At 51.0% G+C, this 124,838-nt stretch overlaps 3 protein-coding genes, 1 long non-coding RNA gene and 1 other non-coding gene across 32 annotated transcripts in view; 3 read left to right on the forward strand and 2 right to left on the reverse strand.

The window, feature by feature from the left end:
• Positions 1-24,011, forward strand: part of A4GALT (alpha 1,4-galactosyltransferase (P blood group)) — a 25,165-nt gene extending 1,154 nt beyond the window's left edge. Inside the window, exons 1-6 of one of the 19 annotated variants that reach the window (XM_032645083.1) lie at positions 1,833-3,252; positions 4,143-4,459; positions 11,843-12,003; positions 20,097-20,282; positions 20,670-21,075; positions 22,229-24,011. In XM_032645083.1, the coding sequence (XP_032500974.1) occupies positions 21,038-21,075; positions 22,229-23,336 (1,146 nt within the window). In that variant the 5' untranslated portion in view covers positions 1,833-3,252; positions 4,143-4,459; positions 11,843-12,003; positions 20,097-20,282; positions 20,670-21,037 and the 3' untranslated portion in view covers positions 23,337-24,011. The other 18 variants (XM_032645085.1, XM_032645080.1, XM_032645084.1 and 15 more) reach the window with 18 other exon arrangements.
• An 8,721-nt stretch (positions 24,012-32,732) lies between these two features.
• LOC116760291 lies at positions 32,733-38,453 on the reverse strand. Of its 2 annotated transcripts, none has more exons than XR_004351693.1 (3): positions 38,328-38,453; positions 37,862-38,115; positions 32,733-34,118 (listed from the first exon to the last, which is right to left on the reverse strand). It is a non-coding gene; the product is annotated as an uncharacterized LOC116760291 (long non-coding RNA). The 2 variants fall into 2 exon arrangements; XR_004351692.1 differs by adding an exon at positions 37,340-37,467 and having other exon boundaries at positions 37,862-38,407.
• Positions 38,454-38,541: 88 nt separating this feature from the next.
• Positions 38,542-86,219, forward strand: LOC116760289 (NADH-cytochrome b5 reductase 3). 6 transcript variants are annotated; one of them, XM_032644949.1, is made up of 10 exons: positions 38,542-39,246; positions 57,935-59,099; positions 69,996-70,127; positions 73,497-73,569; positions 73,928-74,034; positions 76,256-76,385; positions 76,883-76,966; positions 77,186-77,271; positions 81,219-81,318; positions 85,088-86,219. In XM_032644949.1, the coding sequence occupies exons 3-10, from the start codon at positions 70,044-70,046 to the stop codon at positions 85,258-85,260; spliced, it is 837 nt and encodes a 278-aa protein (XP_032500840.1). In that variant the 5' UTR covers positions 38,542-39,246; positions 57,935-59,099; positions 69,996-70,043; the 3' UTR covers positions 85,261-86,219. The 6 variants fall into 6 exon arrangements, with proteins under 6 accessions (XP_032500840.1, XP_032500841.1, XP_032500838.1 ...); XM_032644947.1 differs by lacking the exons at positions 38,542-39,246; positions 57,935-59,099 and adding exons at positions 61,311-61,454; positions 84,086-84,169; XM_032644950.1 differs by lacking the exon at positions 57,935-59,099 and having other exon boundaries at positions 38,567-39,246.
• A 4,520-nt stretch (positions 86,220-90,739) lies between these two features.
• On the reverse strand, positions 90,740-90,889 carry LOC116761466. Its single transcript, XR_004352031.1, has one exon. It is a non-coding gene; the product is annotated as a U12 minor spliceosomal RNA (small nuclear RNA).
• Positions 90,890-91,179: 290 nt separating this feature from the next.
• POLDIP3 (DNA polymerase delta interacting protein 3) lies at positions 91,180-114,044 on the forward strand. 4 transcript variants are annotated; one of them, XM_032645361.1, is made up of 9 exons: positions 91,180-91,335; positions 101,569-101,959; positions 102,720-102,806; positions 103,968-104,063; positions 105,822-106,001; positions 106,563-106,640; positions 109,448-109,577; positions 110,629-110,695; positions 111,706-114,044. In XM_032645361.1, exons 1-9 carry the CDS (start codon positions 91,277-91,279, stop codon positions 111,881-111,883), a joined length of 1,266 nt encoding a protein of 421 aa, XP_032501252.1. In that variant the 5' UTR covers positions 91,180-91,276; the 3' UTR covers positions 111,884-114,044. The 4 variants fall into 4 exon arrangements, with proteins under 4 accessions (XP_032501252.1, XP_032501253.1, XP_032501255.1 ...); XM_032645362.1 differs by lacking the exon at positions 102,720-102,806; XM_032645364.1 differs by lacking the exon at positions 110,629-110,695 and having other exon boundaries at positions 111,706-111,819.
• Positions 114,045-124,838: the final 10,794 nt, after the last annotated feature.

The following is a 124,838-nucleotide window of genomic DNA, read 5'->3' on the forward strand; positions in this document are numbered from 1 at the left end:
TCCTTCTACAAACACCCGGGAACACCTGGTATGCTCCGGCTCTGGCGCTTCCCGCCCCCCCCCCGCCCCCCCCCGCCCCCCGCCCCTCGCCCCTGCCTCCACTCCAGCTGTCCAAGGACTTCCCCTTTGTTACCTCCTCCCAATGAAGGAGGAGTCGTCCTGCTCAGGGTGACAAAGCCGGGCCCAGGCTAGAGGGGACTGCCCCCTCAGTGCCCACAGCCAGATCCCCTAGGGGAGTCCCCAGATCAGGCCCAAATAAAAACAGGAAAAAAAGAAAAGGAGGGTTGAGATGGAACCCTCTCAGTTGTTCATTTTCCTCCCAAACATGTTTCTAGTGCCTCTGGTGCCTGTCCCTCCTTGTCTGCTAGGGTCACGCGATAGATATCAGAGGACAAACACCGAAGTGGAAATTCTGTAAAATGTGTTTTGCTTCCCTGTATCCATCGAAGCCCTATAGCTGCCTACGCTAGTGGACTTGCTCCTTCTGTGTGCAAGGGTCCCAGGTCCCCAGTGTGTGCAGGGTTGGCAAAATCTTTCAAGGTGACTTACTTGGAACCTCAGAAAGTTGTGACTCACCACATTACCTAATCAGCCCCAGCCAGCAGCTCCCAAACCCACGCGGCCATGGCGGTCCAGATCTTCAAGGACCCGGGTCAGCAGGGGATGCAGGTCCCCTCGGGCAGAGCAGAGCGAGACAAGGTGGCTGCCAGGGACATTTTTAACAAGACCAGAAGGGGTGGATGAGAAAAGGGAAGCTTGACGTGTGAAAACGGCTCTTCCCCACCACAGCTCCCCCACCCCGCAGCTGCTGCACCTCCAGGTGGGTAGAGGGGATGGCTCCACCTTTGACCTGGCTACCCAAGCTGTGCTCAGGCAGTGCTCTCTGGAATGCACTTCCTTCCAGCCAGGCGCCTCTTAGGTGTGCCCTCACCTCCGGTTGAGCCTTACCCCTTCTCTCCAGATTGGAAGCTCCTGGAGGGAGGAGGCTTGCCTGAAGCCCGGTGCCTGGCCTGACACATAGTAGGCATTCACTACATTTTGCTTGACTGAATTAACTGAAAGAAGTAGGGAAAAAATTCCGCATTCACATCACTTGGATATGACTATTGTTAAAAGTTGCCCTTTCTGCCAGACTTCTTAAAAAACACATTGGTACATATTTGAGTGTCTTGTTTATACAAACATCTCAAATTCCTCACCTTTCTCAAATTATTTTTTTATATTTTTCAGTGCTTATTGCTACATCTTATTTAGTTAATGGACCTCATTTGACATTTAGGTTTTGTTGGTTTTTTAAAAATATTTGGCGGGCTTCCCTGGTGGCGCAGTGGTTGAGAGTCCGCCTGCCGATGCGGGGGACACGGGTTCGTGCCCCGGTCCGGGAAGATCCCACGTGCCGCGGAGTGGCTGGGTCCATGAGCCATGGCCGCTGAGCCTGCGCATCCGGAGCCTGTGGTCTGCAACGAGAGAGGCCAAAACAGTGAGAGGCCCGCGTACCACAAAAAAAAAAAAAAAAATATTTGGCTCTTTTAGATGTTACATTGAGTTCATACATAAATTTATACTTTGCCAGATTTTTTTCTGGAAAGGGAATTACTTGGTAGTCACTGGATATGAACCTCTAGCATGGTTATACCTAGAACCAGCAGGCTCTCCAAAGGGACTGTACCATTGTCCACTTCCTTAGGCTATGAGTGTGCATTTCTTGTTATTTCCTGGAAATGAAATTACTGGGTGAAAGAGTATGAACATCTAGGATCTTTGTGTGTTTCGTAATCATTTGTTTGAGTTCATCAATGAGATGTTTGCCCCTTGTCCGGTCTCTTTGCAGCAAAGATCTCCTCCCAGGTTGTCACTCGGCTTCTGCTTTTGCTGCTGATGGTATGTGTATTTGAGCAGCACGTTTTTACTATTTTACTTTATCTGTGTGTGTGCTTTTCAATAAGGTAGACTTGACTGCACTTATAAGCTGATGGGAAAGAGCCAGAAGAGGGAGTGGCCGCAGCCCCTGGAGAAGGAGGGGCAGGTCTGTAGAATGAGGGAGGTCCCAGAGGACGCAGGAGGTAGGAGGGGTCTGGAACTGGTCCAGAGGGATCTTCTGAGCTGATGTGGACAGGAGGTGGGAGGGAGGGGGCTGGGAGGACATCTTATGAATCGGCTCTGATCTTCCTAGAGAAGGAGGTAGAAAAAGCAACAGTGGAGAGAGGGTTCTGCACCCGAGGTCCCCAGCTCCCTGTTGCTGTTTGCCCCCCCATTCCCTTGAGTCCTCCCTGCTTCCCTGGGAGGTAGCAGGTGTTATCACCCCCACTGACAAACTCCAGAGGGAGGGGAAGTGCCTTGCTTAGGGTCAGTCAGCTGATGAATGGCAGGGCTGGATTCAAAGAAGGCTCTCCCTGCACTAACCACATGCCCTTGAGAATCGCTTTCCTCTCCGAGCCTCCATCTCTAGTAGATATCGGGAAGCGGTACCCATCTTACTCTGTCTGGTGCTTGGTGAGTGAGCATCCCTTCCTCCCTTGTCTACCTCTGTTTGTCTTCTCTCTGGAAAGACCCCAGTGAGTCCAGGAGCTTCCAGCTCCATAGGGCTGGCCACAGGGCTAGGAGGGCCCCTTCCCCTTCCCTTCCTTGTGGGTGCCTGCACAGTCACCCCTGCGCCCACGCTCTCACCCAGCAGGAGCACACAGCCTTCTAGATGTCACACCTGTGCAAAGTCTGAGTTGCTGGGTGAACGTGAGAAAATGGGAAAACAGATCTTTACGTTCTGTGAGCAGGCTCGATTTGAAAGCACAGAAGCCATTGTCCCAGATACAGATACGGAGCCCAGAGAGGCACCCCTCCCCTCCCAGTTGTCTGAAGTCTTCAACTGCTTCTTCCCACAGGCCTCCAAGGCAATCGCCTGAGTTGAGGGCAGGCTTCCATGAACTGAGCCCCCTCTAGGTGCCAGACGCTTTGTTACCTGGTCTTTTTTAAACGCTCTCAGCCATCCTGTGCTGTCAGCCCCATTTTACAGATGAGGGAACTGAGACTCAGACTCAAGCGCCTCTTCTTTACCACAGTGAGATCTAAGCCCCTGGCCGTGGTGCAGTCCCAGGTGAACTTGGCTCCTTTCACCTGGCCGAGGGTGTTTGAATCCCAGCTGTGCTTCATTTCCAACTCAAGCTGTAATTGATTATAAGAGGACCTGCCTGGCAGCTATCGGGAGGATTAAACGAGTTACTGAAGGAAAACCGCTTTGACTTTTGGCTGTGCGAGGTAAGCCCTCAGGAAATATACACTCTTGTTATTATTAAACCACATAACTCCATGCCTGCCCGGGAGCTTTTAAAAAATGTTAACTCAGCCACGCCCATCCCTTCCTGCAGTGAGAGGATAGGAAGGGTGGGCACGCCCTGACACTGGAGAGAACTTGGACTTTTTAAAACCCTTCCGGAGACAAGTGAATGATCTGTATCTAAAACATTAAATTACATTTCCTTTGACCCAAGCAGCTCATTTCTAGGAGCCAGTCCTATAGAGGTAATCAAGGATGTGTTCAAATATGTAAGTGCTAAGAAACTCACCACAGAGTTGTCTATAAAAGCAAAAAGAAAGAAGCCACATTTCCAGTAGTCAAAGTAGTCAAGATGGGATACAGATGATGAGATACAACGTAGCCCTGGAAAGTTAGGGCATGGAGCTGTGTTTACTGACATAATGGGAAGGCATAGCATATATTTCCAAGCAGTTTTACTCAGGTAGAATTTACACACCATTGCATGCGTACAGTTAGATGAGTTTTAAGAAGTGGGTCTGGGCTTCCCTGGTGATGCAGTGGTTGGGAGTCTGCCTGCCAATGCGGGGGGCGCGGGTTCGTGCCCCGGTCCGGGAGGGTCCCGCGTGCCGCGGGGCAGCTGGGCCCGGGAGCCATGGCCGCTGGTCCTGCGCGTCCAAAGCCTGAGCTTCGCGGCGGGAGAGGCCGCAGCGGTGAGAGGCCTGCGTACCGCAAAAAAAAAAAAAGAAGAAGAAGTGGGTCTGGTTATGTAACTACCACCACCACCTAGTTTTAGAAGACAGGGGCCCCACATATTTTTAAGTGAAAAATAAAGCCAGGTGTAAAACAGTGGGTGTAATAGGATCACTTTTTGTGCGTCTCCTGTCCACAGCTCTGTGTAAACACTGCTCCGTGTGAGTGGAGGCGTCAGAAAAGGACTAGAAAGGGTATTACCAGAATGCTGACATGTCATGTGCCCTCACCTCAAGTCTTCAAGATAAAGAGCGAAGCAGGAGGTGTCACTGCAGGGTGGTGACTGGACATCCGCCGCACCTCCACCATGTGCGCGCGGCACACACACACACACACACACACACACACACACACACACACACTCTAGAAAGACTGGAAGCCCCACCCCCTGTGATCCCACCGTTGGCGAAGTGTCTGTGCATGCATGCTGTGGAAATACAGAGGCAGTACCCAAAGGTATGAAGAGAACCGGGACAGCAATTGTGGCGGATTCTTGGCAAATGGCTCTCATCTTACCTATGATGGTTAGGAGGTTGCCGGGTAGGGGAAGGTGGAGGGACATTTTGGGAAGAGGGAGGAGCATGTTTCAGAAACTTGGAATTCCCAGTTTGAGCAGTAGAGAGGAGTTGGTTTTCCTTTCAAGGTTTTACCATCGTTTTCAAAGGCATTAAGGGTAGCAGATGGCTCTCCTGTATCCCTCACCACTCAACCAGTCATCGCGCATTTATGGTGCGTCTGCTATGTGCCAGGCCCTCCCTAATTTAATGTCATTTACAGTCTCCGGCAGGGTGAGCCACATCTGGCTCATTGCCCACATTCCTCTGATCCCAGTTCACTCCAAGGCCAAATTCACCCTGGCCCCTCCCCAGAGAACTTACCCACCTGTGGGCTCTGAAGGTCTGCCGGTGGTCTAGGCTGTGGGCGAAGCACAGGGTTTGGAGTGAGGGCTGCTTACACACATGCTCCTTTGGGAGGTAGCCACGAGCTCCTACTGTGTGCTGGTGCGTGCAGCACCGGGGACCCAGCCCACGGGCCACAGTGAGAGCTGTGCCAAAATCCAGGTAGCTTCCTGGAGGTGGTGGCTCTACTCAACCTAGGTCAGGAGAGACTGAGGAAGGAAGGCCTGAGACTGGGGAGCAGACACTCCTGGGTGGGTGCAAATCCTGCCTCCCACCTTTACTAGCCGGGTAGCCCCTTTCCTCTGTACCTTAGTTTTGTCGTTTGTAGAAGGGGCCACTGTGGTGGACATGAAGACACAGGACGAGCGGTGCTTGGTAGGGTGCCTGACAAGCGGCGTGTTCTTGGCAAGTGGCAAACTTCCTACCTCTTCTGCTCCGGAAGTTCCTGGCACGGGAGTGGGGAGGGACATTTTGGGAAGAGGGAGGGACATTTTGGGAAGAGGGAAGAGCATGTTGCATAAACCTGGAATTCCCAGAGCCTGATGGTTTGAGCAAAATGGCAGATGCCAGCTTGGCTGGTCTGGAGGTCGTGGGCCTGGAGAGGCGCAGCGCTGAGGGGAAGTGCCCGCAAGGTCTCAGCATTGTGGGGTCTGTAGACCTTCTTGGGGCTGAGGCAGGAAGCCAGGGAGGAGGCTGGGGTAGTGGGTCCCCCGACAGAGACAGAGAGATGACGGGGAGAGCTGAGCTGGGCTGTGGCCACAGCACTGACGGGGCAGGGAGAGGCCTGGGGGAATCTGTTCAGAGAAGCTCTCCCCCTCCTTTCCTGTCTACACTCCCTCTCCCCTGGATTATCACAATAGTCCCATAACTGCTTTCTTGTTGCGGCACGTCCCCTGGGGTTTAGTCTTTAAAAGTACCCAGATCTTAAAGATTTCTTTAATACATAAGTCACACTAGGGAATTCCCTGGTGGTCCAGTGGTTAGGACTCCGCGCTCTCACTGCCGAGGGCCTGGGTTCAATCCCTGGTCAGGGAACTAGGATCCCACAAGCCGCAGGGTGCCGCAAAAAAAAAAAAGCCATGAGTCACACTATAACCCTTTCCTCCTCAAAATTTCCCAGTGGCAGCCCCTCCCAATCAGCTATCGAGTCCTCCCTCAAGCCCGCCCCCCCCCTCCCCCTCCGGCCCAGTGTCCCCTTATCCTTCTGGCCTCCTCTCCTGGTGCCCTCATCCTCCCACCTTGCTACTCTGGCAGCACCTCAGGCTCACATGCCTCGGGGCCTTTGCACTCACTGATTTTCCTCCCTGGACATGCTTTCCCCAGATATCCATACAGCGTGTGCCTCGCCTCCTCTGGTCTCTGCACAAATGTCAGCTTTTCAGAGAGGTCATCCCTAACCATTCTGCATAAAGTGGCACCCCAGCCCCCAGTCTTCCCAGTCCAGTTTCCCTGAGAGCAAATGTGTGGTTGTCCAGATACATGGTGTCTTATACCTCCCTGAACTGAGCAGAAAGTGACTCCATCCTGCTCGTGAGAAGCTGGCCGCAGGCAGCCTGACCTTCAGCCCAGGCTTCACTGCAGAGCGGCAGTGACTCCGGGAGGGAGGGATGGCCTCGGGGAAGAGAGGAGGTCCGAGACTTGGAGACAGGCATACCTGAGGCAAACCCTACTCCCCCTCCCCCGTTTACTAGCCATGCTGAGCTGGGAAGGTCACCTTTTCTCTCCTGGGACAGTTGAGTACTCAGGTACTTCAATATTAAGGGACACAGCCTCTGACCTTATTTTGTACCCTCAGATGGAGAGGCAGAACGTACCAATTACACTTTCCAACAGTTGTAATCTGCACCCGCTCATGGTTTACAGTTTGCAGATGCCACTCCCCTGGGTTGGTTACCTCATTTGATCCTGGCTTTCTGGGCAGTTTAGGGATCATTTACTCATTCTTTCAAGAATATGTATTAAGCACCTATTATGTGCTAGGGTCTGCGCTGGCCATGTGGGACCAGACTAATGAGTAGAAGTGGCCTTGGTCCCTGCCCGCTGGGAGCAGACATTGTTTTTCATGGTATCGGTGTCACTGAGTATTTAATCAGTCCCTTCAAGAAAGACCTTGGGTTGTTTCTAAGCATTTGCAGTTGCAAACAAACCTGTGACCAACACAAATATCACTTATCCGTAGGATAAATTCACAGACTGGGATGGCGTGGTGAAAGGGTACGTGTATGTTTAACTTTGTTTTTTTAATTTTATTTACTTTTCTATGTGTTGGGTCTTCGTTGCTGCACGTGGGCTTTCTCTAGTTACGGCGAGTGGGGACTACTCTTCGTTGCGGTGCACGGGCTTCTCATTGCGGTGGCTTCTCTTGTCGTGGAGCACGGGCTCTAGGCGCGCGGGCTTCAGTAGTTGCAGCATGTGGGTTCTAGAGCGCCGGCTCAGTAGTTGCGGCGCATGGGCTTAGTTGCTCCGTGGCATGTGGGATCTTCCCGGACCAGGGATTGAGCCTGTGTCCCTTGCATTGGCAGGCGGATTCTTAACCACTGCGCCACCAGGGAAGTCCCACATGTATGTGTAATTTTGATAGATGTTGTTCACTTGTCCTCCGCCCCTGAAACAGGACCATTTGGCTTGCCTGCCAGCACTGTGCAGGGGATGGGGGGCGGCCTGTTTCCTCACAGCCTTGCCAGAAAAATGTGTTGTCAAAGGTTTGGATTCATGCTCATCTTATTTGCTGAGTGTTCTGACTTGCACTTCTCTTACTTACAAAAAGCTCCCCTGTCTTGCTTACCTGTTTAAGCATCGTTTTGTGTGTGTGTGTGTGTGTGTGTGTGTGTGTGTGTGTGAACTGTCCTTGGCCCATTTTCTTTTGAATTGTTGGGTTTTTTTCTCCTTGATTTGTGGGATCTCTTTATAACAGAAAAATTAGACTTCTGGGATCTGAGGGACACACAAAAGTCATTCCCAAGTTGTCACTTGTATTTTTGACTTTCTTGGTATTTGGCGAAAGGTTTTGGGAAGTTTTTTTTTTTTTTTCAAGGAGTCAAGTTTATCCTTTTTTTTTTTTTATGGCTTTTGGATTTCACACATAATTAAGAAAACCTTTCCAACTCTAAGGTTATAAAGGAATTCACCCATGTTTTGTTCGAAACATTTATTATTTTATATTTGGGGTTTATCCTAGGGCACATTCTGAGGTATGAATTCATCTGGTCTTTTTCCCTAGTGGCTTCTCTGCTTGCCCAACACCTGTATTAAAAGATCCATTTTTGCTTTACTGATTGGAAACACTGCCTTTACTGGATATGCAAGTACCATATTATTGGGATGGCCAAAATTTCATTCGGGGTTTTCTGTAACGTCTTATGGAAAACCTGAACGAACTTTTTGGCCAATCCAGTATTTCTGTGATTTCTTTCATTTCATTTGCCCTGTCTGTTCATATGCTGAGACTAGGTTGTTTTAATTATTGGTACTTTGTGTTTTAATATCTCTCATAAAAGGCCATTCCTTCCTCATGTGTCCCTCCTCAGAGTTTTCCTGTAGGTTCTTGCTTGTTTATTTTTCTAGATGAATTTTAGAGTCAACTTGTTGAATTCCAGAATTGCGTGCAGTTTATAAATTGGCTTAGAGAAAATCGACATTTTTATGAAGCTGAATCTTCTATCCAAAAACAGTGCAACTTTCCACTTGTTCAACTTTATTTTGTGTTGTCAGCAGCTTTAAAATTTTGCTCACGTAAATTTTGAACATCTTTTGTTAAGTTCAACCCTGAGTATTGTGGTGGCTGTAGGTGGGAGTCTTTTCTTTCATTATATCTTCTGCCTCTGTCTGCTTGTGTGTGTGTGTGTGTGTGTGTGTGTGTGTGTGTGTGTGTGTGTCTCCTACCACCTTACAGTACTCTTTTGTTAGTAGTAGTTTTTCAATAGTTTCTCTTGACTTTTCCAGGTATACAGCAGTATCACATGAAAATAATAATTGTTTCAACTTTTTCTTTTCAGGTTTGCTTTTTGTTTTTTTTCCTATTCAGTTTTTATAGCTCCAATTTCTTTCTCTTGTCAGATTGCTTTGATGAAAACCTCCAGTGCCCGTGATGGTGCTGGGCACCTTTGTTTTTCTCCTGTCTTCAACAGGAGTTCCCTCATGTGTGAAGCTGGGTACTCATACCCCCCTATGAAGCTGGCTCTTGGCTTTGATGGTGATATATATAATTTTGTTAAGGAAGTATCCATTGATTCCTAATTTATCCAGAAAGAGTGTTGGAAATTTTATCAAATTTTTTTAGCATTTCTGGGGATGACAGTATGATTTTTCTCCTTAGATCTATGGAATAGGATGAATTATATAAATGATATATCCTAATATGGAACCACCCTTGCATTCCAAGAATAAACCCCACTTGGTTTTGTTTTGTTTTTATAAATTTATTTATTGTATTTATTTTTGGCTGTGTTGGGTCTTTGTTGCTGTGCGCTGGCTTTCTCTAGTTGCGGCGAGCGGGGACTACTCTTCGTTGTGGTGTGTGGGCTTCTCATTGCGGTGGCTTCTCTTGTTTCAGAGCATGGGCTCTAGGCGCGTGGGCTTTGGTAGTTGCAGCACGCGGGCTCAGTAGCAGCGGCTCGCGGGCTCTAGGGCGCAGACTCAGTAATTGTGGCGCACGGGCTTAGTTGCTCCACAGAATGTGGGAATCTTCCCAGACCAGGGCTCGAACCCACGTGCCCTGCACTGGCAGGCAGATTCTTAACCACTGCACCACCAGGGAAGACCCCGCACTTGGTTTTGATGTTTTATTCTTTTGATGTGCTGCTGAATTCTATTTGCTTGTCTTAGGATTTTTACAATAATATTCATAAGCAATATCCGTCAGTAGGGTATCTTGTGCAATCTTTGTGAGGTTTTGGTGTCTCTGTTATACTTCAATTTTTTTTTTAAGTGTTCCCTCATATATTTTGCTATTTAACACTTTTAAAAGCATTGGAATTTTCTGTTATTTAAGTTTGTAAAATTCCTCTCTAAAAATGTCCTGCCCGGTTGCTTTTGTTTCTTAATGATCTTGTATAATTCTATTTCTTATGTGAAAGTTGGCCTGTCTAGACTATCTGTTCCAGGAACAGGCTTGATTTATTACATTTGTCTAGAAATTATTTTTTTCCGGTTTTAAATTTTATTTGCAAAGTACTATCTTATGATTTAAAAAAAAGTTTTCCTCTGCTCCTTTGGTTACTCTCCCATTTGGCATGTCTCAGTTTGCATTGGTTGCTCTCTCATCCCTTTCACTTTCTGTTTTCCTTAATTCGGTTAATGGTGATTTATATATTTTATTGAATTTTTTCCAAAGAGCCAGTTTTTGGCCCTATTTCTTAGTTCTACTGCTTATCTGCTTCCTAACTTTTTCTACTGTAATCTTTCTTTCCTTATTCTTTCTGTTTATTTTGTGGTTCTTTTTCTAACATTTTTAGCCTGGTGCTTTCTTTCTTTCTTTTAAACTGTCCTGTTTTACTTGTCACATGTATTGGAGGCTGTAAATATTCTTTTGAGTATTTCTGCAGCTGTATCGTATAGATTCAGATTCATGATATTTTGATTATGGTTGTTTTCTAGAAATCCTATAAATTCAGTTTGTATTTTCCCTTTTGACTGAAGAATTGTCCAAGAGAGGTTTTTTTTTTTTTAATTTCCTGACTTTTAAATTAATTTCTAGGCATTCTGCCTTGTGATTATAAAATGTCTGCGTTTTTTATGTTTATGGGTGTTGCTAAGGTTTTCAATTTTCATAAATATTCCATCAGCTCTTGAAAAGAAAGTGAATTGAGAGTTTGATACAGAGTAGTACCTTCTGATTATTTTGTAGGTCTTCTGAATTCTTATTTGTGTTTCTTGGGCTGAGAGAGGTGAATTAAAGTCTGTTATTAGTGTGTTTCAGTCTGGTTATTCTGATATCCCTGTAGTTTCTTCTTCCTGAAAATTGCTGCAGTGTTTTTTGGTGCGTTGTGAATTATACCACTTAGCATTATAAATGGCCCTTCTTTGTCTCATTCAGTGATGTATGGCTTTAGCTCCCATTGTCAGATACTAAGATTATGGCCCCAGCTTTGTTTTTGTTTCTATGTGTCTTTAAACCTTTGCTCATTCTTTTACTTGTAACCTTCTAAATCACGTTTTTTGATGTTTGTCTCTCAAGTACAGGATAGAGTATGGTTTTGCTTGAGATCTAAACTAAAAATCTTTTTCTGTGTAAAGATAAGTGAGTTAAATCTATTTATATTTATTGATACGACTGATGTCTGTTATCTTTTTCCCGTGCTGTGAGCAGTATGTGTGTATGTGTCTTTGTGCATGTGGGAGGGCTATATTCTTTATTCTTTGACTGTGTGGTCTGTTTTCTTTGATTTAAAAATAAATAGTCTGATATTTAGGAAAGCTTGTATTTTTGTTCTAGTGGCTGCATTTATATTTATCCTTTATATAATACTCTTAGGGACTTCCCTGGTGGTCCAGTGGTTGAGAATCCACCTTCCAATGCAGGGGACATGGGTTCAATCCATGGTCAGGGATCCCACATGCCGCCGGGCAACTAAGCCCATGCATCGCAGCTACGGAGACTGCACACCACAACTAGAGAGCCCACGTGCCGCAACTACGGAGCTCATATGCTCTGGAGCCCATGTGCCACAGCTAGAGAGAAGACTGCGCGTTGCAAAGAGCCTGCCTGCCGGAACAAAAGATCCCACATGCCACAACTAAGACCCGATGCAGCCAAAAGATTAAAAAAAAAAAAACAAAAAAAACTCTTAGTTCCTTCTTTCTTTAGATAGTATCTATTATTTGTCTTCTATGAACAACATTAAATTTAACTTGTTTCTTCATCCTCTCCTTTCTCTTGTCACTACCGCGTTTCAGCCGATACTGTATTGAGTGAGTGAGGCATATATTGTTTCCATCCCAGTGCCCCTGGAAGCTCTCAGTCAGGTGGTGTTCATGACAGTTACCACTTCCTGCACATGCAGTGACATGACAACCTGAAGAGGTGTCCACAGCTCAGAAGAAAATCCTGGAGACAAGAGTGAAGCACTCTTTTAAGAGGTGCTGTATCACCCACACTTGATGGTAAGTGTGGCCAGAGATTAATATATGGTTGTCCCTTGGTATCCACGCAGGGAATTGGTTCTAGGACCCTCACAGCTACCAAAATCCTCAGATGCTCAAGTCCATTGTGTAGACTGGACTTGATGGTACCATGTGGGAAAACACAGACATCAGCGACACCAAGTTGAAGTCATTCAGAAGATTCAGGTCTTACGTGTGGTGAAGTTTCAGGAACACCCTACTAAATTTATTTCAGTCATTTTCCTTCTTATGTGTGCACAGGTGTGATAGGTGATTTTAAAATATGACTAAGGGACTTCCCTGGTGGTCCAGTGGTTAAGACTCTGCCCTTCCAATGCAAGGATGCAGGGAGTGAGGGTCTGATCCCCGGCCGGGGAACTAGGATCCCACAGGCTGTGCGGTGCAGCCAAAAATGAAAAAAATAAACGTGAAAAAAATCTGACTAAAACATTCTTGCAAAAGAAAAACTCTACATGATGAGAAAGCAAAGTAACATTGCTTAATTGGCAGCATCTTGATTTCTTAGTGTTACGTGACATAATGATGTATCTTATTCGATGCTACAAAATTGGGCAGTGTTATCCTTCTTACTATCACCTGTGTGCTTTAAATATGTTTAAACTTTTACTAGTTTAGCTTTTACACCTGGTAGTTAAAGAGAAGGCAATGACTGAGATTGTTCTACTTTCTACCTTCTTTCTGCCTGCCCTACCAACTTCTTTAGTTGTATCATTTTTACATTGCCTGACTAGGTAACATTGTCATTCCATTATGTCATCCTTATTCCTACCATCTCTTTTTTGGAGGGGTTACTAAAGTTATTCCAATCACCATTTGGTTGGCTGTGCTTATTCCTCAGTTTTCCTCATAATACATTATTGCCTAAGTCCTTATATTTTGAAACTATTGGTGTGTAACCTTTATTTTACTATTTGTTTAACATCTTTATTGGAGTATAATTGCTTTACAATGTTGTGTTAGTTTCTGCTGTATAACAAAGTGAATCAGCTATACGTACACATATATCCCCATATTCCCTCCCTCTTGCATCTCCCTTCCGCCCTTTTTATCCCACCCCTCTAGGTGGTCACAGAGCACCGAGCTGATCTCCCTGTGCTATGCGGCTGCTTCCCACTAGCTAGCTATTTTACATTTGGTAGTGTATATGTGTCCATGCCACTCTCTCACTTTGTCCCAGCTTACCCTTCCCCCTCCCTGTGTCCTCAAGTCCATTCTCTATGTCTGCGTCTTTATTCCCGTCCTGCCCCTAGGTTCATCAGTACCATTTTTTTTCTTTTTTAGATTCCATATATATATATATATATATATATATATATATATATATATATGTTAGCATACGGTATTTGTTTTTCTCTTTCTGACTGACTTCACTCTGTATGACAGACTCTAGGTCCATCCACCTCACTACAAATAACTCAATTTCGTTTCTTTTTATGGCTGAGTAATATTCCATTGTATATACGTGCCACATCTTCTTTATCCACTCATCTGTCGATGGACACTTAGGTTGCTTCCATGTCCTGGCTGTTGTAAATAGAGCTGCAGTGAACACTGTGGTACGTGACTCTTTTTGAATTATGGTTTTCTCAGGGTAAATGCCCAGTAGTGGGATTGCTGAGGCATATGGTAGTTCTATTTTTAGTTTTTTAAGGAACGTCCATACTGTTCTCCATAGTGGCTGTTGGTTGCGCCAGGTCTTAGTTGCAGCAGGTGGGTTCCTTAGTTGCAGCTCGCTGGCTCCTTAGTTGTGGCATGCGAACTCTTAGTTGAGGCATGCATGTGGGATCTAGTTCCCTGACCTGGGATGGAACCCGGACCCCCTGCATTGGGAGCGTGGAGTCTTAACCACTGCGCCACCAGGGAAGTCCCTCTAACCTTTGTATTAAAGAACAGCTTGGCTGTACCCTCAGCCCTCCATATCTGTGGGTTCCACATTCACAGATTCAACCAACTGTGGGTAGAAAATATTAAAAGGAAAAGAAATTCTAGGACATTCCAAAAAGCAAAACTTGAATTTGCTGCACACATGCAACTATTTATGTAGCATGTCTATCAGTTCTCACCTATCATCCTCATATCTCTTTTTTAAATTTTTATTTGCTTATTTATTTTTTTTTCGGCTGCGTTGGGTCTTCGTTGCTGTGCACAGGCTTTCTCTAGCTGTGGCAAGCGGGGGCTACTCTTCGTTGCGGTGCGTGGGCTTCTCGTTGTGGTGGCTTCTCGTTGTGGAGCGCGGGCTCTAGGTGCTTGGGCTTCAGTAGTTGGGGCACGAGGACTCAGTAATTGTGGTGCATGGGCTTAGCTGCTCCGTGGCATGTGGGATCTTCCAGGACCAGGGCTTGAACCCGTGTCCCCTGCATTGGCAGGCGGATTCTCAACCACTGCGCCACCAGGGAAGTCCCCATCCTCATAGCTTGCCATCTCTCTTTCTGTCCATTTCTTCTCCAGTTCTTGTATTTCTGCTTTCTGGTCTTCCCTCAAGCTGGAATTACTCTTTCTCAAGGTTTTTATTTTGACTGTTTTAAATCCTGCTGCAATTATGAATTCGAATTTTTATTTGTTTTGTGGCAATATTTGTATAGTGAATCTTCTTTATACACGAGGGAACATCAGTGTTCCTTTCCCTCTTCACTCACGTAGCTTATTTGTATGGATGTTGTGTTTATGCCTTTAACAATTTTTTTTTCTCTCTATTTGAATGAGTTGAATTTTCCTGGACTAGCAACTAACAGGAGGTTTTGGTGGAAATTGGGAGAGAGGCCAGGATTGTTCTCTAGATTTCTCTGCTGAAAGACTCCCTCCTCTGTTTTTACATGAATGGATTGTTCCTTTAAAATATGGCCTTTGTCTGCATCCACTCTTCTGTTGCCTCTCAGAACCCAACCCGATTCAAGAGGCTACTGCCGGGGACTTCCTTGGAGGTCCAGTGGTTAAGACTCTGTACTTAACACTGCAGGGGGCATGGGTTCGATCCCTGGTCTGGGAACTAAGATGCCACATGCAGCATGGCATGGCCAAAAAAAATAATAAAACAAAAAAATAAAATAAAACTGCCATTATTTAAAGAAAAGAGGCCACTGCCTCCAATCTTGAACCCCCCTGGTTCATTAAGCCCCCAGCTCCTGTCTTATTCATCTTCCTTTTGTTTATTTATCTACTTTTTTGGCTGAGCCGGGTCTTAGTTGCAGCACACGGGATCCATAGCTGCGGCATGTGGGATCTAGTTCCCTGACCAGGGATCGAACCCGGGCCCCCTGCATTGGGAGCTCGGATTCTTAGCCACTGGACCACCAGGGAAGTCTCCCTCTTCCTTTATTTCTGCAATCTTGCGGTACTGGGTGCCCCCTGCACCCCGTTCTTTCCCCCCCGCTCACTGCTGTATCTGCTGGCTTCACGTGCTTTGTGCCACACTTACATGTAACTTGGAGTTTAGGGGTTTTTCCTGCTCCTGATTTCCCTAATGCTGTAGCTTGTGTTTTATTTTTTCTTTGCCCTGTCGCTCTGTCTGACATCAGTTGAAGAGGGAAGATTCAGAACTAAGAATCTGCCTTATTCCTATTGGAAAAAGAGGTCTCCGCCTCTCTAATTTTTCTGTTTGTATATCCCCCAAAGAGCAAGCCATTGTCTGCTTGATTTCTGACTTTGGAATACCTTACAGGCTTTGGAGGGGGAACATTTTATAACCTCTGCTCTGAAAACAGCCACTTTATTTTTTTTAATAAGTTTATTTTATTTTATTTTATTTTTATTTTTGGCTGCGTTGGGTCCTCGTTGCTGCACATGGGCCCTCTCTAGCTGCCACGAGCGGGGCCTACTCTTCGCTGCGGTGCGTGGGCTTCCCATTGCTGTAGCTTCTCTCGTTGCGGAGCACAGGCTCTAGGTGTACAGGCTTCAGTAGTTGCGGCACGCAGGCTCAGTAGTTGTGACTCGCAGGCTCTAGAGCACAGGCTCAGTAGTTGTGGCACACGGGCTTAGCTGCCCTGCGGCATGTGGGATCTTCCCGGACCAGGGCTCGAACCCGTGTCCCCTGCAGCGGCAGGTGGATTCCCAACCACTGCGCCACCAGGGAAGCCCCAAAACGCCACTTTTACAAGGGTCACTGACGTCTAGTAACTGTCACTCTTAATTCTTGAGCAGAAATCATTTATTTATGCCCTGAAAGAGTGGGGGTAGACAGGACAGCAGACCCTTCAAGTAGGGTTTGGAAACTCTAAGTATTGATTTTTCACACCCAGGAGGGTCTGAGTTCTAAGACCAAAGAGCCCACCCCCCTCAGCTTTGTGGATGAAAAGGATATGGGGCAGGCACAGGTCCAAGGTCACATAGCCAATTAGTGGCAGAACAGAAGCTGTCAGGAGGGACCTGGGTTTGAATTCTATGCTCCATTTCCTGGGCCGGTGACCTTCCCCTGGATACCTCAATGTATAGCCTCAGGTATCTTATCAAAATGTTAACTTATCAAGGAAGTTGATCAGCACATGCCCTGTGTCCCCACCATTAGAACGTTTGGTTAGCTTTGTTCTCCCCTCCTCATTGTGCAGAAGGAATCTGAGGGAAAGGGAAAGGGAAGGTGATTTGCCTAAGGTCACACAGCAAATTCAGCAGGGTTGGGTAGACCTGGAAGCAGACTCCAGCCCCAGTGCCACTAGCTATGGTCCCTTGGACAAGTCACCTAAATTTTCTGAAAGTTAAACAGGGAGCGGGGGCTGCGATTAGCTGGAATAATAGCTGCACCCCTCACTGGTGGTCAGGCTGAACTGAGAAACACACTGACCCCAGCTAAAGCTGGGCCAGGGCCTCCTGACCCCATGAGATGCTTCCGTATCGAGCAGAAGGATGCAGCAGGCTCCCTGTCTCCTCTGTCACCCACTGCATCCCCCCTGGGTCCCCAGCCCCAAACCTCCCAGTACATAATTAATCCTGGTTTCTTCTGCTTGGCATGGGGCACAGGTGCCAGCTGGGGCCTTCGTGTCCCTCGCTCGGGGAGCAGCTTATTTGGGGCGAGGGGAGAGGCAGCTGCCCCTCCAGGTCCTTTCCGTCCTGTCAACCTGGTCTCTGGCCCCTGTCTCTCTCTGTGTCTTTCCATTGCAACTCTGCCCCCGATGTGGTGTCGTGGGATCAGGGACCAAACAAAGGCATCCCAGGGTTGGCTGAGAGGGAGAGAGATGGAGGGAGAGACAGACAGACAGACCTGGAGGGGCAGCAGGGAGAGGAAGAGGTGGGAGGGACCGAGAGAGAGACCAGGGACAGAAAGCAGGAAGAGAGGTCGAGACGGGGTGGGGTTAGGGCACTGATTAATTGCTGATTGATTGACTGATTGGAGAAATCTTCAGGTGTGATCATTTGCTTTGAGGCTCTCCTTTCCTCTCAGATTGGGGTCCGCCCTCCATTTCAGAGGACAGGGTCCCATCAGCTGCTGTCTCCTCAGTCCTGTGGGCCTCCAGGAAGAGAAGGACCCTCTGGCAGTGCCTCTTCTGCCCTTCCTATGCGTATCTGCCCACAGGCTTTGGTTTCCAAACCGCCCCCCACCCCCCAACCAACAGCAGAACCAGCAAGGTCCAAGTGCAGGTAGAAGTGCACGCAGTACCTAGGGCAGACACTGTGCTCCCCTTCCACCGGTGAGGAAACTGAGGGCCCTGGCATTACGTGACCTGTCCCAGAAGTAGAGGACAGGCAGTTGCCTGCATCCCCTGAGGCCACATCCAGAGCTGGTTCCCAGCCTCCAGGGCCCATGGGAGGGAAACACTGGAGAATTCACAACCCCGATATCTAGTCACATGTGTGCTGGTGTGAGAGCTGAGTTCTAGTCCCGCCTCGGCTGTGATTCTGTGTCGGTTTGAGCATATCTGAGCCTCAATTTCACCCCCTCTAGCATGAGAGGTTGGGCAGGTTGTCTCTAGTTTGGGATAGCTCATGGCTCCTAAACCCAGTTACTGCCAGAGGGCTTCTGTCTTGTGTTCACTTGGTCCTGTGCATGTCCTCTCCCGGTGAGCAGGTCACCAGCATCCATGGCACCTTCTAATCTCCAAAGGTAGAGGGTGGGGCCAGTCACTGTGGCTGGGAGAACACGACACAGGCAGTAGCCAGACCTGAATCACGGGGCCACCCCAGAGTTGGAAGTGGACTCTGTGGGGCAGGGGTGGTTCCCCAAAGGAAATTGGGGTGCTGTTATCAGAAGTGGGAATGAGGACTTCCCTGGCGGTCCAGTGGTTAAGACTTTGCCTTCCAAGGCAGGGGGTGCGGGTTCGATCTCTGGTCTGGGAGCTAAGATCCCACATGCCCCGTGGCCAAAAAACCGAAACATAAAACAGCAGCAGTGTTGTAACAAACTCAGTAAAGACTTTAAAAATGGTCCACGTCAAAAAAAAAAGAAAAGAAAAGGAAAAACAAAAAAAAGTGGGACTGGATGGTGGGCAAGCAAAACCAGCAGACAGCCTCCGCATCTCCCCTGGGAACCCCAGTTACACTTGACTTACAACCCTTTTCTCCTGCTCTGGGCGGGACACAGGAGCCCACCTAGGGTCAGGGGTGGAGCACCTCTGCTGTGGGGCAGAGGTGGGTGCAGGCCATGAAGGGGTGATGAGCGCTTAGTACGGGAGCCTTTTCTAGGCGCCTGAGCCTGGCCCCTGTGCTCTCAAAGTGGGGTCCACAGAGCTGGTGCCGAGGGCCGGGTCAACAGGGCTCTGGCCAGACCTTTAGCCCTCTGTCTCCACCAGCCATGCCCTTACTTCCAGCCTGAGATGGATCACGGGGGATCTTGATGACAGGGAGTCACAGAAGGAGTTAGAGCAGAGATGTGACCACAGTTCTGTGCTAACTGGGAATGCCTCCCCAGTGCAGGGCTAGAAGTGGTAGGCAGGGAGACAGGACGTGGCAGGAACATGCCAGGCTCAACTGACAAAGGCCAGGACTTGGGCTGCAGCTGGGAGGCCCATTTAGGGGACCAGGAGAATGCTTTGGGCCTGAGGTCACACGGGTATTGGGCTGCGGCCAACTTAGCCCCATACACAGTTTCTATTCCCGGGTCTTGGGCTCCAGCACCAAATACGGTGCTGCTGGCGTCTGTGCCCCTCAACCACGGTCAGCCAGGGCTCCCGCCTCCCTGACAGCCTGCTACTGCCCACACACCGTGGCAGAGCCTGGTCACTCCTGCACTGTGCACCCATCGGTGTGGTTCATAGTGGATTAAAAATACTCAGGACCGAAATAGCCTCTCTCCCTGCAGGGGAAAACCAGGGCCAGGGGAACACAAGGTTCTTGGTTTACATCATGGCTCTGCCACTCACGACCCTGGCTGCGGGATCCCAGGCAGCTCACCCTCCCTGTGACCCGCAGTTTCCTCACTCACGTGCTCACTGGCTCATTTCATGACTCGCTGATTCGCTAACTCATTCATTTTTTCATTCATTAATTCCCTGATCACTCGTAGATCTGCTCACTCCTTCATTCACTCACTTGGTCCACACGCTGAGACACTCACTCACTCAGTATTTATTTACTACATACCAAGACCAAGGCACTTTTCTGGAGGCTAAACAAAACACACCAAACACAAAAAACTACCTGTCCTCATAAGGTTATGTTCCAAATAAATAACCCAAACAAACAAGTACAAAAACGTACAGTATGTTAGCATAAGTACTAGGGAGAATAAACTAAAGGGGGAGGCTATGAAGTGGTGGGGGAGCTGGAGTCTTGGAGAGGCTGGGGAGGGCCCGTGGGAAGATGATTCTTGAGTGAAGACCAAAGGGAGGTGAAGGAATGAGGCATGGGAACACCTGCAGGAAGAGTGTTCCAAGCAGAGGGAACGGCAGGTGCGGAGGCCCTGGGACAGCAGCGTGGGGGGATGGGTTTGAAAGAGCAAGGAGGCCAGGCGGTGATGGGGAGAGAAGTGGGTGTGAGGTCAGGTTATGGGGACACGCAGCACCTCGTGGTCTGGGCCTCCCACGTCACTCAGGGTCTGAGCCGAGGAGCTACCTGGCCGGACTTGTGGGTTTTTTAATTTTTTTTTGTTTTTTGTTTTTTTTTTGTGGTACGCGGGCCTCTCACTGCTGTGGCCTCTCCCATTGCAGAGCACAGGCTCCGGACGCGCAGGCTCAGCGGCCACGGCTCACGGGCCCAGCCGCTCCGCGGCATGTGGGATCTTCCCGGACCGGGGCACGAACCTATGTCCCCTGCGCTGGCAGGCAGACTCTCAACCACTGCGCCACCAGGGAAGCCCCGGACTCGTGTTTTTAAAGCGGCCCTCTGGCTGCTGAGTGAGTGAATCAGACAGTGAGTCCGTTTCCTGTGTGGCTGCTGTGTCCCAGGCACTGAGCCGGGTCCCGGGGTGAGAGGTGTGCAGGCCCCCACGGCGCTCATGGAGGCCCATCTGGCTAATTCCCTTCTCGTCAAGCCACCTTCTCCCGCTCTGCTGGTCCTTTTGCTCCATTCAGCCATCATCTAGTTTATTGTCCTTGTCTCTCTCTAAATGGTCTCCCCTTAGGCTGAGCGCTCCTCCAGGGCAGGGCTGCACCTAACTCTCCTCTTCTCACAAGCATGTTCCCTAAGGGGCCGAGGGGCCCAGAGAGTGGAGGAATCAATGAACAGCGGAGCCGCAGGCCCAGCCTGCCCGGCCTCACTCTGTCTCTCGCCATCTTTTGCAGATGGATTTGCGGGCATGGAGAGCGTGTGGAAGGACCAAGTTCTTGTTGGCAGAGGAGGTTGGCTGCTGAGCCAGGGCATGTCTCCAGGAGGCCTTCCAGGCTGCCTGGATCCCCACCTCGCCACCATGGGCCGGCCAGGCTGGTCAGTTTCCAGCCCATGACGTGGTCACGGTTCCCTGCCGCAGCCTTGGGGAGCAAGTCGCGGGCTCCCGGCACCACCCTCGGGCCGCAAGACGCCTCTGTCCTGGGAGGGGTTGACTCGGGCCCCCCTTGGCCCCCAGGCTGCACCCAGTCCCCCACCGCTTTGCACCCAAGCTTTCTGGCCTCTGAAGGGGAAACTGTGCAGCTGTCCCCTGGGGTTACAGTAAATGGCGGCCAGGACTCTCTTAATGCGAGCACTGTCCAGGTCAGTGTGTACCGAGTCCCCAAGTGCCAGGAGCATTCACACGGTGGCAAGCTCTGTCTGCCGGGCAGGATGGCGCAGTGGAGAGAACACAGACTTTGGAGCCAGGCGGCCTGGGTTCAAACCCCGCCCTGCCACTTGCTGGCCAGAGGAGTCTGCGTGAGTTACCAGACTTCCGTGCCTCAGTTTCCTCACCACAGGGTGGCTGCGAGTGTCTAATGAGTTAATACGTGTGAAATGCTGAGAAGGTTGCCTGACACGTGCATGGTGGATAGTCAGTATTCACTGAACGAATGAATATAACCCTCGTTCCAGTATTACCGTCTTGCTGCTGGTTCAGGCAGACCTGGGGCCCCTCATGTCCCAGGCATTCACACAGTCCCACCGCAAGCCTCTCTTGTTCCTCCCAGCCTCTTGCAAGGCCCCCAAGAATGTTCCTGCTCCTGGCCAGCAGCAGCCTGGGCATCACGAGAGAATGAGAGTCCAAGGGCAGCGGCACTAGTCAAGCCACAAACTATATAGAGCACAACCTCCCTGTCCCTTTCCCTCTAGTCAGGGGCTGGGGAAGCCAGGGGCCCAGGACACCCCGTCATGTCTTGCCCAAGGGCTTCGGGACCCGGCCAGCATGCCCACGTGCCTAGGGTCCACCCGGCCTGCGCCTGAGCGAGCTTGGCTGCTAGCACCCAGGCTCCCCAGAGCCCCAGGCCTCCTGCTCAAAGCCCCTGTGGCTGCTGGCATTTCTTCCTCTTGGACCAGCTCCAGGCCCGGCTGGTGGAACTGAATGGGACCGAGAGGTGCATGCACTGGGCCTCAGGTCATAGGCTACCAGCCTGGTAGTTCAAAGGGGACAGGCCTTGCCAGGCCGAGAGGCCAGACCCTGCCCTGGGCCCACGTTGGCCGCACGTCGTAGGTGGTGCTGGCCCAGCCCTTGGGGAGCTCACAGGTATGTCACAGAGTGAAAGGGACCCTGCTCAGACCTCAGTCCATGGCCCGCTGCCCCCATTTTACAGATGAGGACGGAGATGGGGCTCTGACCACCTGGCAGGCCCGTGGGCTCTGGAAGCCGGCGTTGGCTGTGGCTGGTGTTTGTAGGAAGTGTCTTTCTTGGGTCAGGGATGCCAGTGGCCTGCCCGAATGCGGTGCTCGTCTCTTACAGACCAGCCAGTTCCTGCTGGAGGCTCCTGATATCATCTGGGGAGATGACGTCCAGGCCCCCCGACTGCCTGCTGCGGCTGCTCCGGGGTGCCCAGAGGCAGTGGGTCTGCACCCTGTTCATCATCGGCTTCAAGTTCATGTTTTTGGTCTCCGTCATGGTCTACTGGCACATTGTGGGAGAGCCCGGGGACCAAGGACAGTTCTCTAACCTGCCTGCTGACATACCCTGCCCGCGCTTGGTCCCGCACACACCGCCCTCCGGCACCCCACCTCCCGGCAACATCTTCTTCCTGGAGACTTCTGACCGGACGGACCCCAACTTCCTGTTCATGTGCTCCGTGGAGTCAGCAGCCAGGGCCCAGCCTGAGTCCCGGGTGGTGGTCCTGATGAAGGGGCTGCCGGGCGGGAACGCCTCCCTGCCCCGGCACCTGGGCCTCTCGCTTCTGGGCTGCTTCCCCAACGTCCAGATGCTCCCGCTGGACCTGGAGGAGCTGTTTCGGGACACGCCCCTGGCAGCCTGGTACACGGCCCTGCAGCGGCGGTGGGAGCCCTACATGCTGTCTGTGCTCTCTGATGCCTCCAGGATTGCGCTCATGTGGAAGTTTGGAGGCATCTACCTGGACACGGACTTCATCGTCCTCAAGAACCTGGGGAACCTGACCAACGCGCTGGGCACCCAGTCCCGCTATGTCCTCAACGGCGCCTTCCTGGCCTTCGAGCGCCACCACGAGTTCATGGCACTGTGCATGCGTGACTTCGTGGCCCACTACAACGGCTGGATCTGGGGCCACCAGGGCCCGCAGCTGCTCACGCGGGTCTTCAAGAAGTGGTGCTCCATCCGCAGCCTGGGCGAGAGCCACACCTGCCGCGGCGTCACCACCCTGCCCTACGAGGCGTTCTACCCCATCCCCTGGCAGAACTGGAAGAAGTACTTCGAAGATGTCAGCCCCGAGGAGCTGTCCCGGCTGCTCAATGCCACCTACGCTGTCCACGTGTGGAACAAGAAGAGCCAGGGCACGCGCTTCAAGGCCACGTCCAGGGCACTGCTGGCCCAGCTCCACGCCCGCTACTGCCCCACGACACACAAGGTCATGAAGCTTTACTTGTGAGGGGCCTGCCTGCCTCGCTCCCTCCCTGCGCCCGGCGTTCTGAAGGAAAGGGCTCGGCCACCCTTCCTGGGGAGACCGGAGCTGCTGCAGCGCGGGATCTGGGGCAGGCAGCAGGGAGGGCGGGGAACTGTCGGCCCAAGAGCTGTTACTGGAAGGCGTGCTGCGGGCCCCGGGACCTGCTCCCTTCAAGCTAGCGGGAGGCTGGTGGGGTCTTGCAGACAGCAGGCAAGCCTGGCAAGTATGAAAGCATCTTCCAGGGCAACGCGGGAAGCAGGCAGGCTGGGGCTGAAGTGCCTACGAGGGGAGCACAGAGAAGCCCAAGGAAAGGGGCTGGGAAGAACGGAGAGGAGGCTGCTTGTGGGGTAGCCGGGATGCACACCCAGCTTCGTGAACCCAAGTGGGGGCTGCTTCTGGGGTTTGGGTTTCTTTTCCAGGGGGGCCGAGGCCGGCAGAGCCGGCCTGGGGAGCTCTTTCGGGGAGGGCCTGCCTGCCCACCTCATCCTTCTTTCCAGAAATGTTGCAGGAGTGACATGTGCCAGCTGCCCACTCACAGGCAGGGGCCCTGGAGTTCTTGTGGCTCAGGAAAAGCATTTTAAAGGAAACACCCCCTACCCGGCCTGCAGTAAACACAATACAAGTGAGAATAATAAATACAATAAAGGTGACTCACCAACATCTAGTGCTTTTTGCTCGATGATACACACTCATTCGCACTGTGAGCCCCACCCTGCAGCTGAGGAGGCAGCTGGGGCTGGCAGCGGTGGTGGTGGTTGGCGGGGGGGTGGGGGGGGACATGCCTGAGGTCACGCAGCCTGCCTAGGTCGGGGGGCCCGGGGACCTGGCCACTGGGCAGGCTCACAGCCGCGGTGCGGGAGAGCGACTGCGGTAGGGAATGGGAGAAGCCTGCTTCCCGCCTCACTTTTCAGGGCTCACAGACTGCCTCAGTCAGGCCCCATGCCCACCCCCACCCCATAATGAGCCTGAATCTGTTCTAAACTGAGCCAAATAAGGAGCCCACCACCAGACTGGGGGCACGTACCTCCAAGCTTAGAGGAGGCCCAGGCAGGGCCCCACGACGCACAAGGCCCTGAAGCTTTGCCGGGAGCTGCTGCTGGCAGAATCCAGAGGCCTCTAAACACCTCCCCAGGCGCGGGGGGGCGGGGGTGTGAGGCCTCTGGGATCTCTCCTGCCTCACCCTGGCTGTCTGGCTGAGAACCTAGGAGAGACAGAAGTACCATGCTGGCAGCCCCAGGGATGGGCAGAGGAAAATCTTCTCCTTGCAGGGTGAGGCCCCAGCTGGTCTGTGTTGAGGACGGAAGCTGCCTGTGAGAGCTGGACGTTCCGCCGGGCTGGAGAAACCCTCCCTGTAGGAAGCTAGGATGGGGGATGCTGTCAGGAACTCTGGGGCTCAGCGGGCTGCTCTTTGGTAGCCGAGCGGGAGGTGTTTAGAGGCCTCTGGATTCTGCCAGCAGAAGGTCTCGGGCAGGACTGCCCTGGTGGCACAGTGGTTAAGAATCCGCTTGCCAGGCTTCCCTGGTGGCGCGGTGGTTGAGAGTCCACCTGCCGATGCAGGGGACGCGGGTTTGTGCCCCGGTCCGGGAGGATCCCACATGCCACGGAGCGGCTAGGTCTGTGAGCCATGGCCGCTGAGCCTGCGCGTCCGGAGCCTGTGCTCCACAACGGGAGAGGCCACAACAGTGAGAGGCCCGCGTACTGCAAAAAAAAAAAAGAATCCGCTTGCCAACCCAGGGGACACGGGTTTGAGCCCTGGCTCGGGAAGATCACACATGCCACTGAGCAACTAAGCCCGTGCGCCACAACTACTGAGCCCTGCGCTCTGGAGACCGCGAGATACAACTACTGAGCCCGCGCGCCACGACTACTGAAGCTTGCGCGCCTAGAGCCTATGCTCCGCAACAAGAGAAGCCACGACAATGAGAAGCCCGCACACCACGACAAAGACCCAGCACAGCCAAAAAAATAATAAAATTAATTAATTAATTATTTTAAAAAGGTCTTGGGCAGCCTGGTAGGGAGGTGAGATCCATGGCTTTAGGGGTATTCAAGAACAGGTAATGTTTTTGATGAAAACCATGAATACTGTGTCAGTTATTTCTCCAACCGCAACATCACCTCACCTATCTTTTAAAATTTTTTTAGAATGAGTAGATTTTACTTTAATAATACAAACAATCTCTCTCTCTCTCTCTCTCTCTCTCTCTCTCTCTCTCTCTCTCTCTCTATATATATATATATATATATATATATATATATACACTCGAGCAAGTGGGATGACCTCTTAGTGTGAAACATTGTTTTTGTTTTTTTTTATAAATGTATTTATTTTTGGCTGCATTGGGTCTTCGTTGCTGCACTCGGGCTTTCTCTAATTGCGGCGAGCGGGGGCTACTCTTCTTTGCGGTGCACAGGCTTCTCATTGCGGTAGCTTCTCGTTGCGGAGCACGGGCTCTAGGTGCGCAGGCTTCAGTAGTTGCAGCATGCGGGCTCAGTAGTTGTGGCTCGTGGGCTCTAGAGCGCAGGCTCAGTAGTTGTGGCACACGGGCTCAGTAGTTGTGGCTCGAGGGCTCTAGAGTGCAGGCTCAGTAGTTGTGGCTCACGGGCTTAGTTGCTCCACGGCATGTGAGATCTTCCCGGACCAGGGCTCAAACCCGTGTCCCCTGCATTGGCAGGCGGATTCTTAACCACTGTGCCACCAGGGACGTCCGGAAGCATTGTTTAGTCACTTGGCCATCATATCATGAGTGCCTACTAAGTGGTCACGTACAGAGATGAAACAGACATGTCACTCCCTCACCCTAAACTCTTGCATGGCTCCCTGTTGCCTAGGGAACAAAGCCAAACTCCTGGGCCCAGCATTCAAGGCCCTCTATAATCTGGCCCAGCCTCCCTCTCCAGCCTTGAGCATTGCCTTCCATTGGCATTAAACCACATTCTTGACTCCCGTCCCCACCCTAATGGCCATGTGTTGGTGTTCTCTATGCTGCTTGCCTGCAGTGCCTTCCAAGCACCTTCACCAACAAACTCTTGTTCTTTCCTGTAAGGCTGATGTCCCCTCTAGGAAGCCTTCCCTGACTGCCCCCTCCTCCAGCCCCACAGCTTTCAGGCATCCTCCATGACCATTGGAGTCTTGGCTTGTCCGTCCAAAGATTTGAAGGGCAGAGCCATGTCAAGCCTCTCTCAGGGTCTTTCCTGAGGTTGGGCTCAGGCTCATGACAGGGGGACATCCCTGTGGCTTTGCGGAGGCCTCAAGAAGTTCCCATCAGTCCATGCAGAGCTGAGGGCCCAGCTCTGTACCCCTCTCTCTGGGAGCATCAGTTAGGGATCCCTGGACCCTCGGCCACCCTGGACACCTTCTAACCCAAAGAATCAGGCCGGGCCAGAGCAGCTTCAGCCAGCTCTGCAGGAGTGCAGGTTTACAGGCCTTCTCAGAGGACCCCATCCTGGCATGGTGGTCAGGGCCCTCCAAGGATGGGAGAACTCTCAGATGTTCCTGGCATCCTTGTCTCCGAGAAGGTGGGCAGGGAGGGACAGAGAGGGGACACAGAGGTTTGGGGTTGACTTTTTTCTCTTTCACATTCTGGTAAGGACCCTCCATGCATTGGCCAGGATGGTTGTGGGCTGTACCTCCCTGAGCCCTCCCCTCACTAAGGCTGCCCCACACCCAGCCTCTTAATGCAGCAAGCTCTACACCAGGCAGGATCCACCAGCCAGAAATAACAGGAGCATCCTCGAGGGTGGGTACAGGCGGGGCCGAGGTAACAGGAGAAAGGCTGATTCATCTCCGGGCTGTGAGGCCAGACGGTGCCCGTTGCTGCCCTCACCCCCTAGCCTGGAGGCCCCCAGCCTCGCCTGTCCTAGTGCTGTGTTCTGGTACCTCCTCTGGGCTGGGAGGAACCGTCCTAATGCCCAGGGCAGGGCAGAGGGGCCCAAAGATCACCCTTCCCTGCTTCCTGGCCCTGGCCAGAGCTGTACCTGTGGCCTCTTTTGCAAAGAGGAGACAGACGGTACCCACTCCTAGCCTGCTTGTGACGATCCCATGAGCCAGCACAGCGCCTTGGCATGGAGCACGTTATATACAACACACCTCCGTTTCTACGTGGGGAAACAGGCTCAGCCAGTGCTGTGATTTGAACCCAGACCTTGGCTGTCCTAAGGAAAGAGCTCAGGGCAGGAAGGAGGCTGGCTGGGGGGCTAGAGAGGGCTCTAGTGCCAGCCTGGGGCGGGAGCTTGGAATCCTCACCACCTCCTTTGTGCAACGCCCACGGACCGGAGCCCAGAGCCCTCCCTGGGCCCCTCTGCCTGGACCAGACACCCTGTGCTTCCTTCTGCCCCATCCCAAGTTCACAGTCGGCCTGATGCCTGGCAGCCTCAGGCTGCCCACCCCACGCCCCACCCCCACCTTTGGAGTAGGACCAGAACATTTGTTGGGCATTTGTTCTTAAGTTCTCGGAAAGGGGAAGGAAGGGAGGGGCAGGCTCCGGGGGAAGGCTGCCCTGGGGACGGTAATCAGATCCTGGGAACCATGTGATTTGTTTCTGGCAGATGTGTTTACAGATGTTTTTGTCCGGAGGCTGGGGAAGAAAATGAGGACCCATTCCTTTATTTGGGGGCAGCAAGTGACGCAGCAGGAGCCCAAGGCAGGTTTGCTGTCAGTTATTTAATGAACCTTCCCGGCTGGCCAGGCACAGGCGAGCAAGGCAGTAGTTTTTCCAGCAGCTCTGGGGTAGGGGAATGATTCCCCCTTGCTGCTGTATCAATATTCAACTTCTTGTTTACATGTTCAGTTGGAATGTCCTCTATCTGAGAACGGGGACGAGGCGTAACTTAGGACCATATTCCTGGAAGTCTGGTTTCATGGTTTACTTGTTCCTAAATCTCTGTTTGTCCTAAAGTGGACCAGCCAGTGCAAGGCATGCTGGGAAGTTTGCTGTGAGGTGGAGGAGTCAGGACTGGACACGGCTTCGGGGCCTGACAACTGACTGTGGACTCAAGTGTGATGTAGGCTCTGCGGTGGGGTGTGGGGAGGGCATCCACCTCCCTGGGCCGGAAGCAGCAGCGGGAGGGAACCGAGGTGGTGGGTGAGACTGAACTCAGTGGGGCGGGGGGAGGAGACACCCCCAAACAGGATGACGTTCCTTGTAGCCACATAGTCCACCGTCAGTGAAAATCAGAACACAGCCCCAGCCCCCATCAACTTCCAAGGAGAGAAAGAGCAGAGAGGAGGTCCTGACTGCTAGAAACAACTCAGGTGGCTGAAATCAGGAGGGCCTTTATTATCCCACATGATATATTGGCTAAGGTACTTGGGAAGCTGCTGGTAACGAAACGACCCCAAAGTCAAGTCACTTAAATAAGGTAGAAGACTGTTTCCCTCTCACATCACAGCCCCAAGGTGAGTGCCCCAAGGTGAGTGCCCCAAGGTGAGTGCTCCAATGGGACCACTGTCATCTCCAGGATGCGGCTTCCAAAGGGCTCCAGCTGCTGCTGTTTTTCAGCGAGTGAGGAGAGGGGAAGAGAGTGCCCAAGGCAAACATCTGTAAGAAGATGATCCAGAATTTGCAATGGGATGTTCTGCTCACATCCCATCGGCCCGGACTTAGTCACATGGCCACACTCAGCTGCCAAGGACGCTTGGAAGTGTAGTCTGCAACTGCGGGGGTGGGGGGGCAGCAAATGTCCAGCTAAAACTCAGTAGGTTCTATGACTAAAAGGATGACAGGAAGAATGGACACTAGAGGACCGTTAACAGTGCCTGCCACAAGCAACAAGGAGTCTGGTGATAGGGTACCTCTAGGGTTGATTAATTCAGTAGCTCACCAACATATTCATGTCTTCAGGGATCCAGTGTATTGACTTTTAGTCTCAGGCTGGTCCCCTCGTGGCCTCAAGATGGCTGCCAGTACTACAGCATCACACCCTTAGGCACTAATACAAAAAGGCAGAAAAGAGAATGTTCGTCCCTTGTGTCTATGAAAACTTTCTCAGAAGCCCCCTTCTCCAGCTGACTTCCCCTAACTCTCCTTGGCCAGAATAGCGTCATGTGTCCATTCCTGCTCCGATTACTAGCAAAGGCAGTGGAACCCCCCAAGGCATGTGTTAGTTCTATGTCATTTCATTTATAAGAACTTAGAGGTAGGTCTGCAGCTGAGATGGCCTTGCAGAGCTGTCCTGAGCTGGGGCAAGGAGCTGGATCCTCACAGGTCACATTGATCAGTCTCTGGATACAGGCTGTCTCTGGAAGAAGAAATGACCTTGGATGAGCCAGTTTCTTCAGCCCAGGCAAATGCTGCTCCCCTGGTGTTGCTGCCTGAGGAGCTTGGAGAAAGGATCCCACTGGGGATCCCCCTGGGGAAAGGATCCCCAGGCCTCTGAGGATGGGGTGACAGTCAGCTGGTGCCAGAGTCTCTGAGAGGGTGGGATGCAGAGTGTGGAAAAGAATCTAAAACTGGGACCAAGTGCCAATGCTGCCTGAAGAGCCCAGAAACAAACCCTTACGCTTATGGTCAATTGATTTTTTTCTAAGACAATTCAATGGGGAAAAAATAGTTTTTTCAACATATGGTGCTAGAAAACTGGATATCCACATGCAAAAGAATGAAGTTGGACCCCCCTTCTCACACCATATATGAAAACCAATTCAAAATGTATCAAAGATCTCAACGTAAGAGCTAAAACCGTAAAACTCTTAGAAGAAAACATAGGATTTATTCGTTACAATTTTGGATTAGGCAATGGTTTCCTAAACATGACACCAAAAGCACAAATAACTAAAGAAAAAAATAGTTAAATTGGACTTCATTAAAATTAAAATTTGGGGGGAATTCCCTGGCAGTCCAGTGGTTCGGGCTCTGCACTTTCACTGCCAAGGGCCAGGGTTCAACCTCTGGTCGGGGAACTAAAATCCCGCAAGCCGCACAGCGCAGCCAAAAAAAATAAACAAAAAACTTAAGTGTTTTTTTTAATGTTTCAAAGGACACCATCAAGAAAGTGAAAAGAGAACCCACAGAATGGAATCAATTATTTATCAATCATATATCTGATAAGGGACTTATACCTGGAATATATAAAGAATTCTTACAACAAAAAAATTTAAAAGTGGACAGTGGATTTGAAAGGCATTTCTCCAGGAGAGATATACAATGACCAAAAAGCACATTAAAAGATGTTCAACAGGGCTTTCCTGGTGGTGCAGTGGTTGAGAGTCCGCCTGCCAATGCAGGGGACACGGGTTCGTGCCCCGGTCCGGGAAGATCCCACATGCTGCGGAGCGGCTGGGCCCGTGAGCCATGGCCGCTGAGCCTGCGCGTCCAGAGCCTGTGCTCCACAGCGGGAGAGACCCCAACAGTGAGAGGTCCGTGTACCGCCAAAAAAAAAAAAAAGATGTTTAACATCATTAATCACTAGGGTAATGGAACCAAAGCCACAGTGAGATACCACTTCACACCCACTAAGATGGCTATAATCAAAAAGACAGACAATGACAAGTGTCAGAGAGATGTCATACATTGCTGGGGGAACGTAAAAACGGTGCAGCGGCTTTGGAAAACAGTCTGTCAATTCCTCAAACAGCTAAGCATAGAGTTACCGCATGACCCAGAAATTCCCTTCCCAGTTATACACCCAAGAGAACTGAAAACACATATCCACGTAAAAATATGTACGTGAATGTTCATAGCAGTACTCTTCTTATAGCCAAAGGCATTAACAACCCACATATCCATCAGCTGATGAATGGATATGTCCATACGATGGAATATTACTCAGCAGTAAAAGGGAATGGGGTACTGACACGTGCTACAACATGGATGAACCTTGAAAACATGCTGAGTGAAAAAAGCCAGACAGAAAAAGCCACGTATCGTATGATTCCATTTATATGGAGTGTCCAGAACAGGCAAATCCACAGAGACAGAAAATAGATGAGTGGCTGCCAGGGCCTGAGGGAGGAGGGAATGGGAGTGACTGCTAATAGGAATGGCAGTTCTTTTTGCAATGATGAAAATGTTCTAAAATTAGTGATGAAGGTTGCCTAATTCTGTGAATATACTAAAAACAAAATCACTGGGCAAATGTTATGGTGATAATAATAATATTATTTTAAATATATAATTTAGATTTTATATATTATATATATATTTACTTTAGTTATTTATTTTGGTCCCATGGATAAGGGGCCTAAGTGGTCCCCTGGCAGTCCCAGCTTCCAATTCGGTGGAACCATTGTTCTGTCCACTGTTGGAAGCATTTCCCCTTGCAAGTTTCAGGAACAGGAAACAAAAATTCCATGAGTGATTACTGGGTGTAGTCATGATTCCTCACTGTGTGTTCTGTTGCGGGATATGCTGGCCTCTGATTCAGCACATACGCTTTATCCTCTAAGTGAGGACCCCATTTTTCAGGTGTTGCCTCCCAACTAGGGACATACCTTGAGTCTTCAGTAGGTCACGCCCCATATTCTTGGACCAGCTGTTTCTGGGTGGTGAAGTACCTTAGAGACAATAGCTTAATAAAGGCTCACTCTGCCCTGGAGGATCCCTTGTTGGGTTGTGGCTGAAGTGTGCCCAGCTGTGCTCTCCAATGCTGCTGAGAAGGGCCCGTGGCAGAGGAAGGGCAGGGGGAGCAGCAGCTTTGACCCCAGCTTGGTCTAAAGTCACGAGATGTGACCCCCACCCCACTCCCAGCTGAAATTTTCAGGAAGAGTTCATTTTACTGGAGTCTGGGAGGAAACGACAAGGATTGAATAGTGAAGGCTGAGAGAGAGATCATTTTACCACCAAGATCCTGCAAGATAATATTCAAAGTGAAAATAATGAGGACTTCCCTGGTGGTCCAGTGGCTAAGGCTCCGCGCTCCCAATGCAGGAGGCCCGGCTTCGATCCCTGGTCAGGGAACTAGATCCCACATGCTGCAACTAAACATCCCACATGCTGCAACTAAACAACCCGCATGCCGCAACTAAAGTTCTATAAAAAACGAAATAAATTAATTAAAAAGAAAAAAGAGGGCTTCCCTGGTGGCGCAGCGGTTGAGAATCTGCCTGCCGATGCAGGGGACGCGGGTTCAAGCTCGGGTCCGGGAAGATCCCACATGCCGCGGAGCGGCTGGGCCCGTGAGCCATGGCCGCTGAGCCTGCGCGTCCGGAGAGGCCCGCGTACCGCAAAAAAAAAAAAAAAAAAAAAAAGATAGAAGTCCTGAACCTAAATTTCCTCAAATTTCAGGGAAATCGAAGCACCTCCTTATTTGCCTTTAGCAATCCACTGTTTTAATAGCAGCATGGAACTCTCTTATAACAAAACCTTTCTTGGTTTGAAAGAACACAGCTGACTCCAGTGAATAATTTTCTATTTAAATGGAGGAGGGGTGATGATGATGACGATGATGATGGTGATGATTCATTTTCCAGCCCTTATTCGCAGCCAAGCGCCCTCATGAGCACTTTATACATGTTAACTCATTTAATCCTCACACTCACCCTTTGAGGAAGGGTGTATATTGACCCCACTTTGCAAGATCTGGAAGCACCTTCTAAGTCAGGATAATTCATTTGTAGTCAATGCCATTTTTACATTGGTCTTTAACCAATTTCCACTTCCTCCATATTTGGCCAGTCTGACTCCTGACAAGCCATGCCAGGTGAGCCCACCTGGATAGGAGCACCCCATCAGAAAGAGGCCAGCATGGGGACTGTGCCCCTGGAAACAGCTACCTGGCTTCCCTGCCCTCAGACCTCTGTCCTCAGCCGATGCTGCCCTGTCACCCTCTCCTCCATTTCTGCCACTGCCTGAGCCTCGCCATGGCTAGGGTTCCCGGCTCCATCCCCTGGTAACCCCACCTCCCCTCTCACTTCTGATGTCATCTCCCGTAAGCCCTGAGCCTCCCCATTCTGTTCTCTGTCCCAGGAAATTCTCTACATGCCCCAAAACCTCAGACAAGCCAAATAAACCTGAATATTTCTTCACCAGGAAACTCCACATCCTAACCACGCTGGATAAAAAAGCTTTTTTTTTTTTTTTTAATCAGAGTTCATAAAACCCCCGATGACTCTGCGATGTTTTGGTAGAGAAAAAAACAAACAAAAAGCAGCATTTCACAAAATGGATTTCTGGCCATTGCAAAATGATCATAAACTGTCCCAACTTCCCAGAGAGACTGCAAGGAAAATTCATCTGCAATCAGCTTCTTACTTTCCATTTGGGTTTTAAATGCAGTCCCACCCCCAGTTCCATTACAGAAGTTCAGAACTGAGATTGAGGGAGAATATTCACACGAAGAAGAAAAAGAGATCAGCGTCCAATGCAGAGCCAAGAAACTGCTGGAAGCCCTCAGCCCAGCCCAACCCTTTCCCATCACAAAGCCACAGAATTTCAGGACTGGGAGGAACTGTAGACCTACTGGCCCAGCTGTTACATCCCTGGATAAGCACTTTCCCTTCCATTTGGATTGTCTATAAATTACTGTACAATCTGAGATGCGGAAACAAACACTGAAATTAACAATGACTTAAAGAAGGTAGAATTTTAGTTCTCTCTTAGGTAAGAGGCCAGAGGTGGGGGGGGGGGGGGGGGCGGTCAAGGCTCAAGGGTTTAGCTGCTCCGCAAAGTCATTCAAACACCTCAGGCTTCTGCTGCCCTGTCTGTCCCTCCACACTCAGCTTTCATCTCATGGTCCAAAGCAGTTGCTCCAGCTCTGGCCATTGCACCCATAGTCAGCCAGCAGACCTGACCTAGAGATCACTCCCATCACTTCTGTTCCGAAGGGGAGCTGGGGAAAAAAAAAAAAGCAGTTGTTATTTGGGAAGCCAGGTGCCCAGCTAAAATGTCTACTGCTACATAAGATAGAAAAATGGGTATTGGGGAGGAACTGGCCATGTCTGCCGCAGAGGGCTCCTAGGGGAAAATGCAAGTCATTCTATGGCACAAATTTCCAGCATGAGTTGTGCTGAAACATAATGAATGTCACATTTTGTTTTATTTGGAACTCGCTAGCATCTTGGGCACAGTTCCACTTTGTTGTTAATGTCAAAATTGCATCTCAAGAAAAACTGTAACGACTAGTGGACTTTGCTGCTAGTTCAGAGGGTGGGCTCTGGAGGCCGACTGCTCAGGTTTGATCCTGGGCCCTCTTCCTACAAGCCAGATGGTTTTGGGCAAATTACCTACCTGTTTGTGACTCAGTTTCCACATCTGTAAAATGGGGATAATCATTGTTCCTGCCTTACTTGACTGTTGTGAGATTGCATGTGGGAGTACCCAGCACCATACTGGGCACATAGGAAAAGCTTGATAAATGCTAGTTGTGGTAGCTAGTCTCCAAAGATGACTCCAAACAATCCCTACCCTCTCTGTACACATATGCCCCTCCTCCATCAAGATGTGGAGCTTACATGTAACCCCTTGAGTCTGGGTTGGGACTAGGACCCAGTGGAAGCGATGGCCACTCTGGGCCTGACCTTTAAGGAAACAGGCAGCTTTCACTTCCTCCCTCTTGGAACCCAAATGCCATGCTGTGAGGAAGCCCAAGCAGCTGCATGGATAGGCCCACATGGAAGGCAACTAGGCTCCCAGCTCAGCCACAGTCTCCACTGAGATCCCAGCCTTGTGAGTGAGCCATCTGGGAAGTGGATCTTCCAGGTAGTCAGCTATCCCAGCTGATGCTGCCGAGCCTATGAAATTGCAAACTGTGAGCAAAGAAATGACTGTTGTTTTAAGCTACTAAATTTGGGGTGGTGGTGGTTTTTTATGCGGTGATAGATGACCAGAAGGCAATTTGATATGTAGAAGTAGGATGCTATTGAAATAAAAACTTTAGGGACTTCCCTGGTGGCGAAGTAGTTAAGAATCCGCCTGCCAACGAAGGGGACATAGGTTCAATCCCTGGTACGGGAAGATCCCACATGCCCTGGAGCAACTAAGCCCATGCGCCACAACTATTGAGCCTGCGCTCTAGAGCCCGAGAGCCACAACTACTGAGCCTGAGTGCCACAACTACTGAAGCCTGTGCACCTAGAGCCCATGCTCCACAACAAGAGAAGCCACTGCAATGAGAAGCCCGCGCACCTCAATGAAGAGTAGCCCCTGCTCGCCACAACTAGAGAAAGCCCGTGTGCAGCAATGAAGACCCAATGCAGCCAAAAATAATTAATTAATTAATTAAATTTAATTAAAACTTTAAACGTGTGGCATTAGTTTGGGAACCAGATGGCAGGAAGGGCCTAGAGGAAACTGTGAAAGCTTAAAGAACAGTGAGGAGAATGCTATCGGATGCTGAAGAAAATAGGACCCCAGTTGTGTAGCTGAAGTTGGATAAAAGCAGACGCTTGTTTTAATCCCCTCCTATTCACCTCTTTGGTGAGAGAGGGATCCCCCACCTGAAGGTGGTGGGAATGGCTGAAAACACAACACCCAACACTGGACAGATGAGACAGCAATCTGTTTATGCATCATATATACTCACAGCCCAGGGAAAGAGGACACCGCACACCATGCAGACCCACACCTAACTTGCCCTCAGGAACAGTGTGAACAACCAGGGGCGGGGAAGCCAGGCTCTGTAGTATCAAGAGGGTGAGGTGCCTCTGGTTCCCATGGGCGGATGTGATGGGGTTTGTTTGTATAATTCCTCGGGCTGCCAGGGGGCTGAAACCCGCTTCACAGGGATAAGCAGGAATTGTACCAGGTCCATGGGACAAGGTGGGTTGCTTAGCTAGGGGACCTTATCCACAGGAGCAGAGTTCCCGTGCAGGGGACTTGCTGTCAGGCCATTTGAGGTTCTCCCAAGTTCACCAGAAGTCAAGGCTGTACATAATACTGGGCCTAAATTTTAGTCTTTATACCACGATGCTTAGCAAAACCGGTGGCTGTGGTGATGTGAAAGATAGAAAAAGTGTCCAGTGACCATGTAGGTCTGGTTAAAGTGACTACCAGGCAGAATGTTGAAAATGCCCAGTATCCTCTTCAAACTATTATGTATTTCATTTCTTTAGGAATGAGGTGGTCAGGATGAACATTTTCAAAACAATCTTGGCTGTCTTTGAGCCGAGGACAGAGCCTGGCACGCTGCTTATCTGCATTATTATTTGAACGAATGCATTCTGATGCCTCTGTCCTGCCACAGGTCCTGTGTCAGTTTCAGCAAGTTCTTCGCCTGCAAATAGTCTGCTTCTGTGAACAGTTTATTTAAGCAGAGCAAGTGACCGGAGCAATAAGCAGGGCACCTGGGGAGCCGAGATGACCAAAAGGTACCAGAAGGTAGTTTTTCCCAGGCAAAGTTAATTTTTTCTGCTTCAACTGCCATAATATTGTTTCCCAGAGGAAACGGTCAGTGATGTCAAATAGGGGACGCAGAGGGCTCAGGGGCTGGTCGCTCTGAGGTTCCTCCAGGGAGCCAGTGGGCATGCAGGAAGTGGGCAGGTGAGGCTGCCACAGGTCCAGTTCACTATGCAGGTTTTCTCACCCACGTTTTCTTGTTTAAGTCACACACCCACCTTACTAAGTTGTCATAAACATTCCCATTTTAGAGATGAGGCTCAGAGAGGTCATCAAGATTTGAACTCCTGTCTCTCTGGGAATAAAACTCATGCTCTTTCAATGACACCAGGGAGTCCCAAGCTGTCTCCCAAAGACCCTGCCCTGTGACTACCCAGGGGACCCACCAGAGTCCCCGATCTCAGATAGGAATGAAAACAGACTACGTGGCAGGTCCCATCCTTGGCATGTTATAGTGCACAAACCTGCAAAGCTCATCTGTGTCAATGAGCAGGGGGTGGGGTGTGGACACCCCCAGACCCCACTCGGACTTGGGCCAGACCCTCTCTTCACAGGGCACTTTTGCAGTGTCACTCATTCAACTATATCGTGGACCACCATGCACCGGTCCCTGCCTAGGGCCAGACTGCCTGGGCCTGAATCACATGCAGCTGTGTGATGCTGAGTAGGTGGCCTCAGTTTCCTCATCTGTGGGGTGGTGGTAATACAGACACCTACCTCCCAGAGCGGTCGGAAGGAATGGATGATTTAAGGTGTATTGCATGGTGTCAGGCGTATAGCAAGCACTCTCCTTTCGTTATGGTCATCATCTAATGATGAACAGATGAATGGAATTCATTGTAAAACTGTAAGATAGACAGGAAAGGCTGTAATTAACCCCGTTTTATAGGTGAGAAAATTGAAGCTCAGAGGCATTAAAAAGGTTGCAGAGACAGAATGGGTACAATTATTCTTATTTTACAGATGAGGAAACTGAGGCTCAGGGAGATAAGTAACAAGTTCAAGGTCAAAGTCAGTGTCAAAGGCAGGCCTAAATGCTCTGGCCCAGGCTCTCCCCCTCTGCCCTCAGTAATATCCCTCTTTGGAATTCTGCACTAACACAGCAGGATTTCACAGAGGGCACAGGTAGCCCTCGTCATCGATGGCCAAGAGGACAGGTGGCCTGAGACGGTGTAGGTCCTGCAGTAGCTTGTATCTTCCAGCCAAATCTGCCCGTGGCCTCACCCGTTCAGGTCTCACCTGCTCAGGTGCTGCAGGAAGTCCCCTGGAAAATGTTGGCTCAGGAACGCCCCTCCCCCTCTCCCACTGGGCTCAGCACCTGTGCCTGCCCAGGTGGATGGAGACAGGGGGGCTGGACTTGGAGACGCCCGGGACCTCGCCCTCAGCTGGCTGGATCCGAGGGCCCTGGCGCTCTGCCTGAATTGCACCAGTATTGCTTCCTTTGGGTTTAAGGTGGTTTGTAGCCGGAACTTCCTCACGAAGCAGAAATTACCCTGAGGGGAGACAATTAAGAGTTCTTAATGGGTTGAAGAAAGAAAGGGAGGGGCTGGGTGTGTTTCTCGGGTTTTAGTGAAAGGAAGTAATTTGTTTTGAAGGGAGGGTAGTGGAAAGGGATGGAAGAAAGTTCCAGAGTGTGGAAGTTGGAGGGGGCGTTGACTGGCACTTATGAGAAGTTTGGGGGAGACTGCTGTTAAGAAGCGCTCACGTGGGTTAAGCATGTGCTTTTGCTAGGCTCTGTCCTCAGCCCAGACCTGCGCGACCTCATTGAACCCGCCAGGTGGGGACGCCTAGCGTTGAGCCCTCCACACGGCCCGCCCCGCGGACGCCAACTCGGCCTCCATTCAAGCGCTTCAGCCAACAACCTCTGGAGCCCCTGGGGCGCAGGAGAACTGGAGGGGCAGGGCTAGAAATGCTGAGTGCAGCGGGGGAAGAAACCGGAGAAACGAAGGCGAGGGAAGGAGCTGGAGACACAGAGGATTATCGTGAGCGCTGGAGGCTCGGTGCTGCCGCCTTGAGGCTGCGCGGGGGACCCAGACGGAGGGCCCGGAGGCTCCAGGGGACACCCGCCGCCCCCCGGGGAGTCTGCGGGCGCCCTCGACCACAGCCACGGGGGTGGGGACGCAGGCCTCGGCAGGCGGACCCCCGACCCCTCACCAGAGCCCCGGCCGGCCTCTCCCACCCTGGGTTTTCGGTGCTCCCAGCATCCCCAGCTCTCCCACCTCCGGACGCTTGTTCCAGCTGTGCCCTCTGCCTGAAACACTTCCTCCAAGCATTAAGCTCCTCGTCCTCCCAGGCCTCCCCAGGCAGCCTCCCTGGCCGTGAACCCCGCCCCTGGCCAGAATTTCTGCTCCTGCCTCCAGCTTCCCCGGAGCCCCACAGCCCTCGGGTACAGCGTCCTCTCCTCCCCACGGAGGGGTCCGCAGGGCTCCGATGGACAGACGCCGAATGAACTGGAATATCTGGAGCAGCGGAGACGCGGGGCGTGGTGGATAAGCGCCCGCGGACTCGCACACCCGCCTCCCAGGGCCGGCTACGTGGCTGAAGGGACAGCAGGACCTGGCGCGGGCGCAGGGAGCCTTTTCCTGGCCCGAGGGCGCCCCCTGGGGGCCGGAGCCTCCCAGCAGGTACGTTCCCTGGCTCGGCGCGCCCCCGCGTCTGATCCTCGACCCCCGGCGCCTCTGAGATCCTCCCCCCACCTCTCCCCAGGGTCCTCGTGGTCTGGGAGGACCGACTGTATCGATAGGTCTGTGAGTCAGAGGGTGCGCCTCCTCGATGAATACCCGCGCGACGAGAAGGAGCGGGCGGGAGGGCAGATCCGAATCAGCACCGACCCGGCCTTTCGCCCCGGACTCTCCCTCCTCTGGGTGACACGCGCACACTGCGCACACACGCACGCGCCGGGTGCACACATTTGACGCACGGCCTACCCCACACATGCGCTCACTTGTGCACACACTGACACACACGACACTCGCGCGCACACACGTAGACACACCGCCCTTTCTGTAAGTGTGGTCCACCCTTCTGCTCACCTCACCTCGCGGGGGTCATCACCAGATGGTGCTCCCCAGGCCTTGCCGCCCCCCCCATCCCTCTTGCTGCTCAGGTTAGTTGCAGGGCTGGGGCGGTATCCCCCAGCTTCCCAGAATCCCCGGGTGGTGCCCACCTTCCAGACCAGGCCCTTCAACTCCCCACTCACTCATGACCCACTCATGTGCCGGACCCCCCCACCCCACCCCGGAACAGAGTACGGGATAAGCTAGGCCTCTTGTGAGAGTGGTGTTGACAATGACTAGCGTGACTGCACCTTAACCCAGAGTGAGGAGCTGTGGTGGTGGAATTTTAGGTCATGGGACAGGCGGGCGGAGGGCTCTCAGCAGTCTCCCCCAGCCTCCTTATTGACTATTCATCATTCCCCCTCCTCAATTTGAAGTGCCACCTTTATACTTAGGTCTATTTCTGGACTCCAAAGGGTTCCATTGATGTCTACCCATTGCACAGAACCAATTATTCTCGTATAAGGATAGCAATAGGACTTTCCGTGGGGTGGGGGCCTCCTCTCACCGCCTGCTTCCGCTTCTGTTTCCCTGTGTAGGGCAGGAAAACTTCCTGCTACCCTCTTAGGTTCTGTGGCTGAGAATTAACTGACATAAGACAGATTACCAGGAGAAAAGCACATAAACTTATTCAGTATCTTCAGGTGTACAACATGGGAGTCTCCAGAAGAAAAATGAAGACCCAAAGAAGCCATTGGGCCCCAAAGCTTATATACCTTTTTACATAAAGAAGACACTTTGTGGGGATGTGACAGGATGAAGGGGCTGGGGCTCGGGCAGTAAGTTGTAGGACTGTGACATGGAAATACGTGGGGAAAGCTAATAGAAAATCAGGGGTATTTAATTAATTAATTTATTTATTATCTATTTAGCTGCACCAGGTCTTTGTTACCACCTGTGGGATCTAGTTCCCTGACCAGGGATTGAACCCCGGGCCCCCTGCATTGGGAGCGAGGAGTCTTAACCGCTGGACCACCAGGGAAGTCCCAGTTGGGGTAATTTTAGCAGTTTGTACAGATCCCCTTCAGCATCACCCCCCAGTCTCTGGTGATAAGAATGTTCTCTTCCTGGTGCAGGGAGGGCACCTTTCTCTTGGGAAATGTATGACCTGCTTTTAGGTAGAAAGGGGAGGGCAGAGAGTCCCTCCTGCATCTTCTGTTTCTCAAGTACCTTCAGCTCAAAGTAATCAGTATTCCAAAGCAGCATATTCTGAGGTGGGATGTTCTGAACCCTTTTACCTGGAAGGGATTTTTTCCCAACACTTAGATCTCTGATGGTTATGTCACCATCAGAGCATTAGATTTGTTAAAATTGATGACCTAATGTTGATACACTATTATTTACAAAAGTCCACCATTTACATTAGAGTCCATGCTTGGTGTTGTGCAGTGCTATGAGCTTTGACAAATGTATAATGTCACGGATCCACATTACAGTATCACACAGAATAATTTCACTGCTCTGAAAAGCCACTGTGCTCCACCTATCCGTCCTTCTCCCCACTCCCCCAGAACCCCAGGTGTTGATCTCTTTACTGTCTCTATAGTTTTGCCTTTTCCAGAATGTCATATAGTTGGAATCATATAGTATATAGCCTTTCCAGACTGGCCTCTTTAACTAATCAATAGCGTTTAAAGCTACTCCGTGTCTTTTTATGGCTTGATAGCTCATTTCTTTTTAGCACTGAATAATATTCCGTTGTATGGATGTATACTCCACTATCCATTCACCGGGGAAAGGACATCACCGTCGCTTTCAGGTTTGAGCAATTATGAATAGAACTGCTATAAACACCCACGTGCAGGTTTTTGTGTGGACGTAAGTTTTCAAGTCAGTTGGTAAATACCTAGGAGTGTGATTGCTGGATCATATGATAAGGCCGTGTTTAGCTTTGTGAGAAACCATCAAACTGTCTTCCAAAGCGGCTGTTTTGCATTTCCCCCAGCAGCGAATGTTCCACCTCCACGTCGGTATGTGGCGTTTTGTTTGTTTGTTTTTCAGTGTTTTGGGTTTTAGCCGTTTGGATTTTAGCAGGTCTGTAGCGGTATCTCACTGTTGTTTTAATTTACAATTGCTTAATGTATATGATATTGGCCATCTTTTCCTGTGCTTATGAGCCATCTGTGTATCTTCTTTGGTGAGGTGTCTGTTTGCATCTTTCGCCTGTTTTAAACTGGGTTTTCTTATTGCTGAGTTAGAAGAGTTCTTTGTGTGTTTTGGATACAAGTTCTTTATCAGACATGTGTTTTTCAAGTATTTTCTCACAGTCTGTGACTTGTCTTTTCATTCTCTTGAGTTCTACTTTAAAAAGCCCATTGTTGGGCTTCCTTGGTGGCGCAGTGGTTGGGAGTCTGCCTGCCGATGCAGGGGACACGGGTCCGTGCCCCAGTCGGGAAGATCCCACATGCCGCGGAGCAGCTGGGCCCGTGAGCCATGGCCCTAAAACCCTAATCCCTACTCCTGCAAGTGTTGTAATGAAGATCAAATGGTGTGGTCTTTAATTTTTTTTTTTTTTTTTTTTTGCTGTACGTGGGCCTCTCACTGTTGTGGCCTCTCCCGTTGCGGAGCACAGGCTCCGGACAGGCAGGCTCAGCGGCCATGGCTCACAGGCCCAGCTGCTCCGTGGCATGTGGGATCTTCCCGGACCGGGGCATGAACCCGTGTCCCCTGCATCAGCAGGCGGACTCTCAACCACTGCGCCACTGGGGAAGCCCTGGTGTGGTCTTTATAAAGCCCTTGGAACAGAGCCTGGAATATAATATATGTTCAATTACCTTAGATAATTATAATAACAAGCATTATCTCTTTTAATAGCTAATGGAGTCAGTCCTTCGTCATTACTCTTCCTTTTCAGAATTTTCCTACAGCTATTCTCACACATTTACTCTTCTAGATGAATCATTTGATGAATTTTTAAATATCCTGTTCGAATTTTATTAAATGAATAAGTAATTTAGAAAAAATAGACGTTTTAATGATGTTGGGTTTCTCATACAAGAATAAAGCCTGTCTTTTTTTTTTTTTTAATAAATTTATTTATTAAGGCTGCGGTGGGTCTTCATTGCTGCACGCGGGCTTTCTCTAGTTGCGGCGAGCGAGGGCTACTTTTCATTGTGGTGCGTGGGCTTCTCATTGCAGTGGCTTCTCTTGTTGCAGAGCACAGGCTCTAGGCGTGCGGGCTTCAGTAGTTGTGGCTCACGGGCTCTAGGCACATGGGCTCAGTAGTTGTGGCACATGGGCTTAGTTGCTCTGCAGCATGTGGGGTCTTGCCGGACCAGGGCTCGAACCCGTGTCCCCTTCATTGGCAGGTGAATTCTTAACCACTGCGCCACCAGGGAAGTCCCTAAAGCCTGCCTTTTAATTTAAGTCTTTATACCCCTTTCTTCACATAGAACTTACACGATCCTTGCTAAAGGATTTTTTCTTAAATGCCATGATGAATGAGGTCTTTTCTTCAGAGACATTCTAATCAATTACTATATATTTATAAATAGACAATTGATTTTTTTTCCATTTTTTTAAGTTCTTTTTGACAATTGATTTTTTTAATAGACTATTTTTTGGAGCAGTTTTAGGTTCACAGCAAAACTGAGTGGAAAGGTACAGAGATTTCCCATATACCCCCTGTGCCACACGTGCACAGCCTCTCCCATATCAATGTTCCCCACCAGAGTGGTGCATTTATTACAATTGATGAAGTACACTGACACATCATTGTCACCCGAAGTCCATTAGGGTTCATTCTAGGTGTACATTGCATGGGTTTGGACAAATGTGTAATGACGTGTTTATAATTATTATAATAATTATAATTATAATTATATAATTATATATTATATCATTATAATCTCACACAGAGTAGTTTCACTTGATTTTTAAGTATTAATTTTTTCTAATCTCCTTAAAGTTTCTAATAGTTTTTCTAATTGATTCTCTTAGCTTTTCCAGGTAACAATCTAAACACAGTGAAATTTTGCATCTGCATTTCCAACACTTAATCTGTTTTATTTGTGTGTCCTAATTGCCTGGGTTAGCTCCCCCAGAACAGCATTAAATGGTAGTGGTGACAGGAAGTCCTTGCCTTATTCCAGAAGTTAATGGAAATGCGTCTACTGCTTCACCAGTGAATATAATACTGGTTTTTAGTGTCATATATTTACATATTTTTATCATGTTAAGGCATAAAATCTGTTCCTATATCAATAAAGTCGTTTTCTAAAATTAAGAATGGATGTTGGATTTTATCAAATACCACCTTAGCATCTACTGAGATGCTTATTTGGTGTTTCTCCCATAATCAATATATTTGGTGAAAGATAGGATTCTCTACAATTCAGCAAACGAGGCTCACAGAGGTCAGGTCACCTGCCCAGGGTCACACAAGGGGCAGGTGGCAGAGCTAGGGTCTCTTTCTTTGAGCCCAATGCTGCCTGCTCTGAATGCCTGTGACCTTGCAGCTCCTGGGACACCCGCACCCCTGGTCCCCTGCCAGGCCCTACCCACCCCTTGCTGGCACAGTCCACAGCTTCCGCGGCACCCACGGCCCTGCTCTCCTGCAGGAGAAGCTGGCCCAGCTCAGCAGCCACCCGTGTGTCACCTGTGAACACAGCTTAACACAGGAGACTAGCCTTGGTGAGTGGAGACGTATCGAGCAGGCCCCGGGTCACAAGTAGGAGGGTAAGAGAAAAAGACGTTTCCCTCCTTTCCACCGGGTTTGATAAAGAGGGAGGAGAAGGCTGCTGCCCTCCAGGCAGAGGCAGGATCTAAAGGGGGCAGAGAGAGCAGGTTCCGGTGGGCATGTGGGCTCAGACGAAGAACCTCAGGCTTTATATCAAGTCTACCCTGGTCATCCCAGGCCTCTGCCCCGGCTTTGCTGTGTGATCTGGACAGGGCCCCAGCCTCTGTGTGCTGACTGAGGCACAGAGACCCATGAGGAGGCCCCTTGGGGGTCCGGGCTGGGACGTGAGGTAGGCGGCATGGGAGGAGCTGGCCCACTTTGCTTTCTGCTCTGGGTGCCACCGCCAGGCGCTGCCTGCCCACCTCCACCTGGAACAGCTGAGCCTGGAGGTGTCTCAGAGCCCCAGCAGGACGAGCATTTATTATGGTGACTCTGCCCTAGGAATATATATATTTTTAAAAATATATATATTTTGCATGCATTGTCGCATTTGATTTAAATTAACTTATTGCAATTAAATCCTCAGAATAGTCCCACCTGGAAGATGACGAGGTCTTCTCAGTGTTGAGTGTTTTACGTACCATGTCATTTACCCCATTTTACAGAGGAGGAGATTGAGGCGCAGGGAGGGAAAGCAACTTACCCAGGGTTGTTCGGGGGGTGGGGGTGGCAGGGATGTTAGTATTCCAGCCTTCTGTAGACTTTCTGAGACCTGCAAGGTCACCGCGGGGCTCCGTCATCCTGTCACCACTTGGCCACACCAGTGAAAACAAACGGTGTGAGGGGCAGGAAGGGACTGCCAATTAGCTGAGGGCCTCCTGGGAGTGAACCCCTCTTTACAAATGACAAAACTGAGAATTCCAGTGGCCTACCTGAGGCCCCGGAGCAGGTCAGAGGTGGAGGCCAGATTCAGATGGGGTTGCCTGGCGCTGCTCTGCGTGGGAAGTGGGGGCAATGCCAGTTTCCTGTCTCTTCAGGGTTTTCAGTCATTCTCATATTGCCCACCTGGGGGCGCTGGATAACAAGGCTGCGGCGGGAGCTCTGCAGAGAGGTCTGCGCGCCGACTGGCCTAGGACGCCTCCCCTCTGCGCCGCACTGTTCCCTCCTGCAGCCGCTCACCTGCTCCTCCCCAGCGCCTGCCCAGGGGCCCGGGCAGACCACCAGGCGGCATCTTTTGCTCACCCTGCAGAGCCCTGAGTGTGAGAGGCCGGGCCTGTGCTGACCAAGATCACACAGCCGGCCTAGATCAGGACAAGGGCGGTCTGGCCCTACACCTCTGGCCTCTCAGCTGGCCAGCCAGGCCCTGGGCCCTGCCCCCTCACCTCTTCCATCACCAGAACTCCTCCTTTTCCTTCTCCATCTTCGCCCTAAAGCCGAGGGCCCAGACAGGTGGCTGTGACCTCACGGGGCTGCTCGCAGGCTCACGGGAGAAGTCTGGCCTTCCCTCCCTTGATGCCCACCCCCATCTACCTCTCCGTCACCACCTGTTTCCGGGCCTGAGCCCACATGCCTGCAGCTCCTGAAGGCGGGCCCACAGGGGCCTCCGTGCAGTGTACTGAGTGCACCAACCGCGCAGGATCCCCTTGTGGGTAGAGAGGTGTGTCCAGACAGGAGAGAGGCGCTGCCGTGGGGTCCTCTGCCCCTGGCCTTCCCAGCAGGAATGGACTGTGGGACTTGACTTTCTGTTAACCGGACCCTAAGAAACTGACCAAGAACCCAGAGCGGCCAGGCCCTAGTTTACACAGAAGGGCACACCTGTGGGTGTGCTCCCCTGAGTGTGGGCACGTCCCGCTGGAGCCAGGGGGTCCTTAGGTCATTTAGTGCTACATGGATGTGGCATTAACTAACGTGGACTTCCATGGAGAGAAACCTCCTACCTTTCCAAGTCTCTTTCCAGCCTTCTTTCTGGGTAGAAGAGAAAGCTTGGTTCAGTGTGAGGACACCTGTCCACCTCTGTGACTCGGGCTGAGCACACTTTATATCCAGAGGAGAGCAGGCCCTGCTCAGGCCTCTGGCCAACCACAGCAGGCAGTTAGAATGTAGTCACAGTATTTCCGCTGGGCTTATCTTTATGGTTACTTTCTATTTCTGGCAAGTGATACTTGTTCTCTGCTTGTGATGACATAGTTTCTTTCTTTCTTTTCTTTTCTTTTTTTTTTTGGCTATGTTGGGTCTTCATTGCTGCACACGGGCTTTCTCTAGTTGTGGCGAGCGGGGGCTACTCTTCGTTGCAGTGCGCGGGCTTCTTTCCCATTGCAGTGGCTTCTCTTGTTGCAGAGCATGGGCTCTAGGTGTGCAGGCTCAGAAGTTGTGGCTCGTGGATTCTAGAGCACAGGTTTAGTAGTTGTGGTGCAGGGGCTTAGTTGCTCCAGGGCATGTGGGATCCTCCCGGACCAGGGCTCGAACCTGTGTCCACTGCATTGGCAGGCGGATTCTTAACCATTGCGCCACCAGGGAAGTCCCTGACATAGTCTCTTTTTTAAGGAAAAAAGTGAATCCATTTAAAGACTTAACAAAAGAGGTGGGGCTCAGTGGAACAAACCTCTCGTAGGCCCTGGAATGGCTGGAGTTTGGGAAATGGAGCATGTGCTCTTCTGAGCGTCCCAGACACCTGGTAGGTGGTGTCATCCCTTTGCGCAGATGAGGAAACTGAGGCCCCGAGCAGGGAAGTGACCATGACAGTGAAAGCCTCTTGACTGAGTGAGAATCTGCCTCCCCCCACTCCCATACCCACGCCTGGTGTCTCAGAGCCTGGACCCCTTCTCACAGGGCCAGGAGCCCACACCTTGGCTGGCAGCTGGGTTTGGGGGCTGGGATGGCAAAGCCCTGGAGTGTCAGGGGCCTGAGCAGCAGTTCTGTCTCCAAAGCACTCGCCACTGGCCCTCGTGTTCCTGAGAAGCGCCCCCTTGTGGAGGAGAGAGCACAGACCCACAGAAGGGGTGTATGTCACACAGAGGATGTGTGTGTCATCATCTCCACGCTGCAGATGGGGAAACAGACTCCAGCCTAGCCACGTGCACAAGTCACGCAGCCAGTGGATGGAGGGGCTGGGCCTTGAACCCGGGTCTGTTGGACACCAGACCTGTGTTCTTTCCTGTGCCCAACCAGCTGCACTGAGACTGAATCCTGGAGGCCGACTCCTCCGGGACCCACCCCAGGGCTCTCTCTGGACTCAGCTCTTTTTGCCTGTTTGTTCCCATGATGCTCTTTATTGGGGCCAGAGCCAGAAGCATGAAAGAGCCCTGCACCGCCAGTCCACCAGTCAGCCATGGGCGGCTCCTGCGCTGCTGTGGGCCCCAGTCACGGCCTCTGGGAAATCTCTGCCCGTATCCCACACAGGGCTGCAGTGTGGGACCAGGGAGGTGGCAGGCAAGCTGAAACTGAAACCCGGCCCTCACTGTGCTTCCCTCCTCTCCCTGACACTGGGTCTCTCTCATCCGTCTCCCCACACAGGGTTCTGTCATATAGTCAGGCTGTCTCGTCCTCCCCAGCTGGGACAGGGATGGTCAGTTAGTGAAGAAGCCCATGGACTTAGAGGCACACTTGTGCCTTAATATTTATTTATTTATTTATCTATCTATTTATTTTGGCCGCGCCGGGTCTCAGTTGCAGCACGCAGGATCTTTAGTTGTGGCATGCAGGATCTTTTAGTTGTAGGCATGTGGACTTCTTTGTTGAAGCATGTGGACTGAGTTGTGGCATGCGGACTTCTTAGTTGCGGCATGCAGACTCTTAGTGCAGCACACATGTGGGATCTAGTTCCCCGACCAGGGATCGAACCCAGGCCCCCTGCATTGGGAACGCAGAGTCCTACCCACTGGATCACCAGGGAGGTCCCGGCAGACATGTGCCTTAAACAGTTTGCTTTAACTGGTGTTAAGTGGACATCCCCTTGGAATCTGTCGATGAGGACCCCAGACCTTTCTAGAGGCTGGGGCTGCTGCCTGGAGACAGGATCATGCTTTTGGCCTAACCCACCCCCATCAGGCAGCATCTGGGACTTCTAGGCTTGGCTCCCAGGTAGAGGTCAAACCTTCAGAGGCTTGAGAAGCCATCCAAGTACAGAACCTGTCTAGATTTTGATGATTTCTTCTCAATGTTAAGCAGTCATTTCACTCACCTAATTTGCAGGTTTCTTTTTTTGCTGTTTTTCTGGCTGTGCTACGCAGCACATGGGATTTTAGTTCCCCGACCAGGGATGGAGCCTGTGCACCCTGCAGTGGCAGTGCAGAGCCCTAACCACTGGACCGCCGGGGAAGTTCCCCGTCCCGCAGAATACTGTTGAGCGACTTAACCTATATCAAACTTTTCCGTGGGATTCAAGTTTATTTTCACAGAAACCTCCACAATTTTTCTGTTTGCCCTCAAGTTTCAGCAGCTTACATAACACTGAATTACTTCAGGGGTTACAATAGCAAAGACTCAACAGGCACAAACCAGTTTGGGGACAAACGTCCTGGATCTCATTCAGGTGCGGGTGGCCTGGGGAGGAGCCCAGTAGGGCTCCTATGGGCATGGAGGGATGGGGTGCCAGAGAAGGGAGCAAGTTCTGCCTCTGTTTTGTGTCAGCTGTTCAAGAACAGATGCCCCAGTGGTCCCCAACTCTTACCGTTCTATAGGGACAAAGCATGCCCTCCAGCCCGCTCCCTGCTTCACGGAGTTAGGGCCCCTCATCCTCGTGGCTGCTACATTCTCATCACACACCTGGTCGCCAAAACCTCTGGGAATCGATGAGGTGGCCCCCTACCAAGGCCCACTGTGCCCCATTCATTTCTTTAAAATCAAGGTCGGGACTGGAAGAAGCCAGAGAGGCTATCTCCTCAGGCCCAAATGGAAGGGGCACCAAAAAGCAGTAATCAAGACAACCCAATTAACAGTGGGTATAGGGTCTGGATGGACATTTCTCTGAAGAAGATACACAAATGCCCAAACAAGCGAAAAGATGCTCTTGACACCATTAGCTATTAGGGAAATCCAAGTCAATACCATTTCTCACCCACTAGCATGGCTATAATCAAAAAGACAGACAATGACAAGCACTGGTTTGAATGTGGAGAAGCTGAAAGCTCATGCACTGCTGGTGGTTCTGTAAAATAACGCAGCCACTTTGGAAAACTGGTGGTTCCTCAGCCAGGTAAACATAGAGTCGTATGACCTCCACTTCTAGGTCTATCACCAGGAGAAATGAAGACATATGCCCACACAAAAATTTGTACACAAGTGCTGTTCATAGCAGCATTATTCATAATAGCCAAAAAGTGGAAAGAGCCTAAACATCCATAACTACATGAATGGGTAAGTATAGATCCACACACTGGATCATTATGCAGCCTGACCTTGGTTTCCAATGCCGTTCTCCAATAAAAGGAGCCCAGTCTCCTTGGAGAAATGCCTGGTTCTAGAACTAGGGCAGGGATTATACAAAATGAGCCTGGAGCACCTTGCAGTGCCAGAAACTAAGGAAGGGCTCAAACACACACACATACACACATACACTACCTTAAGGGGACACAGGCCAACTGAAAGAGCTCCCAATAGGCAAAGGTTGAACAATCTGAAAGAAGAGAGGGAGGAAGGAAGGAAGGAAGGAAAGAAGGGAGGGAGGGAGGGAGGGGAGTTTCAGAGGAGGGACTGGGTGGGGCTGGTCCTTGGCCACCGGTCCTCACAGGTTTCTGCTGGTCACCCATCTTCACAAATCAGCATAGGATGGCTGAAACTGAGCAGCTCCCTGCTTCCTCTTCATCCCTGTGGGGTTCAAGAGGCTTCTCTGGGGAGACTGCCTGGGTCCCAGGGGCCCAGATACACCAGGAAGGCCCCTGCTCTCTGGCAGTGTAGCCCACCCAGGAAGCAGGTGCAGTTAGAACCATCTTGTCCTGTTGTGCAAGAACCCAGCAGAGGTGGGAGTGGAAACCCAGCTTGACACACAGTGTGGTCACTAACCAAGCCCTGGATCCCAGCATGGGGCAGAGGTGGGGGCGTCTTCCTCTAAGTCACACAAACCACCCTATCAGCCAGCAGTAGCGCTGGGGGCAGATGCCTTGGCTCCAGGATCTACACTCTCCCTTAGCTGCTCCCCACTTGCTCCAGCCCTGGGTCCACCCCTCCAGTCAGGGCTGGGAGACTTTCCTCCTCCGTGTGTCCTCAAGGAGCTCTGTCCATGCTGGGAGTCCTCCCCCTGCCCCAGGCAGGCTGCTGGCTTTCTGCTCTGCCTCACCCTTCCCCTGGGGCAGTGAGCACAGGGAAAGGGAAGGAGGAAAATACAGGGGAAAACAAGAGAAAGCAGAGCCCAGATCAACACCTCTGATCCGATCTCTCCACACAGGAAAAGCCCCTGGCCGCTGCCACACGCACAGGGCAGCTCGTGTGGGGCTGGCCCCCTTCCTCCTTGGACAAAATCACACAGTGTTTTGAGGTTCTCAGAGCACCTTCCAATCCTCCCCTTGCCCAAGTCAAGTCAGGGATGGAGCCTTTTCTAGCTCTAGGATCCAGTGGTGGCTCCCATTGGGAGCCACCCAGCTCACCGCTCACTTTAACCACCAGCACCACCCCACCGTGGTCACAGGCCTGCTTGCCCTTTATCCTGGGAACCCTCCCTGCACCCACCTTGCACCACCCCTTCCATCCCAAGGGGAGTTACCAACTCCCCACTTGACTCCGCCTCCCTCACCAGAGTGATTGGCTAAGGGGTAGGCACCTGACCCAAACTGGGCCAGTTGGAGAGTGCCAGCCCTTTGGCATCACTCATTGGTCCAAAGATGGGCACGTGGCAAAACAGACCAATCAAGATCCTTCTCTAGGATTTCTCTACTCAGACCCAGCTGTGGGGCAGGAGGTCCACCCCCTGGGAAGACACCTGCTGTTGGCAAAAAGAGGCAAAGAAGTGGAGCAGGGAGACCTGGCCGGGGCCTTCAGTAAACTCCTTCCTGCGCAGGTGGTTTGAATCGGGTTTCCGTCCCAGGCAGTTGCGATCACGTTAAGAACATGGACCCTGGAGCAAGCCAGCCTTGGCTTTGAGTCCATTCCAGCACTCACTAGTGTGTCGCCTTTGGCATGTTACTGAATAGCTCGGTGCTTCGGTTTCCTCAGCATATTGGGGGATTGAATGAGTTACTACAGGAAGCCCTCAATAACACCAGCTCTTCAACCAGGAGCGCTCTGGGTCCTACGCCTTCTCGGGCCCTTGACCCCTCCCATGTGGTACCCATAGTCGTTCCGTCTGTCCATCACAATACCTGGGTATGGTTTGCTTCCTTCTTGCTGAAGCCTGCACACTGACTCTCCTTAATGATCAGGCTGCAGTGGGCAGCCCTTCTTTCACTGGCCTGCTCGGGCTCTTGTTTTCACATGGGTAGTGGCAAGATGGCAGGCAGCCCAGTCCCAGGGATGGCTTAGAGACCAATGCCAGTGATGGACACCATGAGAGAGACTCAGAATTGCCCCTTCCCTTGGTGGTTAACTTTGTTTTGGGGTCCAGCTTACCTCACATGGCACCCGAGGAAGTGCCTGGACAGTGCTGGGAGGTGCTCAGGAAGTGCAGGTACTGTCATACGAGGTGCCCAGCTCCCTGCTCCCAAGGATAGCTGCCCTCCCAGGGGGCTGCTCAGCCCCTCACACAAACAGCTATCAGCCAGGCTTGCCCCATCACCATCAGGAACTTCCATCCAGACCTGCCCAGATCTGCACAGATCTGTCTGAGCCATAGCTTGAGCTCAAGTTGGGGATATCCTTTCCTTTTCTTCTTTCTTTTTTAAAATTTATTTATTTATTTATATTTTTGGCTACACTGGGACTTCATTGCTGCGCAGACTTTCTCTAGTTGCAGCGAGCAGGGGCTACTCTTCGTTGTGGTGCGCGGGCTTCTTGTTGCCGTGGCTTCTCTTGTTGTCGAGCATGGGCTCTAGTGGTGCGGGCTCAGTAGTTGTGACACGCGGGCTCAGTAGTTGTGACTCATGGGCTCTAGAGTGCAGGCTCAGTATTTGTGGCGCACGGCATTAGTTGCTTCGCGACATGTGGGATCTTCCTCGACCAGGGCTCAAACCTGTGTCCCCTGCACTGGCAGGCGGATTCTTAACCACTGTGCCACCAGGGAAGCCCTGGGGATACCCCCAACAACCTTTCAACCAAGGAACAAAGAAAGACCAGGTTTGTAGTGGGTTCCACATGGAACCTCAGACTGTGACCTTATTGGGAAAAAGGTCTTCACAGATGCAATTATATAAAGATTTCAAGAATAAATCATCCTGGATTTAGGGGGCCCTAAATCCAGTGACTGGTGTCCTTAAAAGAAGAGGAGAGGGACTTCCCTTGTGGTCCAGTGGTTAAGAATCCGCCTTCCAATGCAGGGGATATGGGTTCCATCCCTGGTCAGGGAACTAAGATCCCACATGCCACGGGGCAACTAAGCACGCACCCCGCAACTACTGAGTCCACACACTCTGGAGCCCACGTGCCACAACTAGAGAGCCTGTGCGCCACAGCTAGAGAGAGAAGCCCACGCGCTGCAACTAGAGAAGCCCATACACCCCAACGAAGATCCCAAGTGCCACAACTAAGACCTGACACAGCTAAATAAATAAATAAAGAACTAAAAAGAAGAGGAGAGGACACAGACACAGAGAGAAGAAGGCCACATGAAAACAGAGGCAGAGGGCTTCCCTGGTGGCGCAGTGGTTGAGAGTCCGCCTGCCGATGCAGGGGACACGGGTTCATGCCCTGGTCCGGGAAGATGCCACATGCCGCAGAGCGGCTGGGCCCGTGAGCCATGGCCGCTGAGCCCGCGCGTCCGGAGCCTGTGCTCCGCAACGGGAGAGGCCACAACAGTGAGAGGCCCGCGTACCGCAAAAAAAAACAGAGGCAGAGATTGGAGTTATGCTGCCACAAGCCAAGGAGCACCAAGATTGCTGGCAACCACCAGAAGCTAGGAGAGAGGCACAGAAAGGTTTCTCCCTCAGGGCCTCCAGAGAGAACCAACCTTGATTTCAGACTTCTGAGCTCCTGAACTGTGAGAGAATAAATTTCTGTTTATTGAAGCCAGTAAGTTTGTTGTAATCTGTTATGACAGCCTCAGAAAACCCATACCCACTTACATAATGTACCCACTGGCAGTGTGGCTGTATTACTAGGAAGCTTTAAAACTTTGCTCACTCTTTGCCCAAGCAATTCCATGTCGAGCACTTATTTTTATGAAATAATTGGAACAATGCAGGGATATATGTGCAAGGTGTTCCCCACAGTGTTGTTCAATGCAGTGAAAAGTTAGGAAAGAACTAAATACCCATCAATGGAGCTTGGTCAAATAAATGATAGCATCCCATGTAACAGAACATCGGGCAACTGTCAAACACCATTATGTGTTTAACATCAAAAGACGTTACGTAGCCATATGTGAAAAAAAGAAGTTTCAAAATAGTATATCTGCACAAGACATATTAATCATAAAGAAAATATGGGTAAAGTGGACTTCGTTAAGATAAAAAAACCTCTGTTCACCAAAATATAACATGAAGAAGCTGATTTCAAATGCTGGTTCCCCCACTAACTGGCTGTGAGAACTTGGGTAAACGTTTCAACCCTCTCTGCCTCAGTTTCTCGTCTGTAAAATGGGGAGGCTTTCTTCATGAGGTTTGCTCCAGTCAACTATTATCGTGTAACCAACCGCTCCAAAACTTAGTGGTATAAAACAAAACAATAGTCTTTAAATTTGCCTACGGATGTGAAACTTGAGCAGGGCTTGTGGGGGGTGGGTCATCTCTTCACAGGGTGTCAGCTGGGGTGCTTAACTGGGGGCTGGAGGACCTACTTCCAAGAGGGTGTACTCACATGGCCAGCAAATTGGTGTCGGCTGGCTGGGGAGCTCAGCCAAGCTGAGGGTCAGAGACCTCGGCTCCTCTGCACGTGGGCCTCTCTATGGGCTGCTTGGGCTTCCTCATAGCATGGTGGCTGGGTTTCAAGAGCCAGCATCCCAAAAGACAGGAAGTGGAAGCCACCCATTTCTTATGGTCTGGCTCCCACCAAAATGGCAGTGTCACAGAGCTTCTATTAGTCAAGAAGTTACAGAACCCAGATTCAAGGGGAGGGGACACAGACCCCCATCTCCCAATGGATGGGACATCAAAGAATTTACAGATATGTTTTAAAACTGCTTTAGGGTTGCTGTGAGGATTAAGTCAAATCATATAATCACAGTCTCAAAGGACCATCCCATGGATGACTTATTAAATAGAGACCTTTACAGGGAGAAGCCTGGCAGACATGGCTTGGCCAAGTGGTCAAAGCTAGCCTCACGGTAATGGAACACACTGACATCATTGCTACTTCTTAAAGAAGCCAAGTGGGCTTCCCTGGTGGTGCAGTGGTTAAGAATCCGCCTGCCAGTGCGGGGGACACGGGTTTGAGCCCTGGTCCAGGATGATCCCACATGCCACGGAACAACTAAGCCCGAGCACCACAACTCCTGAGCCCGCGCTCTAGAGCCCGCGAGCCACAACTACTGAAGCCCACGTGCCTAGAGCCTGTGCTCCGCAACAAGAGAAGCCACTGCAGTGAGAAGCCCGCGCACCGCGACGAAAAGTAGCCCATGCTCGCCGCAACTAGGGAAAGCCCATGCGCAGCAGTGAAGACTCAATGCAGCCAAAAAAATAATAAATAATTAATTAAAAAAAAAAAGAAGCCAAGCATACTCCAGCTTCAGAGTCTTTGCACTTGCTGCTCTTACTTCCTGGAACCCTCTTTCCCCAGTTATCCACAGGGCCTGCTCACTGACTTTCTTCAGGTCTCTGCTAGCATCACCTCAGGAAGGCCTCCCTGGCCCTTACATAAAACAGCAACTCCCACTACTACCTGTACCCTCTGACCCTGCTCTGTCTTTCCTTTTCTCAGCGAAGTTACATGTCTGTTTTTAAAAAATCGTTTCTTGTTTATTCTCCACACCCCATCCCCACTGAATGTCAGCTTTTCAAAGGCTTTTTTTTTTTTGCTGTACGCGGGCCTCTCACTGTTGTGGCCTCTCCCGTTGCGGAGCACAGGCTCCTGACGTGCAGGCTCAGCGGCCATGGCTCACGGGCCCAGCCGCTCCGCGGCATGTGGGATCCTCCCGGACCGGGGCATGAACCCGTGTCCCCTGCATCGGCAGGCGGACTCTCAACCACTGCGCCACCAGGGAAGCCCTCAAAGGCATTTTTGTCTGTCTTTCTCACTGCTATACCCCCAGCATCTCGAATAGTGCCTGGAACAAAGTAGCGGCTCAGTAAAGATATGAGGAATGAATGAATGAATCGGGTGGTAGCAACTCAAATGTCACCTTGGTGAGGTCTCCATTGACTTCACTCACAAGTGAGTGGCCTGGACCCACTGTCTTCAGCTTGGTGCTTCTGCGTGTCTCTGGGGACTGAGCCGCATTCATTTGTGATTCCCCGGCCTAGCCCTCAGCATACCACAGACACTCAGGTAATGGTGCTGCTAGGTCTAATATCCACCTCTCCACACATCCAGCTTTGTAAAGCAGTTTTACACCTGGCATCTCGATTCATCCTCACTCCAGCCTTCTGAGATGGGTGTGTCGACCCTGTTTATAGATGTGACCTGGAGAGGAATGATGGCTGGCCCAAGGTCAGACAGCTGGTTGGGGGCAGAGCCACACCTAGAACCCATCTCCTGCTTCCCAGGGAGCAAAGGGTGTGAAAATTACACTCTATGGGGGCACCTTGGGAAGGTCGTAGAATCAGCTCCACCAGAGGCTGCAAACCCAGCACCTGCAGGGCCTGCCTTTGGGAGCTGGTACAGCAAGAGTCTCAGATTTGTCACAAGAAGCCAGAAATACTCACTTGGCAACTGATTCAAATGAAGCCAAAACCCAGAACAGACTCTTCCGAGGGCTGGATGCTGACCTTTGGCCAACAGTTTGCAACCTTTGCTCTATTGGATTCCACTAGGTTCTAGATGATCCTCCATTTTACAGCCGAGAAAACTGAGACCCAGAAAGGGGAGTAATTTGCCCAAGGTCACACAGCAAGAGCCAAGATTTGAAAATCTCTGGTCTGGAGAAGGCAAGATATGGGGGCAGTAACACAGAACCCTCACCCCCGAGTCAGTCCCTGACATTCTCTGTAAGGTGGCTCAAGCCAACAAGAAAAAGGAAAACAGATGCCTAATTCTGGGGGCAAGTGGCCGTGGGGAGAGCTGAGTTTCAGAAGCAAGGAGAACTGGGTTCAAACTCCAGCCGCAACCCTCACCAGCTGTGTGACCTTGGGCCAGGCCCTTCCCTTTCTGAGCCACGGCCTCTCCGCTATGAGATGGAGACAGGATGCCCTGGGTAAGCGATGACTCACTCTCAGGCTCGGCTGGTCCAGGGGTGCAGGCCAGACTCCACTGGCTCCATGGGTTTTGGATCCTGAAGGCTGGGACTGTGCTGTGAATACTTCCGGAGAACTCTGATGCGGTTGCCATAGCGCACGCGCGGCACCCATTCCTGTTTCATCAACCTGCCAGCTCTGCTGGCACAGAGATTGCACCAGAGCAGACTGTGGCTTCCAGAAAGGCCTCTGCGGGACAGGCTTGGTGACAGTGGAGCCGACCTCCGGTCCCAGCACCCCCTCCCTGCTGAAGCCCGTTCACAGCCTGAGCAGGTGCCTGATTCTACCAGTAATGCCTCAGTCACCGGCTAAAAAGTCACCGGCTAAAAAGCTTCCAGTGCCTGCTGCTGCTGCTGCTTTTTTTTTTTTTAAACAAGCGCTCTCTTCAAATTGTAAATGCCCGAGGGTTAATACCTTAGCTTGCAATAAATTATTTAAATTATTTAAATTATTTCACTGGCCTCTCCTGACACTCAGCTATGAGAGGGGGTGGGCAGGTGGCCTGGCTGGTTGGGCCTCTCACCTCCGTCCACCTCCAGGAGTGGGGAGACCCAGCCCTCCCCTCCCAGGGCCCAGAGGTCCAGCCAGCTCCTCCCATGGCAGAAATGCCTCCTAGGAGGTTACTCCACCGCCCATCACACTGCCCTACCTCTGAGTCCCTCCTTCCCTGACTCAGGGCCACTCTCTCCTCCTCGGCCCCAGCCCCTGCTGAACTCTAGACACTGGACTCCATTGCTCCTCAGGCGTTCCCTGCCCCCTCCCATGCCAGGCCAGAAGCCTCCCGCCCACTCACACCAGCTGGTGGGCCTCAGGCCCCATCAGTCCTGCCTCCTGAATGCTCTTTTCATCCCCTGACCCCTGGCCTGAGCCTCATGGCATGTCACCAGCCACTGCAGTCTCCCCCGACTGGTCCCTTTCTAGAACTGTCTGGCAAAGGGCCTCCAAACTTAAGTCCCTTCTTTCAAGGCTGTCAGCTACTCTCAGAAGGACAGCTCATCCCAGCATTCAAGGCCCCACTGATTTTACCTGCCTTATTTCCTATATCTGATAACATGTGCCATGCATTTTTTAATTCCCCACAGCAGGGAGAAAAAATTATTCATTGTTTCCCTGAAATTAAAATTGAACTGGGTGTTCTATATTTTACCTGGCAGCCCTAATGTCAGTCCAAACACCCTGGACAACATCATGAGGGTTTTTTTAGCTTAATTTTTTTTTTTTTTTTCAGCTGCGCCATGAGGCATGTGGGATCTTAGCTCCCGCACCAGGGATCGAACCTGCGCCCCCTGCGTTGGAAGCACAGAGTCTTTACCACTGGACCTCCAGGGAAGTCTCCTTTTAATTTTTTAGTATAGCTACATTTAAGTGCAATATCTTGGACATACTTGTACCAAAAAACGGATTCATTGTTTATCTGAAATTCAAATCTAATTGAGCATCCTGAATTTCTATTTGCTAAATCTGGCAACCTAGGTCCTACATAGGTAATAGGGACCAGGGGGACTGGCAAGGGTCGGACAGCCCCAACCTGGACCCTGAAAACTCTGCCCCGCAGTCAGCCTGAAAGCCTCCTTTCCGAACCTCTGCCCTGGTACCTGGAAGGGGCGGGAGCCCAGAGACTCCTTGGGAGGAATTATTTCACTGCTGCCCACTTCTCTCCTCTCTCTGGGCCTAGTTTCCTTCTCTATAAAATGAAACTCATGGTTTCTCTGTCCCGTTTCCCAACCTCTCCCAAGGATCAAACACCTCAGTAGAGTAGGGGATTCTCAGCTGACCGGATGTTTGCCTTTGCAGAAGGCAAACAGGCTTGTGAGCGTTTCTGTTCTCTGGCTCACCAAAGGGCCTTGAGGAATAATTAAGACAAAGGTCCTTTTTGGCTTGTTTTTTCCCAAAGTACCTCGTAAACCAGTTAGTTAAACTACCTCAATGATAATTGATTCAGACATGATCATCAACTAAAAGCATTGGATGAAAGTTTGTTGGGAATTAGGACATTCACAGGGTATCAAAGTAAAAGTTACCTTTACAATAGGGAGACGAGGCAGGTGCCAACAGGCAGGTGACCCTTCACCTGCCCTTTGATCCAATCTGTCTCCAGGCTAAAGGAGACCAAAGACACCTGGCCAAGTAAAGGCCATGCCTAACCTGGGATTAGAGCCTGGACCGCAAAAAATAACGGCTAGAAAGGACATTATGGGACAACTGGGACAAGTGGAATGCGGACTGGGGATTAGACAACTGTGTTGTTTCAATGTTAAATTCCCTGAACTTGATACTTGCACAGTGGCATGTAGGAGAATGGCCTTGTTCTTGGGAGATGTGTGGTGAAGTGTGTAGAGGTGAAGGGCTACATATCTGCAACTAACTCTCCATGGTGCAGCCAAAGTAAACAGGTAAATGGGGAGGAAGGGGGAAAGGGGTCAAAGGATAACAGCTGGTGAATCCGGTGGTTCATTGTACTATTCTTGCAACTTCTCTGTACATTGGACATTTTTCCAAATAAAAAGTCTGAAGGAACACCCACCTAGAATAAAATATCAGAAGTAGAAGGGGTCTTAAAGACCTTGTTCCCTGACCCTTTCCCAGAGAGGGGAAGGCCTTGGCCTGTGCTCACACAGTGAATGGCAGCTGAACCCTCCCCACTTGGTCTGAGTTCCAAGAGCAGGAATGGGCCACCTAACCAATGTCACCTCTGGTTCTTCTCCCCGCTCTCCCTCACCCGCCAACACTCTGCCCCTGGGGCCACCCTACAGTCATACGGGAGGTGAGCAGCTCCCGGAGTCTGGGGAGAACTCCACCCTGCCCCTCCCAAAGAAACTGGACCACAACTCCTTCATGCGAGGCCAAGCCTGGCAGGCGGGATACTTTCTAGGGAAGCTTCCAGATGTAACCAGGAGTGAAATCTCCTTTTGTGCTTTACATACTGGAGTGTTTCAGTGGGGTAAGGTGTAAACACAACAGCTTTTACTGTAGTGAGAGCAAAATGCTTCAATAATTTATATTGTTATAATGTTAATCTTATATACTGCAACAATTATGAAAAGGTTCAGACAGATAAATAAGAAATGGACAGTTAATATGATCTTAAGAGAGGCAACAACAGCAGTGATAACTTTAGGAGGAAAGCTATTTCCTTTTTGAGTTTACAAGTGCATGTAATAATTTAAATGACAAGACGAAAAAATAGATTCCATCCTAATTGTGATTTTTTAGGACTGTTTGTTGGACTAGCATTTATAGCCTTAGTCTAAATAGTATTTAAGTTTTGTTTATTTAAGGCCATTTAGGTGATGATTAAAACGAGAAAGGTGGGCTTCCCTGGTGGCGCAGCTGTTGAGAGTCCGCCTGCCGATGCAGGGGACACGGGTCCATGCCCCGGTCCGGGAGGATCCCGCGTGCCGCGGAGCGGCTGGGCCCGTGGGCCATGGCCGCTGGGCCAGCGTGTCCGGAGCCTGTGCTCCACAACGGGAGAGGCTGCGGTGGTGAGGGGCCCGCGTACTGCAAAAAAATAAATAAATAAAGGAGAAAGGCAACTTAGTCACCTCCAAATTTCACGAGAAGAAAATCCAACATCAGACATCCACATTCGTGATAACCATCACCAGTCCAGGTGTAACAAAGAACACGGAGAAAACGAGAAGTGACTGGGGGAAATGCTAAGGTTCGGGGTGGCCTGTGGCTCCCCTGGCCTCTGTTGGAAGGTGTCTCTGGAGAGGGCACCTGTGCCGTGGGTGGCCTAGGAAGCACCTAGTAATGAGAACTTACTGGCTGCACATGCTCAAGTAAAGCTTTCCTATTTGATTACTTCCTTTGCAATCAAGGCCAGAGAGCCCCGGCAGGCCAGCATCGGCCTACACAGAGCAGGCACCTGCCCACTGTCTGTTGAATTCACTCATTCAACAAGTATTTATTGAGCACCTACTATATGCTACTCTATGTTCTGTGCTGGGTTCCAGGCAGGCAGGGGACTTCAAAGCAGAGTCCTGCTCTCAGGAAGCCCACAGTCCACTGTGATGGGGTGGGGCTGGGGGCAGACCATCCCTGAAGAAACACAAAGGGTGACTTTAGCTCAATGCTAAGTGCCAGGAAGACCACAAGAGGTTGCCTGGAGAGGGAGTCAGGGCAAGCCTTGCTGAGGACGGAACATCTCACCTGATGCCCAAGCAAGAAGCCAGGGCTGACCCTGAGGCAGTTAGGGATGGTGTTCCAGAGAGGGAAAGGCCTGGAGGAGGGACCAAGCCGAGCAGTTTGAGGAACAAGAAGGCCTGTGAGGCCCAGCAACGTGCTCAGGGGCGCAGGCTGAGGTCAGGCCAAGCGGGGCTTCCTCCTGCAGGCCTTGGAGGCCGCGGTGGAGTTTCCGGATTTTATTTTAGATCCCATCAATAGGGGGCGCCATCTTCTCCCCTTTAGGATGGCAAACGAGGCCCAGAGACTGCCAGCGTCCCACCCGAGACCACTCAGCGGGTCAGAGCCCCGCCGCAGGCTACCGGGTCGACTGCGCCGGCGGCCGGCCTCGCGTTCTAACGGATCCTCTCCCTTCAACCCTCTTCCCGCGGACGGAAGCGGGCGGGCGGGGCGGAGCCGGGCCGCTAGCTCGGCCTCCCGCCCCCGCGCCCCGACTGGGCCGCGCTCGGGCCCGCCCCTCCTCCTCGGTGACGCGGCCGGGGGGGCTGGCTCGGGGCGCGGCGGTCTCGGCGGCGGCAGAGAGAGTGCAGAGCGGCGCCACCATGGGGGCCCAGCTGAGCACGGTAGGCGGGGAGGGACGCCGGCTGCCGCGGGCCCGGGACGTCGCTGCGGACCGGCGGGCGCCGGACCCCCGTCTCGGGCAGCGCCGACTGCGCCCGGCCGCTAGGGGCGGGGGGACTGGGCTCGGACGCGGGGCGCAGGACCCCACCCGGCCCCGCCCCACCCCGCCCGCCGCGCCCCGGTCGTCCCCGTGCGGCCGTGATTCACGCCCGGGCCTCTGCACCCGGGCCCAGCACTCCCGATCAAGGGGCGTCACCCGGAGGCGGGCGGCCAAGCGTTCGGGGCGCCCCGCCCGCCGCCGCCGCCGCCGCCCCCCTCAGCCCGGCCGGCCGAGGAGTGCGGATGTGTGCACTAGTGCTGAGCGAGTGCGGGGGTGAACGTGGCCGGTGCCCCCGCGTGTGAGTTAGTATGAGTGCGACTGAACACGTGTGAAGTGTGAAGGAGGGAGTGCGTATGTGTGAGTGTGAGTTTGTGAGGGCGTGTGTGTGACCGGGTGTGTGGGTGTGACGTGTGCGTGTGCAGGAGTGTGTATGGGGGTGAGTGACAGTGAAAGAGTGAGCAGGTGTGCGGGAGTGTGACCGTGAGTACCTGCGAGTGTGTGCGTGTGGAGTGGGTGTGTGGAGTGGGTGTGAGGTGTGTGTGTGTGGAGTGAGTGTATGTGGAGTGGGTGTGTGCACGTGGAGTGAGTGTGTGCGTGTGGAATGAGTGTGTGTGCGCACGCACGTGCGGTGTTGCTGGATTGCAGTTTTAACCGACGACAGCCCCTGAACCCTCTCCGTGGGCTGCAAGCTAGGCTCTGGTCTCTCTTAACCCAGCAAACTTGAGAGGCCCCAGCCGGTGGCCCCATTTTACAGATGAAGAAATGCCACTCAAGACTTGGCCACGGGCCGGGCTGGCGGAGTCTGAACTTGTGGAGCTGCAAAGTCCATCGTCATGCTGTCACTTTGGTTCGGCCCAGGGCCACCCTCCCTCGCCCTCGGGCCTTTCGAATTTCTCAGAAGCCACAGTGGTGGTGCGTGGCTTGCGCTCCACGTTGAGGCTGTGGCCAGAGGGCAGTCCCCACCCACACATGCGGGTGCCTGGGCGCTGGCTGGGGGCACTTGGGCAGGGCTGCCACTGGGAGGATTAGGCCCAGAGCCTCTTGCCTGGCGTCCTCCTCCACCTCCTCCCTCTGGCTGTGTGGGGCTCCCCCATGGGGACTCGGCAGAAGGCCTCTTGGCCTGGGTGTTGGCTTGTGAATGTGTGGCCCAGCCCAGGACTCTGGGTGGCGTTCAGCCCAGGGGGCAGCTTTGCCCAGGGCTAGCCTGGGGGCATCACCCCAGCTCAGCGTAACGTCCTGACTGTGTTCCCAGCAATCCCCTTCCTCCCTCACTGCTCAGCCTCCGGACCGGAACCCAGACCCCCGCCCCTGCTGTTTTCCCGCAGTGCTTCTCACCTTCTAGCCGTGTTGGTTGGGTTTCTCTCTGTGTCCCCAAGATCTGGCTGCTCAGTGTTTTTGCCGAGTAGCCAAGGACCCCTTGTAGCCCCTCTATGAGGGGCAGAGCCCCGTCTGAGCGTCAGGAGACCTTCACCAACTCCTAAGCCTCCTCTATCCAAAGGGTGGCAGGGTTGCCCTTTCCTCGTGGGCCCTGCCGGGGTCCCCACTTGAGCCCAAATACCTGGAGCAGACCCCAGGCAGGCCTCCTGGCACAGCGGCTCCACGCTGTCTGCGGGAGGCCAGCACGGGCTCTGGGCACCAGGCGTCTTATCTGAGACGTGCAGGCCCTGAGAGAGGCCTCCTCCCACACACCAGAAGTGGGGACGCCGAGGGGTTGGCACTTGAACCTGCCACCTGGGGGTATGTTGGGGGCTTAGCCTGCCGTCCCCGACTCTGGCTCCCCTTCCCCCAGCACAGTTGTGAGTGCTCAGTGGACCCTGACAGGCCGCCACCACAGGTAGAGTCCAAGGCTTTTCCCCTGCCCCTGGCAGCTCTGTGCCTAGTCCGTGGTCCAGACACCCAGCCCCTGGGAAGCAGGGTTGGGTCCCCCCTGTGGAGGGCAGCTCCACTGTCCACCTGCCCCTCCTCCTGGGTTCCCTTTCCCAGAAGCGCAGAGCCAGGAGCCCCTCGCTGCAGAGCTTCCTCCACTCCCTCCCACTTGCTCCTGCTTCCCGAGAAGGGGGCCATGAAGGAGGTGGACACGCAGATCCCAGCTGGACAGCTGGCGGGCAGCAGGCAGGGAAGCCTCAGCACAGGGGGCTGGCACCTGGGGGGTCCTGGCAGGTCCCTTTGCCCACCCAGACCTGACCTGGGTAGAGTGGATGGCAGGGTCCCGGTGGGGAGTTCCAGGGGGTGAGCAGCTGGCTGGGTGCCGCACGGGGGTAGTAGGGCTACCCAGCCCCTCGGCTGTGGTGGGTGAGCTGGGGGCTCCCTGGAGGCATCGTGGGACTCTGGCACCCCGTTTCCCTCTCCCCTTCCTGTGTTACCAGAGGTGGGGAAAGGCAGGTGGTGGGTTCCCTGGTGGGCACTGTGTGGCCTATGGGGCACCAGGTCAAGGCCTGGCGAAGCAGCTGTCTCCTAGCTCCCCTGGGGAGCTGGGGTGACGTGGTGTGTGTGTGTGTGTGTGTGTGTGTGTGTGAGAGCAGCACAGCTGAGGAGGAGCTGGGGTGGGACCTTGGCTTTGGCCGCCTGCCTCCTGTTTACTCTGCCCACTGCTTGCAGGGGTGGGAGTGGTGCCTTGGACGGGGAACAGGGCATCCCAACCCCTTGTGAGTCTGGTAAAGCCTCCGATTTTCCAGAGACGAAGCTTCGCCTTTCCACGGCACCCTTTTCTCTGCCCGTGTCCATCTCCCACACTGGCTTGAGCTCCCCAGGGACGCGGTCCCCGACCTGTGTCCGCCGCATCCCACACGGGCCCTGGCAGCTGTGCCCACTGGGGTTTGTGACCTGAAGGACTGACTGACAGTGAGGGTCGGCTCACAGCTGCCTCCAGAGAGGAATTTGTACAAAGTCCACCCTTGCTCTCTCAGTGGCCCGACTGTCCGCAGATGCAGAGGGACTGTGCAGGGCTGGGGCTCAGTGCTCGGACCAAGCTGGGTGCCAGTTCTCACCCTGTCTCAGTGTCCTCACTGAAGTGGAGTGGCCATAGCGCCCGCGTCCCGGGCTCAAGGACTGTGCGAGATACGAGAGTGTCGCGTCTGGGCACGGGGACTGGAAGGAAGGCCGCTCACGTTATCCACCGCTCACTGGCACAGCTCCTTCCGGCAGCGGCTGCAGTCCCACCACACCTCTGAGAGGCAGGTGTGGAAACAGCCAGGAGTTCAGGATCCAACCCCTCAGCCCTGTGCTCCGTGGAGGGCCGAGCCCCACCCTCCCCCTGGAGGCATCTGGTCCCTTGTCCTGGTTGCGGAAACTTACAGACAAAGTAAGAAAAGTCAGAGAGAGACTGCAGTGCAGGGGCTTGTTCTTGTCCCTTCGTGAATTTATCCACGAATATTTACCGAGTGTCTCTGCTCTGAGTGCTAGAGATGAGACACCAGGTCCCCCGCCTTGCTGGGTCTGCCGTCGTACATTGTCTGTGACCTCACATGGGAACCTGGCCCAGCCGTGTGAGCCCAGGACTGGCAGCCAGGGCACACGAAGCTGGCGCCTGGGATCCGCAAGTTCGGTGTAAGGGCCAAGGCCAGTGTTGAGGACTCGTCTTCAGAACTGTTGACAAATGAGTCATTTTCACGGCTCAGCATGTAACCATGGGCTGGCTGGCATTTGGGGCAGGTGAGAGATTTGGGGTGAACGACAGAAAATTGGGAACCGAAGCCCAGACTCCACCCTGGGCCTCCCTGAGCCACAGTTTCCTCCTTTGTCAAGTGAAGAATGCAGTTGGCCTGTCTCCCAGTGCTGAGGGTCAGTGAGGAAATGGAAGGGAAGGTGCTTTGCAGACTGTGAGACGAGCTACAGGCCAGGGGGTCTTAGTTATTAAACTTGGCTGACCACTTAAACGGCTGTGCTGGGGGGAAATAAAACTCCAGAGAGCACCAAACATAACTCCATTTGGGCTCTTAATGTCGTTTAAGTTTATTTCCAGGACTCCCAACAATGGTGATTTCCTGCAAATGTCGCTTCACTCAACTTTTTCCCTAAACAATGTTCTCCATGGATATGGCTTCCCTGATTGATGTGGGAGAGGCCTGGAGCAGAGGAATCGTCAGAGTCGCCCTCATCCCCGTGGAGTTTGCAGAAGTTGTGGGGGGGGGGCGGGCTCCGGATGTCTGCTGAGGGCTTGCTTAGCTAGAGGGTAAGAGTTGACGTTTGAGCTGGGCTCTGGAAGTGGAATAGGAGTTGTTGGATGAGGGAAGAGAAAGGGCATTCAGGGCAGAAGGGAGAGTGTACAAAGGCCTAAGGCAAGAAAGGCTTGTGACTGGATAGTGGGGACCTTGAGTGTTGGCAGTGGGGAGCCGTGGTGGGTGTTTGGGGGTGGCGGAGCAGCCTGTTAGTCTGGGCAGCTGGGGCTTCACTGCAAGAGCCGGGAGATTGGACTGTGCTGGAGCAAGGGGATTTGGGCCGTGGGCTCCAGGGCATCTGTCCTGGGAGGTGGCTTGGGAAGAACCACACTTTGGGCTAGACAGGCCTGGGTTGCGTGGCCATGGGTGAGTCACTTAATCTCTCTGAGAAATGGGTGTGAGTCCTCTGAGGACTGGCTTTCCTCATCTGTAACTTGATGATAATCACAGTACCTATAGCCTAGGATTGAAGTAAGGATTATGCCAGAGAATTCACGTCCCACTCTTGGAGCAGTGCCAGCTCAGGGACATTGGCCAGTTTGCTCTAACATGGCCTTTTGCAGCCTCGATTCCTCCCCAGCCCTAGGTGGGGCTGTCCTCATGAACTTGAGGAAGATGGAGCATGGAGAGGTGAAGATTCCCTCCTGAAGTCCTGAGCTGGGTCTCAAACCCAAGTCTCCTGACCCCAGAGTCCAGGGCTGCCAACGGGCCTTAAATGCGACCCAGGGTGGGTGAAATACCACTTGGTAGCCAGGACATGGTAGGTGCTGGTTAAGTGGGCAGGTGGCCAGAGACCCTTTGTGTGGCCCTGTGCGGGCCGGAGGGGTGCGCTGGGGCCAGCTCCCTCAGGCCTTCTGTTTAGACCCATTGGTTAACAGACGAGGGGCCCCGTGGGGCGAGGCCGTGGCTGCAGCCAGCCTGGAGGCTCTGTCTGCGGGAGAGGCACGGTGTTTTGAGCCCAACAAAAGGCCTGTAACCAAAGCTTCGGCTGGGCAACTTGAAGCAGCTGGGCCGGTTTGGGGGCAGGGCCAGGCCCGGTGTGGGATCTTGGTGCCTCTGCCCTTCCTTCATTTGGGTATTCCGTCTCCTGGGTGATGGTGGCCCCATGAGGGTGGTAGAAAAACCTGTGTGCACGCCCACATTCCACAGGTTATAGACCCTTCGGTGACCTCAGCCCCCCATCTCATCTCATATCCCAGCTCCCCTGGGCTGTTGGCCAGGCAGTGGCCCTCACCTTCCTTCTATAGCCAAGAATACCGAGGCTCAGAGAGGCCTCAGGTACTCAGCCAGAGTGTCCTCCCCAGTTGATAGAGTGGGGGGGTCCTGGCAGGGCTTCTGGGAAGGGAGGGAGCAGTGAGGCTGGGCCTTGAGAGGTGAGAATCTTCTCACCTGACCCTCAATAGGGCAGGGGCCCATTCCAGGTCTGTTCTCTGCAGAACATGCTACCTCAAGAGGCCTGCAAAGGAAGCAAAGAGGCTTCCATGCAAGCAAGGAACTTGACTCTGAGCTTCCTGGCAGCCAAGGCAAAAAGGGGAATTTGTAGTGTTATGATAAGAAGAATACACACGGTCATCTGCTGTGAAAACTAAAGTCAGGGAGGTACACTAGGGAGGGTGAGTGAACAAGCTGTGAAACAGTTTTCTTGAGAACCAGTATTTTGGGAGAACTTTTGGTTGTTGACCCCACTATATGAACCACTAGTGTGGACTCCCTTCTTCACTTTTTATTTTGAAATAATTTCAGACTTACAGTAAAGTTGAAAGGATGTATAAAGAGCCCTTATATACTCTTCATCAAGATATACCAGATATTAACATTTGCTATATTTACTTTATTGTGTGTGTATTTTAAACTATTTGAGAGTAAACCACAGATATGATGGTTCTCTGCCCCTAAACACTTCAGCATCTATCTCCTAAGAACAAGGACATTCAACTGTTTATTTTTTGTTTGTTTTTTTGTGTATTACTTGTGTGAAAAGTATTCTAAACCTATTACAGTACAGTACTGTATAGCTGACTGTGCTAGTTGGGTCCCTAGGCTAACTTTGTTGGGCTTATGAACAAATTGGACTTACAAACGTGCTCTCAGATCAGAACTCGTTCATATGTAGGGGACTTACTGTATTCGTCTCCTACGGCTGCATATAAATTACCACAAACTAGGTAGCATAAAACAGTGGAAATTCATTCTTGCATAGTCTGGAGGCCAGAAGTGTGAAATCAAGGTTTTGGCAGGGCGTGCTCTCTGGAGGCCTAGGGGAGGGGCCTTCCTCCTCTTCCTGCTTCTGGTGGCTTCCAGCAGTCCTTGGCCTCCTTGGCGTGTCACCACATCACTCCAGTCTCTGTCTTCACACAACCTTCTCCTCTGAGTCTTCTCCTCTGTCTTAGAAGGACACTTGTCGTGGGATCTGGGGCCCACCGGGGGGATCCAAGAGGATCTCATCTCAAGATCCTTAGTTTAATTACACGTGCAAAAACCCTTTTCCATCCCCAGGATCTGGGTGGACATGAGTTTTAGGGGAGCACCCTCCGACCCACCAGAGCCTCCTTTAATCTGGACCCATTCCTCGGCCTTCGTTTCTCTTTTTTTTTTTTTGCGGTACGCGGGCCTCTCACTGTTGTGGCCTCTCCCGTTGCGGAGCACAGGCTCCGGACACGCAGGCTCAGCGGCCATGGCGCACGGGCTTAGTTGCTCCGCGGCATGTGGGATCTTCCCGGACCGGGGCACGAACCCGCGTCCCCTGCATTGGCAGGCGGACTCTCAACCACTGCGCCACCAAGGAAGCCCTGGCTTTGACATTTTTGAAGAGAGGTGCCAGTTCTCGCGGCGAAAGGCCCTCAGTGTTTCCTTGTGTCAGAGGCAGGCTGTGTGCTCCTGAAGGAAGGCACAGAGCGGTGCTGGGCCCTTCTTGCTTCGTGTCAAGAGGTGCACGGTGTCAGCTGGCCCCTTTCCTGTGCTGCTCCCTGGTTAGGGTGGGGTCTGCCAGGTTCTCCACTGTAGGGTTGGTCTGAGCGGTCTTGAGGCTGTTGCTGTTCTCTTCCTGAGTCTCACTTGTGGTCCAGATAGTGGAGGCTGCCCAGGACTCGACTTCCGGATGGCCAAGGGTAGCTTCTGCACACAGATACCCAGTGAGGTCAAGTGCCTGCTGGGGGACGGCCTGGGTTAGCCGATCTCCATCTTCACAGCCAGAGAGTGTAGCTTATGACTCCCATTTCACAGACGGAGAAACAGGGCCGAGAGGCTAAGTGCTTTTCCCAGGGACAAAAATAGCTAGAAAGAGCAGCAGGCTGGTTGTCTTTCTTTGCAAGGGTGTCCTCTCCACATAAACCTAAGCAGTTTTATTTGGCCATGGGATGTGGGTTTTCTCTGTTTTTAAAAAATCCAAACTGCCTCTAGGGTCTTTGTGAAGCTGCGATATGGGGGGCAGGGGGCTGGCAAGGAAGAGGTTCTCAGAGCCACGCAAGAGGGTGAGTGATGATGAGGGTGAGGCCTGATGTTTAAGAGTGTGATTGGGGAGGCAGGCGGACTCAGGTTTGAGTTGCAGCTCCCCACCCGCCTGCTGTGTGACTGTGGGTGAGTTGCTTCACCTCTCTGAGCTGTTTCCTCATCTGTAAAGTGGTGGTGATGACAGCGCCTACCCCATAGGGTTGTCATGAGGTTATGCATGATGCTAGGAGTAGACTCTCAGAGCTTCAGGGGACCTTGCAGTTCACCTGGTCCAGTTCAGTTCAGAGAGGGGAAGGGACTTGTGCAGAGTCACACAGCCAGCAAGGAGCAGAGCTTCCTAGTGTCTAGCTCAGTGCCTCGGCTGCCCCTGCATCTGAAGGCAGAACCCCAGGGCTCAGGGGTTTGTCTGTTTGTCTAAATAGAGCTAGCACTTGACATCACTTAATAGGGCCAGGGAAATTGACTAAAGGGAGGGAGGGAGCGAGGGAGGGAGCGAGCACAGATACACAGTGCTCAAGATTAAGCACAGGTACTTGGGAACTTTATGCTGAGCTTCCTGGCAGCCAAAGTGAAAAGGGCTACATGCTCAGTTATGTAGCTTTCTTTGTCCCCATTCCTCAGGGAAAATGGAGCTTTTCCAATGACTCAGTAACACAGTGATAGGTTTCATGAGTCTGATTTTTGTAACTTCTCCCAGCTGGCACCAAAATGGAGCTGGGGTTCCCTGAATGAACATGATGGGGAGAGGGCGTTCCTGGTAGGGGAGAGGCCCGGAGGTATGTTTGGAGGAAGGGCAGGGGGCAGGCTGACCTCGTGGGTCTGTCCTGTCGTTTCAGTTGGGCCACGTGGTCCTCTCCCCAGTCTGGTTCCTGTATAGCCTGTTCATGAAGCTGTTCCAGCGCTGCACCCCAGCCATCACCCTCGAGAACCCGGACATCAAGTACCCGCTGCGGCTGATTGACAAGGAGGTCAGTGTGGGGCCTGAGGGGGTCGTGGGGCATGGGCACCTCTCTGTCCTTGTCAGCATCACAGCATTTCACAGGCACCTACTATGTGCTCAGGGCATGGCCCCTTGTGAAGTAGGTCCCATTATCTGCCCATTTTACAGATGGGGAAAGCAAGGTGGTCCCTTTCTAAGGCTACCAGTAAGCGGCAGAGGGCTTTGAACTCAGGTCTTTGCCCACAGAGCTGGTTCTTTGAACCACACTCACTATTCCCCAGAAGGTCAGAGTGGGAGGGACCCTGTAAGGACTCTTGGGTCCAAGTAACCACTTAATGGCTGTGAAAACAGAGGACAAGAGAGGAGAAACTCAGGTCACACTGTGAGTTAGGGGCAGGACCAGGACTTAGGCCTAGGCCTCGCGGCTCCCATCCCAGTGCCCCTTCCTTAAAGATAAGGTCTCCTCCCCTCCTCCTTCCCTGCCCGCAGGGTCACCCACTCAGGGCCCCTAGCGTCTTTTGCATCTGTCAGATTCCCCGCGGGCTGGCGGGGCGGCTCCATCTGCTCCTCCCACAGACTTGCTCCTGCCCTCCCCACTTGATGCTTTTCCTTTTCAGACCTCTGATCCTGATTTAAAACCATCCTCTCCCTCCTTTGCCCAGCCGCCCACCCTGTAAGGCTGTTTCCCTCCTTACTCTCTCTCATCAGAGCCCCTCCCATGTGCTATTTCTGGCCACCACAGCTGCCTCAGGAGGGGTGTGACAGGGAAAACTGAGTCATGGGGCAGAGAAAGTCAGTCACTTGCCGGAAGCCTGAGTCCTGGGCTCTAGTCTGCACCCGGGCTCCCCATGAGAGCTGGGGCTCCTGTGACTGTACTTGTACCAGGATTTCATAGAAGTTGAAAACCAGAGAGAGGCAAAAAGAAAAGAAAAAGAAAAAAAAATTACTGCTTCCCAGATGAGACCACACTTATCCTCTCAATATATCTTATACACAATTTTTTCTCACTAAAATGAAATAACAATGTTTTAAAAGCTTTTCCTTTTATAAAGTTCTTTTTCTTTGTTGTTGTTTTTTAATTCCCAAAGTAATGTATGATTTATATGTGCTCGCTATAAAAATTTTACTTTTATAAAATAAAAGCACATGTTTATATGTGCTCTGTTCATGAGGTGTGAACGTTCCCCTCCCCCATAACCCCTTTGCAGAGGGTCCCCTTCACGGGTCACCGTGAGCCCTTCTGGTAGTACATTCCTGTGTACATGATGTGTGGAGGTTCAGGTGTGTGTATACTTAGTTTCTCTTTTTTAATAACCTGAGTTTTTACCCAGCTGTGCAATGTGGACACCTTTACATGTCTAACCCAAAGCTGATTCATTATTTTTTAATTTTTTTTTTTTTTTTTTTTTTTTTTTTTTTTTTGCGGTACGCGGGCCTCTCACTGTTGTGGCCTCTCCCGTTGCGGAGCACAGGCTCCGGACGCGCAGGCTCAGCGGCCATGGCTCACGGGCCCAGCCGCTCCGCGGCATGTGGGATCCTCCCGGACCGGGCACGAACCTGCATCCCCTGCATCGGCAGGTGGACTCTCAACCGCTGCGCCACCAGGGAAGCCCTGATTCATTATTTTTGACGACTGTCTGGTATTTTGTCGCAGGATGTCACACGGTGGACCCTCCAGGCCCCTTTGATTGATCAGGAGGCACGCGTGCTAGCAGTTCCCCTCCCCCATTGTAGCCTAGTGGTGGGCCAGCAGGTGGGCCTGCTCTTGATACTTTTGCCTTGGTCCAGGGAGGGGTCCCGGCTGTCAGCCCTTCCCCTCTCTGAACGGGACTGGACCAGGTGATCAGCAAGGTTGCCCACAGCTCTGCGAGTCTACTGCTCGGGTCATCACGGCCAGCACGTGCCGAGCCCTCACACACGTTAGCCTCATGACTTTTGCTGTGCTGGGCTAGTAATCATCAGTGTCTTTCTCTCATTTCTGTTCTTCCTCCAAAAACATCTGGCACATGGGTTTCTGACCTTGAGCCCCAGGACCAGTTGATAATCCTGGGATCCACTTGCGGGAGGCCCTGGGGCTCCCTTTGCAGCTTCAGGCCCGGACTGTGGGGCGGAGAGGCCCACTGGCCGCCAACAAGCACTGTGTCCTAAGTGGTGGCTGGGCGCCGTCTCTCCTGAGATCCAGGCCACCTGCCTTGGCTCACACGCTTCAGTGATGCTTAGAGTGACGCTCTGTCCCTTGGGAGAGGTCTGGCGTCTCCCCTCCGGGTGGTAACACTCTCCATCACTGGACCTTGCCTCGTGTGGGCGTGAACATGTGCTGGACAGCTAGCTGCCTGCCTTCCGGACGGCCCCTCGACACCCACCATCCTGCTGCACCTGGTGCAGGGGAGACCTCACAGGGGCCTTCCGGAGCCCAGGTCGGAGTCCGGGCACTGGGTTCGGTTCCCAGCTCTGACACCTGCTCGCCTCCCTGGCCCCAGTCAAGACTGGGCTCCTTCCTCAGCCTAGCCTCACTCTTAAGCAGCCTCTGCCCCACCCTAGAGGGGGAATGGCCTTCACCCATTGACCACACCCTGGGTGCACACCCTGTCTTGGCCATGGCCAGCCCCAGTGACCTCCTGGGCAGCAAGGCTGCCATGCCTCCTGCCCTCTGCAGCCCAGCCACGGTCATGCTGTCCCGCTTCTCGGGGCGGGGGGCGGCTTTTAGTGTAGTGGCTTCTAGAGCCCCTCTCTTGAGTCCCAGGCCTGGGCACATGGGGCCTTGTCTCAGGTCTGCCCCACTGCTGGCCCAGTCCCTGAGCTGTTTCTGCCACCCCGGGACACTTCTCAAGCTGTGGCGGAGGTGGATCCTTTCCTCCTGTCCCTGGAATTTTCTGGGCTGTCTGGCAGCCTCCCTTTGGGATCTTTTTTTTTTTTAAAGCACAGGCTCTAGGCGTGCAGGCTTCAGTAGTTGTGGCACGAGGGCTCAGTAGTTGTGGCTCATGGGCTCTAGAGCGCAGGCTCAGTAGTTGTGGCGCACAGGCTTAGTTGCTCCACGGCATGTGGGATCTTCCCGGACCAGGCCTCGAACCTGTGTCCCCTGCGTTGGCAGGTGGATTCTTAACCACTGCGCCACCAGGGAAGTCCCTCCCTTTGGGATCTTGAGCTCACTCCCTGCTCCGACCACCTTGCCCTGTGGCCCTGGGTGGGTCAGTGCCCTCCTCTGGGCCAGTGAGAGCAGAGGCACACCCAGTGTGTACCTGACCTCTGTGCCCTTGCACACGCGTGTGCAGGTTGTATGTCCATATGTCAGTGTCACTTCTCTCAATGACACTCCGGTGCTGGGGAGGGGTGGGCACTCTGAGTCTGGGGGCCCCTCTGCCCTGGGTGCCATCCAGCAGCTCACGCTTCATTGCAGGTCATCAGCCATGATACCCGCCGGTTCCGCTTTGCTCTGCCGTCACCCCAGCACATCCTGGGCCTCCCTGTCGGTGAGTGCGGCCCCAACCCAGCACACGTGGAGCTGGTGCTGGGACAGAGAGGTGGGGACTTTGCATTTCAGTTAGTGCAGGGAAGGCTTCAGGGAGGAGGTGACAGCCACCCTGGGCCTTCAGGGGTGAGTGTCAGGATAAGAGGCCAGTTGCTTCAGTGTCCCCGGCGGTGGCACGAGCACGAGCAAAGGCAAAGAGATGGGACGTGATGGGAGTCCCCGGGGGTGGCGAAGGGAGCAGCGGGAGCCGAGGTCAGGCTAGGCTTTGAATGCTGGACGGGGTGCAGCGAAGTGGGCTGACAAGACCCAGGGGGCCCTGCAGGGGTAGTCAGCCCACACTCACCCCTGCTGTCCTGCAGGCCAGCACATCTACCTCTCGGCTCGAATCGATGGGAACCTAGTCATTCGGCCCTACACGCCCGTCTCCAGCGATGACGACAAGGGCTTTGTGGACCTGGTCATCAAGGTGAGGTCTTGGGGCCACAGCTGCTTGGCGCCGGGGTGACCACCTCGCAGCCAAGGCCCCACAGTCTGATCTCTGAAGGCCCTGTGCTCGCTGTGCCTGGTTTCCGAGTGAATAGCAGATCATAGTTCTTAGCACAAGCCAAGCTTTGGGGTCTCGGCAGAGGGCAGGGGTCGGGATCAGGCTGAGCATCTGCAGAAGAGGAACCAGGCAGGCCCACCAGCCCGTGGAGGGCTCACCTTCCTGCTCGCGGACTGGCGAAGCCCAGTGAGCTGGGCACCTGCTCTTCCCCTGGGAAGCATCCCACGGGCCCGCTGCGGGTGCAGTGTGAGGAGCTCATGGGACCGTGTCCGGGAGCCGGGGCAAGGGCCTTTCTGGGATCCATCGCCGTTCGGGGGCTGGGTGTGCGCTGTGGGAAGATGTAGCCATTAGAAGCAACAAGACCAGAGAGACGTAGAACAACCAGCAAGGATCTTAAAAAACAAGATGCTGAACAGAAGGAGAAATGACAACTAGAGCCCGGTACATTTTTATGGAAATGAGAAACACAAACTTTCCAGCAGTGATCCGTGTTCTCTGATCACACACCCACCCAAAAGTGTGAACCAGCCCAGACGGGTGGGCTGGATGTTAGAGACCCTCCCTAGTCAAGGCCCAAACCTCCATGGCCGCCCTGGCTCAGCACCCCCGGGGATCAGGCTTGCTCTCTCAACTCCACTGTGCAGGCCCCAGGGCCCCCTCACTGGACCCTTGGGTGGGGGAACAGGAGCAGAGACCCCCGCTGGGCCTCAGCTTCAGCCCTGGGTCTTACAGGGTCCTGGGCTGGGCGCTGTGTCTGTGAGGGCAGGAAGGGAGCTGGGCCTGTCAGTCCTGGCTCTGGCCTGGATCTCCTCTTCGCTTGGTGTCATTTAGACCCTGTGCTGGGTGCCCAGGCCCACTGGCCTCGGTATCTTGTCTTTGGCTGGAGAATGCACACTGAACAGGTGGTCACACAGAGGTCAGTGTTTGTTCAGGGGACAAGCACAAGAGACTGAGCACCTAGAATGGGCACCAGAGCTGGGGCGGGGGTGGGGTGATGAGAGCTGCCCCCCTGAGCAGGCAACAGTGAGGCAAGGTCTGGCGGCTGAGGAGGCGGCAGCCAGGTGGAGACGGAGGAAAAGGACCTTCCAGGTTCAAAGACCCTGAGGTCAGGAGGAGGCTTGAGGACTTGAGGGACCGAAAAGGGAGAGGTCAGCAGGGCCAGGCAGATCCTTGGAGGCCCTGGTAGTCTGGGGCTTTGTCCGGAAGGAAAGGGAAGGTGGTGAGAGTTCAAGCATCTGTTCTTGCTGAAGTCTCTCGAGCCAGATGTGGAGGAGGTGTTGGGGGGATTCAAGTAGAGATGGAATACTCACCAGGACCAGGCCCTTCCTGGCTTGGAGACCTCACTGGCCCCCTTGGCCCTGGCTAAAGGTCAGGCCCCCAGCCTGGCACGCAGTGGGCTCTGCCCACTCTCCCTGCCCCGCACCCCAGACACACAGACACATCCCCTGTGCTGTAGCCGCAAGCTCTTCTCCCCACCCCACCTCCGAGGCCCCAAGCCCTATTAGACGTCCTGGCCTTTGCCCACGCTGTCCCTCCCCCACTGCCTCTCCCCCTTCTCTGCTCATCGCTCCTGCTTGCCCTTCAAAGCCCAGCAGAAATGCCCCGTGGTGCAGCCATCCCAGCCCTGGAGCTCCTCCCCTGTCTGCCCATCTCTCTGTACGAGCGTTGTAGCACATCCCTTTTTCCAAAGCTGAAATCCCAAAAGGCACAAGGAAGGAAATGGTTCCAAGAGTGATGTTTTTATGGCAGCACGAAGTGGAAAGAATTGAACATCCACCAGGAGGGCCTGGTGAGCCGGCTTCCCAGAGCCCTTACTGAGCTGACAGCCATGGGGATCTCCTGCCGGGGGAGGGGGCGGGGGTGGTCACAGATGCCTCCTGGCAGGACATCATGCAGCAGGCCCTCGGGTCGCTGCCTTGGACACCAGGCTGATGCTTTGCCCTCCAAGGGGATGTTATGGGGAGGGCAGACCACTGCGGGGGACGGGACACAGACGGGTAAGTTTTGATGGGTGGAAGGGGCATCGTGTGAGAAGGCCACACACGGCCGCAGAAGACCCCAGAAGAGCGTCTTCCCACTGTGGCCCAGAGCTCACCCCGGCAGCCCTGGGAACAGGGAGCTGAGGACTGTGGGTGTCTTGCAGGTTTACTTCAAAGACACCCACCCCAAGTTTCCTGCTGGAGGGAAGATGTCCCAGTACCTGGAAAGCATGAAGATTGGAGACACCATTGAGTTCCGAGGCCCAAATGGGCTGCTGGTCTACCAGGGCAAAGGTGATCCGGGTTGGACTCCCCGAGGACCCAGTGGGGGCGGTGGATGCTGGGTGCAGGTCCCGACTCTGCTGCTGTCTGGATGGGTGACTCTCGCAGGACAAGCCATCTCCTCTCTGGGGCCTCCGTTTCCCTGGCTGTTAGGAATCAAGGTGGCCGGCACAGGGGTTGCAGACCAGCTGCCTCTGGGGGCCAGATGCGGCCCACAGACCAGCTTTGCTTGGCTGAGAACAAACAAGGGGTAGGGCTGAGCTGGGACGCCCCTGATTCTCCAGCCTCCCTGCTCCCCAGCCATGAGCAGTGAGGCACTCGTCCTCGAGCTCCTCTTGGCCTTTGAGCTGGTCCCGGTGCCACCTTCCCATCCCCCTCACCCTGACTGGCTGGGGGCTGTGGTGGCCGCCGCGCCCGAGCCCCTGAGGTGGGGGCAGCTTCTCCAGCCCTTCCGACCCCGAGGCACAGCATGTCTGAGAACTGGGCCTCACCCCTTCTCCTCTCCCCAGGAACGTTTGCCATCCGTCCGGACAAGAAATCCAGCCCTGTCATCACAACGGTGAAGTCTGTGGGCATGATTGCAGGAGGAACGGGTATGTGGACCAGGAGCCCCTCACTGAGTCCCTAGCGGGCGGACGTCGTGGTTCAGGGCCAGGGTGTGGGATGTGGCACAGATTACAAGTGACTGGGAGCTTCCCAAGGTCAGGGACCCAGACCCAGTGGTCCTGGCAGCTCTGGGCACCTGCCTGGCACTGGGCCTGCGCGTATGCAGCAGGCGCTCACGCGGTGTGTGGGGGGTGGCTGTGTTGCAGGAATCACCCCAATGCTGCAGGTGATCCGTGCCATCATGAAGGACCCGGATGATCAGACCGTGTGCCATCTGCTCTTTGCCAACCAGGTCAGTGGGTGGGCCTGAGGTCTGCAAACCCGACTCCTGCTGAGAGGGGGCGAGGCCCAGCAGGCACTGCTCAGGGGTCTGCACAGCTTTGCGGAGATGCTCAGGGAGGCTGAAATGTGAGGGGTGCTCTGAATGTTCTGTGCACAGCAGCCCTCACAGGGGCTGGTGGGGTCAGGCTTTTCAGTGCGGAGCTCAGAGCGTCTCACCCGAGTGGGGCTGCTTTGGTGGAGGGGTGAGGCACCTGGAGCACCCACAGCTCCTCTGGCTGCTTCCTTGGAACCTCAGGGTTCCCTTCACCGCACACAGAGTTTGGAACCCACCAGTGAAGTGGGAGGAGCCCGAAGGGCCGTTTTCACAGATGACGTGCCAAGGTCCCACCCGCGCGAGGTCCCTGAGCTGGGGGAGTTGGGACAGGGTTTGGACCTGGGCTCCCCGGATCCTGAATGCATGTCCTCCTCCCCACACCCGCTGCCTGCCCACCCCAGCCTGCTGTGTGGCCTTGGACAAGTCACTCTCCCTTTCTGGGCTTTGCTCCCTCACTGTGGAATGAGATGATGAAGGAAGGTCGTCACAAGGGTCTTTCTAGGTTCAGTGTTTCGTGACGGAATACGGGGATCTTACAGTGACGCCCCTTTCGGGGGGAAGCTAAGACGGGGCACCCCCTGCCTGTGTGGGGGCCGTGCCCAGGCCCCCTGCGCCTCTCAGATGTGGTTCAGGTCAGTTTGCCCCTGGGTCCATCTGGCCCAGGCTCCACTCCGTGTCATCTGTGAGGACATCGAGCCTGGAGGCGGGGGGGCCGGGCTGAGGTCCCCGGGCTGAGGTCCCACACAGCTGCAGAAAACTGCTCTGAGGCCAACTGAGGTGGCCTTGACTAGGGGTGGGTGGAAGCAGCCACAAATTCCAAGCTGACTGGTGGGGTTGAGAGGGTGGGCAGCGTTCAGCTTGGTAGTGCTGGTGCAGTCTCTGTGGAGGCCGTCAGCCCTCTGTCGCCTAGACGGGCATCTTTGTGCCCATTAGCAGGGGCGGTGGATTCTGTATCTCTCTCTGCACTTTAGTCAGTGCAGTGTCACAAGTCCTGTAGCCTCTGGAAGCCGTGAGGGAGGAGAGTGAAGGAGGCAACTAAGTATCATATGAAAATCGTTCTGACCTCAAGGTCCCTCTGAAGGGTCTCGGGGACCCCAGGGGTCTGCAGGCCACACTGTGGGAACTGCTGCTTTGCTCCAGTTGAGTCATTGCCCCTCCTTCCCCTGTCCTCAGTGACCTCTGTGCTTGGCTTGGACGGGAGCCACAGCCCCTCCATTTGCCCATCCGTAATGTAGGGTAACGGGGGACCCACCTCTTGGGACGGTTGTGAGGGTTGAGATGGCCTTGGATAGGAGCGTTTAACGTTGCAGACGTGTGCATTCTTCCTGGAGTGACCTAGTGATGGGAGTGGAGGCTGGTGGGGAGGCAGGTTGAGGACGACATCCTGAGTCCAGGGGAGGCCGGGGCTCTGCCCCCAGCCTCAGGGAAGCACGACTTTTCAGAAGGGCATTAGGGAGTGTTAATAAACAGCGGGGCGCCCTGCTTCTTGGACAGGGAGACAGAGATTCCGAAGGTGTCAGTTCTTCATAAAGTAATACTCGAAGTCCCAGTGGGGATATTTTCTCCCCTTTAATATGACAAAATGATGCAGTATGGCCTGGAAGATAAAGTACACATGCACAGCCAAGAAAGTTTTGAAAAAGAAGAGTGACAAGGAAGAACTTAGCGCACTGGATATTAAAACATACTGAAAAGTGTCAGTGATAAAAATAGCCTGGTTCTGGAGCCACACGTGAGACCTGGGCTTACTGGACTTAACTGCACTTCTGGATAGCACGACAGGAAATCTAGACTGTGCTGGGACATGCCGGAACATGTGGCTAGTTACACTTAAATTAGTTAAGATTGAACGAAGTTAAAAACTCGCTTTCCCAGTCTCACTAGCCACATTTCATTGGTTTCATAGCCACATGTGGCCAGTGGTTACCCTGTGGGATAACACAGATCTATTGTAGAACGTTCCCATCATTGTAGAAAACTGCGTTGAACAGCCCTGGCCTAGAAACAGACCCAAGTGTAGGAGAGACTTTGTATCTGATGCAGGTGACATACCAAACATAAAAAGAGAAAGGAAAAGGAGTGTTGAGTTAGTTGCTATGCACTTGGAAAAAACGAAGTAGATCCCTTACCTTGTACAAAAATGAAGTTTAGGTTAAAGATACACATGTAAAAAATTGAAGCTTTAAGAGTAGAAGGTGAGGGCTTCCCTGGTGGCACAGTGGTTGAGAATCTGCCTGCCAATGCAGGGGACACGGGTTCGAGCCCCGGTCCGGGAAGATCCCACATGCCGCGGAGCAACTAGGCCCGTGAGCCACAACTACTGAGCCTGCGCGTCTGGAGCCTGTGCTCCGCAACAAGAGAGGCCGCGATGAAGAGTGGCCCCCGCTTGCCACAACTGGAGAAAGCCCTCGCACAGAAACGAAGACCCAACACAGCCATAAATAAATTAATTAAAAAATAAATAAATAAAGTATGAGTTCAACATATGCCCTTTTCTTAAAAAAAAAAAAAAAGTAGAAGGTGAGCATTTCTACAGGAAGTACTGATGTATGAGTGAACAAGGATGGTCAGTCTAAGCAAGACACCAGGGAGAGCCCGTCAGAGAGAAGATTGGTGGAACCATCTGCTTAAAAATGAAAAGCTCCCCTGGGGAAAAACACAAACTATAAATAAGGTAGAAAGATAAGTAACTGGGGATGAGACATATAATGCATCACCAATGAAAATTAATATCCTTCATATAAAAAGTTTTTACAAACTAATAAGATATTACTAGACCGGTGACAAACTTACTTATTAATAATAAAAAATAAAACATAAGCTTTACTTTCCATTAATCTGATTGCCAAAGCTTAAAGGATCATTACCCAGTGCTGGTAGAGGTGTAGGGAGATGGATACTCCTGGGCACGCTGCTGGTGTGCGCCTCGGTGTAACCTACCTGGGGGTTGTAAAGCAGCTGCTGTGTTGAACGCCCTAACCATGTGGAATTTTCTACACTGAACTCCACTCCCTCGAGTTTATCCTCAGGAACAGGGCAGTGAGGGTGGTCAGAGAGGCATTGTTCATAAAGAAGATGCTCAGAGACGCAAGAGGGAGGAGATACGGGGATATATGTGTATGTATAACTGATTCACTTTGTTATAAAGCAGAAACTAATACACCATTGTAAAGCAATTAATACTCCAATAAAGATGTTAAAAAAAAAAAAAAAGAGGAAAAGAGGTTGCTCAGAACAATCTCCACGCCTCTCCCGTAGTCTCCCTCACCCAGCCCGGGGCTCAGTAGAGGTTTGTGAGCCAGTGACCTTTTCTGATCGACAGAGCTCTTTGGCCCCCAGTTTCACAACAGTCTTATGAGATCAGTCTCGCCACCCACCGGCCTGAGGAGCCCTGTCCGTCTGTGAGTGACCTGCAGACATGCAGGGCAAAGTCTGTGGTTAGGAATGGAAAGAGGGGCTGTTTCAAAAAAAAAAAAAAAAAAGAGGGGCTGTTTCAGGAGCAGATTGCTGATGTTCCCTGGGGGTCTGAGAAGGCTTCCTGGAGGAGGTGACAAGCCGAACTCTACAGGGCCATGTGGGGCTGGCTAAATGAAATCAGTGGGGATGGAAAGTGGGGAGCTGCAGGCCAAGCAGAGGGATTGGCGTGGGCAAGGCTGCGGAGGGACAGGTGTGATCTGGGGAAGTAGTATCTGTATTTCCTAGACTGTGGACGTACAAGCTGAGATGCCAGAACATAGAAAGACTTGGACTTTCCTTGGAAGCTTTGCCAAGTGTGCGGCCCATGGGTGGGCGGGATGACGAGGGTCTCCAAAGGCAGTCCCTGTCGCTGTCCCTCCTGACCGCTGGGTCCTGTCCCCCTGCAGACTGAGAAGGACATCCTGCTGCGGCCCGAGCTGGAGGAACTGAGGAACGAACATTCTGCGCGCTTCAAGCTCTGGTACACAGTGGACAAAGCCCCTGAAGGTGAGAGCGCCCAGGAGGGTGGGCTGGGTGGAGGTGCCGGCCCACGCTCACCTGGTGGAGCCCTCTGCCGTTGTAGAGGCTTCTGCTTGCATGGTCTCCTTTGGTGCTCACTGTGGCCCTGTGAGAGGAAGGTGATGAGGGAAGAGGGATTAGAGAGGGAACGCAAGTGCCCCACAGCACACAGTGGGAAAACCCCAGAGCTAGGGCTTGAATTCACACCCGCCTCCTCCAGAGCCCCAGACCTTCCCCTGCCTGCCCTGCTCTCAGCTGGACAAACAAGGCTGGCGTTCTCCCCCTGGGCCGGGGCTCACTGTGGGGCAGGTCTCCAGGGCCAGTGCTGGGGTGAGGGTGAGTGTTTCCACGTTGCAGTGTATACCCTGTAAGGCACTTTACACCCATTTTCTCTCCCATCATCAGCCCTGGAGTGTGGGCTGGGCTGATGTACAGTTACCTTCATTCTACTTATCCAGGTGTTTAAGCTGTTTGCCAAGGTCACATAGGAGGTGGTGAATGAGGGCTGCCCCTAAAACCTGAAACAAGGTTGCCCTCTGGGAGCTAAACTGTACTCCATTCTCCTCCTTAGGTAGATGTGGTTACAAAAAATATCTTAACTTCTTCTCTGTTGTAAGAAAAGCAGCAGCTGAGGCTTCTTGGTAGATAACACCAGTGATGTTTGGCTTCAGAGTTAGGAGACTATAGGGAGTGGTGGGGACTGTGACGAATTGGAGAGCATCTGCCTGTGCAGAGGGGCAGCCCCTTCCCAGCTGCGGGCAGCCCTGCTGTGCAGGAGTACCGCCCTGGAGGCCAGCCTTCCCATTTTTCAGGGGAAGCTGGGGGACTGCACTTTCATGGGAAATTTTTAAATATTAGAAACTGGACATTTTCAAAGCACCCACATGGGCACCAGCTTGCTGCCACACTGCCCTTGCTTTGCCTCCTCCTCCTCACACAGCCACCCGGTCCCCTGTTCCCCACCGCAGTGTGGGGAACAGGCCACCCTCTGCTTCCCCCAGAAATGAGCAGGCGGGCTCTGGAGGTACCCATCTCAACAGGGTCCATCCCTGAGAGAGGAGCCACCCTCCTGGGTTGACCAAATCGGATCCTGGGCCCCTGGTGGATCCAAGGACCTGACAGTCTTATTCTGGGGCCTCTGACTGGACCAGCCGTCCTGGGCCCACCCGTGTCTCAGTGGGTCTCCTCCTGGTCGGACCCCTCACTCTGTGTGTTCCCGAAACCAGCCTGGCCCGAGCTGATGTTCTAGTTGGGGAAGACGAACAGGAAACAGGTTTATTAGTAAATTATAAAGTACAGTAGCAGGTGATTAGTGAGACCCAGAAAAGACAAAGTAGAGTCATAGAGACTGGAGGTCGCACAGGAGGCACTGGTTCTGGGAGTCCGAGCTTCCAGTAAAGAAAGGAATTTTTTTTTTTTTTTTTTTTTTTTGCGATACGCGGGCCTCTCACTGCTGTGGCCTCTCCCATCCAGCTCAGCAGCCGTGGCTCACGGGTCCAGCCGCTTCACGGCATGTGGGATCCTCCCGGACCGGGGCACGAACCCGTGTCCCCTGCATCACCCGGGAAGCCCAAGAAAGGAATTTATCTTGTACCCACGTCTCATTCAAAAGGGGGAAATGAAAGCTGGTTTAGCTCCCTTCTGGTTGCAGGTTCTAGAGTGTGGTCAGGTAGGCTCATTGGCCACGATGGGAGTGTCCTTGCAGGGGTCTCTACCCCTGTTGCCTGCACATGGCCTGGCCGCAGGAGGAGTGGACACTGCCCTCTGGTGGTGACGCCTGGCAACGCCTATACCGAAGTGCCTCCTGGGGACAGTTTTAAGAGTAACCAGTTACTGACCAAGGAGAAGTACAGTTGGGTAGTCTCCCGGTATTTTACACTTACGTTTATTATTACCCTGACCACAGTTCGAGAGTAGTTCGGGTATTGCCGTAACATTAAGGTGTAAGCTGAAAAGGGTAGACGCTGAGGAGGAAAATGGTACCAGGCCAGCAGGCAGTTGTGGAGCTAAGCAAAAGAACAGGGGAGAGGGGCCAGCTGACTCTGTTTCCCCTACAAAGTCACCTTCAGTATACAAGTAAAGAAAAATACACTGTCTAAAAACGTCCTTGTGAAATTGAGATGTGTCTTACATACCTGTACATTCATTACACTAGCAAATATGGTTTAGTCCCATGCAGGTTTTTTCAAAGTAATTTTAGATCTGTTAATAAAATGTTATCTACCTACCTATGTCCCGCCTTGTTCCAGAGGGATTTTAGGCACCTTACAAAGACTCATAGAGTGAGTCGGAGTGGTATAAATGGAAAGTGGGAGTGAAAGAAAAACAAGGGCAGGGCCATAGAATGGAATTGGGAATGAGGTTTGTACAGAAGCATGGGCTGTGATGCACACTTGCTGTGGGTGGCCATGTATATCACTCTGAGCTTCCCAGCAGCCAAAGTGAAAAGGGAGATGGGGTCAGTTACTCAGCTCAGTGTCCATGAGGTAAAGAATACCCCATTGCTCAGCACAGCAGACTCTTCCTCATCCCAAGACCAGCTGGGACTGGCTTGGCCCCTCGCAAGGGACCCCCCCCCCATGGAGTGTACATGATGTGATGCAGAGAGCATTGTCTGCCGTGATGGGGGAGTTACGGCCCTGAACGCAGACGTGGAAGCCAAGGCGTAGATCGGAGCCAGAGTGGAGCCGGGCTGGGTGTCGCCTCCTCCCCCTCTCCTCGGGCCCCAGTCATCAGAGCCCCATTCTCCTGGCAGAGCCCTGCCAGCCTGCCGTCCCCGTGGGCCCACCGTGCTCCTGGAACTGGCTGGTTCCCCTCCCTGAGCAGCCCCTACTGGCAGGTCAGTCCTGAGGGCCCGGGTGGGACTAGAGCCCTGCCAGCCTCGGGGCACCAGGTTCTCGCCGCGGGCACCAGCAGTGACTTGTAGGAATAAAAGGTGGCTCTGGATCTCAGGTGAAACCTGGAGACACACTGCGCATGTACACGTGCGTGTGTGAGACAGGGAGGCCGCAGGACCTAGAGGAGCTGTGGCTGCCACGAGGGTCCTGCATCTGGAGCTTCAGCCTGGGTCCTGGCCTTGCTGTTTTCAGGCTCACCGATTGCTTATTTGGGACACGTTCCTTTACTCATTGCTTATTGCGTAACTACTGTGTGTGGGGCTGTCTGGGCACTGGGACTACAGCTGTGGACCAGACACAGCTCCTCGTGGACCGACATGCAGTGGAGGGAAGAGTCAGACAGTGGGCACAGGGCCAGTAGGTAGCATGGAGGGTGGTGGGGTAGGAGATGTCACCCTGACCAGCCTGGCACTGGCTGGGGGACCTCTGGGACCTGGGGCTAACGTCCCAGCCCTGTCCATGCCTTTTTGTGTGACCTGGGACAACTCAACTCTGGGTCCTCTCGGCCTCAGTTCCCACATCTGTAAAATGGGATCAGTAACCCCTGCCCTGTCCGCCCACAGGGCGGTTCTGAGGGCCACATGAGAGGCCAGTGGCAGTGAAACGCGTTGCACGCTGTGAAGCGTGGTGGGGGAAGTTGATGGGCTCGCCTTTGAGGCACAGGTGAGCCCGGCTTGGGGGCAGGGGATCGGGCTGAGGGCTTACTTGGCTCAGCCTCTTCAGCTTTCAGTGTTTGTGGAAAGAAGGGAGGAATTCATGGCACAGGAACTTCGTCACGGAGGAGAGGGTGCTGGGCGGGTGGGCAGTGGGCAGTTGGTCACACGGCCGTACTCGGGCTCACCTGGTCTCCCACCCCGCAGCCTGGGACTACAGCCAGGGCTTCGTGAACGAGGAGATGATCCGGGACCACCTTCCGCCCCCAGAGGAGGAGCCGCTGGTGCTGATGTGCGGACCCCCGCCCATGATCCAGTACGCCTGCCTGCCCAACCTGGACCGCGTGGGCCACCCCAAGGAGCGCTGCTTCGCCTTCTGATGTGCGGGCCCTGGCCACTGGCTTCGCCCCACACTCACCGCGCCCTGTCGCCCTGTCCGTACCCACCCCTCCTGCTGTCGTTTGTTAACACCACTCTCCCCCATGTCTCCTGCTGCAGCCGGGTTCAGCCTGGCCTGCCCGTGCCTGGGAGGTCACCCCGCTGGGCTGGCCCCCGAGGGGCCCCTTTGGGAGCAGGGCTCTGTTACAGGTGGCCGCTGTCGGCCACCTTTAGGGCAGATTTCTGTCTGGGCCTCACTGGAGATGTCTCCCCCCCCCCCCCCCAACAAAACACACACACTACTGGGCCGAGGCTGCCAGCACCATCCATGCTGCCCACCCTCCCCAGAGCATACCACACTCTGGAAATAAACATAAATATACGGGCAGCCCATAGCTGCAGGTGCCAGGCCCCTACCCACTGCCTGCTTCAGGGCCACAGCCAGGCCTCGGCACCTGACACTACGTGATCGGTAACACCAACACGTCCTCTTGACGGGGCTGCTGGGGTGAGAGGCTGCCCCGACCCCAGGGCACAGCAGGCCCGGCCAGCAGGGAGTTGGGCTCCCCCTGGGGCTGGACTAGGAGGGGGCTGACCAAGGGCCCTTCCATCCGGCACACGGGCCCTCCGGGAGCCTTCGCATTTCCCTGAAACACCAGAACGTTCGGGCAGCTTTGGGAGTTCCAAGCAGTTGACCTCTGATCGACCAGCTTGGGGTCCCGGGCCGCCAGTCCTGATGGGAGAGCTGAGATGATGTGTTTATCCCTCTGTCCCAGACCCCCGTCCTGCTGCCCTCACCCCAGGTGGGGGAGATTTTGAGCAGAGCCTCTTGTCTGAGGGACATTCTCAGTGGCCTCGACGTTGCCTTTAGACCACAGCGTGTCATCCTCTTGCATATCGGCTTTTCAGAGTCATTTATGAGCACACATGTTGAAGTAAAACTTTGCTAATCTGAACACTTTTTGCAGCTCCTGGAGGCTCTGTGACCTATGTCCTTGTGGGGGAGGGAGGGGGAGAGGAAGGGGCTGTGTAAGGCCTGGCATTTATTTCTGACGTTTGTGTTTATAGTAGAAAACTTGGGGACTTCCCTGGCAGTCCAGTGGTTAGGACTCCGTGCTTCCGCTGCAGGGGGCCTGGGTTTGAGCCCTGGTCGGGGAACTAAGATCCCACAAGCTAATGTGGTGCAGCCAAAAAAAAAAAAAAAAAAAAAAAACTGGGAGAGTTCAGAGGAGTATACACAGGGGAAAAAGTGCCGGAATCTAGATGCCAGCACTTAGAACTTGGATGACACCACGTCATCCACTGTGTGGCCTCTGCTTTCCCCTACTGTCAGATGTGCTTTCCCGCTGTGGTCAGAAGCTCGCCATAGGCCCACATGGGTCATGATTTTCTTATGTAGCAAATCCCTGTTGTTGGACAGTTAGGCTGTTTCCAGTTTGCAGATTTTGTAAATAACAGTGGCCGTGTTCACCCTCCTTTTTTTTTAAATTTATTTTTATTTTTGGCTGCGTTGGGTCCTCGTCGCTGCTTGCGGGCTTTCTCTAGTTGTGGCGAGCGGGGGCTACGCTTCGTTGCGGTGCGGGGGCTTCTCATTGTGGTGGCTTCTCTTGTCGTGGAGCACAGGCTCTAGGCACGCAGGCTTCAGTAGTTGTGGCACGCAGGCTCAGTAGTTGTGGCTTGCGGGCTCCAGAGCGCAGGCTCAGTAGTCGTGGCACACGGGCTTAGTTGCTCCACGGCATGTGGGCTCTTCCCAGGCCAGGGCTCGAACCCGTGGCCCCTGCACTGGCAGGCGGATTCTTAGGCACTGCGCCAGCAGGGGCAGTCCTTCACCCTCCTTATGACTTCTTTTAGGGTAGATTCCTGGGAATAGATGGAGTGTGGACAGTGGGGGTCCAACTTTTAACCCTCCCCTTACACCCAGCCTTATTCACATCATCTCAGCCGCGTTAAAAGGTGTCCCCAGTCCCAACTTTGGACAACCCCCTGTGTCCCCAGTGTTTTCCTTTTTACTCTGTCCTCTGGAGAGCCCTGAGAGAAGTAGAAGTCAGTAGCACCTATTTGCAACAGAGAGACTGAGGCTCAGGGCAGTGAATGGCTTTCAGGGTGGAGGTCGGGCCTGAGGCAAGGCAGGTGTTGCCCTGTCCTGGGGAAGCTACAGGTGAGGAAGGGAGTGCCTTCATTCATTCAGGCACTCTTCCAGGGCCAGGACCAGGGCCAAGGCTGCTCCAGACACACCCTTCCCTGCTCCTGGGGTGTTCACAAGAAAGACACTAGACAAGTAACAGGTGATGGGAAATGCCAAGATGGAAGTTAAAGATGGGACAGTGTGGGGCTTCTCTGGTGGCACACTGATTAAGAATCCACCTGTCAATGCAGGGGACACGGGTTCAAGGCCCGGTCTGGGAAGATCCCACATGCCTCGGAGCAACTAAGCCTGTGCGCCACAACTACTGAGCCTGCGCTCTAGAGTCTGCAAGCCACAACTGCTGAGCCCACGTGCCTAGAGCCCGTGCTCCACAAGAGAAGCCACCACAATGAGAAGCCCGCGCACTGCAATGAAGAATAGCCCCCGCTCACCGCTACCAGAGAAAGTCCCTGTGCAGCAACAAAGACCCATCGCAACCAAAAGTAAAAATAAAATTAAAAACCAAAAAAAGACGGGACAGTGTGGGAATGAGGGCTGTTCTCAGAGTTGGGCAGCAGGAACTCCCCCTGAGGAGGTGACCTTTGTGCTGCGATGTGAAGGGAAGGAGCTGGCCCCGCTGGGGTAGGTGTTCAAGGCGGAACAGCAAGTGTGAAGGCCTTGTGGCTAGAACAAGCTTGTGGAAGAAACTTTCAGAAACAGATCAAGGAAGGCAGGTGGCTGAGGGGACAGTGAGGATGAGACTGAAGAGGGAGGCAGGACTAGAGGGGTACTCCAGCGGGAGTGACCAGCAAGTGCGGAGGCCCTGGGACACAGTGAGGGCCAGTGTGGCTGGAGTAGAGTGGGGAAGAGGAGAAGACGGGGGAGTTCACAGGAGGCCTCGGGGCTAGGGAGCCACTCTCCCCTTTCATCTCTCACCTTCCATTCTGTCTCTGGCCCTCACACATCCTGGAGCAGGGCTGGGACTCCTCAGTGGGCAGGGGAAGGACTCAGCCTGGGCCTCTCAGGCCCTGATGGCTCTTCTCCACACCTACCGTCTGCTGAGGACTCTGCTGAGCGCTTGATACACATTAGGTCTCCTGGTGCCTGTCCCCGTCTGGAGGATAAGAAAACGGGCCTGAGCGTTGAGACTTGCTGCACACTGCCTGAGCCCACAAGAGGCTGTCTGCTGAAGCTGGGAAGAAGGACGTAAATTGGACCTGGTCCCTACCCTCTTATAAGTCTGTCTCCCAACCTGTAAAATGGGTGAGTGAATAGGCCAGTGATTCTCCACCCTCTCAGACGTGACACCATTTAAAAACAACATTTATAACAGCCGCTTTATGCTCCTGAAGTCACCACTGATACCACCTACCTATACAGAATTTTTTAAAAAATCAACACAAAGGGGACTTCCGTGGTGGTCCAGCGGTTAAGAATCTGCCTTCCAATGCAGGGGACGCAGGTTTGATCCCTGGTCAGGGAACTAAGAGCCCACATGCCGCGGGGTAACTAACCGTACGCACTCTAGAGCCTGCGTGCAACTACTGACCCCACGCTCTCTGGAGCCCGCGCTCCACAACTGGAGAGGAAGCCCTGAGCGCCACAACGAAGAGCCTACACAACACAACTAAGACCCAACGCAGCCGAATAAATATTAAAAACAAAAATGCAAAACCCAAACATAATATAAAAGCAAAAAAGGAAAGGACTTCATAAAATGATGCACATTTCAGCATGTAAATTCTGGTGGCCCCAAGGCCCGTAGACGGAAGCATCAGGAGTCTGCATGGACGCATGGTCCCTGCACTGGCTCTAATGCCGCCCGCCTTCCCCGCTCTGCCGACAGGGGTGCGGTTTTCCCAGGCGGGTCACAATTGTTGGTTAGTCTCCAAGTAAGGCAGGACCCAGTTCCTTTGGCTACAGCGCAGGTGCGTTGCTGGCAATCCCATAGTTGTTTACACCAGGAAAATAGTCCTGCGTGTTCATACAAGAAATGGAGCGAAACCCAGGATCAAAGAATCGTAATCGGCGCCTCCGCCCCGGGAATGTCCCGAGCGTTGGGAGATCCAGCGGGACGTCCCATCCCGTCCCCGCCTCCACGTGACCGGATCCCTGCCGTTCCGACACCCAAATAAGACCCCACGAAGTTCCGAAACGCTTCTGGAGGAGGGCAATCCGGCAGTCACAGAATTACATGACATCAATGACTCCACTATTGGGGTAGTTTAAGGAAATTATTTAAGCGCTATTTTTACACTTCGCTTTCTTCGCGTGGAGGTGCGAAAGGGCCTTAACTCTCGCGCTCCTCTGGCCCTTTCCTATTCCTGCGCACCTGCCTGCCCTCCGCTGGGCAGCCGGCCAATGGTTGGTTCCTGGTTTCCGCGTTCCTTCCCGGGACCTCGCGGAGGGAGGAGTTAATGGTCCTGTTTCACAGCTGAGAAAAGGAGGGCCAGCCAGCAGCCAATCACGGCTGCGAAGGCGGGGACCTGGATTTCCCTCCTCCGGTGCCCAATCTTCACCACCTCGTCTCTCCACGGACCTTCTTTCTGACGCCAGGTTTTCACCTGCGGTGTGATGTTCTGTCGAGAACACATAACTCCACTCACCCGTTGTACTTACAGCAGTGATTCATAGGGCACTTAATCTTTGTTCGGCGCTGGTCTAAAACGCGTTGCACGTTTAGTCTTTGTTTTATGTTTCTGTTTTTCTGTTAGTGGTGTTTCGGCCACACCGCGCTGCATGCGGGTGTTTTACTTCCGCGATCAGGGATCTAACCCCGGGCCCGCTGCAGCAGAACCGCGCAGTCCTCACCACTGGATCGCCAAGGAATTCCGTTTCCTGCTGTTGTTGTATTTTTCATTCACTGGTTCGACATACTGAACCTCCCACCAGGATCAGTGCTGGAGACTGAAATTACATCAATTAAAAAAAAAATACAGATTCGGAACACTTCATTTGGCCCTCGCAGCGACGTAGTTCCTGTGCCCCATTGTGCAGATCAGGAAGACAACGGCCAGGCTAGCAAAAACATTGTAAACGTCCTACTGCCTACAAGTGTGAGCCGTGGTACGTAAGCACTGCATTATAACCTACACAACGAGGCTCCTATGTACTGCACGTTGTCTCCCCCGAACAATTAACTGGTAACACTCCCAGTCAACGCACCTCGTAAGCTCCAAAGAACTGACCGTATTACCTAAACCCAATCTCAACCGTTTTACGGGTTAACAACCCCGGGTAGGGGCGCGAGATTTGACCACCCCAGTTAATCGATAATGACAACTACACGTAATTCCTCGATTGGTCTTCAACTTTCCTCAATTCGGTTAAATTCTACTTTTTAGATGCAAGGGGTACGGGCAGATCGCAACTCCCAGGCATCCCGCAAAGTAGGCGGGTCACCATAGGGGCAACCTTTACCCGCTCAAAAATTCGTCTCACATTAGCAGTGAGGATTCGGGCGTCACCCCGAATCGTTATTTTCCTTACTCATAAGTTTAAGGCATAAACCCCTCCTGACGTTTACTTCCTAGGTAATGAATCCCATTCTCATTAGCCCTACGGTGAGTGGCAAAGTTGACCGTCGAACCGAGAACCTCTTTCCTTTGAAGACTGTCTTACTCATTTAATTCTTTTCTGTTGCTTTGCATTTTATTTGCTCGTCTGGAGAAAGAGGGAACGGTAGGGTTACGACCCGCCGTATGCAGATAAGCAGCGGACGTCGCAAAGGCTCACGGGGAGAGCCCCGCCCCTTCCGGTTCTTGCTCGGTTTGATCTGTCGCGAGATTTCGTCAGCCGAACGCCGGAAGCCGCTAGTTGCTCCGTAGCAGCCGAAGGGGCGGGCTCGAGGGCTGAGGGACGATTACTGCTCGCGGCTCGCGCGGCGGTACAAGATGGCGGACATCTCCCTGGACGAGCTCATCCGGAAGCGAGGGGCTGCGGCGAAGGGGCGGTGAGCGGCCTTTTCTCCTTTCGGGGTTCACGGCCCGAGTCTTAGCGAGGCTCGGGGCGGAGGAGGGAACGGTCTGGGCGCGACGCGGAGGGCCGTCTGCTCCCGCCCCCTGCCACAGCCGCGCTCCCCATTGGCCCGGCCGCCGCCGCCGCCGCGGGCCTGGCCGCCCGGCTGCCCACTGGCTGCAGGCGCCGTCGCTCCGGCGGGCCGGGGGGAGGCCGGTGGGACCGCTGACGGCAGAGCGGCCGGACTGCGGGGCTTGTGGGAGCGGCCCGAGGGGCGCCCCGCGGGGGACGGAGTTGTGGTTGTGGAGGGGACGCGCTGTCCGCGGCCCGGAGGGTCTCCGGCGCAGCCCCTTGTCTGAGGAGCCGGGCGCTGCCCCACGGTCTCAGCGCGGCCTCAGAGTTAGGACGACTGGAGTTGCGCGGGCAAGTGATTTGCTCAGACTCTGCCGGTCTGTTAGTGCCGAAGCCGAGATCCACACCCAGACCTTTAATTTCCAAATTTTGCGCCTGGTTCTCCTCTAACACTCGACTCCCTTTGTGCGGCATTTCAGGTTCTCTAAGCGCTTTGCTGCCCAGGCGGTCTTTGCTCTTTTCGCAGCCCTGCTGGCCCGCTCTTAAGGGTTTCCCCATTTTCCAGATGAGGAGCTGGAGGCGGAGTGAGTTGCCCGAAGCCACGGAGAGCTGAGATCGGTGCCGAGTGCACTTTATGAGCTGGCTGAGTTGGCCTCAGGCTTGGGCAGAGAAACAGGTGGGACGGGGCTGGAGGCCGGCTGTTTCTCGATGGTTCGCAGAGAAGACTGTTCTGTATCTGGGTGAGGAGTCGCGGGGATGGTTCGCAGTTAGGTGCCCCGGACTTCCTCTGGGCCTTCAAATGTTGTTAGTCATTTCCAGCCTTTGTGCGCTCCAGTTCACCTGTATGAAAGAGTGGGGACTTCGGCCAGTAGTTTTCCAGCACGCGTTAAATTAGTTCACACGTCCTGTAAACAGCCGGGCTGTGAAGGTAGGTGTAGTTTTCTCAGTCATTCACTCAGCAGACGTGAATTTATTAACACGGCCTGCGTGCCTGTGGCTAGAAAATGGATTATTCTACTCTCTGAAAGGTATCCCCCTACCCTCACCTCTGCACACATAGCCACTGCGCCCGCCACCACGGAATTCACCAGCCAGCACTTCACCTGGCTTCTGGTTGGTGACAGGCACCCAGCATTAATTTACTCTACCGTTACGTGTGAGTAGTTCTCTCCTAGGTCTTCCTTCGAGTAACTGGTGTGGAATTGGTGCTGGGTCCTCGGGCCACTTCTAAGCCCATCCCGGTTTCACAGGTTTGCTCGACAGTTGCCGAATGAGCCAGCTTCCCAGGACCTGCGCTTCCTGCAGTCACTTCCCTCAGTTCCTGACTGCAGGCGGTCTGTACTTTTTTTGGTGTTGATGTGTGCGGTCTTGTGTTGGGCATTGGGTGGGCATGCAGGGAAGGGAGGATATGTGGACCCCTGGGAAGGGCAGAGACTGTGCAGCCAGGCAGACCTGGTCCCTTGGCAAGGCCCATTGTTGGGTCTGTGCCTCCCTGGCCAGGTGAGTTCTGAGCTGGGCAGTTTCCTCATTTGTAATAATGGTTCCTGGTAGGTGGTTGAGAGAATTAAATGAGAATGTAAGAATGTATATTTTAAAGTTTGTACCAGATAGTAAGGGTTTAGCAAATGACTTTAAAGGAGTAGAAGCCCAAATCCCTTCCCCCAGGGTACATAATAGCTAAGCATTGGGGTCCTAGAGTCAGACTGCCAAGTTTCAATCCCTGCTTCTCCCACTTTCCATATGATCTTATGAAAGTTACTTAACCACTTCATGCCTCTCTTCCCTTATCTATAAAATATGGATAATATTCACTTCATTAGGTGTTGTCAGGACTTAGTCAATCAATGTATCTAAAGTACATCAGAAAGCATCTGATGGGTACTGAGTGCCCAATAGATGTTAGTTATCATCATCGTTAAGGAAGGCTTTTAAGTACAGAAGTAACATCCAGTCTTCAGTGTGAGAATATTGCTTTGCTTTTATGTGAAGATTGGATTGGTGGAAGTGCAGGCCAAGAGACAGTGTAGAAGAAACTGGACTGCATGCTGTGTTTGGGTTAAACCTGCTGGAAACTCCATTTTTAGTTTGCTTGCACAGCCAGCAAAGGGAAAAACTAGATGGGGTGGGGAGGGAGTCCCCAGCAAGGACTGAAAGGTCTGAACAAATTTCAGTGAACAAACGTCAGTTCCTACAGTAAACAAATGGCTATTTTACATGCTTTCTAGAAGAAATCACCTTACTGGAAACTTTGGTTTAATGTAGCATGGATGTCCCAGGAAGAACTTTGTGCTTAATAATTTAGGAAGAAAGAACCTGTGACCATCTCAGAAAACTTCTTTCCGCTTCTTATTGGAAATAGCAAAGGACTGAGCCCGTGGAAGTGTGAGTAACCCCTTTTCACAGGTCATGGAATTTGCTTGTTCTTCAGAGCAGCCATTCTGTTTTGTGTCCATCGGATTGTGTGAGTCAAGAAAGGTGTCATCATCATCGTTATTACATGGCCCCCAGTTAATCATCAAACGGTTCCTTGATTAATATGAAATTAGAGAAGGGGGACAATGATTTCATGGTGCTTTATCCAGGCCGTGGTGAGGTGCTCTCCTTCCTCACACACAGCACATCTCTAGTGGCTCCAGTTGTTCAAGACCCATAGGTGAGTCCTTCCAGGGCAGCACTGGGCACCAGCTGTGGCGCGGGCCTGCCCCTCTTGTCGATTTCTTCCTTCAGATGTGAGAGTATCACTGATTTGGTTAGTCAAGTCACCCCGTCTTTGGTTTGCTCAGTTCACCCCTCACAGGATAGCTATCTGTCACTCCCTCCATGTCGTTAGATGAAGGTGACACGGCAGCCTTAGTGGGGAAGTTGGGCCTTGAGTGTGCTGGAGGTGAGCAGCTCTGGGCCAGATGCATATGTGAGAGTCCTTGGAGCCATGGGGAGAGGAGGTTAGGGAACTTTTGAGTTCAGGCCAGGGCTCTGGTCCTGGTACTCACTGCTGGTTTCCTTATTGAAATAAGGTAAAGGAAATTAGATCTAAAACAAGGAGGAGGTAAATGAGTTGCTACATTAGCTTAGAAGGGAAGAATTATAATTTAAAATGAAACATCTGCACAAAACTCTCTTGGAGGGTAAGGGGGTCGTGTCTTGTTTTTCCTTGTGTCTCTAAAGCACATAGTTCAGAATTGACCCTCAGTAATTGTTAGAACTAAACTGTGTTTCCTCCCTAAGATGACCTCAACACACACGTTCTAACCCAGAGACCCCCATGGATTAAAATCCACTTTAGAATAGTCCAGGGTCCCCCTTGTGGGCCCGAATCCTTTGGACTGGACATCTGTCCAGAGCCAGCTGCCACTCTGCTCTCCACAGGTAGATCCAAGAGGGTGAGGCATCCCTAGCCTCAGACAGACCCTCCCTGGTCATGTGTATGCCAGGCTCCAGCAGGGGACTGGGGGAGGGGCACAGGCTCCAGAGGGCATTTGCCCTCTCGCCCACACCACTCTTCCTAGGACCTGGTGGCGTGCCTGGGGAGCGTCTGGAAACAGTGTACAGTTGCACTGTTTCAGGTGTGATGGGGCCAGGCAGTTAAGAGACTTGCCCAAAACCTCCCTCTCTCCCCATCCCGAACATTTACTGAGGCCAGAAGTGCAGAATGTGTTTCGGGAACATCAGATAGTCTGCCGTGGGAGGTGAGGCTGCAGGCAGCGGGGGCCAGACTAGTGGTTCCACTGAGGGGTTGGGCTTTGTTAGAGAACTCTTAGCAGTTCTTGGAGCAGGAGGGTAACATAACTGGTTCTATGTTTTAGAGACCTGCTTCTAGCAGGAGTGTTTATTTGAAAAATTCCTGATGACTAATGCCTGCCATATAAGCAGTACTGCTGCTTGCTGGGATGAATGGCTGTCTTTTCATGCAGGGAGAGGAGCAATGATTATAAAAAGCCTGAACACTGAAACCCCCTAAAGCTGCTTATGAAAGGAGTTGAAAGAACTGGTGTAACCAGGGAACTGAATACATGGACTTGAGGGAAAGTAGCTTACTCGTGCTCTTGCATCCACAGCTGTATCACCTCCCTCCCCAAAATGTACCTTTTTGTGCTGTTCAAATAGATAAAAATACCAGCACGAGACATCTTGGTGGTCTTCCTTGCTAGACAAGCAGTATGGTGTGTGGGTCTCTGGTGAGCACCCTGTCCGCCAGCCTCAGTGTGTGTGGTCACCCTCTCGTCACTAGAGGGTACGCTATATCCCTGGATGTGACTGGAGTCCTAATTTTTTCCTTAGCTTGGGGACAGTATTCACCCTTCCTTAACTCCTTGAGTTAAGTTAACTTCTTTATTTTTGACCCACGCTTGATTTATTGGTATTTTAACTAGGTATAGTGAAGTTCAAATCCAGCTTTCACCATTATAGCTCTGTTATTTGGGATAGTTACTCTCCTTGAATCTCAGTTTCCTCATCTATAAAAGGTGGATAATAACCTAATTCTCAGAGTTGTGAGGGTTAAAGGAGGTGGGTCAAAGTTTATGGATCTGTAGTAAGTGCTCAAAACTGTTAGTTGAGAGTGCCTTCTTTGTAAAATCTTTCATAAACCGTGGTAGCCAGTTGCCCCTTGTGTGGCCATGGCAGACATTGCTTATCAACCATAGACTTCTGTGAATTCTCAATGCAGCACTTCAAATAGCCATTACAAATCATCAGAGAAGGGAAATTGTTGAGGAATATGAATAAATTAAGGTTTCAGAAGCCTAATCTCCCCCGCCCTTCCTTCTGCAAAGGTTTACTGTTCAGACCCAATTGGAATGAACCAGAAAACTTTTGAATCTGCCCCTTTCTTCATTCTCTGTTCAAGGATATGAATTTTGTTTTCAAGAATCTCATTGTTGGGACTTCCCTGGTGGCGCAGTGGTTAAGAATCCACCTGCCAATGCAGGGGACACGGGTTCGAGCCCTGGTCCGGGAAGATCCCACATGCCGCGGAGCAACTAAGCCCGTGCACCGCAACTACTGAGCCTGTGCTCTAGAGCCCATGAGCCACAACAACTGAGCCCACGTGCCACAACTACTGAAGCCCACGCCCTGCAACTAGAGAAAGCCCGCGCAGCAACAAGGACGCAACGCAACCCAACGCAGCCAAAAACAAATAAATAAAATAATTGTTTTTTTAAAAAAGAGAGATAAGCTGATAATCCTATATCCATTTAAAAAAGAATCTCATTGTTCCTTTAATTATTCAAAATAGTTGCTTTCAGTAGCTTTTTCTTTTTTTTCTTGGCAATAATGTTTAATTGCTTGAATGACTGGTGAAATTGGGTAACTTGACTTTTTGAAAGCATAATTATGCCATTGGGTCTAGATTTGCCCAATTTTATGGTATTGTAAAATCATGGTGTATCACACGATAAGATCATCCCACCTCCTGTAGTTATAAATATCAGGAACCTTTGGTAGGGGTACCCTGGTGATGGGAGGAGGTGGGATTTGGAGAAGACAGATGAAGATAGGAAATCTTCATTCAGGAGGCCAGGCTCAAGTTTGGGTTAGGATGTGTCTGACCTCCACTGTGTGGTGGACCTGGTCATCAATGAAGTATTCCACTGCCAGTGTGTATGCAGCCTGGTTCCCTTTGTAATGTCCACTCATTACAAAAAGACCAGCTGCTTTCTCTTCCAGGAGACCTTTCCTGAAGCTCCTGCAGCTCGGCAAGATCCTTGTGGGTCCCACTTTTGGAGTAAGGGCCAGAGTGGCCCTGTGCCATGGCTGTGTGGGTGCCCCTGTCTCAGCTGGGAGAGCGATTGGTGGCCAGGATCCTAGCAGGGCACTGAACCAGTTGGTGAGGGCTGGGTGGAGGACTGGCTTTGCAGGGGCAGTCTTCTCTAGGAGAAGCCCTTCCAGGGCAGCCACCCCTTCTCCCGTCTTACCTCCCCTGGGGCTTGGAGTAGGAAAGAGAGAAGCTTGGAATCTGTTATAATGGAAAGAGTCTGGAGTCTGGGGTCCAGTCCCAGCCATGCCACTAGCTCTTTGATTTGGTTTCTCCTCTGTAAAATGGAAGTGATGGCAGGTGATCTCAGAGATTGTGAGCCTAAAAGGAGAATGTAAGTTAGTAGCCCTGTAGGATCCCTGACATAGCTCTTTGAGCCTTTGTCATTCCCCTGGGGCACTGTTGACTTAGGGGAGGAGCTGTAGGATGTACCCCCTGGGAAGCTCTTAATCCTGTGGATGATGCAGGCTTGTAAACAAATCATTGTGATGCTGCTTGGTAAGTGCTTTAATAGAAGCTTTATTCAGTGCTTTGGGGGCTCCAAGGAGAGAGCCTTCAGCTGTGGAAGTTATATGGGAGAAGTGAAGGAATGCTCTTGAGGGTGGGGAAATGGGGAGAACTTAAACGCCTCCTCAGCTTCCCCCCTCCCCCTCTGCGAGAGCAAAGATGCTACAAGCTGTGGGCTGTAGGGGGCGCTCTCCACATTTGGTCTGCCTAGGGTGCCTTTTGACACTACTCTTTCCAGAAACCCTGGGCTACCTCTAAGCCCTCCCAGGGCCCCACAGACTTTGTTTTGTTTTTAACATCTTTATTGGAGTATTATTGCTTTACAGTGTTCTGTTTCTGCTGTACAACAAAGCTATACATATACATATATCCCCATATCCCCTCTTTCTTGCGTCTCCCTTGCACCCTCCCTATCGCACCCCTGTAGGTAGTCACAAATCACCGAGCTGATCTCCCTGTGCTATGCGGCTGCTTCCCACTAGCTATCTATTTTACGTTTGGTAGTGTATATATGTCCATGCCCCTCTCTCACTTTGTCCCAGCTTACCCTTCCCCCTCCCCGTGCCCTCAAGTCCATTCTCTATGTCTGCATCTTTATTCCTGCCCTGCCTCTAGGTTATTCAGAACCATTTTTTTTTTTGGATTCCATATATATGTGTTAGCATACAGTATTTGTTTTTCTCTTTCTGGTTTACTTCACTCTGTATGACAGACTCTAGGTCCATCCACCTCACTACAAATAACTCAATTTCAGTTTTGGGGTTTTTTTTAACATATATAAATTTATTTATTTATTTTTGGCTGCATTGGGTCTTCGTTGCTGCACGTGGGCTTTCTCTACTTGCGGCGAGCAGGGGCTACTCTTCGTTGCAGTGTGCATGCTTCTCTTTGCGGTGGCTTCTCTTGTTGCGGAGCACAGGTTCTAGGCTCGCAGCTTCAGTAGTTGTGGCTCGTGGGCTCTAGAGCGCAGGCTCAGTAGTTGTGTCGCACAGGCTTAGTTGCTCCACGGCATGTGGGATCTTCCCGGACTAGGGATTGAATCAGTGTCCCTTGCACTGGCAGGCAGATTCTTAACCACTGTGCCACCAGGGAAGTCCCCTCAGTCTCCCAGAGTCTCTACATGAGAAAATAGAGCAGGGATGGACAAGCAGTCCCACCTACCCACCTTAAACCTAATCTGATTGATTCTGTAAATGACCCCTTCCACTCTCTCTTCCACCTGTTTTTTGTTGTTGTTGTTGTTGTTGTTGTTTTTAAATATTTACTTATTTAATTATTTATTTGGTTGCTCCAGGTCCTAGTTGTGGTATGCGGGATCTTCGTTGATGCGTGTGAGATCTTTCTTTAGTTGTGGCCTGCAGGATCTTTTTTTTAGTTGTGGCATGTGAGATCTAGTTCCCTGACCAGGGATCGAACCCAGACCCCCTGCATTGGGAGTGCGGAGTCTTAACCACTGGACCACCAGGGAAGTCCCTTCCACCTGTTTTTTGTATAAACCCACCGGAAAGTACTTAAATCCTAATTTGCCATTTTTCAAAGAAAACTGACGTTATGCATCACTGCCTTAGGTCTGGCTCTGGCATAGTAGTGGCAGCAGGTGTTTTTCCACTATGCTTAGAATAACAAGATGAAGGTCCAGGTTTTCTTTTACTGGTGCCAGGAAGACTCACCTTTGGTTGCACTCCTGCTGTTAGCAGAGGAGCTGGTGGACAGTCTCACTCCAGCTGGCTGAGGAAGAAAGAGGCAGTAGGAGAACCCAGTGGCTTGCCCACTATGAAGGATGCCTCCTGGGAGGCCTGTGCAGTGATGTGGGACATGGTATAGGAACTTGTTTATTCAGTAGTTTTACCTTCTAACTCCAGGTCAGAGATTTTCAACACTGCTGTTCTCCAGGATCACCTGTCGAGTGAAAAATGCATATGCCCAGGCCTTCACCCAGATTTTGGACTCAGTAGCTCTGGGGTGGGGTTTAGAGAGCTGTATTTTTTTGTTTGTTAGTTTTCTTTCCTTTTTTTAGAGCTATCTATATTTTTAAGAAGCTCCTTAGATGTTTCTGATACTGAGCCAGGGCTCAGCAACACTTACAAAGCACGGGGCAGTGAATCAGGAATGAGCCCCATCCGCCACTTCCCTCCCAGTCCAGGGTAGGGAGAGAAGGGAAGAACACAAAGGATAATAGCACAAAGGAGGGCTGTCCTGGAAGAATCAGAGAGGGTTTCCCAAAGAGGAGGCGTGGGAGTTGGTGTCCCCAGGCAGGGCACCTGCCACAGGACTGTTTGTGTGGCTGGAAGCCTTATGGTGGGGTGGGCAGAAGGCCACAGATCCCAGAGAGCACTTCCAGGATTGGACTAGAAGCATCTTCTGTTTCCTCGCAAGCCATTAGAAGAGCCAACGAAGGAGCCCCAGAAGAGAATGGGACTTGTTTTATGGAGTTTTGTTCCTTTCCAGTTTTAACAGTTTCTGGATTGACATTTTTGTTGTTGCAGACTGTGATAAGTATATATTTGGTCTTTGTCCTGGCACACAGTTTCTAAAACCCTTGGAATTTCCTGAGTGATAAGGGTGATGGGAGCATCTTTTGTTCTAATGAAGCAGCTCTTGGTAGGCCCCTAGGGAGCTTCAGGACAGGGGCTGGTCACCAGAAAGACCTAGGCATGATTAGCCTGTTGGAACTTGCAGCTCCACCCCACTCCCTACCCTGGACCTCCAGGGAGAAAAGAGGGGCTAGAGATTGAGCTTATCATCAGTAACCAGTGATTTGATCAATTATGGTAATGGAACCTCCATAGAAACCCCTATACAATTGAGTTTGGAGAAACTTTGGGTTGGTGAACACATCCATGTGCCAGGAGGGTGGTGTTGCCATACCCTTTCTCTGTACTTTGCCTTACACATATCTTCTTCTTGGCTGTTCTTGAATTGTATCCTTTGTAATAAACTGGTAATAATAAGTAAACTGTTTTCCTCAGTCCTATAAGGTATTCTAGCAAATTATGTAACTTGGGGGGGGGGGTCGTGCGAACCCTCCATTTATAGCCCGTCGATCAGATGAACAGGAAGCCCAGGACTTGGAATTGACCTCTGACTTGAGGACAGTCTTGTGGGACTGAGCCTTTAACCTGTGGAGTCTGTGCCAACTCTAGGTAGTTAGTGTCAGAATTGAGCTGTCAGACACCCAGTTGGTGTCTAGAGACTTAGAGAATTAGTTGGCATGAGGAAAAAACCTACACATTTGGAGTCAGAGTATTGTGAATAGAAACAGTTCAGAGTGATTATTTTTCTTTCTACCAAGTCTTTATATCTTAGTCTGTTAGTCCTCTGGCTCCAAGCCAGACCCATGTGTTGGCTTTCTTGGTCCCAGCCCAGTGGGGATATCTGCCTGCCCTGGAGGCAGGAGGCTGCCGGAGGCCAGCTGGGCACCCTTCGTTAATCACTCAAGCTCTCTAAGCCTGTTTCTTCTGCTGTAAAATGGGCATAATAATGCCTGCTCCACAGGGTGCTGAGAGTGCTGACTGAGAGCACGGATGTGGAAGCACTTTGGAAACTGAAGTTGCTCTTCAGGTGTGTGGGGTTTTGATATCTGGGGAATATTCTTATTTTTTGTGGTATTGTTTGGAGGTGTCTATCATACTGTCTAAAAACACCTGGTCTGGGAGCAAAAACAGTCTTAACCTAGTGATAGAAACCAGCAGGCCCTCCCTCCTAACTTTGTTTACAGTGCAGAGTTAAAAGTCATAAAACTACGAAAGAAGTCTCTATTAATTGTTTCCTCTGACAGGGAGCAGCTTTCTGGTTTCTCCAGGACTTTCTTTGTTTCCGGTATTACCATGGCTCTACTTCCACAGCCTGCTGTTGATATCCAGATCCTCTTAATGTTGCAGTTTTTATTTGCAGGCTCAATGCCAGACCAGGAGTTGGAGGTGTCCGATCTCGTGTTGGGATCCAACAGAGCCTTCTCGGCCAGCCAGCACGCACAGCCACCTTCCAGCAGAGGTTTGATGCTCGGCAGAAGATTGGCCTCTCAGATGCCCGGCTCAAGCTGGGAGTCAAGGATGCCCGGGAAAAGCTTTTGCAGAAAGATGCCAGGTTCCGGATCAAAGGGAAAGTGCAAGATGCCAGAGAGATGCTGAATTCCCGCAAGCAGCAGAGCACGGTGCCCCAGAAGCCCCACCAGGTGGCTGATGCCCGGGAGAAGATCAGCTTGAAGCGGAATTCCCCTGCTGCCTTCATGAGCCCACCCATCGGGACAGTGACCCCTGCTCTGAAGCTCACTAAAACCATCCAGGTAGGTTGTGGCTCCTGTCACAGATTCCTGGAAACCAGTAACAGCTGTAGTTTCAGGCCAAGGACCAGGAGTGTTTAGGCAAAGTGCCAGTTCCCCCAGCTGTTTGTGTAGTAACCATATGAGGTAGGCAAGATATCATCTCACTTTTCTGTAAAAGAAAAGGGTGGGGGGTAGTCCAGAGAAATTAAGTGATTTTCTAAGTGAGATAGTAGTAGAGGGAAGTGAGAGGAAAGGACAAAGCATTGACTGAGCTCGTGCTATGTAGCAGGTACTTAACATGTATTCCTCACTGCAACCGTGGATTATTACCCCAGTTTTATAAAAGAAGAATCTAAGTCTCAGAGATGTGAGTAATTGAGCACAGTTACACAGCCGGTCAGTGGGAGGGAGGATCAGGATAGAAGCCCAGTCAGACCTGGCTCTTAGTGCAGGGTCTTGGCCACCTGCACAGCCGCTGCCCCAAAGGGAATGGAAACAATATCATTTAATCTTCTCAGCATCTTTGGTAAAAGGAACAGCAGCAGCAGTGAACATTTATTAAGCCAGGTTCATCGAGCCCTGCAAATGCATCGTCACATGAGCTCTGGGATGATGGGTCTTCCTGTCGCTTTCCTGCTTTGAGCATAAGGCAGTCTTGTAGGGCCTTTTACCACAGACCAAAACTGAGTGCCCACCATATTTTAAGTTAAGTGATCCTCTACTCACATAGAGAACACTTGCAGGCCCTGTGGGATGAATTGTGACCACTGGGTATTTCTAGGTTCCACAGCAGAAGGCCATGGCACCAACTCATGCCCATCCTGCTGGAATGAAGATCAACGTCGTCAATAACCACCAGGCCAAACAGGTGGACTGTGTGTGTGTGTGTATACACACGTGTGTGGTTTTGTTTGTTTGTTTAAATTTTTTAATATTTATTTATTTATTTTGCCTGTGCTGGGTCTTAGTTGCAGCATGCGGACTTCTTAGTTGCGATGTGCAGACTCTTAGTTGCGGCACGCAGACTTCTTAGTTGCGGCACGCATGCAGGATCTAGCTTTCCGACCAGGGATCAAACCCAGGCCCCCTGCATTGGGAGTACGGAGTCTTACCCACTGGACCACCAGCGAAGTCCCCCACACTTGTGTGTTTTGATGTGGCCTTCCACGTGGATTAACTGAGGCCTGGCCCAAGGTTCCAATTTGAAGAGTTGGAGGAGGGATTAATTACATTTGACACTTTTTGCAGTGTATGAGTTTTAAAAAAAAATTTCTTAAATGCATAGGGAGAGAGAGGCAAATTGAAATTTTTTTTTATTTTTATTTTTTTTATAAAAGTAGTATGTGCTTATACAGAAATTTTGCAAAACAGAGAAAGGTTAAGGAAGGGGATAAAAAAGTCCTCACGCTCTGGCTCTCTACACCCAGCCCCTGTTGAAATTCTGCCCTGGTTCCTTCCTGTGTTGTGTGTGTGTGATTATTATTTATTTAATGCATAGCTGTAGTTGTGATTATGTTATTATCCAGTTTCATGTTGTTTATTTTCACATTTACTGTAAACATTTTAATAACTGCTTGATCCATTGAGTTGACATTCGAGTTTATATCAACCATTTTCCTGTAATTTCCACTGTTAGAAATCCTTCTATGAACATCTTGGAGGAAAAAAGCTTTTTCTAGAGTTTGGGTTTATTTCTATAGGCCAGATTGCCTGGCACAGACTTTGTAAGCCAAAGGATATAAACAGACATTTTAGGGGCCCTTGATAGGTAACTACAAGGTACCCACTTGTAGAAAGGTACTTCTGATGTAACTGGAATTGCAGCACTTTCATTGCGCCCTTGGGGGCAGGGAGGCAGCCTGCCAGGACTTGAGCCCCAGTCTCCCCGACCAGTTTCCCCCAGGCACTCCCCCTGCACCCACTTCTCCCCCCACCTCACTTACTCCAGCCCTCATCTCCCTGTTGTCCTTACTCCAAATGTCTGTTGAGAGCCTGCATACCACGTTAGCTTATATTTCTTTATTTTCAGAATTTATATGACCTGGATGAAGATGATGATGTTATAGCTCCCATTCCTAGTAAACAGATGAAATTTGCAGCCTCAGGCAGCTTTCTCCACCACGTGGTATGACATCTTACCTTCTTCCTACACTCTGGGTGTGTCTGATCAGGTTCATGGGAGAGGTGGTGGAGAGTAGGGCCTTTCAATTCAGAAATATTTCTTCATTTGGGTCATGAGATTATCAAAACCGGAACTAGTCCAACCCCTGGCTTTTATAAATGCTGAGACCAGCAGCGCGTCCACTGACTTGTTCAAGGTCCCACAGATAGTGAAGTGCAGAGCTGCAGCTCCCGATTGCTGTGTCTGAGTCACTGCAGGGGAAATATGAATGATCCCACAGGACAGAATCACATTTTATTTCCTTTGTGGCAGGACATTCTGCCTGGTCCCCTTCCTTCCATGGTCAGCAGCTCTGGCTCCATTCTTGAGTCTGGATTCCCTTGGTTAGTGTGTTAGCAAGAATAAACTGAGCCTTGCCTGAAGGCTCCACCAGGTGCAGCCTGCATGCAGGGAAAGCTCGATGGACTAGGATGCTGCTGCAGAGAAGGAAAGAAAGTAGTTCCTCGGAATATCAGGGACCTCTGAACATCATGCCCAGCTCAGTGCATGCGGCCAGATTACACATAGGGAGGCAAGTGGGTGCCCAAGCTAAGTGCCTTTGTTTGGTCTTCAGAGACCCAAAGACTCAGTTTTGGTCACTGCACTGAATATGTGGACTAATTTCCTGGTTACCGTTGAAGCTCTTAATGTGATGTGTGAAGCTGAATGATGCCAGTTTGTTACAAAGGGGCTGGGCCTTTCCTAACTCAGTTAGTGGCTAACCCTAATTGGAAAAAACCCTGTGTTTATATTAACTTATTTAAGACTTCCTTTCCTTCCCACCCTGTGAGATGGGTACTATTATTACCCCTATTTTACGGATGAGGAATTAGGCACAGAGAGGTGAAATAAATCTGCTCAGCTTGTAAGTAGTGGATCAAGGATTTAAACCTAAGCAGTCTGGCTCCCAGGCTATGTGTTTAACCACTACACTCACTGGCTCTTGAGACTCAGAAAACAGCTTGAGAAATGTGGGATCCAGCATGAAGCTAGATTCACCTGGATTGGCAGAAGCTGGTGAATTGACCCTGTCCCATCATCTGCCTGTCTGGCTGCTGCATTCCTCCTTTTTCCTACGACAAGACCACCTGCCACTTCTGCCTCATGCATTTTTTTTTCCTCAGACACATTAAAACCAGGGAGTTCACTGGTTTATATTTCCAAGGGATCACGTCCGCACTTAGGGGTAACAGGTAAGTGAGGGATGGAGCTGTTTCTGCTGGTTTGCACATGCTGACTCTGCCAGCATGTCCCTGACAGTCTGGGAGCTGAGGAGGCAGGGCTACACATCGTTCCTCTGTGCAGAACAGGGACCAAAAAGCTGGGAGTCCAGGCCTTCTTAAGAGTGAGTTCCTATTCCCAGCCAGCCCATCGTGATAGAAGCGTATCTAGGAGTGAACTTGACCCCGAGCTTCTGGCCTCTTAACTCCAAATTGTAGGGTTTTTATAAAGTCTAAACGGTATGGGTGAGCCTGTGGCTCCTGTTCAGGACTGCGTGGAAGCTTCTTGGAAAGGGCTTCCCACACTGGAAAGTGGCTTCTGTGAACACACGTGCAGGCCGTTTTTCTCTCCTCCTGCCCCTTCCCTGGCAGCTGGCACCTTTCTGGCTTTAGATCGATAATGGAACTGGGAGGTGGGAGGCCTTGAGATACTGGGGGTTGTCAGACCCCTGGGGTGTCTGGGTCGCTAGCTTTTCAGATTCCTCTCTTCCTCTTTGTTTAGGCTGGGGTGAGCAGTTCCAAGCTTTCCATGTCCAAGGCGCTTCCTTTCACCAAAGTGGTTCAGAATGATGCATACACAGCTCCTGCTCTCCCCTCCTCTGTTCGAACAAAAGCCTTGACCAACATGTCCCGGACGTTAGTGAACAAGGAGGATCCCCCCAAAGAGCTGCCGCCTGCCGAGGTGAGGTGAAGGTGAAGGAGAGGAAGTGACCACGCTAGTTGAGAGTTAGCCTGTGCTGGGTGGGCAGTGTGCTGTGTGCATCCTGTTGGGTCCTCATAGTGCCTTTGAGGTGGGCGTTGCCACCCCCGCTTTACAAATGAGCAAACCAAGATCCAGTGGCCCCTGCCCTCAGAGAGCTCACAGGCAAATAGGGAAAACAGAGCTGCAGACAGAGCACTGTGCCTGGTGATACAACAGACGGCTGCCAGGAGCACTGAGGAAAGAGCATCTAATTCAACTGAACAGATACGGGAAGGCTTTAAAGAGAAAGTGCCATCTGAGCCGGGCGGGTCTTGAAACGTGAATGGCATTCCAGGCAGAGGCTCGGGCCCGAAAGGGCCTGGCGTATTTGGGAAATGATGAGAGGTTCCATTCCCTAGCATAGGGTGATGGGGGCATGATTAGAGGGGCCCAGTTGTGACAGGCTCTCCATGGGGGTTTCCTCTGGACCTTCCTGGTTGTTTGCCTGAAGTGAGCTCTGCTGTTCACTGACTTCCGGTAACGTTCTTTTGTCTGTGGCAGCCTGTCCTCAGCCCTTTGGAAGGCACCAAGATGACCGTGAATAATCTGCACCCTCGAGTCACCGAGGAGGACATTGTTGTGAGTACTGTGGCCTGCCAGAATTTCAAATCTCAAGCCACTTCTGTTTCAAGGGTCCCCAAGAGCACCCCCTGGTTAGCTGATTGTCTAAGAGGACTCACAGGACTTAGCATAGAGTTGTATCAGGGCTAAGATTCATTACAGGAACAAAGCAAAATCAACAGAGGGAAAATGTTCGTGGGGCAAAGGCTGGAGGAAAGCACACTCAAACTTCTGGAGTCCTCTCCCATTGGAGCCACACAGGATATACTTTATTCCCCCAGCAGTTGCTTGTAATGACATGTGTGAAACCAGGGAAGCTCATTAGAGACTCAGTGCCCAGGGTTTTTATCAGGGACGAGTCATGTAGGCACCCTCTGCCTAACGCCAAAATTCCAGACTCAGAAGGAAAGCAAGTGTTTAGCATAAACTGCATTGTCGGCACAAACAGTTTAGGCTCAGTGCGCCACTCTTATCGGTTAGGGTTATGGGAGCCCTCCCAGAATCTAAGTTCCCAGATGCCAGCCAAGGGCCAGCCTTGGAAGCAGACCTTCCAAAGAGCAGTCAGGCCAGGTATGTGAACCCTTTTCCTCACAGCTTCTAAACCAGAGCCAGGGGAATTCCCTGGCGGTCCGGTGGTTAGGACTCGGCACTTTCACTGCCGGGGCCTGGGTTCAATCCCTGGTCAGGGAACTAAGATCCTGTAAGCCATGCAGTGTGCCCCCCCCCAAAAAAAACGAAAACAACAAAAACAGAGCCAGGTGCCCAACATAAATCTCAGGGCCATGGAATTGTGCTAGAATGGGATCATTTAGTCCCACTGTGCAAAATCCAGTGGTTCATATTTTCCTCAGTCTTTGGAATTTCTTCCTCCTTTAGGGGTTTTCATGATAGCTCCAAAGTAAAAGGGATGAAATGGACTGGTGTTACCTAGTGGTTGGCCCCTCTGGATTGCGCTTCTGGCCCATCCTGTCCCACCCTTGGCAGTCATGGGCAAAACCCAATTCAGGTACCTAGTGAAGGGTGGCCCAGACTTAGCCAGGACTTTTCTTTTCTTTTCTTTTTTTTTTTTTTTTTTTTACATCTATATTGGAGTATAATTGCTTTACAATGGTGTGTTAGTTTCTGCTTTATAACAAAGTGAATCAGTTATACATATACATATGTTCCCATATCTCTTCCCTTTTGTGTCTCCCTCTCTCGCACCCTCCCTATCCTACCCTTCCAGGTGGTCACAAAGCACCAAGCTGATCTCCCTGTGCTATGCGGCTGCTTCCCACTAGCTATTTATTTTACGTTTGGTAGTGTATATATGTCCATGCCTCTCTCTCACATTGTCACAGCTTACCCTTCCCCCCTCCCCATATCCTCAAGTCCATTCTCTAGTAGGTCTTTGTCTTTATTCCTGTCTTAGCCCTAGGTTCTTCATGACATTTTTTTTCTTAAATTCCATATATATGTGTTAGCATACGGTATTTGTCTTTCAGCCAGGACTTTTCAACCTCATTTTCATTCAGGCACCAATAAGACTGTTAAAGAACCCAGGCGCCCTTTTTACTCAACTGTTAGATCACAGAATGAATGGAGCTGGACTCCAGCCTCTCCCTGCAGCTGAGTCCCAGGTTCTATAACAGCCCACACTGGCCGCCACGTTTGTTAATGGTTTTACTTGTGAAATGTGAGTGCTGGGTGATCACTTTGTGAACAGTGCACATGAGAATAGAAATTGTTGCCTACTTTGTATATAAGACTTGACAAATTAGAAAGAAAGCAATTTTTTCCTGATTATAAAAGTAATAATAGCTTTTATTTATTGAGTTAATTATAGCTATTATTATTTATACACTTACTGTGTGGCAGGCATTCTGTATGCAGGATCTTTGAAATTACAGAGGAATGAAAAACGAATTACCTGTAATGATTACTACTCATAGTAAACTGCCAATAATCATAGTGAACTGCCAATAATAGTCATCCTCACCTCTTTTCTACCCAAATAAGTAATGTTAAAAGAAAAACTAATAGAGTTAGAATTACACTTAGTATTCAGTTCCGTATCTTGGTTTTGATATGTAGCATTTTCCCTTTTATCATTAGAAAAAAGTCATTTCAACGACCTTTTTGTAAATCTTTTTGTCCCCATAACCAACTTGTGAAGGCAGTTGCAGGTGAAGAAATGGCTTGGGTGCTAGTTGGCCTTTGCAGTCTGTATCCATATTGGGTTCCCTCTCTGGCCTCAGTCTGTGAAAGAGGAGGGATTAGAGTTGGAATAAATGATGATGATGACACAGGTGTACAAAGCACTGCCTTGAAAATGATTTCAGTTGAAATCCCTCAATCTAGCCAAACTAGGATGATTGGTCACCCTGCATAGAACTCCAGAATTTGTGTTTCTAACTGATTCCCAGATGATATATTAGCTACTGTCTTTGATGAGCCTATATGTCTGTCCATTCTCATTACAGACACTCTTGACAGAAATTCCGTATTCCATAACTATTTCCCTTGTTGAGGAAGTGAGCACTGAGGCAGGAAGACTTTGGGGGTGACTTGGAGTCACAGGGACTCCAAGACTTGTAAGCCCAGACTCACTTCTCACTGCCAGAACAGCTTTTCCCCTCATCTGGTCCCAGGTTGAGGCCTGTGGATGTCCCAGGACCACCTAAAATGGAGCCTCCCTGAAATCTTGGCTGCTGGGCGTGTTCAGTCAGAGTGCGGCCACCAGTCAACCCAGAGCCCTGTCTGGAGTGTGTGAATGGCAGGCTGGAAGGATGATGACTGCCCAAAATGCTCCCCCAACCCTAACTAACCCCTCTTGTTCTTCACAGGAGCTTTTTTGTGTTTGTGGAGCCCTGAAGCGAGCTCGGCTGGTCCATCCTGGGGTAGCAGAGGTGGTCTTCGTGAAGAAGGACGATGCCATCACTGCATATAAGAAGTATAACAACCGGTGTCTGGATGGTAAGTCAGGGAGAAAGCAGCCACCTCACCTTGCTGCTCCTCACTGCTCACAGCAGGCCTTCCTCTGAGATGGGTGGTTGGACCTCCTGGTGCATTAAACCCTCCGGGGCCACCTGTGTACTAAGAGCAAGCAGAGATGTTATGTTTTTAATTGAAGTATAGTTGAATTACAATGTTAGTTTCAGATGTACAGCACAGTGATTCAGAGATAGATACACACACACACACACATTCTTTTTCAGATTCTTTTCCCATATAGGTCATGACAAAATAGTGAGTATAGTGCTATACAGTAGATCCTTGTTGGTTATCTCAGCCTCTGCTTTTTTATTGGATTATTTAATCCGTTCACATTTTATGTGGCTTTCTTTTGCATTATATGAAAATCTAGTGCAGCATTTTAGTTCTTTTAATGATTTTTTTCCACTGTATTTTTTGAGTCACTTTCTTAATGGTTGCTCAGGGGTTTACAGTATACATTGTAGGTTATCAGAATCTATTTCAGGTTAGTATTAACGCAGTTGCAGTGAGATTTAGAAATATCACTCCTATAGGGCTCTGTTCCCTCTTCCCCTTTTTTTGTGCTGTTATTCTTACACTTATCACATGCTATATAAAGTGGGAATCCAGTCCTTGTAAGGTTAATCCTTCATGGACAAAGTAGACATCTGAACATAGGCTTTGAATTTTTTTTTCACTTAATTTTATACCGTAAGCATTTTCCCTTACTACTTGTTTCACAAACAAGTTTGGAGTGCTTCATGCTGAGTCCACTTTTTCCCTTACTTTGACTCTGATCTCCTGCATGAAGCTAGCTCTGTTGCCACTTGGCTTCTTGGTGCCATCATTGGCAAGGTTTCATGGACCTCATAACCCTGGGGTTTTCTTAGTCTCTGGCTTTGCCAAAACCTGACAGCCCCATCCCTAGCTGTGCAGCCAGAGCTGCCAGTGGTGTATGCTTTGACTCCTGGTAATGAAAATGGCAGTCCATGTCCTTTTGTGTGAGGAGCTGAAGTCCCATGGCAGAGCCTTTTCTTTTTTGGTTTTTCAGGGCAACCAATGAAATGCAACCTCCACATGAATGGGAATGTTATCACCTCAGACCAGCCCATCCTGCTGTAAGTTCCAAAGGTGGGGTGCTGGGGACCAAGTGGAGCTTTTCTGCTTGCCTACTCTGCATGACCATCTCTCTGTTCTGAGGGGTAAACTGCCTGTATACAGCTCCATTCCATTTCCTCTGCTCTGATAGCAGGCAGCCAATCAGGAGGCTTAAATTTGTACAAAGTGGCTTGTCACATCATCTGCAGGGGATTGACCCCCCAGGGGCTAACATTAAGACCTCGTTCCCAGCCTTATAATTTAGAAACACCTGAGAAGAAAGCGGCGAGCAGGCCAGTTGTGTCCCTCTTTGCACAACTGTGTGTGCGTTGTCCGGGTGAGCGGAAAACCCTGCCTCCTCATGATTGACTATGGGGGACAGTGCTGGGTGCTACTCCTTGTTTTGTTACATACCCAGGCATACATTGCCTGGTCCAGGACTGAGGACTTTTTGAAGCCTGAGATGCAGAAAATGTCTAGACTGACATTCAGAAGGAAGTCCTTTTGTAGACAAGGATACACAGACCCAGGGAGAATGTTAGCCTTGCCAAGGTGGGAGGGGTAGTGTGGGGCAGGCCTGAAATAGACTTTGAAATACCGAAAGACGGCACTTTGAACCCTGGATATTGCGTCGTGTGACTTACATAAGTTTCTTAAACCGTGTTGCAGGATTAAGTTGTATTCTGAAAAATGTGCGTTTTATGACCTAGTGAGTTTGGGAACCACTGGGCTAAACCCAGTTAAATCTATAAGACTTCTCAGAATGTGTAATATGCCGATGTGTGTTTGACCATCCCTGAGGGACATGCAGTGTTTCCTAAACTTAAAACCCAGATCATAGCAGACTGCATCTCAATTTTCTCATCAGCAAATTTAAAAAATGATAGGTTTGCTATAAGAAATGGAGTAAAAGGGTACGGAAAGCATTATGTTTGGTGCTCAGCTTTTGAGAGATCCTCAGCTAACAGTGGGACCGCTGTCTACGTAAGGGAAACCCACAAGGACTTTGACTTTTCTGTGCTCTCTACAGACGGCTGAGCGACAGCCCCTCAGTGAAAAAGGAGAGTGAGCTGCCTCGCAGGGTGAATTCTGCCGCCTCATCCAACCCTCCTGCCGAAGTGGACCCTGACACCATTCTGAAGGCACTTTTCAAGTCCTCAGGGGCCTCTGTGACCACACAGCCCACAGAATTCAAAATCAAACTTTGAGCGGGGGAGCGAGACAGCCAGAAGCGGGGGCAGAGGAGGGTGGCTCTGTTTCCCAAAACAAAGCTTGTGACCTATGGGCCATTGGACTGGAGGCCCCTGAGCGTGGGAAGGGTCGCCGGGGGTAGAGAGCTTCCTCACTGGATGGTACCCGCCTTTCTGTGTTGTGTTCTACCCTGTGCTCTTCTGTATGTTAACATTTCCTGTAGTATGTCTCTTCTCTCTCCACCTCATCACCAAGGTAAGCTTGTGTTGCTCAGAGTGTCTCCCCCTAAACTCAGCCCTAAATTGTTTTTTTCTGTCTGGAAATGGTTCCCTGAATTCTCTGGGTGGCCTTCTTGAGGCCCAATGGAATGCAGGCCAAGGGCTGTTTGAAGGACACTGCTCTTTCTTCAGGGGTGAGGGTTTGACTCCCCTTTCTCTTTTTTAAACTTTTTGAAGTGGGGAATGGAAGCCCCTGCCATCCTAATAGGAACCAGGTCAGCTTAAGATCTCTGCCGCTCACTCTCCTGGTCAGTGGAGGTGGCCTAGGTGGGGATCAGGTCACAGGCCCCTTGTCCTCTCACCGCAGTTGGCTCCAGACCAGTGTGGTCTGGAGAGGACCCTGTGGCAAGGGCAGGGTGAGACTTGCTTCGCTAGGAAGAGTGCACCGCTGGCTCTTGGTTTGGGGGACCTGTACTGTCTCAGTCAACCTAGAGTAAATTCTTGAGTTCACACTCCCCTCTTCCCTTGAGTTGTGCCGAGTGCCCCGCCCCAGCTCTCTTGGCCTTCTGGGCGTCACTGCTGGGAGGGGCTTGCAGCATTAGCCTCCCATTTCTCAGCAGTACAGCATTGTCACACCCTGGTTTTGGTGCACATGCCAGCTCTCTGCTCGTTGGGTGTTTCAAAGGGCCTGCCTCCCGTCCTGTGACTCTGTGGGCCTGGGGGGTTATTTGGATAGGAGTTGTTGACTTACTGCTAGATTTTTTCTTCTGGCCTTAGGTACAGGAACAGGACAATAGTTAGGGATGCTGAGAGGCGGCATATATCCAGCAGCCACCAGGGGGCACTGCTCCACTGTTGTGAGGGACCCACCCTGACGGGAGGGTGTTTTCCTGCCTTGGCAGTCGGGGTAGGGGAGTGATGGGTGGTGGGGAGGGAGGTGAGAGAGCAAAGCAGCCTTTCCAGGCAAGCTGGTGAGTTGTTCCCTCAGTATGGTTCCAGGCATTTGGGGCAAAACTGTAGAACCTGGGGCAGCCCCAGAATATACCAGCACAGCATTGCTCCAGTGACATTCATTCTCAGTTTCCTGCCGGTTTGTTGGGACTGTAAAGGGAAGCCAGCCTAGCAGAGCTGGCGTGTTTTGGGGAGCGGGATTCTGGGAGGGCTACAGATCAGTAGCAGGTGGTATGGAAGGCACAAGCCTAGAAAGTATAAACGGGACCTGAGACACTAAGAATCTCTCATGACCTACTTGGGGCCAGTCCAGTGAAGAAAAACCTGGAAACTCATGTTTCCACAGAGTTAAATCTGTCAAGCAGGGGGGACCCAGGGTTTGAACCGAGCTCAGTCGTCCAGGTCTGAGGTTGCCCAGGCCTGGGAAGCCCGAGGAATCTGCCTGTTGCTGCTCCACTTTCTAGTACTTTAAAGAAGGCTGCTTTCATTCCCTTCTCCCCCTTTGAATGGGTGCAAACTTAGTTCTCTTCAGCAGCTGGGAGACACGCCTCCTACACTTTCCCCTCCTTGGCCCCAGAGAATGTCCATAAGACACTAGGACCTGGTTTCGCAGGTACTGGAGACAGATCACTGCGTGGACTCTGCTTTCGGGAGGGACGGTATGTATCCCGACTGCATGGCTTTATCCTCCTGTCTCCCCTCCAGTACCATGTCAGGCTGCTCTGCTTATCACAGGGTTTCAGTGAACCCACCTGCAGCTGCCTGGCCATCTGGGCCCTGTCCTCTGGCTGGCCATATGGTACATTGCAGGGCAGAGCCTGTTTGCCCCCCTGTTCTACAGGATGGCATCATGGGAAACAGAAGGTGGTAGGCCAATCCTTGTGTCCTTCACCTCCCACTCCCCTGCATTCCCCGTCTGTGTCTCTTTTGTTCAAAAGGAGAGGAAGAGGCATTAAGGGATGGAGGAGGCTGTGTTACCCATTTCTGAATAAACATTTGTTATTCCTACTTTTGAGCTGTCATTTCTGAAAAGATTATGCTAAGAGGCCTCATGGAATTTGGCACAAGGAAACGAGGATTTGCCTCTGCTTTACGGCTCACCAGCTATGACCCTGGGACAGTTGTTCCCAGGACTCACTGAACTGCAGTCTCCGCAGCTGAGAGAATGTGAGCATCAGTGTATTGGAAGCACCTGGCAGAGGAGCTTGGCGCCTGCTGGGCCTAAAGTGCCTCACTGTGTATTAAGCATGGTCAGCTCCAACGTAGAGTTAGGTCTGTTCATAGGGAGCAGAGGAGCCTTTGCCTTGAAGTTACACTTATGGGTGAAATTTACTTCTTAGATCAACTATGCATTAGAAAAAAAAATTATACACACAAAATTTATCATCTTAACTGTTTTTAAGTGGACAGTTCAGTGGTATTAAATACATTCACATTGCTGTACAGCCATCACCACTACACACCTCCAGAGCTTTTTCATCTTGTAGGAGCTGAAATTCTCCCTTAAACACCAGCTCCTCATTCCTCTCCTGAGATCCTCCCCTGCCCCTGGCAACTACTATTTTCTGTCTTTATGATTTTGACTACTCATGTAAGTGGAGTCAGACAGTATTTGTCGTCTTGTGACTTGCTAATTTCACTTAGCATAATGTCCTTAAGGTTCATCCATGTTGTAGCATGTGTCAGAATTTCCTTTTTAAGGTTGAGTAATATTCCACTGTATGTATATACCACATTTTGCTTATCCATTCATCTGTTGGACACTTGGGTTGCTTCCATGTTTTAGCTGTTGTGAATAGTACTATGAACATGGGTGTACAAATATCTCTTCAAAACCTTCAAGACCCTGCTTTCAATTCTTTGGATATATACCCAGAAGTGGAATTGCTGGATCATGTGGCAGTTCTATTTTTAATATTTTGAAGAATCGCCATTCTGATTTCCACAGTGGCTGCACCATTTTACATTCCTATATGGGAAGATGGGATGGAAGTATTTATCCCTATCCTTTCCACTAAATAAAACCCTATATAGTTTATATAAAACAAACATAAGACTGGAAGATGGAGAGAAGAAAGACTGGCTGGGGACCTTGGGACCCAATGAACGACTGGCATTGAGTTCCCTGGGTTTTCTTTTTCCTTCATATAAGCCAAGCTGGGTGCTGGAGAAGCAGACCAACAACCAAAAAACCCAAGTGAGGACCGGAAAGGGGTTAGCTTAACAAGACGGGAAGAAAACTCTAGTGAAACACCACGGGAAGAACTGCAGCCCCTCCCTCCTTCACCAGTAAATGCCAAGTTGGGTCCTAGACTTCCAATCCTGGGTCCTAGACTTCCAATCCTTGCTAGGCTGTACTGGGGGCACCCCCAAATCTCTGCAGGGCTGGAGTCAAGAGAAGGCCGGATAGGGAGCTGGGACTTTAAGTTGATGTCCGTGGAGGCCATGTGAGGGGAAATGGGGCACCCCAGCCCCTCCCAACCAGGGTTTTAGTAGTGGTGTGGTGGGATGATGGAGCTCACTGCCACCCACACCTGGCAGTGATGAAGCAGTGCCTTTTCATGCCCGTCAGAGGAGGTGTGCTGTAGGAAGATTTAAATAAGATCCAGAGTCGTCTTAACGTAATACCCAAAATGTCCCATGTTTCAGTCAAAAGTCAACTCATACCAAAGATCAGGAAAATCACACCCTGAAGGAGAAAAAGACAATGGACATCGACACCACGATGACAGAGATGTTAGAATTATTGACAAGAATTTAAAAGTGGCCATCATAAATGTGTTGATGAGCAATTAACACTGCAATAAGTCTCAGCAAGGAAATAGAAAATGTAAAGAACCATTTAAAGTCGAAAAATACAGGGCTTCCCTGGTGGTGCAGTGGTTAAGAATCCGCCTGCCGATGCAGGGGACACGGGTACGAGCCCTGGTCTGGGAAGATCCCACATGCCGCAGAGCAACTAAGCCAGTGCGCCACAACTACTGAGCCTGTGCTCTAGAGCCTGCGTGCCACAACTACTGAGCCCACATGCCGCAACTACTGAAGCCTGCGCACCTAGAGTCTGTGCTCCGCAACAAGAGAAGCCACCATAATGAGAAGCCTGCACACCGCAACGAAGAGTAGTCCCTGCTCGTGGCAACTAGAGAAAGCCCGTGTGCAGCAACAAAGACCCAACACAGCCAAAAATAAATAAATTTTTAAAATGTATTTAAAAAAAAAATACAGGGAATGCCCTGGAGGTCCAGTGGTTAGGACTTAGCTCTCTCACTGCTGGGGCTGTGGGTTTTATCACTGGTCAGGGAACTAGGATCCCACAAGCTGTGCGGTGCAGCCAAATAAAGTTGAAAAATACAATTACCGCCCCCCCTGCAAATGGAGAAGAATCAGTGAACTTGAAGTTAAAACAATAGAAACTACCCAGCCTGAAGAGCAGAGAAAATAGACTTAAAAAATAATAATGAAGGACTATGGGGATCTATGGTACTAAAACAAAAAGTCTAAAGTCTGTGTCATCAGAGTCCCAGAAGGAGAAAAGTAAGGGTGGGGCTGAAAAGCAGTTGAAGAAGTAATGGCTGTCAGGAGTTCCCTGGTGGCCTAGTGGTTAGGATTCTGGGCTTTCACTGCTGTGATCTGGGTTCAATTCCTGGTTGGGGAGCTAAGATCTTACAAGCCATGTGGCATGGCAAAAAAAAAAAAAAAAAAAAAAAAACAGAAAGAAAGAATGGCTGTAAGCTTCCCAGAAATGGCAAAAGATGAAAACCTGCATGGGACTTCCCTGGCAGTGGTTAAGACTCCACGCTTCCAAGGCAGGGGGCGTGGGTTCAATCTCTGGTCAGGGAATAAGATGCCACATGTCGCGCAGCATGGCCAAAAGATTAAAAAAAGAAAAAATAGCCCTGCGAATTCAGAGAAGCCTAAACAAGGTAAACCTAACGAAATGCACACCAAGACACATCACAGCTAAACTGAAAACTAAAGAAAAGAGAATCTCAAAAGCAGCAAAAGAGAAATGATATCTTACCTATAAAGGGACAGGAGATTCCTCATCAGAAACCATGAGGCCAGAAGGAAGTGGCACACTTCAAGTAGTGAAAGAAAATTATTGTCAACTGAGAATTCTATATCAAGTGAAAAATATCCTTCAGAACGTAGAGGGGACTTAGACATTCTTAGATGTAGGAAAACTGGGAGAATTTGTTGCCAGCAGTCCTACCCTAAAAGAATGGCTAGGGCTTCCCTGGTGGCGCAGTGGTTGAGAACCTGCCTGCCAATGCAGGGGACACGGGTTCGAGCCCCGGTCCGGGAAGATCCCACATGCCACGGAGCAGCTAAGCTCGTGCGCCACAACTGCTGAGCCTGTGCTCTAGAGCCCACGCCTCAACTACTGAAGCCCACGAGCCACAACTACTGAGCCCACGAGCCACAACTGCTGAAGCCTGCATGCCTAGAGCCCATGCTCTGCAACGGGAGAAGCTACCACAATGAGAAGCCCGCGCGCTGCAACAAAGAGTAGCCCCCACTCGCGACAACTAGAGAAAGCTCGTGCGCAGCAATGAAGACCCAACACAGCCAAAAATAAATAAATTTATTTATTTATTTTAAAAAAAGAATGGCTAAAGAAGAGCTCTGAACATAAAGGAGAAAATAAAAGAAGAAAACTTGGAGCATCAAAAAGGAAGGAAGAAGGAACAGCAGAAATAGTGAAACTTGGGTAAATATTTTCCTTCTTTTATGTTTCCTAAATTATGGTTGATGGTTGAAGCAAAAATTATAAAATTGATGTTCTCAATGGATGTAAAGGAAATATTTAAAACAATTACTTTATAAATGGGAAGTACTAAGGGATATCAAGAGAAGGAAGGTTTCTGCACTTAGAAATGTCAACAACATTGATAAAATGTCAACAGTATACTGTGGTAACTTATGTGTATTTGATGTAATTCTTAGAACAACTTCTAAAAAAAGATAATACACCCCAAAACACTATAGATAAATCAAAATGGAATTCAAAAAAAAATTCAAGTAACCCACAGGAAAGCAGAAAAAAGAAAAGAACAGAAAACAAAAAAGGTGGGAGACTCAAGCCCTAACATCACTAATTCTATTAAGTGCAAGTGGTCTAAATATATCTATTGAAAGACAGAGATTGGCAAAGTGGATGAAAAAGTGTGACTTAACTACATGCTATCTACAAGAAACTCACTTCAAATATAACTATAAGGTTGAAAGTAAAAGGATAGAAAAATATATCATGCAAACAATCAAAAAAGAAGTAGGTATATTAATATCAGATATATTAGACTTCAGAGCAAAGAAAAGTTACCAGGGACAGGGAGGGACACTATATAATGAAAAAAGGGTCAACCCACCAAGAAGGTACAATCCTAAATATGTATTTACGAAACAACAGAGCTGCAAAACTGATACAAAAACTGATAGAATTGAAAGAAGAATAGCAAATCCACACTTCCACTGGAGACTTCAACACCTCTCTCTTAACAATAGGTAGAACAACTGGACAGAAAACCAGTAAGGATGTAGAAGAACTTAACAACACTATCAACCAACATGATCCAATTAATATAGAATACCTCACCCAACAAAAGAAGACACATTCTTTTCAAATATCCATGGAATGTATACAAAGATAGTCCATATCCTGGCCCATAAAACAAAAGTCAACAAATGTGAAAGAATTGAGACCATACAACCTCCTTGGTCACAGTGGAATCAATAATCCCTGGGTTAAAGATTGAAAGCTTTCCCTCTAAGAACAAAGGCAAGACAAGGATGTCCACTTTCACCACTTCTACTTAACTTTGTACTGGAGGTTCTAGCCAGGGGGTTCAGTGGGGGGGGGAAAAACATCAGATTGAAAAGAAAGAAGTAAATTCATCTCTATTTGTAGATGGCATTGTCTTGTAGATAGAAAATGCTAAGTAATCCACTAAAAGGCAACTAGAACTAATAAACACAGCAAGGTTGCAGGATATCGATACACTTGCAATGAAAAATCTAAAAATCACAAGAAAATAAACAATTCCACTTAGCATAGAATCAAAAAGACTAAACTACTTATACATAAATGTAACAAGTGTTAGAATACTTATACATAAATATAACAAGGGTTAAACGCATAGTCTGAAAACTATAAAACATATTTTTAAAGAAGTTAAAGGGACCCTGAGTAGACAAAACAGTCTTGAAAAAGAATTGAAGGACTCACACTTCCTGATTTCAAAATTTAAGTACAAAGCTATCAAGACAGTGTGGTAATGGGACTTCCCTGCTGGTCCAGTGGTTAAGACTCCACACTACCAATGCAGGGGATGTAGGTTTGATCCCTAGTTGGGGAACTAAGATCCCACGTGCCGTGTGGCGTGGCCCAAAAAAAAAAACCCCAACTATTAAAGTATAGAAAGTATTGAAAACGGAAGAAAATTCCTTTTTTAAAAAATTTTATTTTATTTTATTTATTTATTTTTGGCTGTGTTGGGTCTTCGTTGCGGTGCATGGGCTTCTCACTGAGGTGGCTTCTCTTGTTGCAGGGCACAGGCTTTAGGCACGCGGGCTCAGTAGTTGTGGCTCACGGGCTCTAGAGTGCAGGCTCAGTAGTTGTGACGCAAGGGCTTAGCTGCTCCGTGGCATGTAGGATCTTCCCGGACCAGGGCTCGAACCCATGTCCCCTGCATTGGCAGGCGGATTCTTAACCACTGAGCCACCAGGGAAGCCCAAGAGAAAATTAAAAAAAAAAAAGTATGGTACTAGTATAAGAATAGACATATAGATCAATGGAATGCAGTGGAGAGTCCAAAAGTAAGCCTCACATATCCGGTAAATTAATTTTTTTTTTGGCTGCGTCTGGTGGCTTGCAGGATTTTAGTTCCCCGACCAGGGGTCGAACCAGTGCCCCATGTAGTGGAAGCGTGGAGTCCTAACCACTGGACCACCAGGGAATTCCCCTGGTCAATCAATTTTTGACAAGGGTGCCAAGACAATCCAGTGAGGAAAAAGAATAGTCTTTTCAACAATGGTGCAGACAACTGGATATCCACAAAAAATAAATTTCATCAAAATTTAAAAATTTGTGCTTTAAAGGACACCTTTGACAAAGTGAAAAGACAACTCACAGGAGATAGGAGAAGATGTTTGCAAATCATATATCTGATGAGGGAATTGTATTCAGAAAAGATGAATAACGGAAGCTCAGCAATAAAAGGACTGGGATTTCCCTGGTGGTCCAGTGGTTAAGACTCTGTGCTCCCAATGCAGGGGGCCCAGGTTTGATCCCTGGTCAGGGAACTATATCCTGCGTGCTGCAGCCAAGACCCAGCACAGCCAAATAAATAAATATATAGTTTAAAATAATAAAAATAAAAGGACAAATAACCTCCCAAAATGAGCAAAGGATTTGAATAGACATTTCTCAAAAGAAAAAAAAAAGATACACAAATGGCCAACAAGCACATGAAAAGATGCTCAACCTCATTAGTCATTAGGGAAATTAAATCAAACTCCAGTAAGATACCACTTCAGTACAGTACCTTCCAGTAAGATACTTCTAATCAAAGATAGATAATAACAAGTCATGGTAAGGATGTGGAGAACTTGGAAACCTCATACATTGCTGGTGGGATTTTAAAATGGGACAGTCACTTTGGAAAACAGTCTGGCTGTTCCTCAAAAAGTTAAACATAGAGTTACCATTATAACCAAGGAATTCCACTCCTAGATATATATCCAACAGAAATTAAAACATGTCTGCACAAAACTTGTACATGAATATTCATATCAACATTATTCATAACAGCCAAAAGTAGGAACACCCATATGTCCATTGACAGATGAATGGATAAAGAAAATGTGGTATATACATACAATGAAATATTATTCAGCCTTAAAAAGACAGGAACTTCTGATACATGCTACAACATTAATTAACCTTGAAAACATGGTAAGTGAAATAAGATGTAAGAGGACCTTATATGAAGTACCTAATGTAGTCAAATTCATAGAAACAAAGTAGAATAGTGGTTAACAGGGGCTGGGAAAAGGGGAAAGCGGGTACAGACGTTAAATTTGGGAGAGTGAGAAAGTTCTGGAGGTGGATAATGGGGACAGTTGCACGACAATGTGAATGTACCAAATGCCACTACATTGTACACTTAAAAGTGATTAAAATGGTAAGTTTTATGTTTATTTTACCACAATTTTAAATAAAGGAATGAAGTACTGATACATGCTGCAACATGGATGAACCTTGAAAAAATTATGCTAAGCAAAGGAAGCCAGTCACAAAAGACCACATATTGTACATTTCCATATATATGAAATGTCCAGAATAAACAAGTCCACAGCGACTAGTGGTTACCAGGGGCTGAAGGCAGAAGGAGAAGACTGGGTGGCTGGTAATGGATATGGGGTTTCTTTTTAGGATTCTCAAAATGTTCTAGAATTAGATAGCAGTGATGGTGGCACAACCTCGTGAACGTACTAAAACCCACCGAATTACATACTTTGAAACAGCGAGTTTTATGGTATGTGAATTATATCTCAATAAAGCTGTTATGAAAAACGTAGTGACTTAAAACAGCAAGAATAATTTATGTTCTCAGTATTCTGCTACTTGGGCAGGGCTTAGCAGGGATGACTCGTCTCTCCGCCACATGGTGTTAGTGGGGTTCACTCCTACAGCTTCATTCCATCAGTACAGCTGGGGCTAGAACAACTGATACAACTTAATTCACACGACTCAGCTGGCAGCCTCCCTCTCTCCATGTGGTCTCTCTCAGAAGTCTAGGTCAAGTTTCTTTATATGGCTAGATCCCAGGAGGTTGGAGGCTACAAGCTTAAATCCTGGGCTTGAAAACCCCAGTATATGACTTCTGTCACAATCTGTTGGTCAAAGCAAGTCACAAGACTGGCCAGATTCAAGTGGGGACATAGCCTCCAGCTCTTGATGAAAGGAGTGGCAGGTATTTACAGGAATGGGAGGAATTGTTGGCAGCCATCTTTAGAAAAAATCTCCCAGAGATCATATGAAGCTGAAAAAATAGGACCTTTGCTTCCGGCAATAAGCAGAACTAAGTCATATGGAAAACCCTCTCCTTACAAAACATCTAGAAACTCTTCATATAACAACCTTCCTTTTAGTGCTGTACACCTGTGAAAATAAGGAATATCTCCAGGCACAAAAATGAAGAATCTAGATATTGGAATGTTAAGTTAGCAGTGAAGCTATAGCTACCCTACAGGTATTTGTTGATACAAGGACTTAAATCCTGGATTTCAAAGGCTAAGGAGGGAAGAGGAGGCAAAGCTATCAGTCTACTCAAGATGGAGTGTTGGAACTTACAGCCATGCACTAAATTCCCTAGTGGTGTCTCCTGGGATCACCTACCAAATAAACTACTTGCGCCTGAATCCTTGTCCCAAGGTCTGCTTCTGGAAGAACCCACTCTAGAACAATTGGTACCAGAAGGGTGTCTAAGAAATAGATACTCAGAATTAGATTCTGGAATTGGAAGGCTCAACAGCTAGATGGCAACAAAGATCCAGTTGGTGACAGTAACTGGAGTAGGTATTATGGTGGATTAAAGATAGCTGCAAATTATTTGACACTCTTCCCTTCAAGAGGTGGGGTCTGTGCCCCTCCTGAATCTGAGTAGGCTCTGTAACTGTTTTTTTTTTTTTTAACATCTTTATTGGGGTATAATTGCCTTACAATGGTGTGTTAGTTTCTGCTTTATAACAAAGTGAATCAGTTATACATATACATATGTTCCCATATCTCTTCCCTCTTGCGTCTCCCTCTGTAACTGTTTTGACCAGACATGACTCAGCCAGCTTCTGGCCCCAGACTTTGAAAGGTTGGCCACTTCCCCACTTCCTACCCCCAGAACACCCTCTGGCGGCCTTGAGCCACCACGTATGAAGACTCACTACTGAGACCATATATTGGGAAAGCCATGGGTAGGTGCTCTAGCTGACAGTCCCACGTGAGCCCAGCCTTCCAGCCATCCCTGCTAAGATGCCACATATGTGTGAACCTGACTTGGCCCCTTCAGACCAGACCATATGCAAACTGAATGACGTCAGTCAATGCCATATGGAGCAAAGGAATCACCTGGCCCAAATTCCTAACCCACAAAATCATGAGAGGTAATAAAACAGCTATTGTTTTGAGCAGTTAAGTTGTGGGGAAATTTGTTATGCAGCAATAGCTAGCTGAAACTTGTTGTGATAACACTTGGCATGCTGAATCTCATAATTACTAAGACTCATCTCTTCTGCCCTGGGATGGGGCACATTGGGGAAGGGGTACACTGGCTTAGGCAATGTCTCTAACATTTGAGATACATGGGGCAATGGTAATTTATATGGAAAGTGAACTTGATTATTATTAAGTGGCAATGATGTGCTGAGGGAGAAAATAACAGGCTCAGGACAGACATTTATCAATCCATGGCCCAGTGTGAAAGCCAGGAGGTTTCAATATCAGTGTTTAAAGACTCTTGTCTACTGCAGCCTGTACTGGTGAAGGCCCAGAACCTGCCTGAGAAGAGTGGAGTTCTGAAGCAGGCCAAAAAGATGACTCTGCTAAAGCCTGTGCTCCAGTCGTGGTCACAGAAGGGAAGGAGTGGGACACTGAAACCTAGCAGGGGGACATCTGGTAGATGGGCTTAAGGATCTTGAACCCCAGATTCCCATTAACCCCCTGAGCCAGTAGAAGTGGCCCATTCCCTCTTGCTTAAGAATAGCAGCCTCTTACCTGGAGACCACGCAAAGTCCCCCCTGTGATGGTTAATTCTTTTTTTTTTTCTTTCCCATGAGGCTTGCGGGACTTCAGTTCCCTGACCTGGGACCAAACCTGGACCCCAGCAATGAAAGCCCAGAATCCCAACCACTAGGCCAGCAGGGAGCTCCCTGTGATTGTTAATTCTGTCTGTCAGCATGACAGGGATAAGGGAGCCCAGGTAACTGGTAAACAAATTCTTTCTGGGTGTGTCTGTGAGGGTGTGTCCAGTATAGATCAGCATTTGAATTGGTAGCCTGGATAAGACATGGCCCTCACCAGTGTGAGTGGGCATCACCTAGTCTGTTGGGGGCCCAAACAGAACAAAAAGGCAAAGGAAGGGTAAATTGGCTCCCTTTGCTTGAGCTGGGACATCCATCTTCTTCTGCCCTCAGACATACGCGCTTCTGGTTCTCAGACCTCCACACACAGACTTAACCAAACCACCAGCTTGCAGACAGCCGATCATGGAGCTTCTTGGCCTCCATAATCACATGAGCCAATTTTTATAATAAATCTCTTCTATCTATCTATCTATCTATCTATCTATCTATCTATCTCTATATCCTACTGGTTCTGGTTCTCTGGAGAGCCCTAATACACCCCCTAAGGTAGAAGCCTTGAAGCAATGCTTTCCCTCCTCAAGATCTGCTCCCCTAAATTCCCTCTTTGCTTCTGGACCAATAATTATGATCGAGTCTCCCCACAGCCCAACTGGGAGAGTCCTGCCCCTGCCATGAGAGAATTGAGATGATTCCCCACACTGGCTGCAGAAACTGGCCGAGATGTGCCAGCAGAACAAGACCATGTCCAAGGTGGGTCTTGAGGGCTCCGGTGGGAAGAGAGCAGAATATTAGGTTGGGTGAGGGAGAGTTTACAGACATGGAGCCACTCCCCCGAGGCTCAGGATGTGATCTGGCAAGACCCCTGGAGCCAGTCCTGATATGCCACTGAGATGGCTCCTTGAAGTGTGGAAGAACTGGTGGCCCCACTAAATAAGAGGGAGGT

Source organism: Phocoena sinus, chromosome 10, assembly GCF_008692025.1.
Source record: "Phocoena sinus isolate mPhoSin1 chromosome 10, mPhoSin1.pri, whole genome shotgun sequence".
Classification (NCBI taxonomy): domain Eukaryota; kingdom Metazoa; phylum Chordata; class Mammalia; order Artiodactyla; family Phocoenidae; genus Phocoena; species Phocoena sinus.

Excerpts from the sequence above, each read along its gene's own strand:
- LOC116760289 (XM_032644946.1), top strand. The coding sequence starts at position 61,434 with ATGGGGGCCCAGCTGAGCACG. Across the intron at positions 73,570-73,927 it reads CATCCTGGGCCTCCCTGTCG|GCCAGCACATCTACCTCTCG; the intron begins GTGAGTGCGGCC and ends GCTGTCCTGCAG. Across the intron at positions 76,967-77,185 it reads CATGATTGCAGGAGGAACGG|GAATCACCCCAATGCTGCAG; the intron begins GTATGTGGACCA and ends GCTGTGTTGCAG.
- POLDIP3 (XM_032645361.1), top strand. The coding sequence starts at position 91,277 with ATGGCGGACATCTCCCTGGACGAGCTCATCCGGAAGCGAGGGGCTGCG. Across the intron at positions 104,064-105,821 it reads GCAGCTTTCTCCACCACGTG|GCTGGGGTGAGCAGTTCCAA; the intron begins GTATGACATCTT and ends CTCTTTGTTTAG. Across the intron at positions 106,641-109,447 it reads TCACCGAGGAGGACATTGTT|GAGCTTTTTTGTGTTTGTGG; the intron begins GTGAGTACTGTG and ends TGTTCTTCACAG.